This window comes from Panthera tigris, chromosome B4 (genome assembly GCF_018350195.1).
Source record: "Panthera tigris isolate Pti1 chromosome B4, P.tigris_Pti1_mat1.1, whole genome shotgun sequence".
Taxonomy (NCBI): domain Eukaryota; kingdom Metazoa; phylum Chordata; class Mammalia; order Carnivora; family Felidae; genus Panthera; species Panthera tigris.
This window is the reverse complement of record NC_056666.1, coordinates 25,071,646-25,201,317: the sequence shown is the minus strand read 5'-3', so window position 1 is coordinate 25,201,317 and position 129,672 is coordinate 25,071,646. Positions and strand designations below refer to the sequence as shown.

The following is a 129,672-nucleotide window of genomic DNA, read 5'->3' as shown; positions in this document are numbered from 1 at the left end:
ATCTTTTTGCATGTTTTCGGGAAGGATGTTGGTAATACGGTTACAAAATTTTTAGCAGACACATAAAATGGCCCTTCTATCGTCTTCAAACTCCCTCATGCATTTCTACAGATGATTTACAGATTTACTGGATTCAAGAAATCTTTATATCAGGCACCTTAAAACGTTTTAGATGAGGTATGTTTGTTTTCTGGTGCTTTCTTAACAAGTTTGTAAGCTAGGCAAGGATCATGTCTTTTAAATCAAGATCATGCAGTTCTTGGCACAGGATTTTGCATGCAGGTGTCCCATAAATATTTACTGTTGATTATTAAAAAAGAAAACAATGAAAAAAATCGTTTGAATTTTGTGGGGTTTTGGGGAGAGACAGGAGGAAGGGATCCAGAAAACAGTAATTCTTACAAATTAATCACCATTTTCCATTCCTTAAAAACATAAGCACCAAAACTCAAACACCAATACTGGGTCTAAAGATATGTCAATACCTTTTTTAAAGGTGGTTAAAATAAAAAAAAAAATAATAACAGCATCAAGAATATTGTAAAAATAATGAGGTTGATTCTCTACACACATTAACACATTCTTGGGAGGAGAGGGGAGAAAGCATGCTTTCTTTACACCCCCTTTCCCATTCTCTTTGTTTGTGGCAGCCTCTAGTCATCTAAAAAGCACTTTGCTTAAGCCCACTGGTAGTAACTTTGTACAGGCACGCATTATGCAGGGTACGGACTAAGTCCTCTTGGCCAGGAAACCCCCTAATACAGTGACTTCCAGGAGGGGCAGTTTATTTGTCTCTCATATCAGTCCAGCTGAGAAGGCCACATCCAGGGGATCAGCAAACACAACCTCAGGTCACATCTAGCCTGCTGAATGTTTCTGTTTCTGAAGGAAGAACGGTTTTTACATATGGCTGAAAAAATGTCAAAGGAAGCACATTGGGTGGCACAGGAAAATCCCATAAAATTGAATCTTCAGTGTGCATTAAATAGTTTCACTGAGACACAGCAACGCTCATTCATTGACTCATTCATAGTTAAGCATTATCTATGGTGGTTTTCACACTGTAATTGGCAGAGTTGAACACAGAATTTATGACCCACAAAACCTAAAATATTTACTGTCCAGCCCTTTCCAGAAAAAGTTAGCTGAGCCCAGGCCCAGAAGCTCTCACCCATGTGGTCCATGCAAGGTCCCAGATTGCTTTCATCTTGTGGCTCTGCTGTTCTTTGAGTTGTTATCTGATTAGTAGGTGTGGACCACGGCCACATCCGTGTTCTAGCCCTTGGTAACTGGGAAGAGTTAAAGAGGAGGGCAAGCAATTTCTTTTTAAGCATGTTAAGCAAAAGTTGAACACATCACTTTTGCTCACATGTATTCCTTTGGTGAACTTATTCAAATATCCTACACATAGGTGAAAACAGGAGGATGAAAATGAAAGCAGGAAAAATGGATGGGGCCAGTCAAAAGCTTGAAACAGCATGAGGTACATATAGTAATTAAATCTTAAAACTGAACTAAATCTTAAAACTTAAGTACCTGAAGTCCATTAGTTCCAAATATAGAGTCATACTAACTTGTGATCAAAAGTCTTTGCTAAATTTATTAAAATGGCCACTTTTTGATGTGCGAGCAAATTGATTTTCAAGATACAATAATCTCCTGGGAGAAATTCTTGTATTTCAATGTACACTTCGAGGATAAAATGTTCTCCAGATTCTCCTTATGACCCCAGTCTATAGTGTATTTTCATGTGTGTAATGGAATAGAGACTCTGTGATTGTCGGTGGCTACTGAAAATATTTTGGAATCAAGGGAAAAGATGAGGTATTAGTGTCCCAGGGTTACTTCAGGTCCTGTCTCAAGCTCTATGAAGTAGAACAAAAAACAGCAATCCACCTGGATCTCAATGCTACTGACTGTTTACCATTTGCATTTCTGTACTTTTATGTAGCTAATGTTTTGTAGAAATGAGGGCAAGAAGATATTTGCATTTTTGTCCAGAGTGAATTTGACTCATATGCAATCAGATTGAAGGTTCTCATCTTAACAGGTTGCTTTGCGGGGAGGGGGGGGGGAAGGGGGGGCGGTGGGGAAGGGGGAGGAATCACATTTCACAAAAAGTTGAGCAAGAAAAAAGATGCATTTTACTTTCACAAATCACGGATAGCAGGGACTCATCACTTTTACAAATAACCTTATATTGCTCATGGTCGGTTATCGTTTGGTTCTGTGATGCATTTGAAAAGCTCTGTGCAGCCGTACTCTACCCTGGAGAATATGGCTGCCTGAAACTGCTCTCTTCCTTCTGAGCAGGACCGCGACAAAATAAACGGCAAGTTCGTCCTAGAACAGTATTGAATTAGCCTTCTAAATTAGAACCATAACCAGGCCATGCATATTACTATTTCGATACTTGACATGCTCTGAAATTAGAAACAGAATAATATTGGAAGTCTTTGGCGTGCAGGATGCTTTTAAATTTTTGAAGATTAAATTTATTATAGTCTATTGGGTTTTGCAACATCTCTTAAAGCCTTCTTAGACCAACCTACATGTGGAAAGGAATACGCCATATATACGAGAAAAGTAATTTCAAATCAATGAGGGGAAACTCTTTAATAGACACCATAGGAATAACTGACTATTCAACTGAAGAAAAAAAAGCCAAATTACAGCTCTATCTCACAACATATACAGATTAATTCCAGAAGGACTAAAGAGCCAAGTGAAAACAATTTTTTAAAGTATTAGAAGAAAATATTTTAAAAGCCTTTGTAAGAAAGACACAAAACCCAGAATTCAAAAAGGAAAATGCAGACCTATTGACCTATATTCACATTTAAACCTTCTGTGAGGCAAAACCAAAAAGGCAAAAGGTGGATGTCAGGCCAGATGACACTTGCAATATATAAAGCATATATATCATGGAAAAATCATTTATAAAGACTTTATAAAAGCGACAAGGCATCTAATAAAGATATAAGCAAGTTTCTTCAATGAAGAAACCCAACTGGCTTATAAACAAATGAAAAGGTTTTCAAACAAGAAGACATTATTTTACCCATCATACTGGCAAACATTATGAAGTCCAAACATATGAAACATATGCTGTGTTAGCATGTCAGGAAATGGAGACTTTGTGGAGGTACAGGTTGGAGGGAAATTTGGAAATATTTATCAAAATTTTAAAATCATGATTCCTTCAACCCAGTAATTCTATGTCTGTGTAGCGATTCCTAGAAAAATGTTTACACGTGTGCAGAAATAATCATAAACAAGGGTGTGTAATGCTTATAATAGTGAACATTGAAAAGGCAGAAATGATGATGAGGAATGGCTAAATAGATTATGGAGCATTATGTAACTGTTAAAACTATGGATTTGTATTTATAGGTACTCACATGAAAATTCTCTATGAAATTGAATGAGAAAGCAAGTTTTAGTTTAGTTCTGTGTGTCTCTGTATGTGTACCCTTCTGTAAGGTATGGTCTCATTTCTTTCAGAAGGTCATAAAACAAAACTATTATGTTTTGTTTGTATTCATGGATGTGAACGCAGAGAAAACCATCGAGAGGATACACATCAAACCAGTGGTGGCCACCTCTCGGTGGTTGAGTCTCAGGAACGTGACTGGGTGGAGTTAGCAGAAGAGGGACTTGCACTTGGACTCTGTTCCTTGCTTGAGAATGAATTTATGGAGAAGATCCCCTCTCTGACAGAACTTATCCTGCATTATTAATGCGATCAAAGTCAAATTATAAACAAAGTGAAAATGCCTTGCGGAATTTGGAGGGCTCCTATTCGACTGGTTTGCCCACGATGTTTCTGCAGCTGTGTCTTTCTCTGCTTGTTATGTTGTTCCACTTACGCACTTCAACATGTATCTCCACGACTCATGCTGGCCAAGTGTGAGGTTGAACCTGCTCTTTGTCCATAAATTTACTATTTAATAACATTTGGATGGAAAGTGACAAAATTTCCCTGGCTTTGTAATTTATTTCATTGCCTATAAGTAATAACCAGAAAAGAGAGTTTAAAAGCAACCCTTATTTTCAAAAACTTTGACCAATATTTGTTGTGAAACATCAGGCCCCTTGGTAAAATATCAAAATGCTTAAAATGAAAGCTTCTTTTTTTCTTGTAAGAAAGGAAAATTATTTATATTTATAACTACACTCCAGGTCTAACAGAACGAATTAAGATTTCTGCCAAATGTTGTACTTGACATTTTTGTAGCTTTAGCAATTGCAATACGTTACTTTCACATTTAAAAAATATCTTAATAATAGTATATGGCAAATTTATGGAAAAATTGACATCTTCATTTTATACTTGAGTAAATTCGGACTAAGCCAACATCAAATTAACCAGAATTCAGACTCGATTTTGAGAATTTGGACTCAACTTTTCTGACTTCTGGCCTAAACTGTTTTTCTCTTTTCCCTGCATATGGCTATCTCCCACAAACTATATACTCTCTAAAGCTTCTGATAGTGCTTTCTAAAATTGCAAGGTTTAGTTCTGAGGATTATGATATAGCATTTCATATACTGACTTTAGAGTACAGCATTAGAAGCTAAGTAAAATTCACCTTTGGAAAAGGTGGAATTAAAGATAATGATAACTGTATTTGAACTGTGGGTTAAAATAAAGAAGAAACTTCACTCTTGCATAGAGAATGAAACTTGCAAAAATAAAATTTTGGTCTATCGCAAAATACATGCTTATTTGTACATTACAGAAGGATTCTCCACACTATTTGATTTTAAAACCTACCCTCCATTGTGGGTTTTGTTTTTTCATTTTAAAATGGATTCTAATTACTATATTCTAAAGTAATTCTGCATTACTTTTTCAGTGACTTAAGTCTAAGGTGTATATTATTCCTATACCAAATTAAAAATTTTTTGCAACATTTTTTGCTGTATATTTTATATCAGACTTTAAGAAACCACATCTCACATGTAAATTGATCTTAAGTCAAAGTCCTCTAAATGCATTTTTAAGTTGTGTAAATGCCGTTAAGACTAAAGCAACAAAAGTAGTATCTTATACTAAAGTATCCTGATCCATGAGTCCATGAGTCAGTATGGTACTATGAAATTGCAAGCGACTACATACTGCCCATTGCTTTACCGAGAGCAGCTGACCAAAATATATGTCAGAGGGGCGTTTTACAGCTGATTTCCTGATAATGTCTGGTGACCACATTATAGAGAGTGTTATAGAGAGGACAGGGGAAAACCGGGCTATTTCCTCTTGTGAATTATCAAATACCAGTTGTTGTGAAACTTACTCGCTGTAAGTCTGTGGCTGAAATGTTCTGATGTCTCCCTCACTTTAAATTCCCACAGCGAGGTCCGTAGACCTCTGTGTCTATTGAACTCACACTGCAACAAGTCAAGTGCAGCGCCAATGATGAAATGAGAATGCCCAACCGCAAATGATACAATAAAAGAAACCACGGGACATTGGAAAATGTGATCAAATGATAATATTTATCTACCTAATGCGCAAAAACTTAAAAGTTCGTCCTTCTATGCTTTAGATTGTGACACCGCCCGTTTGCCGTCGCATAGTTTGGGAGATAACATAGAGGAAAATTCGAAGGTGTGATTAGTCTTGGCAATAATAGCTTTAACATATATTTTAACCACTTCCAGGCCGCATAAATGGAAGATGCTTAGGTGGGCCACTGCCCCAGAGCTGGCCAGCCACCTTGAAGGAGAAAAGAACAAATGATGCCATAACTTTCAGGTTTGGAAAAATCTACTTTCGCTCTTATAAAAAGATGAAGGTGTCGCTGCTGCCTCAAGGCCGGCCGCGAGAAGGCGGACGGCTTCGTGCTCGGCGCCTTGCGGATCTTCAAGGCTGCCAGAAGCTCCAAGCTTCCAGTTGCACCTAAACCACAGCTTTTGTTACTCTCCTATTTGGGGTGATGGTGGGAAGGGAACCATCATCAATAAAGGAATCTGAGAGGCATTCTCTCCCCTTGCACTGTGTCCCAGCTCGGGATTCTCCCAAGTGCCATCCCCCTTCCTCCATGCAGATGCCTGGCCCTGGGCTCGCCTTCTCTTCCATACCTGGGTCACAGTGGGTTGGGCACCTGGGCTCGCTCGCCCCGGCCTTGCCTCCCTCCACCCCTACGTCCCGTGGCGAGCGCAGCCTCTCCAGCCCTGGCCTCGGACGGTGAATGTGTGTCTGGCTTTGAAACAGCGCGGACCTCAGAAGCCCAGTGACAGCAGAAAAGAAGCTCCCGGGGCGCCAAGCACCTTCTGCAATACGCTCACGCGTTGTAGACACAAACCCGTGCTCTAACTGTACTCCAGCTAATCGCGAAGAAAATTAAGGGCGCGTCGTAAAGCTCTCTCCCGCCTAGCCACGCGTGGCTAAATTTCCAGCTCTCGGGCCAGCTAACACGCGGGATTTGCACCGCAGCGTCTCGGCTTCCAGAGCCCAAGCCCGGCGCTACTTGCGGCTTCTCCGATTTCTCCCCTAAGTGCGAAGGAAATAGCCCCTTTTGCTCAGCGCCTGCGGGGCCGGCGGATCTGAGAGCGGGGCCCCGCTGGGGAAGACGCGGCGGGCCGGGGACTCCCCGGCGGCGCCTGCAGCGGCGGCTCCTCTGCGAGGGTTAACTGCAGTGCCCGCTGCCGGGAGGGTGCTGAGGCTTCCTCTCGCCGGCCCGGGAACGTGGATACCGCGCCTGCAGGATGTTCGCCGGCTGGGCCCGGCAGTCAAGAAACATGAGAAGGCCTCGGTATTCCTGTTCCCGGGCCGCGCGCGCCCGTCTGAGTAAATAAAGCCGAGACGACGGCGGTGGCGGCGGTGAGCGCGCTGGAGCCCGCGCGGAGAACATGAGGCGGGGATGGGAGTGCGCCTAGCCTCGACGCGGGAGAGCCAGCCGCCCTGCCGCCGGCCGCCGGCCCCACCGCCACAGGTACAGCCCGCGGGTCCCGGCGTCCCAGCTCAGGGCCTCGGGACGGGAGGCTCGCTCTGGCCCCGGAGCTACTCCTTCCCTCTGCCTCGGGAGCCTCCGCTGTCCCCGCCCTTCCCCCACTTCCCTCCGAGGTCCAGTGGGCACGCGCCCGGGTGGTGGCCAAGGCTGGCCAGAGGGTCCGCGAGGCGCCTGGGCGCCCACCTGATTGCCCCTCCTTGGCTTTAAAATTGCTCGCGGGCGTTGGGCGGGGTAGTTCCGCGGGGAAGGAGCTCCCCAAGCAACAGTTTGGAGTGAGTCAGGGTGAGGGTAAGTGGGGAGCACTGCAGCGGAGAAGAGGTGCTGAGGACCGTGGTGGGGCGCCGGGTGAGGTCCAGGTACCGCGCTTCACATGCCCTCCCCCACCCCGCAACCCCTCGAGTCAGGACCCAGTTCTCGGACCTTCGCAGCCCCCGGCCATCTCGCTTGCTGCCTGCAGACCCGGACCGCGCCGGGTGTCTGTGGTTGCGATGTCTATGTGGGCTTGGGACAGCGCGGAAGGGTCCGGTAGGGCAAACCTCGCAGCGGAGTCGCTAGGAAAAACTAGCCGTTGAATATAGGAGGACAGGACTGTGGTGGGGAAACACTGTGGGACTGGAAAAGGGCGTGTTTTACAAATAGCGCAGCGTGAACGCAAAGCACTAAGCGCACCGATTTAAAAAAAAAAAAAAGGCTAGTCCTGACCTTAGAACAGAGACTGCGAGCACGGAAATTTGCTTTGACACTTTTCGCCGAGGCTGCGTGCACACTCCAGACACGTACCTGTCTGCGTGGGAGGACTCAGCCTTGTGGTACACGGGGCAGCCAGCAGAAGTCTGACTTCACCTCTCCACGAACACTGACGGTAGCCGTCGCCTCTGTGGTCACGGCCCTAAATGTCGCGCGTGGCCGCTCCTGTGATGGCTGGAGGGCGGGGCAGGGGGCGTTGGCAAGTGTGGGAGCTCGACATGGCTGATGATCTGTGTGTGTGTTAGGGGTAGCAGCCCCCGCTGCGGCGGGGCGGGGTGAGGGGGCTCTGGCAGTTGTGCCCAGGCTACTGGGAAGAAACAGGAGCTACCCCGAAGCGCGAGGGCGGGGTGATGGGGGCGATAACGCCACTGCTAAGCGGCGGCGCAGACTTGAACCTGAGGCCTGCGCTCTTCGGCAGGAGGCTCCCGGCCGCCGCGACCTGGGAGGTGAGCTGAAAGCTTTTTCAATGACGGCAGCCGCAGGCTTGGTGGTGCGCGGACCGCGACGCCTCCTTCCGCTCCTAACATCTATGCAACCTCTGAAATGGTTCCCCGAGACCCCAGAAAGGGGCGGGTGAGTCAGGGCTTCGAGTTCGAGGCTCACACCCACGCTGCGTAAGAGGACAGCACTGACAGCGGGTTCTGGGAGGCCCGGGACTCCGGCGCCTTTGACCAGCCGGGACCTTGCGCGTCCTGCAGCGGGCAGGGGGGTGGTAGGAAGACTTGGGGGGAGGGAGACTATGTGGTACATTTGTCCCTGGTGCCACTTAACTTTGTAGCTTAGAAGTCAGCTCACTTTCCCTGCCCTTACCTCCACCCCCCAGGGACCTGAGCCGGAATAAGAATTTCGGGGTTTCAGCCAAACCATCCAGGATCTAGAAAACATGAAAATCCCCGGAATCCCGGTGTGGCCTGGGACTCATTAACCGGGGCTTGCAGATGCAGTTGTTCATATTACCCAAAAATTTCCCTTCCTTCCAACCCCTCCTTCCAACCCGAGAGCTCCGAGATGCTTTAGACTTCCGTTGTGGCTGAAGAACGCCCCCCCCCCCCACTCCGCCGCGCCTATTCCGCTCCGCTAACCCGAGTGCACTTCTTCCAGATTAAAACCGAGAAAAGAACTCCTTTAGGAATTACTTCCCTTTTCCTACGCGGGTAAATTATCCCTGGTTGAGGTTCCTTGGAACGATCGCCGGGGCTAGGAAGAGGGTAGAGACCAGGAGCGTGCGGGGGATTGGTGCGAAGGGAGGAGCGGTGTAGCCAGGTGGGGAGAGGCAAGGGTTCCCTTGTCCAGGTGTGGCGCCGCCGCTCCTCCTCTCGGCTCCCCAGGCCAGAGCCTCCGCGGAGTCCGGGGCTCGGGACGCGTAGGGAGGTGAGCACTGAGCGAGTAACGTGATGCATCTTCTCCTAGAACCCGAGCCCTGCGGAGCTCCCGGCGGCCAGGCCTCAAGGCGCAGCGGCCGCGCGGCGCGCCTCTGCCTGCCGGCACCATGAACACCATCGTCTTCAACAAGCTCAGCGGCGCCGTGCTTTTTGAGGACCGCGGTGCTCCCGAACGGGAAAGGGGCAGCCGGCCCTATGGTGGCGTCCTAGACAGTCCCCACGCCCGCCCCGAGGTGGGCATTCCGGACGGCCCGCCCCTCAAGGACAACCTCGGCCTGAGACACCGCAGGACTGGGTATGCGCACCCTGCCGGGACCCCTGCCCGCCTGCAGCCTGGAGGGGTGGGAGTGGCAGCCGCAGCCGCAGCCCGGGGGTCAGGGGCCCGGAGCTCCCGGGAGGACAGGTCTCCGCCCCTGGTCTCGCGGATTGTCCTTTTAAGGCATTAGTTTCTCAAAATATAGGGGAATCGGTTCATCAAGATAGCTCAAAAGGCTTGTTGGAAACGGTGCCTCAGTCCTCCCATACCTGGACCTCAGGGTAGGGGGCTCCCTGCCCCTCTGCGGACCGCGGGTGCGGATGAGAGCGAGGCAGAAAGGACTGAGCGGGACGCCCAGGAACAGGGCAGGGGCAAGCAATCGGGGCTTCCCAGGTCAGGCCAGCCCCGTGGGCTTCCCCTCTCATGTCACGACAGGGCCTCGCCACGGCCTCGAAGCTCGAGGTGCCTCGGCCAAGGTGTTGGCAAGGTCGGCTCTCCGCAGGACGCCCGGGACGCGCGCGCGGCTCGGCGGGGCCCGCTGCGAGCCCGGAGGAGGAGGCCGCGGGCCTGCCGGACCGAGTTTCGGTTTAGCCGGGTGAGGGGCTGCCGGGGAGCGTAGAGCTCGCGGGTGGGCCCGCAGCGCCTGCTGCGGAGGCGTCGCGGCTGCTCCCGGAGCGCCCCGCGGGGGGAGGGGGAGCCGTCCTGGGCGTCTCTACCTGAAAGATTGCATCAGCTGCTTGTTCTGCGGCGTTGTTGGTTAGTAAAATAGAGATTAGGTTTCGTCAAAATGTTACTACCAGTCCTTTCGGATGGAGTTGCATTTCAAAGTGTTTAAAGAGGCGAAAGTCCTGGAGGCTAAGGCGCAGGCGCGCGAGCCTCCCTGAGTAGCCGGCCGCGCGCGAGCGGCCGCGCGGCGACACCTCCCGGAGCCGCGGGGGAGCGCAGCGCCGGGCACCCGGCTCCGGGCTGCTGCGGCCTCTTCCTCCTTTGAATGTGCTTTTCCTCAGGGTTTTCTTTCTTTTTTTTTTCTTTTTTCTTAACTTTACCCAATGAGACGGAGTGCTCCATGCTTTTTAACCCTACCTTAAGTCGGGAAAAGGCCCCTAGAGTGTTTTTTAGGTTCAGCCTCTATCCTCTACAAACAACTTGCTTGGAAAGTTCCCCCTGTTTCCAGAGGACCAAAGGAAGTAGAGAGCGAGAAGAGAAGCGGGGCGGGGGGGGGGGGGGGGGGGGGGAGGGGGACGGCCGTCATTCCTTGCTTTATTCCCGACGTCCAGTGGGCAACCTTTACTTTGACCGCGGGCGACTGGAAGCCCCGAGCGCCTGGAAGCCAGGCGTGAGTTCGTGAGTTCCCCCAAAAGAACGTTCGAGAGCTGGCAGCAGCCTGACCCAACCCACGAGGCCACAGCCTCTCAAGGGCGCGGTGCAGGGGGGCGAGGGGTCGCCAGTCCGATGACTTAGCCTTCGTCACCTAAACCTCTAACCCCTGGGTGCTGGCTTCAAGATATCCCCTCTTCCAAGATAAACTTAGTATCCCTCACTGCCACCTGACCCCCTGCGACGGCCAGGCCATTTCAAAGAGAGGTGCCCAAGGAAGGATTTTCGCGCCCAGAAGCCCTGTGGCTCCCGCCCCGGCCTCGCCTCAGCCTGGAGGCGCCTGGCGGGCACCTACCTCCCAGCCGGATGCCCCGGGGTGCGGGACGCGGGGTCGGCAGGCGTTCCCGGTGGGCGCGTGGCCGCGGGCGCGAAGGTGTCCAGACGCGGGGGACCCCGGGGGGGGGGGGCGCTGCAGCCGGGCGGCGCGGCTCACCCGGGCTTCCTCTCCCGGTGTCCAGGGCCAGGCAGAATGGCGGGAAGGTGAGGCACAAGCGGCAGGCTCTGCAGGACATGGCGCGGCCCCTCAAGCAGTGGCTTTACAAGCACCGTGACAACCCGTACCCCACCAAGACCGAGAAGATCCTCCTGGCGCTGGGCTCGCAGATGACGCTAGTGCAGGTAACCGCGGCCGAGGCGCGGGCGCGCGTCGACTTTGCGCGGATCTGCACGTGGCGCGCCTCCCGCCGCGCAGGGATCAGGCCCCTGGAGGCCCGTCCAGGTCCTCAGGCTCCTGCCTCCGAGGATGCTGAGGGCTTGGCACGGGGGCAGAGTTGTGTTGTAGGAAGTTTCTGGGTTTCCTCTCAAGCTTAGCTACCAATTCAGTGCGCATGCCCCGTTCAGGCGGGACTGCTCGGTGTTTTGTTAGGGAGGGCGGTGAAAAGTCAGCTGCGAGTTATGAGAAGGTGCCTGGGAATCTGGACCGGTGTGCGGCACCCAGATGGCTACAGATGGGACTATCTGCAGTGATTTTCAAACCTGAGTGTGCGTTGGAATCCCTCGGAGGGCTTGCTCAAACTCACATTGCTGGGCCCCACACCAGAGTTTTTGATTCAGTAGTAGGTCTGGGGTGGGGTGGATGATTTGCATTTCTAACAAGTTCTCTGGACGATGCCGAAGCTGCTGGCCCTGGATGATGCTTTGAGAGCCATGCAGAAAGGCATTCCACATTAGGGCCCCATATGAAAGGTCAAGTACAGGATAACTTTAAAAATTGCCTTTACTGACAGAGCTAGGAGATGGAGTGGAAGGGCAAGAAGTGGGCTTTGAATTTTTTTTTTTTTTTTTTTTTAAATATGAGACATCCCAAGTGTTAGATAGAAGCCACAAATTTTGCTTCTGGAATCTTCCCACTGTGGTTAGGAAGAGACCAATTTCAAGTAGTTGGTTTACTTTGTCAAGAGTAGAGAAAGGGTACAAGTTTGTTTCTTCTCCAACCAACAACACTCCAACCAACAACATTTGACTAAATTTTTCCCTACAGAGTCTTGATATTCACAGAAACATGGCGAGGAAGAGCAGTTATCAGCGTTTTACAGATGATGTGACCAAGGCACTGTGGAAGTTAAGTGTTAGTAAGGGGTAGAGGTGGGCCTGGAAATAATGCAATTCCAGATCAAATGCTTTTTCCAACACACCACAGTCTTCTTTAATAAATTTGGTGGCATGAACTTTTATGCATGCAAACAGAGCAAATTTATTCAGAAATAGGAGGAGCTAAATGAGCTAAGAAGTTTCATATATTATAGTAGTACTACATGACTGCATCTGTGAAGTTATGGTTATTTCATTAAATTTATAGTGAGGGAGACCCCAAATAAAGACAATATTTAACTACTAGATAAAATAAAACTTGCTTTCCAGAGTATTTAAAATTGTCATTTTAGGAATTGCTGGAAAGTTTGACAAAGCATGAAAGTTGACTTGTATTCAAGCTTATTAAAACTATAATATGCATTTGTCTGCTTATATTCAGAATACAATTTTAGGGGAAAACATCTGTTTTGCTTCATGTTAACAGGCAATAGTATTAATAGTGATTTGCTGCAGCACTGGAGGGGAAAATTTATTTAGTGTTCTTGGCTTAATATCTGTTTAACATAAAACTATGAATTTTCAGTGATTCCAGTCAGAAAAACTTGACTTGTGAAAATAAATGCATATGTTCAAATTTCAGTTTAAACAGGTATGCTATTTATTTTGAAAATACACCAGTTTATAGAGCTATTTGAATGTTTCACAATGATGTCAGCAATAAAGCATTAGATTAATTTGGTTTATCATACAGTTCCATATTTAATGCTTGCATTCTTTCATACAGAAAGCAAAAAAAAAATGACATAGCTAGAGCATCTTTTTTGAGAGAGAAAGAGAAGGGAAAGCATGAGTGGGTGAGGCATAGAGGGGAGAGAGAGAGAGACAGAGAGAGAGAGAGAGAGAGAGAGAGAGAGAGAGAGAGAGAGAGAATCTTAAGCAGGCTCCATGCTTAGCATTGAGCCTATCTCAGGGCTCGGTCTCACGACCAGGAGTTTAAGACCTGAGCTGAAATCAAGATCAGACACTTAACTGACTGAGCCACCCAACACCCCAGGACATTTTTTTTTTAATTTTTAAGTTTATTTATTTATTTTGAGAGAGAGAGAATCCCAAATAGGCTCCTCACAGTGAGGTAAGAGCCCGATGTAGGGCTCGAACCCATGAAAGGGAAGACCATGATCTGAGCCAAAATCAAGAGTCCGAGGCTTAACCAACTGAGCCACCCAGCTGCCCCCACACTAGAACATTTTTTAATTATGAAAACTAATATTGTCATTAGCAGAGACGTTTAAATTTTTGTGTACAGTGGCTTTGTTGAGATGCAGTCCACATAGTTGTAATTTTAATACAGAATCAAATTATTTTCTACCTCTAATGATAGTTTGAACACAAATAATCATTCTTTTTGTATTAAAGATCTTGGTAACCCTGTTACAGTCTTCTAATTAACGTGAAGTTTTCATTCATGTAGTGAAAACTTGTCATTACATTTTCTTTCTCTTACACTAAATCTCAGAAAATAAAAGTGCACTAAATTATTTAATTTTTAAATGGGGCAAAGATAATTGTTTATAATAATAAGTCATCCCTGCCTAACGATTTCCAAATTTTTATAGGAAATGAAGTTGGTTTCTGGAACTGTGTAGTGATAAATGGAAGAAATCAAAATGTATAGAATAGCCAAGGGATGTTAACTGTAGTAATCCAATTTGGGTCTAGTTATTTTCAATTAGGCATAATAGGATATCTACGTAAGAATATACATATATATATACATACGTAAATATATATATATACATATATATATATATGTACACACACATATATATCTATCTACACCTGACCCTTGAACAACACAAGTGTTAGGGTGCCAACCCTCCCCACAAGTAAAAAATCCACATATTTTTGACTCCCCAAAAACTTAACTACTAGTAGCCTACTGTTGACTGTAAGCCTTACCAATAACATGAATAGTCGATCAACACATATTTTGTATGTTATACGTATTCTGTAGTGTATTCTTACAATAAAGTAAGCTAGAGAAATGAAAATGTTATTAAGAAAATTGTAAGGAAGAGAAAATACATTTACAGTATTGTATTTTGTTGAAAAACTGTATAAGTGGTCCCATGCAGTTCAAACTTGTGTTGTTCAAGAGTCAACTGTACTTATGTTGATATATGTGGGACAGTTTGTGAAAGTCAAACATACATTAAGCATCCAAGCAAATTCTGACTCTATGGGAAACCAAATAAATTATGTAAATACTTTACACTTCTGGAGGAAAAAATATAAACCTGTGAGCTGAATAAAGCTTTTGATCCCTGCAAATTAGACCCCAGTGAATAAATTTCTCCTGTGGAGTCAGGCTTCTTGAGTAGAGCAATCATGTCTTTTTCATGTCTTTCAATACCCCCATATCACCCCAGCACTGTACTTTCCATAAACTGTTCGTACATGTTTGTAGAGTGAAGAGGTCTAATTGGGGAATACCATTATAATCACCATGTGGTTTTCCAAAACACCATTCTGAACCTTGGTTAATGTCTTGAAATCTGACAAAGATATTCTAGTTTTAAAATACATTCCATTGAACACACATCTTTAATGCTGTATGATGGTTTATAGACCAGCAAGAATAAAACTCATTTTATTATTTTCAGTATATCTGGAAACATGTCGTATTTTCGTGTCAGTGGACAAATATGGAGTGTTCCCCTTATTTCTGGTTCCAAACTCCTTTTCGTTGTTTATTGCAGTACCTCCTATCTGTTTCTCATGACTGATGTTAATAAGTGGCTAACATAACTTTTATTCCTTAATTACGAGAGTATCCTATTTCAAGAATGTCTTTTACACTTAACATTTTCCTTTTGGCTGTGTGTCAAATTGTTAAACTTCTCATGAAATGTAGTTTTGCCTTGTTTTGTTGCTCTTAAATTGATAAGGAAGGGCATAAAACTTGGTCAGCAGTCTCCACTAGACCTAGAAGCAAGAAACTGAAACTTTAGTGGAAGAAATATCTTCAGGACCACAAAAGGTACTTTTTCTGACAGATAGAAGTTCTAAGGACATTAATCCATGGCTACATTTTATATAGCCCTGAAAAACGAAGCAGAAAGAACTATTTATTGTTAATCTGGCATCTTCCTAACGAGATATAAACATTTTCATAAAATTGACAGGTAATGACATGTGTATGTGTACTTTAATCAACCAAAATATTCCATTGTGCTTAATTTCTATGGCTGCCCACTGTTTCAACATTATAAAAAAATATACTCTGTAGTGCCTAAATGTAAACAGCTTTATTGTGGAATAACACAAAATGGTATGCAGTTGGTGTTTTGTATTATCATAGGATATAGAGCTTACTACAGAATAATTGCCTTGGAAGAAGTTTTTCAGAGAAGGGCAGATGGGGGCTATATTTGATTTCAAAGTTTCCCATTGTTCATGTGTATATATTTTTAAATATGTGTATATATATACAGATATATGTATGTATATATACATACACATATTTATTTATTTATTTATTCATTTATTTACTTGTTTATAAGAGTGAAATGTCTTCTTGGGATGCCTTCTTTCATGATCACAATACAGAGTGCAATGCATGTGGAGTTAGTTTGAGATTCCATTTAATGACTGAATGTTAATGCTTCCTCTTCTTATAGAAGTTTCACATTCCTATGATAATGTCCATGTGCCATTGGTTAAAATTGCTACTTTCTAAGATTTTGCCCCTTCTGTTGACATAGCACCTTTTTTGCTAGCTGAGTGCTTCTGTTGAGATATATATGTAGTTATCAACTGCAAGGATTATGGCAACTGTTAAATATTCAACAGAATCTCAGATTGCTCTTTCTACATTATTCCAAGTGTTACACTACATGGTGTGGAAATGAGGTTTTCAATGTTTCCGTTGAGTAACTCAGAATAAGTTTGTTAATTCTATATATTCAAAGGTGGACATATGCCATCTTATCCCTTTGGGCTTGCTACAGTGATTGCTCTGTCAATACGATCAATGTAAACACCTCTGTTAGAGTAGGGATGAAAACTACTTAGTTTTCCCTTCCAACTTCTAGATATTTGGTTCTCCAAGCTTTCACTATAAAATACAGTGTTTTTAAAGCTCTGAGTTTCATATCAAAATGCTGTTGCAGAACCTATCCATGTTACCATGGAGGCCTATATCATGTAAAATAGAAGTTAATGAGATTTGCAAGGAATCCATAGTAAGTTAAAGGTAGAAAATCTGAACTGGTATTTTTATCTTCTGTGAAACAGATGGAATTTACATTAATTCATCAGGAAAAAAAAATATTGCAAAACAGCATTTATGCAAATTTCTTAACCAACTGTTTGTTTGCTGTTTGCATGACTTAATGCAAGCAGATATTAAGCACCTTGAACTATATCCCGTCCTTAATTGTACTGTAAATTTCTGGCAATAAAATACTGGCAGAGTAAATATATTAGCATTTTTTTTGCCAGTCAAAGTTATGAAATCAGGTCAGAGACAGCCCATGTTAGGTATCAGCAAACCTTTCTGGGAAATCTTCTAATACGTAATTAGTATATTATGGTAAGAGCTGAGTATATAGAGCACAAAAAAAGGATATGATCCGTGTATATGAAAATGTAATCCCACCATGACATTTAAACGTCCCCATTTTGGGGCACCTGGGTGGTGCAGTCATTTGATCTTCCGACTTCTGCTAGGGTCATGATCTCACAATTCATGAGTTTGAGCCCTGCATCAGGCTCTGTGCTGACAGCTCAGAGCCTAGAGCCTGCTTCAGATTCTGTGTGTGTGTGTCTCTCTCTCTCTCTGCCCCTCCCCTACTCACACTCTATCTTTCTCTCTCTCTCAAAAATAAATAGTTTTTAAAAATTAAAATAAAAAATAAAGGTCCCCATTTTTGTATGTTAGAATTATAGTGTGTTCATGTTTTTGAAATTAGAAGGCCATTGCATTTTAATAAAAATATGGAGACTTGCATGAGAATTGTATTTTATACTATACTATGTGATGGTTGTACTAAGATTTAAGGTTAGTTAAGATTTAAAGTTAGTCTGAATTATATGATGTTTAGTAAAGAAAGTAATCAAGTTTTGGTGCTGGATTCCAATAAATATAAGCTACATAGGCGTAGGAGAAGTTGCGGTTTGTCCTCTGCATGTCAAGGGGGCAGAGAAGGACATAAACACACATGTCTGATTGCCTGAAAGGGTGGTGGTCAAGGGCAGAAGATAGGTTAGTACCGACTATAAACGGAATGAATTGACACTTCTGTAGGAGAGTGTAGACTATATTCACAGATCTTAGTTTTTAGGGTTGGCCAGGATGTTAGGAACCATCTAATGCATTTTATACATGAAGGGTTTGAAGTTCAGAAAAGTTGAGTGACTTCCCAAATCCACACATGTATTTGGCAAATTCAAAACAGGAAACCAGGTCTCTTTCCATTTACACCACAGTTATAGGATAACAGGACACTAATGAGGATTTGAAGAAGGTAAGCATTTAAATCATAATGGCACATCAACACTTGAATTTGATGGTGGTGGTGAAGATTCATTCAAGTTCATAGAATGGAAGATATGGAAGTTCAGGAAAATAATGTTCTAAAATTCCCAGTTATTACTAATAAGGACATGGGTGAATACATCGGCCATGATGTGCACCAGGCATTTCGTGCTTCCATAGTGAATGTTCACCCATATATCACAGTTAATATGTAGTTCTCTGCTAATCCTTCCATGTGTGCAGGGGACGAAATTTATCTTAACAGTAAACATTCCTAGCACTGACCACCATGGCTAGAGCACAAGAGCTACTCAATATATATTTGTTGAATGAATAGTCCCAGAAGTTGTCTGTCTATAGAGGTTGGAGAAGACTGAGAATTTGAAGCCAGATGAAATCATAGTTATAATAGCACAACTTAATAGGAAAGAGGGGTTGATAAAGACTAAGACTTCTGAAAAGCCACGTGAGTTATCACATCAATGCACATAAATTTAAGAGGAAAGTTGTTACTTAAAACACAAAGAAAGTAATTAATATTGAATGCATATATTATATATGATATGTTTTGTATACATGTGTGCATGTATGTGTATGTGTGTGTAAATTGGGGAAAGCTACTATGCTTTAAAAACCGCTGGAGATAAAGAGGAAAAAGTTGTGTTTTTGTTTTTTAAAAACGGAGGATTCACTATAGGCTCATTCAATAATTAGGTCTTCGGCAATGTGTAGAACTGTATATTTATATTATAAATCTAAAAAAATAAAAAAGAAACTTCCGATGCAAGCATTGCCACACAAACTATTATAGTAATGTGGACTCATGTTCTAGAATAAATTGGCAGAAAGATGTAATTCTCTTTCCACATTTCATTCTTTTAAAAGCCGATATTGGCCTTTCTGGTTATTTACTTATATATCTTTTCCCTGATGATACCCTGATATTTTGAAGGAAATCTCAAGTACCATCTTAACCTCTGGAAATCCAACAGCATCTTTTACAAACATGGAAACACCTTTCCTTTGTTTTACAGTGTTTGTTTCTTTGTCTTCACCTATTTGCTTCAGAAGCACTTGACTTTCAACTTAAAGCTGGGTGTTAGTTGGCATTTTTTCTTCCTCTACTTGTCTGATTGCTCTGTTTGATTGTTTTCCTAGCTCCTCTTTTATATTCCTGCCCTTGGATCTCTAGAGGCGTCCAGGGTTTGGTCTTCAACCACCTTTCTGCCTACTCAAAACTGCCTGCTGTCACTTCTGTGCATTTGACCCGTGTCTGATCTTCCTCTCCCTTAAGTCTCAGATATCATTTTTGTTTTCTTCCTGCCCATCTCACCAGTATGCTTTTCTAGTACCTCAAACTAATCATTCCCCAAACCAAGCACATCATTTCATCCTTAAACAGTTCTACTTTCTTTCTCAAAATGGCACTGTCCTTCTCTTGATTACACAGGCATGACTCAAGGTCATCTTTAACTTTTCTGTCTTCTTTACCCACCACAATATCTCTGGAATTTGACTTACATTTGTTCCCATGTCCTCTTTATTGGGAACACACTTCCCTATCCATTATACATGATATATTCCTTCAACTCTTCACTTAATTCCTCATGATGTCTTGAGTCATATATGAAACTAACTCCTCCTTCCTTTGGATTCCTGTATCATTATATTTCAATGTCTTTTAAGCCATTCATCACATTCTTTCCTATATTAAAGTTATTTAGGGGCACCTGGGTGGCTTAGTTGGTTGAGCGGCTGACTTCAGTTCAGGACATGATCTCACAGCTCATGAGTTCGAGCCATGCATTGGGCTCTGTGTTGACAACTCAGAGCCTGGAACCTGCTTCCGATTCTGTGTCTCCCACTCTCTCTGCCCCTCCTCTGTTCATGCTCTGTCTCTCTCTCTTTCTCAAAAATAAATAAACATCAAAAAAAACTTTTCAAGTTATCCCTCTTACTATACTGAACATTTGATTGCAAGGCCTGTTTTTTGGTTTTTGTTGTTGTTGTTGTTTGTTTATTCCCAGAATACAGTATGCACTCAGTCTCTATAGTAAGTGCTCAGCATGTTTGTTGAATGAATGAATGGAATGAATGTCTAATACTATTACATTCAGAGAATACTTAATGATCAGATATACTGAGAAAGGCTTTGGTCCTTTGTGGGAAAGTAATTATGTGATGGGTCGTATTTTATGTTTTGTTAATTGAAAAATAAAACTTTTTTAGGTGTCAAATTGGTTTGCTAATGCAAGACGTCGGCTTAAGAATACTGTTCGACAGCCAGATTTGAGCTGGGCTTTAAGAATAAAGTTGTACAACAAATACGTTCAAGGAAATGCTGAGCGGCTTAGTGTAAGCAGCGATGATTCGTGTTCCGAAGGTTTGTTAATATTTTTATTTTGCTTTGCCTCCATTACCAGGAAGTTCACCCCAACTGCTCTTTTTAAGGTTGACTCCACAAAACATAATGGTGCCATAATGGTTCTTTTTTATTGCATGAAGTAACTTCACTTTTACAATACTATAAATGACCAACAGAATTATGGCTGCTTCCTCTTGTTTATAGATTTATCGTGTATCAGAATAACATTTTCTCTGAAATTCATTAAAATTAAAATACCATAGGGAGAGATTACATAGATTCCTGCTTCCTGTGCCTAAAAATTAATCTTGAATATCAATGACAATTTTATACACTTTAAATAAATATTCTCTTTATGTGTATATTCAGTGATTAACTGTAACAGTTGGGTGGCTGGGAGAAAAGTATATGTAAGTATTACCTAGTGATATTTTTATCCCTTAGACGGAGAAAATCCTCCAAGAAACCACATAAATGAAGGGGGCTATAATAATCCAGTTCACCATCCTGTGATTAAAAGTGAGAGCTCAGTCATAAAAGCTGGAGTGAGGCCAGAGTCACGGGCCAGTGAGGACTACGTATCACCCCCAAAATACAAGAGCAGCTTATTGAATCGTTACCTTAACGACTCTTTGAGACACGTCATGGCCACAAATGCTGCCATGATGGGAAAGACAAGGCAAAGAAACCATTCGGGATCTTTTAGCTCCAACGAATTTGAGGAAGAATTGGTGTCTCCTTCATCATCGGAAACCGAAGGCAACTTTGTCTATCGTACAGGTAAGTCCGTGCTTTTCATGACACCTTGTTTAAAACAGCACTAAAACTGCAGCAAGGGGTTTATTTCATCAGGTATAAAGGCATAATTTTTACTGCTTTTGCACAAGATTATTCACATATATATAGCCCATAATTTAATTTGAAAGCTTTGTTTTGTTTCTAATTACCAGATGTGCTTCTTAGTGGATAATGGTCTACTGGGGATTTTCACTCTTAATGATGAATATGAGAATTTTCATTCTTCATAGTAATTTTCAATCTCAATGGTACACATTCTTGGAGGAGGAATGCCCTGAATTATAACCAGCCATGCAAATACTTTGTATTTCATCTTTTCTCTTAAGATGATTGCTAATAGTGATGGAAAATGAACACAAATTAGCATGGGTGCCAAGACTCTTGTGAAGGAAAAGTGTAGGTTTGGCTTAAATTGCTTTGGAAATTTTACTTTTATTCCTGGAAAGCACAAGTAGAGCTGATAAATAGCTTTGAAATTTTTACTTTTATTCCAAAAATGATTGATTTCTGCCTGTCCAGATCTTTCTGGTGGAGTAGTGAGTTTGGTAAAAATTTCTGTCTTGACTTCAGTTTCCAGAGTTTTGCTCATAAAGAGTGTTTGAGCAACTTGCTTCAGACCAAAGGATATGTGTGACCTACATCTGGTATAGATAAGAGTCCAGGTCCTGGAAATGCCTTCAAATGAGACTTAGAAATGTTAGAGCTGGAAGTAACCTCAGGAAGCATCTAGTCCAGCCATGTTAGATCATTAATAAGAAAACCCAGACCAGAAACACATAGCTAATTACTCTTCTCCAGATCAGTAACACAGCTGAGCCTGAATGAGAGGTAGGAAAACATAACTACTACCAGACCCTGATGACTGTTATTATTATATCTACTACCTCCAATGATTTATTGAGTAGTTATGACATGCTAGGCCCTCTGCTAAATATTGCACAAACTTTGCTGCAGGTGACCCTTGTAAAGACCTTGATATGTGAATAGTAGGGCTTTATAAAGGAATTTAAATTTGGTCTATTTAATATACCTTTCAGATTATTTAACCAGAGGTCTTCTTTTCAAGTAAGATATGTTATCTGTGAGGATTCAGAGGAAATCTCAACACATTTTTTTTTTACTTAAAATTTTTTTAATGTTTTTTTTATTTTTTGAGGGAGAAGGAAAGTATGAGTGGGGGAGGGGCAGAGAGAGAGGGAGATGCAGAATCTGAAGCAGGCTCCAGGCTCCAAGCTGTCAGCACAGAGCCTGATGCGAGGCTTGAACCCATGAATCATGAGATCATGACCTGAGCCAAAGTCGAACATTCAACTGATTGAGCCACCCAGGCGCCCCCTCAACACATTTTTAAAGACTTAAATTAGCCACATGGTTTGTTTGCAGTTCCAGGGCCAACAGTGAAAACAACTCTAAATGCTCTGAGATATAAAATGAGTCTTGTAAATAATGATTGGGTCTAGGAAGAAGTAAAAGATGCAATAAAAGACTATTTCGCTAATAATTTTAAAAATTTAAAACTATGTATATCTAGTGTGAGCAGAGCGGACAGAACTTGGAGATGATTTAAAGCTTTGTTGAATTTTATTTGAAGAGATAAGAAAGGATAGGAAATCAAGTCATTCAAGTACAGAAAAATGAATAAAAATAAAACAAAAAAAAGTTAGAATGGAAAGCTGAAAACTAGATAAATTAAGACTTCACTCTGAAAGAAATACTAAAAGAAAAAAGCAAAAATTGGTACGGAATAAAATTGGAAGTGAAAAAAGAGCTATAGCAGTCAATATATAGTTATTAAAAATACTTTTAAATTATGGTGTATTATGCACAGTTGTTTGACAGTATACCATATGCAAATGTGTAGATGAATTGGTATTATCCACACAAATTAAATTATAAAATTATAATGAGAAAAGTTGTAAATGACCACTGATGCAGGAAAAATCAAGGTTTTTAGTAAAACTCCATTTCCAAAACACATGATTTGATATTCAGTGGATTTTTCCCCAAACTTTGAAGAAGTAATTAATTCTCATGCTTACTGCATTTTTCTCAAGCATGTAAAAATATGGGAAGTATGTCAGTTTTTAAAAATGTAAATGTTATCCTAATCCAAAGCCAGATTAAAATAGCATAAAAATCAACCTTTTTATTTATGATACTGATACTGACTATAAAGCAACATGAGGAATATTGATAACATAAGGTTAAGTGAAAAACAATTTAAAATTGTGGAAACATTGAATGCAATTGTGACATTACAAATATGTATGGACAAAAACAAGGAAGGTTTTTTGGAAACAATGAAAATTAATTTTGATTAGATGGAATAATTGAAGGTCTGTTACTTTTGTAAATTTCTTACACATTTCTTTATGTTGCCCAGTAAAAACAAATTTGAAATTTACCCAGTATGATGCGTCTTATGAAAATGCGTAAGGTTCCAACTTCGTCTCAGGTCATGATCTCACAGTTTGTGAGTTAGAGCCCCTCATAGGGCTCTGGGCTGATAGCTCGGAGCCTGGAGCCTGCTTTAGATTCTGTCTCTCAATCTCTCTGCCCCTCCCCTGCTTGTTCTCTCTCTCTCTCTCTCAAAAATAAATATTAAAGCAATTATTTAAAAAAAGAAAATGCATGCTCTTTTCAAAGAAAATAAAATAGAAAACCAAAGAGTGATTAGCATGCCTGTATAGTTGATGCTTCTCAAAGTGAAATATCTTGGCCATTTATTTTTATTAAAGTCTTCAATGGCCTATTCATTTGCCAAGTTCTATTTTTAAATAAAAACCTATTTTTTAGTTTTGCAAGCAATGAGAAAGCAGCCTAGACACGTAAACTTCTGGTTTTCCATGCATGTGTATAAACTTTTAAAAGAACAGAATACATTGTTTGGTTTTGTGGATAGAGAATTGAGAAGGACTGGTGGTCTAAGACTGGTCTGCTAAATCTCAGCCCGAAACAATAAATGGCTGTCTTCTGGGGGAAGCGAATGACAACGTTGCTGCAATTGTATCTGGCTGATGCCACTCATGCATAAATAGAACAGGGGATTTCAATAAATACTTTCTGAGCAACTACTATGGTTTTCGCTGGCATACAGGCTTATTCTGAATTCCTTCAATTCCTTCTGGTTATATCTTTCTTTCTTCACCTAAACAGAAACCCTCTAAATCTGCTATTAAACACCACTCCCCTCCCCCACCCCAGTTTTACAGGAGTGCAAAGATTTCAACTTTCAAATTGTTTTTCAAGAATAGATCACCTTTAAACACAATTTCTTAGTTTATCTATGCTAAAAAATTTTATTCGTTTTTCCACACATTTTTGCTATCTTATGATGCATTTCATTAATGATATGGAACCAAAAGGCCAAATGAAAGAGTTGGTATGTGGAAGGATAATGCATCGCTGAATTTTATTTCACTTGTTGTTAAATTCTAGGAGAGTTAAGCCCACTAGATTATAAAGTAATCCTAATTGAAACATGTAGGTGAATAGAACTCTTTTCTAAGTTAGTATGAATTAATCAGATTAGCTTTCTCTCCACCTGACAACATCAACGTAGATACAAACATGTTTCTGTTGATTTTATGTAGACATTAAATATTTCTCTGTAATCTGAAGTCTCCCCGTCGTGTAGAAAAAGAAAGATTTTTATTTTCATGGGGTGTAATAGGCTTTCAACACATATTGGCTAAAAAAACATTTCTGAGGGCGGAAATTATACCGTTAGAATTGATTAGAATTATTAAGGCTATTGCTTCTAAAAAAAAATACTACTCAAGAAGATTTAGTTACTCAGTGTTGTCTGTTGAATTAAGTGGTCTGCATTAAAATTATAATACTTATCATCATGTCAGGTTAATGGATGACAATTTTCAGGTATTTGATGGAGTGAATTCCCATTACAAACTGACCTCAAGGCCCCTAACCCTTCGATGGGTCTGCCCTCTGAGGTGTCTTTAATATCCACCTCCACTCCTATTGAATCAGTACTGATATTCTCCAGATGCGACCATCCGTGAAGGAGCCATCTGCCATCTGTCCCACCTACAGAGTAAGTTCTCATTGGAGCCTTTCCTGACTTGTGTTCGAGTCTGATTTACCCTTAAAAGACTATTACATTTCCTTCTTTGCTGAAGGAGAGCAGGGAGGTTTCTAAGAAGTGTACTGACGAGGGGAAAATCAGGCAAGTCTTGAAATAAAATGTGTGGACTTCCCCGCACTTCTTTTGCTCGGCTTGAGGACAAATCCCTGTTATGTTCTTTCTTTTTGCAGCTCACAATTTATAAATGGCTAGTACATTCGAATGGTTATTCTCTGAGCCCCACTGCTCTGCAAGTATATAATTCATAAATTTAACCAGCTCCCACAGGCTGAATGCTTAAACTTCATCTTGTTAAACTGTCTAAAATCCCTCTTAATTAGACACATCTGGTGCAGCAAAAACATATAGGAACATAGAACTCTTTTCTATGTTAGGGTGAATTAACCAGATTAGCTTCCCTTCCACTTGACTGAGGTGAATATCCCTGAAGAAATGGAGATTTCTGATTGAGAGAAAAAAGAAGTCACTTATTTGGTGCATGGAATTCTCTGGAAGACAGAGTCCCTTTGGATGGCCTGCCACGGTTGGAGCAAAAAGAACCAGGGATTTTGGTCACTAAGGAAAGAAGTAGGAGGTAGAAAGTGTGAATGGATGCCAGAGGCTAAATGCCATTTCCAAACATTTTTTTTCTCAGCTAATGATGCGCACCAAGAGGAGAAATGTTCCTTTTTCTCTCTCTCTTCCTGCATATGCATGTACTTCAGAATTGAAGCTGGCATTATCAGTAGTATAACCCAGGTATGAGTTCAGAAAACCATCGGATTAGCCTGGATTTAACCTTAATTTATGTATAGCATGGCTTCTTTGGAGTTGTGCTCTCTTCAGTTCTAAACAGCCGACTTCACAGGTACATTTCCGAGATACAGTCCACTCATATAAGAGGTGCTCTTTCATGCATTCATTCCACACACAAAAATGTTCCTTAAGGGGCGCCTGGGTGGCGCAGTCGGTTAAGCGTCCGACTTCAGCCAGGTCACGATCTCGCGGTCCGTGAGTTCGAGCCCCGCGTCAGGCTCTGGGCTGATGGCTCGGAGCCTGGAGCCTGTTTCCGATTCTGTGTCTCCCTCTCTCTCTGCCCCTCCCCCATTCATGCTCTGTCTCTCTCTGTCCCAAAAATAAATAAAAAACGTTGAAAAAAAAAATTAAAAAAAAAAAAATGTTCCTTAAGAGCCACTCTACACAGGCCCTGTTCTAGGCTCACCGAAGCCCTGTGTTTTGTGCTAGGCTGCTCATCCAAGAAACCCTCGTTAAAAGAAGCAGAAGAAAGATTTAAAGAGCTGTCTTGGCAGATCTTTTTGAGCGTGAATACTCACTCCTAATTTATAGGTTTCATCAATTTTGGGTTTTGTGTCTGTGAGTAGCTTAAAGAAAGCATCGTAGTAGTCAAGAGAAGGCTTTGTCAAGAACCGAGTGTTAAGATGGTATGTGTCTCTGTGTTCATGCTAGTTTCTCTGTGGGATTTTGTTGAACAGTAAGTCTGCTTTGGATACTTTTATCCTGTTTCATTTCCCTTTTTGTGCCTGTCACGTCCTTGTTTTTGGTGAAAGAACTAAGCTTTGCCCTTTTGGATTATTCCAGACGTTCTTTCCTGGCATGCAAATGACTGCTGATGTACTCCAGCAGAGAATAAAAAACCCTCTATCACCATCCCAGTTAGTGACATTTAAAGGATACTTGAAAGGTTATCCAATTTCTTGTCTTGTATCCTTACTACAATAATACCTCACCTATCTGACACCATCTGGGAATGAGGTATTCCATGTAAGTGAAATTTCCAGATAGAAACTTAAGTACCGGTTTTAAAAATACAGAATTTTCTGCTCTCCTAAGCTTATAATATTAAACACAGCATGTGAAGTGTGCTTCAATATCCTCTCTCCTCTAAACTACCTCCTCCTATTGCTTTTTATATGATATTCCATCCTTTTAAATCAGTAATGTTGGGTTAACCACAGTTCCAAACTTGCCCCTAACAGCTTTGAATAAAGAATGATGTCTTTCTGATAGCCTGTTGAAAAGAATTCTTCCTAATTACTCACTCCAAAGCAGTGATGGTTTAAGTGAGATCTACAGAAGTGATTTTTTGGGTAGGCGTAGGGTTACTATAGAAATATCAAAACTTAAGCATGATATTCAGAACACCATAGATTTTTTAAGTATATGTCAGTGATGATGGCAAAACATTCATATGGAATATTTTTAAAGTAGCTTGATTTTTTAAATTAAATGTTCATTATCGATTCACTAGCAAAATTGAAATGAAATTGCATAAGTGTTCCATCTACTGTTTGAAACTGAAAGATTAATGGCAAACAAAAATAGAAAAAGAGAACAAATATTGGCATGAGCAGTTTGCTGGCTCCTTAAGGGGTAGCTTTTCATTTGCTTTGTTACTTGGTGTCATGTGAGAGGCTGGAAAAACCTAAGTGTAAATACTGAGACCTACAGCCCCAGAAAACAACATGGCTTACAAACAAATTGAAAGTATATGGCAGGTTAGTTTAGAAAAATTTTAAGAACTGTTTTTAATCCCAATGTTTTCTACCCTTTTACATTGTGTTTCTTCCATGTGTTACCTAAGAATGATAGCAACAGTGATATCACATTTGTGTGAACGTTAGAAACACTGTTTTTTCTGAAATGTAGCGACATTGTCTCTTCTTTTGTGCTGATACTCACTGCCTTATGTGTATTAAAAGCTCTTTGAGGCCCTAAAGTGGCGTTTTATTCATTTTATAGTCCCCTTAGCACTTAGTACAGCGTCTTTCACAGATTTGCCCATAACCGTTACTTAAACGAGTTAGTGTTTTAATGATGTGGTCTTTTTTGCTTCTTAAACCATGAAAGACATTTTAATGTGCACATATATATGTTGATCTGTATCTGTGAACATGACAAAAGAAAGAAAATGATCTTGAATACGTTTGAATGGCTTTAAAAAAAAAAAAGACAAATGTGAAAAATTTAAAACCAGAGGAAAATAGTAAAAAAAAAAAAAATGTAGCTGGAAACTCTGAGGTGTTGAAGGGATTCAAAATAATAACTGAGAAACTATAAAATGAAACTAAACCAATTTTCAAGTAAAAAAAAAGTGACTTTCAGGAAAATGAAAGGATGATAAATGGAAAAGTTTAGCTAGTTTTAAAAAACCCACCAAAGAATTAAAAATATAGCAAATAGACAAACAAAAATAAATATTTGTTGTCTGTCTCTGTCTAGCACAAAACCATGTAAGATCTGAGAAAGAAAGCACAGATTCAGATCCACTGATTTAAACTCTTGTGCCACATTTGCTCTCAGGATTGACATGACAGCTTGGACTTTTTTTTTTTTAAGAGTGACTGTTTTTAATCCTGTAATACAACTGGAGAGAGTCTATGCAGAAATTTTACATTTTCTCTTTCCTCCACCTATCAGAGTAAACGTCCCATACATTTTGCATATTTTCCTGTTAAAAACAAGTTTACCAACCTGAAATTTTGATTCTCTAACTTGGCATTACATTTCTACCGGAACTGAGTCCATTGTAATTGATTGTATGATGTTGCCTGCATTTCAGACGTGCTGGAGTGGTCAGTCACATCCTGGTGCTGTTTCATAGACGTGCTTGTCCATGTCACTATATTTAAGCCTGTGTCAGTATTTCCATTCAGAGACTTTTTTCATTCCCTAGGGCTTCTAAATAAGTCATAAAAATTCAAGCCCAACTCAAAGCTGGCATAAAAGGGCCTTTTTTTCTTCTCTTATGTATAAGGAACATAAGTGTGTAACTCCCACTAATTCTAAATTTGGTTAGGTTTGTAAACTCTTTACACACTGAAGAGGTCAAATAAGATCCATTGACACCTCTCCAGTCTGAGACTAAATGGGATGTCAAAAAGTTTTTACTGTCTGTGAAAATAACAAGACATTCTATTTAATGAATATGGAAGTGGTTTCTTTTCTTTCTTTCTTTTTTGGTTAGCTGTAGTTAGTTTTTCCCTTCTGCCTCCCCTACTTTGTTTCTAAAATTAAACAGGTATTTTTCTATGTCAAAATGTGTCTTGTTGATGTAACAGAATTTTTACTCAGAATAAATATGTGTTTTCTTCCAGGCCAAAATTTTGGTACTTTTAAATTTTGGAAGCTTCTGCTCTTGTTTTCTGTTAGAAATTATATCATTTATAATTATGAGTTTGGGGGAAGCAAAAAAGTAACAACTTTGTTCCCTCACAAATGAGATAGTTCTTTTACAAAATTTGAATTTTCTCTTCGTTTTCAGTTTAGATGCAAGACAGCATGTTTAATGCATAATGCCTCTTTTCTCCCTTTCTTCTTTAACAACTTTGTTACCCAATTTCTCTCATATTCATTGTACTGAAGAAATAGTCAACAATTTTTATAAACCCAACAGCGAACTTGAAAGGATCCTCTAGTTCAATTCTTGAATTTGCAGATTTGGAAATTGCTATAGGCTCTATACGAAGCATTGAAATTGTTCATTTTTTTGGATATGAGTTGCTTGATTGCTTGGAGATATGATCCAGACCCTTGGTACAATTAGTCTGATTGCTTTGGGCAATTTCAGCTACTTAATTGACATTTACTTTTATTTATTTATTTATTTATTTATTTATTTATTTATTTATTTAAACGTTTCTTCACCCTTGAGAGACAGAGAGAGACAGAACACAAGTGGGGGAGGGGTAGAGACAGGGAGACACAGAATCTGAAGCAGGCTCCAGGCTCTGAGCAGTTAGCACAGAGCCTGACGCGGGGCTTGAACTCACAAACCATGAGATCTTTTACTTTTACTTTTAAATAAAAGTAAATCCTTAAGCATTAGTGTTGAAGTTTCGAGAACTTAGGCTAGCTGTGTGTGCATTTAAAATTCTTTTCTCTATTGTTAACGGCTGCAGTAAAAAGGTCTTTACACACGTTTTTAGACTACAGGTTGTAATAGACATCATTACCTAGGGATCCTCCTTTGCTTACTAAGGGAAATATGAATGATTTGCAGAAAATGCCTAAAAGCTAATACTGCTAGTGTGCATCTCTCTCTGCACATACGTATGGTCATAGTGGTAATAACTGAATTGGATGTAGTTAGGAAGACAAAGCAGCTTTTGAAAATGACCAGTGATATCTTCCCTCTCCCTTTGGTGCACACTGGAGGCGTTGAGTCCTTCCTTCCCTGGTAGTGGTCAGAAAAAAGCTCGGGTGATAACAACAACCCAATGGAACGTGGTTTGGGGAAGATAGATTAGTGTCAGGTTTGAGCAACAACATCAGTCATCCACTTCCAATGATGTTAGGTCCTCCCAGTCAGAGAAGGAGCCATGAACTGTTTTTCTCAGGCAAGTAAGACACTGGTGCAAGACGCACTGAGGTACTGCAGAGTCTGATTCACCTTTAGCATTTCTTCAGGTCAGACACATCCAGATGTACCTAGAAGAGGTAAAACTGAAGTTTAGACTTCGCCGTGTCACAGATTCGGGCAGCCCCTTGGTGATGGCATGTGAGGATGCTCTCAAGTGCGTGTTGTGTCTCCCACAATCCCTGAACTACAGACAGGGTTAAAAACAGCCTCTTGCCCACTTACTTCAGTGCTTTGGAGTCTCTTTGATACAGTGACCAAGATGGATATTTCTGACAGAAAGAATGTGTTCCCTTTGTGATGCCATTACACACACACACACACACACACACACACACACACACACACAGAGTACGCAAAAAACGTTTTACCTTTGATCAAGCGATAAAGAGAGCAAAACACTTTAAACGGTGACTTTGAGAGGAATATTTGGGTGATAATAACATTAAACTGGAAAACAGCACAAATGAAAACGAAAACTTTGCAAGTGCTGAAAGGTGATCAGAGACATTCATGAAATGGGACGTCCAAGAAACAGTTTGCTCTTTAAATTTTTACATAGTTGCTCATGTATTTAAAATTTAGAACTGATAGTCCCTTTGACTGAGCCAGACTCAGGTTATGGTGGACAAAGCTCTCAGTATGGCAGAGACATTTCAAGTAAGAATGCCCCATTCTGCCAAAACTGTCATTATGACACTAAAATGTACCCTTTTGCTAAGGGCCAGAATTCAGAGTCTCTCCTTCCAGTTTCTACACTGATTTAGACAACAGATGCATAAAAGGCAACGTGGTATTCAGGATCATTTGTCACATGGCTTCGGGGCAAGAGGATGGCTATCTGGCAGGAGGGAGAATTCCTTAAATGTTACTGGGTCTTACATTTCTAAATGTAAAATCCCTGGCCAGAAGCTGCTTGGTGCCACGTGCCTTTGGTGTGATGTCTTAGCCTAACTCCAAGCAAGATGGTGGCAATATTGTGGCTACTTGAGAACCCACATAGCCTTCTCTAGTTTGCAACTGAGGTAGAGAGCCATTGTTTTGCATTTTCTTTTATCCTTGTCTTGACGGCATTTTTTGTCTTGGTGTTTGTTCTCTCTCTCTCTCTCTCTCTCTCTCTCTCTCTCCCTCCCTCCCTCTCCCTCTCTCCCTTCTTCTCCCTCCCTCCCTCCTTTAATTCTTTCTGAGCTGCTAAATCTATCCAGCTGGATCAAGGAGTTTTTTCACAACCTTGTCAGTAGTGCAATTGGTCGTGTCTTAGTTTTTACTGTGTCTCCTGGGTTCCTTTACTTTAGTCCTTTTCAGAAATATGGCACCAGTTCAGATTTACTCACAACCCATGGGGCCTCTGGTTTATCTAACCTGTGTACTTTTTTCCTTCAGATTTATTTATTTATATTTTTTCCTTAAAATTGTGCTTTAAAAGGTATAAACATAAATCATCTGGAATAGTAATTTTCAACTATCTTGAAAGGTGTTTGAGGACTATTTCATGGTTACTATGATTGAAGCAGTAAAATTTAGTTTATAGTTACAATAACTTTCCTCTCATTAGGAAAATATAAAAAAGCTCAACTTTATGATTTCATGACATATTACCAACCCCCAAATACCATTCCTAATCCCTACCCTCTAACATACACACTCAGTGAAATGCTAGTAGGAAGCTCAGAGAAGAACAATAAAGACAAATGACCTATCTATGTTCTACTTGACCACATCCTGTCTCTTAGGTGCTTTATTAAAATGACAGTGTAAAGGTCTGAGTAGAGACTCTGTTGAAACAATACAAGTTTAATCTGTATCTTGGCTATAGTTAAATCCCTACTGTTTCGTATGTGGTTTGGAAAATGACTTTGCTGGGTCTAGATTTTCTCTGTAGTCAGCCTCCTTACCTGACCTGAGATTACCCACTTATAGATTAGGCCACAGGAAGTTATAATGTGGAGAGAGCAGATTTGCCTTAGAAACTGGGAGCACTGTACTTAGCCAGAACTGCCAGCAACTGGGGATGTGTTCCAAGGTAAGTCTCTATTCAGCGGGGCCTTCCTTCCTTCAGCTGTCAAATGAGGACGCGTCATTGCCTTCTGCCTTTGATAATCAGGGATTCCATGAAATGCATAGGGAGAAAAGGAAGCCCACGGTTGACAGAAAGTCGTAGTTAAATGCATACCATTTTGTCACTATTAGAACCAGGACTTGGGCTCCAAGCTCAGAAACATTTCAAAGGAGCTTCAGGGGGCATGGCTATAGTAAGCCCCCATGGTGGCAGGTAAAGGACCTTGCCCAAGGAGGGTATTGGGCCCTGAGTGGGTAAGGAGGTCAAGAGGGGAAAGGGCTTATGATTAAATATGGCAATGTGTTCTTTATGTCTTGTGTCACTTTTAGGAATACCTGTCCCAAGATTATAAAAGTTCGCTTTTACATTTTCTTCTACTACTTTTATTATTTTAATTGTACACTTATATAATTATAATCTACCTACAATTTTTTGTAAGTTATGTGAAGTAAAGATCTGACTTCTGGTTTTTCCCCAACACGATCTGTTCCAATACAATTTACTGAGCACTTCCACATTTCCTTACTGACTTGAAATGCTACCTCTAGGGACGCCTGGGTGGCTCAATCGGTTAAAGTTACAACTTAGGTTCAGGTCATAATCTCACAGTTTGTTGAGTTCAAGCCCTGCGTCAGACTCTGCTGTTGTCAGTGTTGTCTTTCTCTGTCTCTGCCCCTCCCCTGCTCGTTCTTTCTCTCTCTCTCTCTCTCTGAAAAAATAAACATTAAAAAAAAAAAAAGAAATGCTACCGTTAGTATACTCTACCTTCCTTTATATGTGTCTATTTCTAGACTCTAATGTATTCCGCCAAACTTTTTAAAACACTTCTACATCAGTAGCACACTGTTTTCATGACTGTAGCCTTATTGTGCATTTTGACATATGGCAAGGTATGTCCACTTGCAATTTTTTCAAAATATTCTCATCAAGTCTCTTGAATTTGCCTTTCCAGTTGAACTTTGGAATAAGATTGACAAGTTCCATTTTAAAAATTTCATTGGAAATTCATTTGGGATTACACTGAATTTATGTATTAATTTGGGGAATATTTTTATCCTTACTATACCAAGTCTTTCCACTCAGGAACATAGTATATTTTTCCACTTATTCTGATTATTTTTCAGGACATTCAATAAATTTTTATAGTTTTCTTTACATAGAGTTTGCATATTTCTCATTAAATTATTAGATGTTTTGGGGCACCTGGGTGGCTTAGTCGGTTAGGCGTCTTGACTTCGGCTCAGGTCATGATCTCACTGCTCGTGGGTTCGAGCCCCGCGTTGCGCTCTGTGCTGACAGCTCAGAGCCTGGAGCCTGCTTCAGATTCTGTGTCTCCCCCTCTCTCTGCCCCTCCCATGCTCGTGCTCTGTCTCTCTCTCTGTGTCTCAATAATGAATAAATGTTAAAAAAAATTTCTTTTAATTATTAGATGTTTTATTTTGTTATTCTTATTGTTTCCATTCTGGATGAGTTCTTATCTATTACATATTATAATAGTTATCATGGATATGTAGGAAATCTGTTGGATTTTGTACATTTTTCTTATATAATATTGATATAATATGTAATTGATATATGATATTGATATAATATTGTCAGAGTACACACAAGCGTATAACTGTCAGATAGTAACAGTTTTATATATTTTTTTCCTCTTTTCTCTGCTTCCCTTCCTCCTTCCCTTCAGCAGTTACATTCCATTGACCAAATTTTCCAAAACAATGTTGTAGTGATGGCAGGCTTTAAAGGGAGTTTTTCTTATCTTTTTCTTATATATATATATACATATATATATATATGTATATATATATGTATATATATATATGAATATTATATATTTTATCTTATATTTCTTATATTCTTATATTTCTTATATTTTACTATTCTTATATTTTACCATTGAGTATAATGTTTGCAGAAAAATTCTGATATAATCACTTTATCAAGGTAAGGATCCCCTTCTCATTCCTAGATTATTTAATAAGAGATTCTCCCCACTTCCAAAACACACTCATAACTAAATAGGTTATTTTAATTATCAGACACTAATACCACAGTTTTTAATACCATTTGACTGTCCCTTTTAACCTACTTATATTGAGTAAATTTCCTAGTGTTTAAATTTCTTTGAATCCTTGGGAAAAATTCTGTTCCATCACAATGTATCATTATTTTAATGTATTTCTGGATTTGATTCATTAACTATTTAGCCATTTTATATCAAAATTCTCAAGTGAGCTTTGTCTATAGTTTTCTTTTTTTCTAATGCTCTCCTTGCACAATTTTGATACTCCAGGTATGCCAGTCTTGTGGAATGAGCTAGAAAGTTCTTCATCTTTTTTCTGCTCTGGAAAAGTTTAAACAAAGTAAGGATTAGCTTTTCTGCATGTCTTGAAGATTGGAGCGAGTTCACCTGTGAAATCATCTTGGTCTGGGATCCCTTGGTTCTCTATTCTTCCTCTTACACCTTTTCTCATCTTTCCCTTCCACGTCATTTACAGCTGCCTCGTCTTCACCTTCCAGATCTCTTGCTTGGTCTTCAGCTTTGCCCCATCCATTCTACTGATCAACCTTTCTGCTGCAGTCTTTCTTTTAATTTTGGTATCATGTTTTTATTTTCCAAGAACATCTTATTCCTTTTTCATAGCAGTCACAACCCCTATAGAGATTAGGGGTTACCTGAATTTCTACTCTCTACTTCTTTTTTTTTAATTTTTTTAAGATGTCTACTTATTTTTGAGAGAGAGAGACAGAGACAGAACGTGAGCAGGGGAGGGGCAGAGAGAGAGGGGGACACAGAATCTGAAGCGGGCTCTAGGCTCCGAACTGTCAGCACAGAGCCCAACACGGTGCTCGAACTCACAAACTGTGAGATCATGACCTCAGCCGAAGTCGGATGCTTAACCAACTGAGCCACCCGGGTGCCCCCTGATGTCTGTGCTTTAACTGGTAACCTTCATGATTCTTCCCGTGGCCCACTTTTATTCTCTGTGAACTGCTGAATTGCAGTACCTTCCCTGTTGGGAAAAGCAGCTAACACTTTGCCACAGTCTTGATCTCTACCTGTTTTGAGTTGTGGTTCTCTGTTTAGATTTCCTCATCAGTTTAATGCCATTTCATCTTTCATGAATTTTTCAACTTTTCTGATTTGACGACGGTGCCCTTTATTGTTTTCGAGCACTGCTTGGCATTTATCTGTTTTTAAATTTACATTCTGTAGTTTTAATGGGATTTTGAGAGAAAAGTAAATAAAGCTTATTCAGTGCACCATCTTAAAGGGAACTCTGTAATACAGACTGTTAGTAAGTGATTTCATTATAAAAGATGTTTGTTGCTGATAGTTTTTAGTGGGAGTTTGCACACATTCAGAATTATGCATAGATTCTGAATATCAAAGGAGTAATGAAGAAAGAGTAATTATATACAAAATGGAACATGGGAACTCCTGGAAAATTCTTGCTAGGTTTCATATACGTAAACATGACACATTTTGATGGGTAACACTTTCCAAACTACAGTGCTTGAATTAAAGAGCTAAATATAATTTAAATTAAAAAATGTCTGTAATTATGATATAGTAGTACTTGGCAGTCTTCAACCTAATAAATACTACACTTCTAGGATGTGATTAGAATCTGAATAGATACTGCTTTACCCTGTAGTTAAGCATGTGGCAGGATATGCTAGAACTAACTTTTCTTTTTATCCTTCCAGTGGAGAACTTAAGTCCTTTGTTTGAGTGAATACTGTTGGGAATTTTTAAGTAAAAACAAGGAGCTAAAGAATTCCATTTCTTTTTGCCAATCTTTCCTTCAAGCAAAATTATCAATTAATGGAGCATTAAAAAATCATATGCTTCAGATTGGTTTCTTTTACCCTTTTGTACTTGGATTGCTTTAATAATTTTTAGCTAGTGCGATAAATGTAGCTGATTAAAGTTATACATCAAAATATACTGTGAGAGGGAAAGTGTTATATTTCAAAAATATCATATTAATGAATTGCATATTAAAATTTGCATGTTATTTATTTTGAAAATATCAAAATATCTCAACTTTCTCTAATACCTTTTTTCTTCCTTCCTTCCTTCCTTCCTCCTTCCTTCCTTCCTTCCTTCCTTCCTTCCTTCTTCCTTCCTTCCTTCCTTCCTTCCTTCCTTCCTTCCTTCCTTTCCTTCTTCCCTCACTCTCTCCTCTTTCTCTCTACTTTTTTCTTTTTTTTTAAACAGTAAAGTGCATGGTCTTTGTTCAGGTCTCTGCTATCCAGATTCTTCCTCAGTTTGTTCAACTGTGGCTTAGCTGACTGAATATTTCGCCACATTTCCATGTCTCTGGGCAGTGATGGACTGACCACAGAATACTTTTCTATGAGTTTTCTTTCTTCCCTCAGGGATATGCTTGATTGTCCAGCTGTCAACATGTGGAAACTGTACTATTTATACAGTAATTAATATAAAATAGACCACTGTTCCCAGTATCTTTCCTAGAGCAGCACCCTCTTTTATTGGAACACCTAACATTTTCAGAGTCTTTTGCTTATGGTAACTTAATTGTCATTGTGTTAGGCTGTCTCTGTAACACTGGGTGGGTCCTTCCCCGAATTAGATAGCAAATGCTTTGGTATAGGCTTTGAAGCACTCGAATCATACTGATGAGGTCGAGGGCTTTACCTACCATCACTGGTCGATATCCTGTGTTGGACAGAGAGAGTAAGTGTTAACACATAAGACACGATTCTTAGCCAGACGTTGCAGGCACTGCCTCCCTCACAAGAAGGCTTTTCCTGGAAGATAGAGATTTGAAGGGCTTTCTTTTCCAATGATCCTGTACAGCCTCTGTCGAATATGCTAACGGGCAGCAGTATATCCAAGCACTTATTCTAAGAAAATATGGAGTGAAGGCCTTGAAACTAAGAAGGGTGAGAGAAATGCCAGAAGGCCAGCTTGAGATCATGGCATGTACATTACTAGGAATAGACAGCTTTTTATCACAGTCAGGAAATGAATATTTTTAAATTAATTAACCATGACAGATTCAAAAGGGATAGCTGTGGTTATAAAGCAAAGAACAGTTCTTATGCCTAGGTGTTGGTTTTCTCTTGGTACAACCACAAACAGGGGCGCCTGGGTGGGCTCAGTCGGTTGAGCATCTGATTCTTGATTTTGGCTCAGGTCATGATCCCAGGGTCGTGGGATCTAGCTCCGTGTTGGGGTCTGTGCTGGGCATGGAGCCTGCTTGGGATTCTCTGTCTCTGTCTGTCTGTCTCTCTCTCTCTTCTCTCCCCCTGCCCGTCTCCCCGTTCATGCACCCTCTCTGTCTCTAAAATTAAAAATAATAATTACCACAAACAGCAACTTAACACCATTAATTATCTCCGAGTTTTGTAGGTCAGAAGTGTGGCATTCATGACTGGATTCTCTGCTCAGAGTCTCATTAGGCTGACATCAAGGTGCCAGTCACACTGGGCTCTTAGCTGGGGGTACCAGACAGGAGCTCACTCACAAGCTTACTTAAGCTTTGGCATAATTCATTTCCCTGTAGTTGTAGAACTGAGGTCCCCACTTCTTTGACTCTTGGCTTCTAGAGGCTGCCCCATTCCTCTGTCTGGCCCCCTGCATTTTCTAACCAGCAACAGCACATAGGTTCCTTCTCACACTTGAATATCTCTGCCCTGCGCCCCCACAGGAGACACTCTGAGTTAAAGGACACATGTGATTTAACTGAGTCCACCCAGATAATCCAGGATAATCTCCATATTCTAAGGTCAACTGATCGATCATCCTAATTGTATCTGCAGCACCGCTTTTAACATGTAACGTAACATATTCACAGATGGGACCCTGGAAGAAAACTCATGGGGGCAAAATTCTGCCTATCCCAGCAGAGATCACTTAGTTATGCAGATTTAGATAAGATTTTGCCCATTCAACCTTGAAAGTTTAGACAACAAGCATTATCATTAGTGTGATCTTTTGATTATCACGTATGAAAAATATACTGCTTTAAATGCTTTCGGTATGACGGTCTTTAAAATGGGTAATCAAATCTTGTCTAAATAAATTAGTTGAGATTTACATAATTAGTTACATATGAGCACAAAAATCACACATATGTATTCCCTTTATACACTTGGTTAGTCTTGCTTTCCTTAACAATGCTCTTATCTCATAACATGAGGCCGACGTTTTAACATTCTGGCAACCATCAGACAACTGACAGTGTATTTCTTTTTTTTTTTTTTTTTTTAGTGTTCATTTATTTGGGGGGGGGTGCAGAGAGAGAGGGAGACAGAATCCAAAGCAGGCTCCAGGCTCTGAGCTGTCAGTACAGTGCCCAACATGGGGCTCAAACTCACAAACCACGAGATCATGACCTGAGCCAAAGTCAGATGCTTAACCGACTGAGCCACCCAGGTGCCCCCTGACAATGTATTTCTAAGTAGATGCCTAGATGGTTACCAGTGGGATGATGAATGTTGACTACACATAGTAACAGCAGCTGCCATTTATTGAACACTTACAATGTGTTTGTGTTGTGCTTTACCCTCATGTGCTATCTTATTCAGCCCCCACAGTAGTTCTATGATCTATGTTGTACTATCCTTGGTTTGAGAGAACAGACTTAGCAAAATTTGCCCACATAAGCTGTGATGTTGCAGAGCCAGGATCTGAGATCAGATCTGTTTGACTCTAAAACCTTGCTCTGCACAACTGTCCTTTATTTTTTCACATACCTAGGGAAAGTTACAAAGATTGTCGTTTATCCTTGGGAGATCCTCCTGCCTCCTTTTCTAAGCCACCTTCTACCTCCTGGCTCCCTTTTGTTACCTCCAAAGGAGCCTATGTCCTTATGCTGTGGGGAATCCCCCACCATGAGATGCAAACAGCATGGTCTAAATAGTTTGGGGCATAACAATGATAGTAACAATAGCTGGTAATCACTGAGCACTTATCAAGTGCTAGGCACTGTGCTAAGTGCTTGACATGCATTTTCTTACTTAATCCTCATAAGATCCCCGTGAAATAGGTACCGTTATCATCCCCCATTTCCCACATGGTATTTTGAAAGCAGAACTTGTAAATCTCTAAGCGATTGAATGTGTGCGAGAGTTTCAGAGGAGACTCCTTGGCTTCTCTGGGCCATCCTAATCGTGTCCCCATTCCAGAAGATTAGTGTCAGCCTTGTGGCTCCTTCATCTTTGGCTACAACCTTCAGTCCAGAATTTATGTCATCACTTCCTTTATCGTACCACAGCCTTTCTTTCAGGTCCCCGTCGGGCATTTGAGGCTGGAGATGATGTCATGAGGACAGAGCTTTCTCTGTAGGAGAGGCAATGGCACTCAGGCCATAGACTCCCAGGAAGAAGCACAGAGCATCTCTATAGAGAGGAGAAGGAATCCAGGGACATAACAGTGGCCAGAGGGAAGCAAGCATCTGCCTGAAGCAATCTCCCTGAGAGCTGTGGAGTCCAAACATGTGGAGAAGGAATTATCTTCCTTCCCCAGCAATCACACAGAGCAGGAGTGATATGGGCCCTTTATTACAGGGACCTGTTCCTTTGGAAGTGGAAACAAATATGTTGAGAAAATGAGCAGGGCTACAGTCAGAGCCCTTCCTGTAACATCCTGAGTGGCCCCAGAATGCTGACGCAGGAAAGGAGCCAGCACTTGCCTGGAGCCTGGGGTAGACGTCTAGGGTTTCCCTTACAGCCCCTGCTAGTGGCTTCTACTTGAAGCCACTCTATATAAATCCACAGAAAAATTGTGCCTTGAATTGCAGAATAGATACATTTCACAAACATTAGATTTAAATTAAACCAAGTTTTGAGGATAGTGTAGACACTTGGTATTTTCAGACGCCTGCACTGAATCCTTGTGTTATATGAACAATGTAACTCAGCTTCTGCTTCTTAAGTTTATATTGTGAGATATTGGTTCTTTCTTACATTTAAGGTTAAACAACAATATCAACTGCCTTTTATTAGGTCTGTCACTGTGTCAGCAGTAATGCCTATTAAAATATTGCATCCTGGTCGTAAAATGTAACTGAAGTTACTGGAAAATATCATACTGAGTACATACACTGTGACTATCCTAGTTTTCAAACCACAAAAAATGTTGTCTTTACATGTGAGCGTATGTCCTCGGTGTTTGATCTTCCTGTATTAATGAAGATTGTTACTTCAGGGGAAGAATTAATTTTTTTGTTTTAAATGCTTTCTCCAAAAGTTGGACTCAATAGCATTCCTTTATAAAAAAGAAAAAACAAAACCCTCACTTGTAATCTATAATTAAAGCCAAAGTTTTCTTTTAATTTTAAAAGCTTGTCCTTGAACTAAAATAACATGGAACATTTTGAAACATGGCTCCAAGCTGCTGTAGATACATTTTATTTAAACCACAGAGACTGCAGTTGGATTTCTCAGGGCCAGACAGACTACAAATTATAACTGTAGCAGAAGCGACTGTGAATTTCTGGACGTTGTAGTACCAGCAAGGCTGGTTGTTTTTCTGGAGCTGTTCCTCCCTTTGGGCTCTGCTTGTGAATGACTTAATCCCTGTGTTGAGATCAAATGTCATGCCCCGTTGCCATGCGTAGATGAAGCAAGCAAAACCTCTTTTTCCCGTGCACAAGTTTGACGTGCTCGCCTGCAGAGGAGCAAGGCAGTAGGTCAGAAGAGTCACAAAATAGAAGTTGTCAAGTGAAGCTAGAACCCAGTGAGACTCCACAAGTTGGATGCACGATAAAAATATCCTTTAAAGCAGAATCCCATTGTTTATTATGGCAAGAAAAGGGGATCGTATCCATGATTGAATTGTAAAAATATTTTTACTAAGGTCATTTTTGTACTTACTATTCTGGTATTAGGTTAGCAACTCTAATGCCAGATTAGAGCTAATAATATATTGTGTTGCTCTATGTACTTTAGAAAGCACATGAACATCTGTTATTTCGTTTGATCGCCACTACAACTCTGCGTGGTAAAAATAAGGATAATTACTCCTGCTTTCTCGCGGAGTGGGAGGGAGTGACCCACTGATACATAGCTACTTAATGGCAGAGCCAGAAAGAGAAGTTGAATCTCTCAGCAACTCTTTCAGGCTCTTTCCACTTGATTTTACGGTGTTTTCCATCCTGGTGAAGTGCACTCAAAATAAAAAATCATTTATGGAGTAGAACTCTCCAAAGCAATGACTCTTAACTTGTTTGGAGCTGTTCCCTCTTTTGTACACGGGCTGCTTTGAAAACTGGATAAAAGGCTTCGGATCCTTCTCCAGTGGAACTCACATCCACTCTCCCCACCCCACACTGTAGTGTGACCCACGTGGCAGAAGAGCTTTCTCTGATTCTTTAGATCTCAGGAGGATTCCCTTGGACACACTTTATTCGTGCTATGTAAGGTTGAGCCCTTCTGAGGATTTCTGACTATGCCTGAGGGTTCTGTCTTCAAAGCATCTGTCGCCATGTACTTTCCAAACTATGTTCAGTTTATGGGTTCCTTTGCCATCCCACATATGCAGTCCCTGTTGTGCATCACACTGATTCAGATATGAGATGTACTCCCTTCCTCAAGTGCCAGCAAGGCCTTCCACTCTCAGGAGACGTGTGCCTGTAGCAGACCGTATGCACCATGTGGAGGGAACGGAGGAGGGACTTATATCGCAGCAGTCACATATGGAGCACTACTTTTCCTTGTTCTTAAGTGTCCTTTAGACATCCCACATGGGAGTCTTCCCTTCCTGTTGTGTGGTCCACAGCCTAACAGCATCTCACTAGTTTCACGCTTCCTCCTTCCCCCCCTTTCCTGCTACCCCCTAGGTCCCCAGTTGCCTCAAATCTTCCAAGTTCTTTTCACTCAGTGTAAGTGTAATCCAGCTGTCTCCAGCTTCAGCTTCCAAACTCTGTTCCAGGCCTACCTTTGCATGCTCAAACCCACCCACCAGGATGCTAAGCAAACCTAAGGGGCCTTGGGGCTCCTTCCCTTCCCTTTCCTTATAAGGTATTTGTGATATTAAATGGGAGCTTCTCTTCTTCAGCTCTAAGTCTTTATAATTTTCGGAGTCTCAAGGATTCCTTAAAACCCAACCATTATTACCCCTAGGTTTGGAACCCCAGTTGAAGATAGTTCTGGAGTTTCTAGTCTCCTTGGGGCTGTGTGAGTTTAGAACTTTCTCGGAGTTCCTCTTTGCAGCAGAGTTGATGATTAGGCACAGGGTGCTCTCACGACCTCCGTGGGGTTGGATCCAGGTCAGGACAGCTGGTGTGGAGGTCATCTCTGTAATGGACTTGCCCATTCCATCCCCCTGGCCAGTCAGGAAACTGAGGGTGGTATTGAAGCTTCTGGGGAAAAGAAGAAAACAAACCAATGAATCCAACAGAAAACACTTTGGTTCATGAGATGTTCTTTAAGAAAATGATACATATATGATGAGGAAAACTCAAGAACATAATATAGGAATAGAAAATGGTGTAAAAAATGGATAGTGATTTAAAAATTTTTTTCTTTAACATTTATTTATCATTGAGAGACAGAGACATAGAGCATAAGCAGGGGAGGGGTAGAGAGAGAGAGAGGGAGAGACACAGAATCTGAAGCAAGCTCCAGGCTCTGAGCAGTCAGCAGAGCCCGATGTGAGGCTCAAACTCACAAACTGAAGATCATGACCTGAGCCAAAGTCAGTCGCTTAACTAACTGAGCCCCCCAGGTGCCCCTGGATAGTATTTTAAGAAAGGAGTAGATTAGTAATTTCTTCCATTTGATCCCAATATGAAACTGTGTTATTCTAAGAGATACATTCTTTCCCCCGGTGATAGGTTTTCCCTTGTTGTTGATGGTCTGTGATTTTAAAGCATTGCTGCTTTCATTCTATTTCCATTTCCAAGGTTATCTAGCATCTATAGTCTTGTTCTTACCTGTGATTGGGCAGGACAAAAAGATTTTTATCTTACTTGAAAGCAGGGATAGGATTGGGCTACAGTGTATCATATTTCTGAAGGAAACATCCCGTTCAGTCCCACGATGGGACTTAGAAATATCACTAGTGAACATTTTTGTTGAGAAACTGGCAGAGGTATGGACTTAGGGGTAGACCAGAAATGTCATTATAACCTTGTGTTGATGAGGTAGAAATCTTCAAACTGGAAATCAGGCCCTGTGCATGTTTCCCACAAGCACTGGAGTAGCTTCTGTGAGTCCCTGATCCTTAGCTTACTCTCTGACTGATCAACCAGAGGAAGGCTGGGGGGATGTTAAAATAAAGGAGCAAGTTCAGACACATTTTGCCTTCTCTAACCAGCTCATCACAATTAGACTATTTTCTTCAAATTCTTTCTGTTGTCATAAAAAGACTCAGCCAGAGTCAAAAGTCACTTCATTCACCTCTTTGTTTTAACCATTGATCTTTTAAATTTGGGTACTTGAGGTAAACTATATGTAAACTTCTTTCCTGGGAAGAAAGGACTGTTTTAATATTTGACTATGCATCAGATAACTCTATCTTTACAGAGAGCTAGGGAATCTGATTTTGAGAGAGAATAATCTAGAGCAAAGATAGAAAGTATAAATATGATTACATGCCAGGTATAAGAAATAAAGGTATCAGAAATAGAAAGGCAGAGGAAATGTATAATAGGAAAGAAAATCTAGAGGAGAAACCTCCAAAAAACACTCCATAGTGATGTGGGGAAAAGAACACTTGAAAAGTTACTTGGATTGAGAAAGGAAAGGGCTGAAGGAAGAAGGGAAAATCAGAATAGAACTGAAGAATGGCTCTTATTTCCAGGCCACGTTCTGCATGCCAAAGGATCAGAGAATTTTTAAATACCAGGAATTATTGACAAGTTAGGCCTGAATAGGCTCTTGAAGGAATTTGTGGATTCCATCTTGAGTAGTGAGGGTGTGTCTTTAAACTGATATTCTTTATTTATTGAGTAGTACGGGGCTTACGTATAAGCCTTTTATAAGCCTTGTTCAGTCTTCTCCCAGAGTCCCATAAATAAGATAAGAAGGGACTGTGAAGGGGAAAAGAGCGTATTGAAATGTGCACTGAGTCAACAACATCAAGGAATCTTTCCTTCTCGTACTAACGCAGAAACTGAAGATAAGCTGGTAAAAAGGGGAAATGGTCATCATGACCAGTTAGCAGTGAATCTGGAATAAGAGGTTTCTTTAAACCAAGGATTAAAAATAGAAAGCAAAATATATGGCCATAGTCAAGCCCTGTCTTATCTTCAACTTTTTCATTGTGGGACAATTCTAGGAATCTCTGCTTTCGCAGGAATGCTGTAGGAAACTATGCACATTTTCTGTACTTTTGAAGATTCCTTGGAATTCACTATATCACTGTGAGAGTTAAGGAATGACTCATAGAGTGGTTCATGTGTCCACTCTCTATGTGGAGTCACTTAGAACTGTGCTCTCCAATATAGCAGCCTCTAGTCACATGAGGGTACTGAGCACTTAAAATGTGACTAATCCAAATTGAAATGTGTTTAAATGTATGGGGGGAAAAAGCATGGAAAATATATCATTGCTTTTTATATTGATCGGATGTTGAAATGATAATATCTGGGGCTATATTGAGATAAAAAATATTTTATTAAAATAATTTTTATCTTTTACCTTTTACTTTTTGTAAGTGTGGCTACTAGAAAATTGAAAATTGCTTATGTACTTTGCGTGTGTGGCTCACACTGTGATTCTTTTGGACAGCAGTGCCTTTGTGGTGGCTGTAGGCAGCAAGTTAGGGAAAGAGCTTCTCATTACAACCTGTGATTGTCAAGGAAGAGGCGTCACAGATAAGGAAGTCAGAGTTCCATTTGGCTGAAAACTGGTTGATACGCCTTCAGTCCCACTCCAGACGAGCACAGAATTCTACTCTTAAAGAAACCCTGCTATCTTCATGGCCGTTCATGCATATGGTAGGGAGCCACATCTGTAGCTCACCTTTGTTCTTGTCACCAGAACTGCCAGAAATCAGTGTGAAGGAAAGAACTAGTTTGTTGTCCTTCTTACATTTTGACTTCCTTAAAATACAGATTCTGTCTCATTCATCCCTAGCACCCAACAAAACTGATCTGTAGTTGATTCTGTGTGTGTGTTAAGGTATAAAGAAAATGCATAGATGAATGAATGGCTGCATAAATGAATGGTTCACAAGAAAAATATAGGTTCTGTATAGATTCAGGCAAAAGATCAAAGGCCTTATGGGGAGCCTGGGTGGCTCAGTCGGTTAAGCATCGGACTCTTGATTTCGGCTCCGTCATGATCTCACAGTTGGTGAGACGGAGCCATGCTGTCAGCACGGAGCTTGCTTGGGATTCTCTCTCCCCCTGTCTGTCTCTCTCTCTGCCCTTGCCCCACTCTGTCTCTCTCTCTTTCTCTCTGTCTCTCTCAAAATAAAAAAAAATATTTTTTAAAGACTTTGTGATGGTCAGTGAACTAAACCAGAGGGAAGAACACGTGAGGTCGGAAGCCAAGTTTTTTCTACAACAAAGCATAAAACACCCGACAGTGTGTACCAGTGGCCCCTTTCTGTACAGCCAACATCTCTTCTAAGTGGCTGCTGTTCATGTCACACTAGGTGTTAAATACTTTAATATTCTCGGGTTGGAAGAATTTCTTAAAAAAAATTCTTTAAATCAGTGAAGAGAGGTAATAGTTTCCCTCTTCACGGACTGTAGGAGAAAATTATTTAGAAAATTTACAGAAGGTAGTATTATCCACTTTTCCATCTTTTTAAGGGTACAGAGTTGACCTTGGTTTTATTGCTGCTCATTTCTGATGGAATCACGCACAGGCCACTTTAACTTCATCTGCACATGTATGACATGAGTCACTATGCTTTCAAATAGAATTTTTTTATAGACTATAAGCTTCCATTTAGAAAAGCAGAGTTGTTTTTAAAATAAATTTCCCTTGAAATTTCAAGTGATTTAACTAAAGGAACATTTTAGAGAGTAGGGTGGGAAGAAAGTTCTATTTTATTTTTCATTGTCTTTGAAATTCAAAACTTACTAAGTAGTTTTGCAAGATTCACCCATATTTGGTGCCGGTGGATGCCAACTACTGTGGCAAGTGATTGTCTGAGAGGGCCAAGGAACAGTCGTGCGGGAGCAGGGAAGATGAGCCCCAATATTGTTGAATTTGTGTTTCTTTTACCTGTCTTTGTGCATGCTGGGCTCATTCATACTTATGTTTCCTCTCATCCCCCAGGACCAAGTCTTCGGTATCATAAGCCTGCTTCCTTTAAGAAAAATACTTCACATCCACTACTTTTTCCTTGGTTACTTCTCTGAGAGCCAACTTCCCACAGTAGCACAAAGCCTAGGACCCATGGAAATACTTCCATATTAATTTCTTTTAAAACCAAAAGAAAAATGAACATAATAGTAATGCATATATAGGAAACATGGCTCATATACATCAATATGTTGATGTAGTCATAAAATATAACTTTAACATGGGTGCCTGGGTGGCTCAGTCGGTCAAGCACCCTACTTCGGTTCAGGTCATGATCTTGTGGTTTGTGAGTTTGAGCCCCGCATGGGGCTCCATGCTGACAGCTCGGAGCCTGGAGCCTGCTTTGGATTCTGTGTCTCCCTCTCTCTCTGCTCCTCCCCTCCTCACACTCTGTCTCTCTCTCAAAAACAAATAAGCATTATACACACACACACAGACACACACACACACACACACACACACACATACACATATATAACTTTAACATTTTTTTATGTAGGAAAGAGTATGCAAAGACAAAGGTACCTAGAGCACACAAAAATCATAACGCAGCCCTGAGCTTACTGCTTAATTCCCTCAGGTCCTTCCTTCTGCTTTCCAACATGACTACTACTATTTGTAATCTGACAGTTTAGCATCCTCATAACATAATATGTTCTAACGTGATAAATGACTCTCTTCATCAGTTAGTGAGTCTGTTAACAAAGAATCAGTAAGAATCCTTCCTGCTATGTGGAGCTAAAACAATGAACATGACAGACAGCATATTGTGGGAAACAAGCATTGAACAAAGAGGTGTGCCAAATACTACAAAGAAATACAGGACGCTATAAATATGTAACAGAGGGATGTCATCTAAGTACATTTTTTAAATATTTGACTTTTAATGTGCCCTTGCAGAGATTCCTTATATATTTAAAAGAAAATATGAATATAAGTTATTATTTTCCCTATTTTATATAAAAGTTAGACTGTTCAACTCAGCAACAAAATACAACCCGATTAAAAAATGGGCAAAGGACTTGAATAGACATTTTTCCAAAGAAGATATACAAATGGCAAATCATGAAAAGACGCTCAACATTAGAGAAATGCAAATCAAAACCACAATGGGGTACCACTTCATACCCATTCGGATAGCTACTATCAAAAAAAAAAAATTCGGGATGCCTGGGTGGCTCAGTCGGTTGAGCGTCCGACTTGGCTCATGTCATGATCTTGTAGTCCATGAGTTCAAGCCCCACGTCGGGCTCTGTGCTGACAGCTCAGAGCCTGGAGGCTGCTTCAGATTCTGTGTCTCCTTCTCTCTTTCTGCCCCTGCCTGCTTGTGTTCTCTCTCTCTCTCACTCAAAAATAAATAAGCATTTAAAAAAAATTAACAACTATTGGCGAGGATGTGAAAAAATTGGGACCCTGGAACACCACTGGTGGGAATACAAAACAGGGCAGCCCCTATAGAAAACAGTATGCTAAGTCTTCATAAAAAGCAAAAATAGAATTACCACATGATCCAGCAATTCTCCTTCTGGGCACACATCTAAAAGGACTGAAAACAGGGACTCGAGCAGATACTTGTCCACCCACATTCATATCATTGTTCACAATAGCCAAAAAGTAGAAGCAACTCCAGTGTCTGCTGACACATGAATGGATAAACAAATGTGGTGTTTACACGATTCAAGCTTTAAGAAGGAAGGAAGTTCTGACACATGCTATAAAATGGATGAACCTTAAAGACATTATTTTAAATGCAATAAGCCAGTCACAAAATTTCATTTTTCCTGTGTGTATATCTATTCATATTTTTTTTGATATGGGATTCTCTTGTGGATAATATTTTATTAATTTGAAGAACACTTTATGGAGTAGGGAGATACTTGTGAGTAACAAATATTTTGTCCCGGTTAAATACATATGTGTTTATTTTCCTTTTGATTTTTCCCCAAGTATTCACCTTTAAAAAATGTAATTACATTTCATACTTTTTCTCTGTATGACTTCTAGATTTTAAGCCATAGAACTTTCTCACTTAACAACTTTGAAGGGAGTATCACAAGTTTTCTTCTAATATTTCCATGGTCTCAATTGTTACCTTTAGTCTTTTCTCTATTTGGAATGCATCTTAGTTTGAGATATGGTATCACATGACGTGTAAAAAAATATTCAACTTTTTTTCCATGTAGCTACTCAGTTATCCTAATACCATTTATTGATCGATGTATCTTTTTCCTTCCTCCCTGGTTGGAAATACCACATTTTAAACTGAGCCTATCTTATCTTTCTGTTATTCTCTACTGAATTCTCTTTTTACTCGTGTTCCAGTCTCACACTGTTTTAATTAGTGAGGCTTTAGAATATGTTTAATATCTGGCAGTGCTTACTTTCATTCTTCTTTTTTCAGTTTGTTTAGATATTGTAGCTTGATTATTTTTTCATATTAACTTTAAGATCAACTTGTCTACTACAAAAAAACCTTTTGTTATTTGTGTTGGAATTGTGTTACATTTATAAATTAATTACAGAAAATTGATATTTTTAGGATGTAGAATCATCTTATCCAAACGTGTGGTATATCTGTCCGTGTCTTCTTTTGAGGCCATTAGTAGGGCTCTAAAATGTTCTAAATAGGTCTCGAATATTTCTTTTTAAATTTATTCTTAGGTATTTTATTGTTTTTATGTTTTGCCCTAAGTCGAGTCCTTTCTTCCATCGCATCTTTCTAACTAGTTGTTTTTTTTAATGTGAGAATGCTATTAATTTCCAATTGTTAACATTATACTCTGGTACCACCTTAAATTTACTTATTACTTTGGGGAGTTTTTCACTTGACTTCCTTGTTTTCTAGTAATACAATTACATCACATGCAAAGAGTGATGGTTTTAACTCCCTTCTGAACTTTTTGCCGTGAGTTTGTTTCCCTGGCTTATTGCATTGACTTACACCCCCAAGTACAGTGTTAAATAATAGTGATGAAGGTGTACATTATCTTGCTTCTGACCTTTGTGGCAGCACTTCTCGTTTTTTCTCATTATGCATGATGCTGGCGTTTGGTTTTCAATCCATGCCTTCCAGTTATGGCTTTAGACCTTGAAGATCTGGGTTCAGATATTTTTTTTCTCTACCACTAACAGAGAAACATTAGATAAATCATCTAGCTTCCCTGATTTATTTCCATATCTGTAAAATGAGGGAAAGAAAATTTCCTGCCTCCCAGAGCTATTGATAATGATCATGAAAGCACTCGACAAGCTGTGCTTTATGAATGTCCCTTGTTATTCCTGTTTCCTCCTGTACAGAATGCTTCCCCACACAACTGTTTTCGGAATTGTAAAACTGGATTTCCCTTTTGTGGCTCAGAACCTTTTTGTCATTCCATTCACAACACGGTTGCTACGTATATTCCAAGGTTGGAAAGAAAAAGTGCTTTTTGAACGATGAGCAAATTCCTTTGCTGACATTTAACCAAAATGTATTCCAAACCTGAAGCTTTTTGGAAGGCTAAGAAAATGTTGGTCACCTTCTTGTAAAAAAGTGAAATAAAAAATGTTTATGTACCTCAGCACTTCCTGACTGAGCTGGAAGTGAGTGCACTGAGGTGGTGTTATTTTGTGGTGTTTCAGTTCTGGGAAAAATGAAACCAGAAAATAGAGGAAATTTTTCAAGATTTTTGGTTGTGAAAGCTTTCCTTTTTTTTTTTTTTTCCTTCCAACTTTGGTTAACATTGAGAGCCGTATAAGTTTGATTCAATTACATGTCTTCTGCAAACTAATACCCATCAGTGATCTGCTAACTAACATTTTCTTTTGTGTTAAATTCTGTGTTTTAGAGAGTGAACTGCTTGTCTGGAGATACCGATGGCTGCTGTTCCTTTCTTAGACCTAACACTGCCGCCCGGTAGCCGGGACTGAATGGAAAATAATTTGTGCATATAGGGTGTTAGTATTCCTTTTAAAAATGAGCTTCTGTCCTAGTTTTTGTGCAAGTACTTGGTTATGTCTCGGTCCAATCTAACAAGATTTGCACATTTACTTTTCCTCTGTAAGAAATCACCCAGCAAGTGATTGAGTATTGGCTTGGAACTTAAAGGGTTTTCATTACTTTAATATATCACCTGCCCCACCCTGGCCCCCATGCTTGGAAGGTAAACTGTGTGGTCATCCGCATGTCCCCCATGTTTTCTGACACCACTTACCTTCCTCTTTGAGGCAGCTCTCACAGGACCTACATGTCAGGCTGTGAAAGTCATTTCTTTTGAGCAGCAGCAGCCTTCTCACCGGGCTTGCTGTTTCATCAGTGGCTTTGTCATGTGGCTGGGCTTCAGAAGAGAATTTCGTACTCCCTCATTTTCCTGGATTCAGTTCTCTGACTATGCGTCGAATCTGAGAAATCTGCCCTTTCTAGAATGTTTGTGGGTGCAGTTTTACATTGAAAGCTAATGAGGCTTAAATGTATTCTCTTGCAGAGACTGGTATGAGGAGGACAGTAGTTTCCAGCACATGTTATGGATTTGTTTGCTGACCTTAAAGGCATGCACATTTAGAAAGATATTCCATATATACACATACACACACACACACACATGAGATCATCTTTTGTGAATCTCAAAGTCGGTAAAAGAAGACAATGGGGGAATGTGCCGTAAGGTACGTGGGTCGATTCGGTTCTTTAGAGGGGAAGGCTTCTGGAGATCTTTGCTTATTAAGGGTAAGCGGCAGTTGCTAAAACAGTGGCAGTGCCCTCCTTTATGTAAGTTCCCTTTACGGAGCGCTTTTCAAAGCAAATTTAATAAATTGGAATAAAAGCCAAAATAGAAGGCATTAAATGAATCAGTCCAAACCTAATCCTTTCACAGACATGGCCTAAGCTGGTAGAGGGCCTGGCACAACACAGCACCTGGGGCTCCCTTGACAGACCACCATTCCGAATGAAGGGCTCCAGCCCTAAGTTAATTCAATAACAAAACGAGAGTCAGGGTTGAGAATATATCCATGTCAGTGGAGGAAAACCCTTCGTAATTATATAAATTAAACTGAGCAACCCAGAAAGTGACAGCATGTGTTCCATTTATCATTTTTCTCATTAGGTAAATTTCAGAAGGCAGACCGTCTCCTTCTGGTTCACTACTGTATTACCAGCTGTTAGCAAAGTGCACTAAAGATCTGTTGATTGATTGGTTTACTGACTGATAGCCGGGGAATATAATAAGTACTCCCACCTTGGAAACGGTCTTAGTTTGGAGAGGAAAGTATGTACACCTTTTGTTACGTAAATACAACAGCAAGCAAAGTAAATATGATGGGCCAGCATCAATTCTTAGGTAATCGGGAACAGACTGTATGCTGTGGAAATGGTTTACATTACTCCAAAAGCAAAATTGTGCGTTTAGTGTAAGATATGGTGGTAAAACATTGAGCTTTTGCTTTCTACCGATAGTATAAACATGACTCCAAGATGCAGTCTCTGGAAATAATTTAGTTAACTCTTATTTTTATATGCATGTTCTGTTCTGGAGAATTGTTGCAAAAGTTGATGGAAAGTTATTTTCTTTAAGTGACAGTGTGTTTACAGAAATTCCTTGAAATCTTGATGGTTATTGAAAAGACTGAAATAAATGTTGCCTCAAAGTGCCTGTTGCAGAGCTACCCCACACCTTCCAAACCAGTACCATACTTTGTTAGTAAATCACCTAAAATCCATAAAGGTCAGGGAGACGGCTCCCTTTGTAAAATGAAATATTTATGTTTCATTCCCAAAAACATATTGTGGATCGTTTTGGTGTTTTCAGTTGAAGGTACCTAGTAAATTATTCCAAAATTATGGAGGCCAAATGTCATTCTCTCCAAAAGTTTGTGTAATATCTATTTATCTGTGGGCAGATGACTGCACAGTATAATAGTATAATCAGAGGCAGACTTTGTCATGTTAAGTCTAAGTAAACACAGCTGAACATAAGCAAGTTGGACTACAAGGTTTTTTTTTGAGCTTTGCCAACAGCATATGACCTTGGAGAATGCTGCTTTTTTACTACAATCTGCTTTCAATGGAAAAATAAAGAATTCTTTTTGTTTTGAATTAACAAGTGATGATTAGAAGCTTGTTATGTTCTAATTTTTCTATGCAAGACGAATGAACATCATGGACGCACCCAACAAAAAGCCACCTTCCTGAGGGACTTGGTCCCCATCAGGGAGCTGAATATAAGCTGCCAGAGTGGAAGCCATTTAAACGGAGCTTCTTGCTAAAAGACAACCTTTTTGTGTTTATTCGTGCTTTGTTCTTTGTCTTTGTGCCATTTCAACAGATTGAAATTGTGGTTCCAATGCCACTAGAAAATGAACTTTATTGATTTATCCATTCTATAAGAAGTATCTGTCCTCAACAGCAAAGAAACTTTTGTGTTGTCATTAACCTTTCAGTTTTCAATAGAAACTCTCATGAACTTTTGGCTTTCCACAAGTCCCTTCTCCCCATCCCTTTTTTTAAAAAACTTTTTAAATGTTTTTATTTATTTCTGAGAGAGAGAGAGAGATAGCACACGAACAGTGGAGGGGCAGAGAGAGAGGGAGACACAGAATCTGAAGCAGGCTCCAGGCTCTGAGCTGTCAGCAAAGAGCCTGATGTGGGGCTTGAACTCACAAGCCCTGAGATCATGACCTGAGCCGAAGTAGGATGCTTAACTGAGCCACCCAGGCACCCCTCCCCACCCCTTTTTTTAAAATGCAAGTTTCTTTTCAGTCACCTAATACCTTCTTCTTTTAGCCTAGTACGGGGTCCAATATTATATTCTTTTAAAGGGTGCTTTGTGACTAAAATAAGTTCCTATTAAATATTTCATGTCAAAAGGTGGACTTTAAGTGATAACTTTGGTAAAAGATGGATCAGTGGAGATTTATCTTGAAACATCTAGCTTTTTCAATATTCTCTCACTTGGCTAGCGGCCAGACAGATCGGCTCTTCCCGTTCCTTCACTCAAGGAAACTATTTTTTCCCCTTCCCCCTTCGGGTGTACATTTCCTTCTCAGAGTAAATGCAGTATGTCTTGTGGGTGTGGGACTAATAAAGATTTTTAAATAATTCACGTTTCAAGATTGGTATTTTACACACTTTTTAAAATCATATATTTGAATAATATTAACAGAGCACATGGAAAAATATTTAGATCTATGTGCTTCTGTATTTAGATTCCTGTAAGACCCACCCTTACTTATTTGTATACCTACTTTTCCTATATGTTGATGAATTTCCATGTTAAAATAAATGCTTTCAGTCGAAAATATCAAAAAATTCCTAAAACTTATCCAGAAACACAGTTTTCTCTTTTACGTTAAGGGTGGCATCATACATCTCTATGAATACATCAACATCCACACCTGAAGGTTGTCAAAGCATCTCATACTCTCAACATGTCAGAATCGGACATATTATGGCCTGCCTCCTCCAAAGGGAAATTTGTTTTTCTGCCTTTCTTCCCTGACTCAGAGAATGTCATCACTGTCCACCCAGTCATCCCAGACAGAAATTTAAGGGACATCTCAGACTCCTGCCTCCCATCCCTGCACCCACCTACTCATTCAACAAGTCTGCCCCCTTATGTCTCAAATCTTGGCTTGCCACCCCCACTGCTACCTCCTTAATTCAAGGACTCCTCACTTCTGCTGCAGGTCCCTGCCGTGATCCTGCCTGGCTCCTCCAATCGGGTCTTCCACTAGGACAAGAGAGGGCTTTCTAAGACCCAGATCTCATCATACCACTGCTAAATATCCTTTGCTCACTTCCCATACCTTTCAGGGTAGAGTTCACATTCTTTATCTTGGCACACAAACCCATAAACCCCTCAGTGCCTGGCCTCTGCTAATCTCTCTTGGTTTATTTCCCTACTGCCCTGTCTCATGCCTCATTCGTTTCAACTACGCCAAAAAGAGTTTCCCAAAGGAGCCATACAACATCATGACATTGTGCTTTCACACAGCCAGCCGTTCCCTTTCCTTGGAAGGCTTTTCCCCATGTTCTTCCCCTGAGCAACTCCTGCTCATCTGTACCCCAGGCCTGTGCTTTCCCATCTTTTCCAGGACTTGGCACTCAAATGATGATAACATTGGTTGGGCGTGCTGGCATGAATGGAGGCTTCTACCTGCTGCCCAAGGGTATCTTCTCCTTTCACGACCCCCCCCCCCGCCCCCACCAACCTTGGCTTCCTCCCTTCCTTGCTTCCACAGCAGTTCCCATCAGGAGCTGTTGTCATTTATTTTTCAAAGTATGAGTTGCTTAGGGATGAAATCCATTTGTGGTCTGTACTGCAAAGGCCTACAACAGTGCCTGGCATATAAGATACATTCAGTAAATATTTGCTGCATGAACCATGGACTCATGAATAAGTAAATAATGTAAATAAAGACAACTTGGAGAAGAGCAAATTCTGTTGCACTGAACATTAAAAGATTTGGCTTCTAGTACTAACCCTATTGTTATTAACAATTTGGCCTTGGACCTGTCATTTTTTCTGAGTCTCAATTTCCACATTATAAAATCGGGTAGATGATATATGCGCACAAAGGAAATGAGATAAATTGCACATTTATGACTTGCAAAATGCTCAATAAAATATTATCAACACCTGAATTGTGTTAACCTAGCCCTTAACTATGCCCCCAAAAAGGCAGGGGGGATGTAGGGAAATAAAATGATATGTACAAAGTATAATTTTCCATTTTACAGAAGAAGATAATTTGGTTTTCTACAGTTCAGATTCACTGTAATGTGGTTATACATTCTCTATCAAATGCCAGCCATCCAAAATGACAAAAAAATCTAGAAGAAATCAAGTGTTCCTCCTATTCTGACATGCAGTGGGAAGAACTTTTAATAATTATCAGTCTCTTTGTAACATATCATGAGTATTTGAAATTATATATTCTTTCTCCAATCAATCAAGAATTTAAGGATATCAAATACAGTTGTTTAGGATAAAGCAGTGATGCAATTAACATCTTTTAAATATTATTTAGGTAGTTATTTTATTCCTTGTGAAAAGGACAGGTATATAAGTTAGTCAGATCCTCATAGAAAATTCTTAATAACAAATATGAGAGAAGTAGCTTGTAAGAATTGGGAATTTCCAAAGCCGTTTCCCCAAATTCAAGTGCTATATTCTATCTTGAGTAAGGGCCTTCACATTTAAAACTTTCTCCAAGCAATTAAGAGTAAACACCACAACATAGCTATATGATTGTGTGGTAACACATGAAAACCACTGGTCCAATAGCTGTTACATGGGCCTACCCCAAAATGAGCAGCAGAAGAGCAGTTGCTGACATAATCCTGGAATTTGCCTTGGTATGCTCATTCTCACTTTCACCGAAGATTCCGTGCTCATGTTTTGCATATTATGGCTACCAGAGCAAATGAAGTGATATTCTCTAAGCCATTGCAAAACTGAAGCCTTCATAATATGCAGTCTTGCTGCTTTGAGAATTCTGCACACTAGAGCATCGTAGACATAACATGGCTGTCCTTGACCTAGCTTAGATGATTCAAATACAGAAACTATTTCAACTTGTTATGTTACTTGTTATCTGCTCCCCTTCAAGGTAAATCCAACATTCATCAAAGATTGCTACCATTAGTAAGAACGTATTTCCAATTGCGGAATAATTGTAGCTGCTGTGTATTGAGTATTACTGGGTGCCTTGTGTCTTACAGTGATTATTTCTAATTTCTACAGTACTTCTCATTGTTCAGTATTTTTTGTATCTATCTTGCAGATGAGAAAAAAGAGGCTCAGAGAGATGAAGTAACTTGCCCCACACCACATGCTAACATGCAGCATAACTGGGATTCAGACCCCAACCTATCTGCTTCCAAATCTATACACAACAGTGTATCTTACTTTGGGGGGAATCAAGTGTGGTTAAGTGATTGCATCCTTCACAGTTTGGACTGATTAGCAGGGAACAGGTGTACTTAATTCATGATAAACCGAAACAAAGGCACGAATCCCATTAAAGCAGCTGAAGGAATTGAATAACTAATTGGTTATTCTCTTTCTGTGTGCCTCCAAGACTGCTAAAGTTAACATGGGATCCCATTTGAAAAATTCTTCAATTAATCATAAACTCTGACTCCCATTTCTTTTTTTTTAATATATGAAATTTATTGTCAAATTTGTTTCCATACAACACCCAGTGCTCATCCCAAAAGACGCCCTCTTCAATACCCATCACCTACCCTCCCCTCCCTCCCACCATCAACCCTCAGTTTGTTCTTGGTTTTTAAGTCTCTTATACTTTGGCTCTCTCCCACTCTAACCTCTTTTTTTTTTTTCTTCCCCTCCCTCATGGGTTTCTGTTAAGTTTCTCAGTTCTAAAGCAACCTCTTGATAGATGCTTTCGACACTTGCCCCCATGCAACTCCCATTACTTCCTCTTCTCTTCAGTATAAAAATCATCTTTTTGCTATTTCTGGGACCACTTTCTGCTTTTTCTAGCCCTGCCAATTATTTTTATTACTATAATGATTATTCATGTGAACAATTAAATGCATTTTTACCGAGGGCTCTTCATCACTGCTCATCTTTCATTTCTTTACTCTTTCTTCTCCTATGAGCTCCTATAAGTCAACTCAAATTTCTTGTTTCTTTCACTTTGAGAGTATTCTTGGTCATCTTCTTGTCCAAGTGAGAATCAATGTATTATGTTGTCTAATAAACTATCTATCTTATAGAACGGCTTTTATAAACCTCCTGAAGTAGGCTGAAAATCAACTGGAAACTATATACAGCTACTTCAAATTTGGAAAATAAGAGAAATACTTTTTTTAAAATGCCTTACTGGCCAACTCCATCTTCTCACCTCCTGTTCTCATTTGACACTGAGGTCTGTGTAACTAAGTGCTGCCCTGAGGCCTGAAACAATGGCTCACTTCTTCATGTGTGTTTTGTAACTTTTGTTCAGCTCCCATTGTGGGTGGCCTAGGAAGGATGGTTTCTCCTCCAATGCTCAGTAGACGCCTTCAGCAACCTTGGCTTTGGACCCATGTGCAACCTGTATGCATAATAGAGAGTGGTGCACTCAAGCAGGGAATTAACTGGGTGTGCATCTGAAATAACAGAAGATGTCATGAACAATGGTGCTGTGGTACTTTTCTAGGGTCAGGGGACTTCACAGTTCTTGGTTTCTTGTGCAAAACTAGTCTGCCCTTGAATACCAGCCCCTCTTGCTTCCACCTCCTGGGCGTGGAAAAGTGACTAGAACTACCAAATCCTATTAGGGAGGGGAGAAGGCCACATACCTACAAGAGTTTGGGAATCTTACAAGGAATGTATGATTTTTCTGGCTCTTATTAGTCTCCCTCCACCCCAAAGAAAAGGGCAATTTTTTTGTGTGCTTTCATGATGAAAATATGTAGTTTGTTTACTCTTATGTATGAGAGCCAGGCTCTTTTATACAATACTTTGATTCGAGGCAATAATGACTATCTTTTTCTCATTTCTTATTCACCATCTATTTCTGGGTGTCTGGACAAAATTTATAATTGAATAATTTCATTTTTAAATTGTTTTTAAGAATGTTTAGTGTATTCTATCACCAGAAACAAAAGAGTGGGTAAGTGGGTCTAGTTTGTTCTGGAAATGTAACTTTTGCTTTCTTTTATTCTTTGCACAACTTTCTGCCTTTCCCTTCTATCTCTCTTTTGTTTAAAATAGGTCTAGGAGGACCTGGGTGGCTCAGCTGGTTGAGCATACAACTCTTTATTTTGTCTCAGGTCATGATCTCACGGTTTATGGGATTGAGCCCCCCACAGAGCCTACTTGGGATTCTCTTTCTCCCTCTCTTTCTGACCCTCCCCCACTCACATGCACTGTCTCTCTCTCTCCCTCTCTCTCTTCCTCTCTCTCTCTCTCTTTCTCTCTCAAACTAAATGAATAAACTTTAAAAAATTGGCTTGTATTATTTGTTAAAATACTACATATCTCTCTAAAGTCCAAAAAATATGGGAAGGGGTAGAAAATATAAAGAATAGCAGAGGATTACTTTTAATCTGGAAAAAGCATTAGGTTCATCGTTCCTTTCTCTAAATCAATAATTTTTAATGACTAAAATAAATCTTTACTTTTTTATTTTTAAAGGTGCCTGACTTATAATAGCACATGATATTTATAAGACAATAATCATGGTAGCTGCTTGTATTTAAATATATTTAAATCATGAAATCATGCCATTCTTTTGTATTTAAATTGTTATGAAATGCCTTCTCGAGAACTTTTTTGTATTTTGTACTTGTTCTCCTTTCCTGGTAGTCATTGAGCTCTGGTTTTTGGGGTTTTTTATGTATGATCTTAAGGGTGATTGCTTTTCTCTTTATGATTTGTTTCCATGCTTAAGTACTATATTTTTAATACTTGTAATTTTTAATACTTGTAATGCTCATAGAAATACCCCTCCTGAATACTACGTTTCTTTTTTTTAATACTTGTAATGCTCATAGAAGTACCCCTCCTGAATACTACATTTCTTTTTCTTTTAAAAAAAATTTTTTAATGTTTATTTATTTTTGAGAGAGACAGAGACAGAATGTGAGTGGGTTAGGGGCAGGGAGAGAGGGAGGCACAGAATCCGAAGCAGGCTCCAGGCTCCGAGCTGTCAGCACAGAGCCCTATGTGGGCTCAAACCCACGACCTGGGAGATCATGACCTGAGCCGAAGTCGGATGCTCAACTGACTGAGCCACCCAGACGCCCCTGAATACTACATTTCTTAAGGCTATGGTGGAAGTTTATCATTTTAGACTTGCTATGTCTAATTTTGGTAGGCCCTTGGCAGTAGTGACCTCAACACAGAATGAGTCTGCATACTCTGGGGAAAGAACATTCTCAGCTCACCCTTCCACAGACACCCAGCCAAGAGTCATTCTGAGTTCTCAGCCTGCTCATGGACCGTTAGGTGGCTTTGAGGCAACCACCATTAGCACTCTGGTTCTCTTCAGTCCTTTGGTCACAGATGCCCTGGCATTCTGCCATTGTCAAAAGAAAATCTAGGACAGGACCCTCTCAATCCTTCTTCGGAACTGTACTCAACATCATAACCACTGCATTCAATTTTAGTGATTTTGGCCTTGGTGTATGGTGGTTCTGTACCCCTAATCCTTATTCCATGGTGGTTCTGTACCCCTTATCTGTGTTCCTGTGTAGAGATCATATAGCTCTAGCTACATCTCAGTGTTGCTGTAAAAATAACATTAAAAATAGCCAAAAGCTGTTTGTAAAACCTCATCACTATGTTGATGTATAATAAAACAATGCTCTTTTCTTTTTGAGACAGGCCTGAATAAAATATTCTACTAAAGGCAGCAGAAACTAAGTTTACTTTAGTTTAAAAAAGCTTATTATCCTACCCTAGAAATAAAAAATTCTATGTTAGGTTGAATAATTAGTTTTTGATGACCCTATGTGGATTACTAACTGTCACCCTATTTTCCCAAAGGAAAGATAAAAAAATAAAAAAGTTACAAAAATAAAAGACCCCACCATCACAGCAATATAGAGCTGTGCCAACATGTTTATTTTCAAAACAGAAAACACAGATCTTATAACAGTATATTGTTACCATCGCTGTTCCAATTAGAAGAGGATGATTTGATTTTTCTGAAGTATTCTGTAATATATTACAGTGAAAATCTTGGGTTTCTTTATTCTCAAGTTTGTATTTGTAATTACTGTCCCTTAATTATATGTCATAGCATATTAAAAATTATAACAACTGGGGGGCCGCCTGGGTGGCTCAGTGGGTTAAGCGTCGGACTTCCACTCAGGTCATGATCTCATGGTTCACAGAGTTCAAGCGCCGCATCGGGCTCTGTGCTGACAGCTCAGAGCCTGGAGCTTGCTTCAATTTCTGTGTGTGTGTGTCTCTCTCTGCCCCTCCCCTGCTCACACTCTGTCTCTGTCTCCCTGAAAAATAAACATTAAAAAAAATTTAAAAATTATAATAACTGGGAAAGCAATGCAAGTAAAGTGAAGTTTTATCCCCCCCAAAAAAGGCATTTTGGGGAGGCACCTGGCTGGCTCAGTCAGTGGAGCATGTGACTCTTGATCTTTGGTTAGTGAGTTTGAGCCCCACATTGAATGTAGAGATTACTTTAAAATAAAAGAATAAAAAATCTTTAAAAAGTCATTTTTAGTGTTATATTTCTTTTTGAGCAAAAAATAGTAAAAAAGTATCTCTGAAGCTGGAGTGCCCATTTCTGAACAATATTCTCCAACAAAAGTGTTATATTTCCTATTCACATGAAGGTAGAATCAAGAACTTGGTTTGTTGAATACAGCCTTGTTATTTGACCCTTGTTGGAACACCAAGAATCCATAATGATTTTTGAAAACTACCAAAGAAATTCTGCCTCATGCTGCTACACTTGAGTGAAAACCCAGGAATTCCAGTGGCTGGGAATTAGCCACTTCTAATGCTCCAGGGCAGTTTTCTCCAGTGGCAGCCCTCTTCCCATCTGCATTAGAACACCTGCAGAGTTCGTTCAAAGGCACGTGCCTTGGCATCCCTGTGACCTACAGAATCATCATCTCAGACATGGGATCCAGGAGCCTGCCCTTTGGAGAAGTTCCCTTGTGTATTCCAACGCTCTACACCATCTCGAGAATATGTGTTAGAGGTTAGGACGTGGTGGTGGAAGCCCCTTATGGGGCTTAGCCTCTCCATGGAATTCGACATAGCCCCGTGACTGGTGAAGAATGACTGACAAGTGTCTCTTCTTCACTTCAGGAATCGTGACGCCATAGACTTTCCTTCGGGTCAGGCACCGTTCCAAGAGTTTAACACTCACTACCTCATTTAGTCCTCACAGCAACCCCAGGGGGAAGTAGGTGTTACTATTATCCCCATGCTATAGACGAAGACATTTGGATGCAGTGTGCATAAATAATTTACACAAGGTCACATACCTCATGAGTCGGCTATTTTCCTATAGTCCTAGGACACATCCTGTGCTTCAACAAATTATTGTACAAAAAGGTGGGTTTTGATCCATAAAATGTATTTGTTTCCCACCCCCCAAACAAATCAACTTATTAATATTCAGCAATTTATCCCCCACTTTTTTCCCTAGAAATCTCTTGTAATTCTAAATTTAGGTGATAACAGTGGATTGGGATCTGTATTCCACTGGAATTTAATATATGCTCTGGGATGTAGATTCATGAACAAAATCTAGAGTGGATACCTCTGGGAAGATTTAAAGTGGGGGGCACGGGGTATTTGGTATGTTCTTGGTCAAAACGGATCATCAGAAGACCTCTAGACTGGGAATAAATACTCTGAGACCTCCAACCACAGCCAAAGCATAGGAAGGAATTTTACCTCCCCCTTATGCCTACTTCCATTTTTTAAAATTTTTTAAATGTTTATTTATTTTTGAGAGAGAGAGAGAGACAGAGCATGAGCATGAGCATGAGCATGAGCAGGGGAGGGGCAGAGAGAGAGGGAGACACAGAATCCAAAGCAGGCTCCAGGCTCCGAGCTGTCAGCACAGAGCCTGACATGGGGCTTGAACTCACAAACCACGAGATCATGACCTGAGCACAAGTCCAATGCTTAACCAACTGAGTCATCGATGCACCCTACATCTACTTCCTTTTTTAAATTCTCATGTCCTTCAATATCATTGGCAAAAATATTCCCAATCTTCATTTCAAAGCCCTCCCCACCCCACTTGAGACTTTAAGTGACTGTTTCTGAAATGAAAAGCAGAAAATCACAGAACCTTTAAATGTAGAAATGTGTGAACATAGAACGCTGACATGCCAAGTACAGTTTTAACATTTTAAGTATATTAAGAACATTGAAATGTATTTGAAAAGTAGAAGGGCTGGTAATACTGTTCATCTTATGTCTAAAATATGTTTCTTTTCTATTAATAAATACAGCAGATGAACTGTGAGTAGAGAAGCTGTCATTTGCTACTCCTTGGAAAGATCCAAGAAGTTTGTGAACGTCATCTCTTTTACTGTGTCATTTCTGGTGTTAATGCAGTCAGACAGGTTTAACAGCAAGGTCTCCTGGTCTCCAGTGCCATTTCTGGAGATGGTAATTTGAGGAATTTGAAAAGCATGGCAAAAATGTGAGCCAATTCAAAGATATACTACGGTTCATATATCAAAGGAAAAATCCTTTCTGATGGTTTTTCAGAGATACTGAAGAGCTTAAAAATACATAGATGGAGCCACACTCTCCAGCCAGTTTCTAGATTATTACAAATGCATATTTTCCATTTCTTTTTGCCGAAGAAACACATATTAATACTTCATAACCTAATACTATGCAGTTATATATTCATTAAACAAGTCAACCTTCTAGAACTACAGTGTGGCAGCTATAAAATTGATCTCGGAAGAAAGAGTTCTTGTGCTATTGTAGAATTTAGAGAATGAGTATCGATATCAACTTTGGACCAAAATTAAGATTTAGCTAAGAATTGGTAAGTCCATTCAGTTTTCAGAACTAGTAGCCCAACTTGCATGTAAAAGGAGTGATTTTATAAACAATTAATGCTCCTTGCAACACACAGGCACACACAGAAGTTATTCATGCATCGTTAGGAAGTCACCTTCTGAGACTTTGGCTGGAAACCTAGCTTTCATGGATGAAACATTTTGGGTAACATCTCCAGTATTTCCCTTGAGAAAATGGAGTAACAGAATCCATTAGACACTTAAAGTTTGTAGCTATTCTTTCTTGTGGCTCCAGGATTCTTTATCTTGGCATGTTGTGTTAGTTTGGCACAAAACTACATCAGAAAAGCCATTTTGTCCTTGAAGATGATAGATTCTGCACACTTAATCCATGAATCTGAGCTATGGGCTTTGCCCAGAGTTAAAGTATTTTGTTCTTCCATAATGGTTTTCTTTTTTTTTTAATTAATTTATTTATTTTGAGAGAGATAGCATGTGTACAGGGGGTGGGAGTGGGTGGGGTGGGGTATAGGGGCAGAGAGAGAGAGGGAGAAAAAAAAATCCTAAGCAGGCTGCATGCTGTCAGCAAAGAGCCTGACGTGGGGCTTGATCCCATGAACCGTGAGATAATGACCTCAGCCAATATCAAGAGTCAGACACTCAACCAAGTGAGCCACCCAGGCGCCCCTACATAATGGTTTTCTTATTAAATCTCTGAGCCATACTAATTTTCCTAGTGACTACATTCAACCCCATATCTTAGATGTAAAAAAGTCAGAAAGGAGGTTAATTTTATTATTATTATTATTTTACAAGGGTTTATATAGTGCTTGGTATATATACTCAGGTTCCCTTCTCTTTCAGAAAATGTTCACTCATATGGTCCTCATAAGAAGCTTATGAGTCTAGTACTATTAGCCCCATTGTATAGGTGACAAAGTTGAAGACAGAGAAGTCAAGGAGCTGGCCAGCTGTCACACAGATAGTAAGTGTTAGAGCAGGGATGCAACTCCTGCTTCTAGTTCCAGGGTCTGGGCTCCAACCACTGCCCTGAGCTGCCTCCATGCCTCACACCAGACCACCCTCGTAGTTAATAGCGATGAGCTAAGAATAGAAATGAGAATATTTAACATTTCCAGACCCCCTTTCTGGTCATTCACCAACAATTTCCTCCCCATAGACTGCATTCTAATCTTCAAAGTGAAGTTTCAGACTGAATGTTTTAGACTTTGGGAAGGTGGAGTCTTTGAGATCACAGAGGAGCAATCTTAGCAGATAGGAATATGCAGAATAACTTAGCATCAAGGATATTTAATATATTTAGTGAAAAAGATTAAAAGTGAAGTTGAGACATTATAACTGGGTGGTACTCTGCTTATTGAAAAGTTACTTTCAAGTTACAAATCCCACTTCCTACACCTTTAGTCCTCCAGCCTAGACTAATGAGGTCAGAATACCTGTTTCACAGTAAGAAAGGGAGCTAAGGAACGCCCTCAAGGCTACTACTCCCTGACCAATAAGGAGCCAAGCAACACTTTTACAGGTTTACACGCAGACATGGGTACTACGGAAACAATAAAGATGTTCTGTTGTTGTTAATGGAAATATAATCTTATCCTGAAAGCTTTGAGATATCAACTTACCTACACCCTGACCAGGGAGCTCTTCGTGATTGGTTCAGAAGAGAGGGGTGTGGTTTCCAATTTTTATTTCCTGGCAGAAGTTAGAGGAGATGATGCATTGACAGAGAGGCAGCTGAAGGTGGGGATCCTGTGGATCCAGGACATCTGGGCATCATTAGCCATAGTGAGGGGCCAGCCCGCATGAGAGGTAGCAGGAAGGAAAAGAATCTTGGGCCAGATGGTAGAAGTCATGGCTGGAGGAAACACTGGCTTAATTTTTGGAAAAGATTTTTCTTCAAACTCTGAAATGATTTTGGAAGCCACTCATTCTTTAAGGCCTCAGGATAAATAATTTAGCTAGCATATTGCAAAAGGGGAAAAAAAATACTAACTCTACCCATGAAGATGGGGTGGGTTTCATTTTATAATTCTCACTATTCAGAAAGCTTTCAAAACTCCCCCACCTCAAGGCTCTCAAAACTCAATGAGCAATGTCTGTGGTACCTCCCCAAGTTCAGTTACAATCTTGTCCTGTCATGCTGAAGTGTTCAAGTAGAACTCACTTTTGGTTGTGGCAGAACTGGAAGAAGCAGTTCAGTCATCAAAAGATAAGTGTTACAGGTTGTTGGGTATTTTTTTTCCCTTCCTATTGGGGCAGACATCACTTAGAATGATTTATCATTACTCATTCAGAAGCTCCAACTACCCCCAAAGAATGGCTAACCACAGAAATTTCCTCTAAAAGTGATGCAGCCACAGCTGTCTAGGAGTTATTTAGCAGTAATTCACTCTGGGCAAGAGAAGAGTGGTTATAAGGTTATCACATCTATTAAAATGTCACTCTAATTAAAGCATGGGGAAGAGCTCAAGAGAGCTTAGAGTCCCTACTCTGTGATTTGGACAGATTTTTTTTATGTTACAGATGACATTATAGGCAGAAAAAAAGTCTCTTTTTGCACCTCTGTGCAAATACTAACCAAAATACTAACAAATAGTTAATACTATTTGTTAACAAACAGTTAATACTATTTGTTAACAAATAGTTAACAAATTGTTAACAAAAATACTAACTAAAATACTAACAAAAAGAACAGAAAATGTGCTTAATAGATTTTTTAAAGCTTATTTTTACTTATTTTGAGAGAGAGAGAGAGAGAGAGAGAGAGAACAAGTGGGAGAGGGACAGAGAGAAAGAGAGAGAGAGAGAATCCCAAGCAGGCTCCACACTGCCAGCACAGGGCCCAATGCAGGGCTAGAGTTCACAAACCATGAGATCATGACCTGAGCTGAAGTCAAGAGTCAGACGTCTAACTGACTGAGCCACCCAGGCGCTCCAATAGATTTTTAATAGGTTGTCATTCCACAGGCTTTCCATGTAAACAGTGCATTAAATCTTGCTGTGGTCTTTGAAGGTGGCTTTATCAACAGAGAGCACTCAAATAATTGAATGCAAGAGTTAAAAAAAAACCATGACTTTCAGAGTCAACTGATGTAGAGCTGAGACTCACCACCCCCACAGCCAAACTGAGTCCTTTGTAAGTTTCTGGACCCCTCTAAGCTACAGTGTCATTTGTAAATAAGGGCCATGATGTTCTTCCACAAAGTTATTGTAAGCATTTCAGCAGATAACGGTTTAGAGCTCCTGGCATAGTGCCTGGCATCTGAATAAGCATTCAATCAATGTTAGTAATTGTTTACTTTATTTTAAAGATAACCCCTTCATGTAACATCGGGGTCTGTCAATATTCAAGTTTAAACTGGATGAAGCTGGATTTTGAATTCTTTCAATCTGTTTCTATTTCACAGACAAAAACCATTGCCACATCAGGGAAAGCCAAATGGCAGATTATTACCTTATTTATTAACAAAGTGTAAGACAAAAGTAGAAGTTCAGTGAAAAAAAGCAAACATGTACGGAATGACCCCATTTTTAAAAAAGGATATAAACTTGCTTGGAAAGCCATATATACAAATATTATATTCATTATCCCTAAATTTCCTTTTTTTCTCTCTTGTATATTTTTCCCCAGATTTTCTGCAGTGAACCTGTGTTCCTTTCTTATTAGAGAAAAACAGCATATGCTAATTTTAAAAAAATTTTAATGTTTTATTTTTGAGAGAGAGAGTGTATAAGCAAGGGAGGGGCAGAGAGAGAGACACACACAGAATCCGAAGCAGGCTCCAGGCTCCCAGGTGACAGCACAGAGCCCGACGCGGGGCTGGGACTCACCAACTGCGAGATCATGACCTAAGCTGAAGTCGGATGCTCAACCGACCGAACCACCCAGGTTCCCCATCAATGCTAATTTTAAAAGCAAAGAAGCATAGAGTCACAGTGGAACCAATCTGTAGGTGTGTGTGTGGCCCTGCCTGGATCTAGTAGTATGTGGGGGAAGTAGAGATAGAGACCATGGAAAGTGGGAGCAGGGAGCCCCAAGGATCGCTCCGTCCATTTGGTGTAAGGTCCTGCAGATTTTGAGCCATCGGTAGTTTGTAATCTTCAGAGAGGTCTTCTGTCTGCCCAGTTCGCCAGGGTCGCGTTCTTTACTTCAGTTGTTCCAAGTATGTAAATCACTCCAGAAACTGATCTGGCGTCCCGGGGGCTCTCAGGACGTCCAAGATCAGAAACACATCAAACCCTGGCTGTCCACACCTGCTGTTCGCAGTAATAGCCCCAAAACGGACACAGTGTGAAAGAACACAGTTGTCAAGCATCTGGAGCTCTGACTGTCTCCATTTTAAGTTAGGGAAATACATAAAGCATGATTTTTAGATTATTTATTTTTTTTAATCCTTATATTCTTTATTTACACTTCAGTGGTGTGAGTTACTACTTCACATTTGCAGAATTTTTGAAACATTCCTAACTTTAGGGCTTATTGATTACATTTGGAAAAAAAATCTCAGAGAAACAGACTTGGCCATATTTTTGTCTCTTTTTATGACTATAACTCTTTACTTCAGGAATATATATCAGAACTAATACGTTTCTAAATTGCACTTATCAAAATTGAGTGGACGCTTTGCCCACAGAGCTCGGTGCTTACACATCTCGAATTGCAATAGAAGTGGTTTTCAATATAATTGTTTCTCTACGTAACTTTATAAGGAAACACATGTCCAAACTGAGGATAGCCCCACTTTAAGTTTTAACATGGTTTGGGTTTTACGGCATCCAAGATTTTCCTAACTACGCACCTCTTTTTTTCTTTCCTTTTCTTTTTTGGTCTTAAAACACGCTCTTTTGGCTGGTTCAATAAGTTGTTCCTGCCAACCAGTTGCTTTTATGGTAATTGACAGCGTAGCTGATTTTTGGAACCTTACAATCTAAAAAGGCGTTTTAGCCCAGACTTTGGAGAGGCCGAGCCAAGCTACTTGCAGAGTGAGAGATACAGCTGAGCTGAATGTGGGGCAGTCAGACCCTAAGTCTGTGCATGTTAATTAACAGCAGTGAAACGTCTGCTCTGGCTCAGACTTCAGATTTCTCTCTTTTCAGCAGCATTACAGAATCCTTCTCCTGTCAGATTGTTCCTCGATGCCACTGCTGGAGGCGAGCCTGTGAGACCACCTGTCTGTAGTGACAGAAGTGGCATGAGCCCCCTGAGCCCTGGTGATGGGTCAGTAGACCCACTGCTCTTAACTATTGGCTGAAAAGACACAAAATACTTGAATCAGATAAGAGCTAGCATAAGAAAAAAATCTTCACGTTTAATACAGTTATTGAATATAACGAGTGGATTGTAAATTTTCTGAGTTCCCCTCAAATGATATCAGTTCTCTAAAATAGCTGGGGTATCTCCCCAGATTTCATCTCCACATGAGGAATAGAAAAACAGTCTCCCCAAACTACCAGATCTTGATTGTCCTGCAAAAGCTTTCCTACAAAAGCACAAATGTTTCAGAGTAAAAGGACCCCTGTTTGCTATCTTCCTGTTGCTGGTTCTTCTGGGAACTAGAACACCCAGCTCTGAAGGAGGTGGCTCTTGGATGCATAACATCCTAGTGACAGCAGGCAACTCACCAATAACAGCAACAGGAAAAGCATGTCCTCCTAATACCAATTTATGTTTAAACCAAAAGCACCCTGGACACAGAGACTCCTCCCCCACCAAAAAAAAAAAAAAAAAAAAAAGTAGTGGTCACCTCTTTCTTGTTGGTTTGAAATGTTTGACATTGAGTTTTGTTACACACTGCTTTAGCATTGCTATTGATAGAAAAGCAAAATGTTTTCTTCTGTTCATTACTTTTTAATGAAGACTTTTCTACTGTTGATGGGGAAAAACCTAAATCCATACCTAATGACATTAAACATACCCATCTGCCTGAGAAATAAAATACAGGATGCGTTCTTTTGAATACAGGCGAGCATATTGTTGAAATTTGTGAAACTAATTAAGAATACCCAAACAGACATTGGAATCTATGTTTTACACTTCAAAGGTATTTTCATAGGCACCAAACTGTAAAACACATACACCCCAAGAGTAAGCAGAGTTTTATAATTTCACAGTTGGCTGTAGTAAACTTGTTTCTCAGTGGAATGAGTTCAGGGAGGCAGCCCCAGGGAGTGCCAGCAGTATCCAGCCATAAATGGGGCTGCAGGACATACAAGTTCACTCTTCATCTTAAATGCAAGCTCTCCATGGACCTTAACAGTGAATTACATGTTCCCCTTTCACGTGCAGGCTCCTCCACTCATTTAGGGCATTTCTGGGTTCTGTAACCCATTACATATTTGATAGCCCCAGGCTTCCTTCTTGTCATCTATGCAGCAATCACTCTCGGGTTGACCATTCAGGTAGGGAATCTGACTCTGGTCCCCTTTGAATCTGTGAGACCGCTTTGTTTGTAAGCCAGAGCATCAGTTACATGGTCTTTTCTAAATTATGTTTTGTTATTTCCCTAATGTTATTTAAGCTTCATGGAACTTATTCTGCTTTTGCCAAGTCTTTCCATTGAATAAATATCTCCATAACCTATTGCTTCACTTTGGCAACAGAATTGTTGCAATTTGTGGGCAAAATTGAGCAAAGGCCTAGATCTTTTTTTTTTTTTCCTCTGTAAAATATCCAATGTTGCTGGCTTCCCTCCTCCTAAACAAAGGCCTTGACTTGTTCTCTGTTTTAGTAGTGCCTTGTCTCTGTCATTCCTGAGTAAAGATTTACAGATAATAGTATGAAACAAAGAATGACTTAGCGGACATAACAGAGACATACTGTGCACATAGAAAGTCACTAATACTAAATAAGCTAAGACACAAAGTGTTTAGAATAGTGCCTAGCACATAGAAAGTGACCTGTAAACTAAGATTATTGGAGTTCCATGAATTAAAACTTGTCATTCTTTGCCTCCAATTACATAAGTAATTTTATAATTCAAAATATCAAAAGCAGCAGAAATATAGCTAACCATCCAGGGCAACCTAGTAGGGACCAGTAGATCCAGATGGAGACCATCCATCTGCTCACAGACCCAGCTATGTCCCCAAAGGATAAGTGAAAGATCAAAGAAAGAGACTAATGTTTGTTGTTCTGTTTGGGGCCAGACACATAACATCTCATTTATTCTTCATAACAACCTTGTCATTTATGTTTTTGTTTTGTTTACTTGCCTTCTTTCTTTTTTAACTTCCTGGGTCTCTAGCAAGGGTTATGCAAAAGAGCTCACAGCGACCTGAGGCCTGACTCAGGATGCACTAACAGGCTTTCCCAATTCTTTTTCCTTCCTAAAGGACATAGGAGTTCAGCTGCCTCATCTCCATGGACATTTAATCATTTTCTGTTGACCATATCTTCCTTGGCGAATTTTATCCTGGTCACACTGTATTATGATTATGTTGATGCTCTTATTCTCAAGTCCCATGACTCTCTTAGAGCCCAAATCTGGAAATTATGCTGTCTGACCCAACTAGCCTTGAGCATTGCAGAGAAAAAAAAAAAAAAATACCTTTTGAGCTGGGGGAGGTAAAACAAAGGGAGAGGACTGCAGGCAGCAAAAGACAGCTTTCCAAAGGCCATAGAAACAGAAGAAGGCCTTGAGCACACATTGTGTTTTTCATGTTTCCTGTGTGGGGCAAAGTGCCTCATTCTGTAGCTATTGTTGATGATGATGGTGGTGGTGGTGACTTAACCTAGTTTTGGAGACTCATAGGCTGATGGGGAGTTTCAATTCTACTCTTTTGTCCCCACTTCCCATGCCATGCTAGCGGACCCTCTTTACCTTCTGAGCATCTTTCCCTCCAGCATGTCTATTTTTTGTGTTCCCAATACCATATTCTTTTAGCCTGAGAGCTACGTAGGGAGATTTAATCAAGATCAAGAGGCCATTTCGTCCTTCTTGATAACGATGTTTGCATTGGTAGACATTAGTGCCTGAGAGAGGGAGGGAATCTACACCAATAGAGAGAGTGCATAAGCAAAGCTCACACCCTAATGCTCATTTCCTACAGTAAGAGGGTTTCCTTTGCAGCTTGAAGACTGATGTCTGTTTACTCTAACATGCCAGAAGTCCAGTGCTGCTGCCAGTGTTGAATCTGTCACTCTGGCTAGCTAGTCAGAGGGAACTATTTGCCAGTCCTTTTTCTGAGATGAAGGTTTGAGTCCCATGAAATCACAGAGGCACTCTAAAGATCTTCTAGGAACTCCCTGATTTTATAGTTGAGGAAACTGCATCCCAGACTGTGGGGGCATCATAGTCTATCCAAAGGTAGACAGCGGGTGAGTGAGGGAGTGAGACCAGAACCTGGCCCAGGAAGAGCTAGTGTTCCTGTCCCTGTGCTGTCTTCCTCCTCATGAAAAGGCCCAATTTTTCAGCATACATTAACATCAGATTTTTGTTTACTTATGAAAGCTATTTTTAATTCTTTATTACCTCTTCTCATCCTGCTTCTTTGCAAAGAGATTTCTTTTGTATCTTAATCTAAACTACTTTTTCTTTGTAAAAAAAATTAATTAATTTCAACCAGATTTCCTGATGAATCTCTATGCCGGTAAATTAATGATGCAGCTCCTGAGGTTAAAAAAGAAAGAAAAAAAGAAAAGTAATTGAATTTTTGCTTGTCTTTACAGACGCTCTGGAAAATGGATCCAATAAGGGTGACAGGTGAGAAATATGTTTTTATTTGCCATTTATGCGTTTCGCTGATGGCATTTTCTGTGTATGCTGCAATGAGTTTGATCATTTTCTTTCTTTTTTGCTTAAATCCAGTGCAGCCAATAGGAAGGGACCAAGCAAGGACGATACATACTGGAAGGAGATTAATGCAGCGATGGCCTTAACCAATCTTGCACAGGGCAAAGACACACTGCAGGGAACAACCAGCTGCATCATCCAGAAGTCATCACATATAGCAGAAGTAAAGACGGTCAAAGTGCCACTGGTTCAGCCATTTTAAGGGTTTGTCACTTTTCAGACCTACGGCTGCTCTTCGTGTCAGTGTTTTCCCATCAACCCTCATCTTAAGAGCCGAAGCAAAAGTGAAAATGACTCCCTCTCAAACCTCTTCTTGTTTTTAATTATCCTAAATATATCATTTAGTTGCTACTATAAGAGACATATAAATTATAAAAACCTCACTTTAATCAAAAGTAGTAACTTATTTTATGTTACTCAAACTATGCATAAAGTGTCTGCATTGCCATTACAGTAAGTGCCTTGCTTCCCCCCAAAATAAGCAACAACGTGGGCACAGCAGAGCTGCTGTGCCTCAAATGACAACGCCACAATGCTTGTTAGTCCGTGTGTGTCCTTCCAGATGGGCCTAACCATTTCAGGACAGAAACCAGAACTGCTGAAAGCCCTCAAAATGTTTTCAGTAATTCACATGTTAAAACTTGGAAATCTACACAGCCCAAATGAGATGTTCCTTTAAAAAACAAAAAACTGCTGCAGTATTTAAAATTGTTCAGCATGCTTTTCAGAGTGACAGTGAGAATTTCATGCATGTATCTTGCCTGCCTATCTGACACACTACAAAGGTCCAAAATGAAAGGAGCGGCAATCACGTAATATGTTTATTTAAGAAGAATCCCAGTGAATCCATTGTGATCTGGAAAACTTTTTCCAAGCACTGCTGGGAAACACCACAGTGCCCTTTAGAAGTAATTTGGATTTCTCTTTCTTAAGTTTTGCATAAGTGTTTTAAAATTTTATTACGTAAGTTACTCAGAATTTTCCCGTGCAGAACTAAACCTGTAGTTTAGTTTTAACACATAATCCTGTTTGCATTAGAGGTCAGTGCTTTTTGTGATGGAAACTTTTTCATATGGAATGGCTGAAAACCTTTTATTTGGTTCATTTCAAATTATAATTGCTGATGGACAATTTATATTGCAACGAGAACAAGACAATGAAAGAAATGTATCTCTATGTGAATATACATATACAGACATAAAATTGATTTTTAAATTTAAAACATATGGAAAACAAAACATTGACAGTCTTTGAATTTGCCAAGTAGGACATTTAAGTAAAAATTAAGTGAAATCATGCATTAAAAGAAAGAACATTTCGTTTCTAAATTAGACTATCACTGAGTGAGAATAATCAATATCAAGAAAGAAGAATATAGGTTTCAATCAAACAATAATATTCTAATCAGCTTGGGGAGACTTGAAACTTGAATAAACACCAGAGATGCCAAATATAACAGAGTATATGTGCTACAGAGAAGTAAAAAAGGATTTGACTCTTTTATGGTGGGATGTTTTTTCTGGGTATGTAATCTATTTTGTAATTTTTTTTTAACTGGAAAGCATTTTTGTGAGTGTGAATGAGAGCCAATAGTGCAGCCGTGTGGTGATATTTTTCCTTATTTTGCAAAACGCTTTTAAAACCAAAGGCTGCTCTAGTTGATACATGGACAATATCATTCTTGATATAAATTGTAGGACACTTTTTCATGTAACATAGCATTTGGGGATTGGGTTTATTTAGTGTAATGAAGATAATTTGATATAAAAATATTTTGTATATATATATTTTTACTTTGTTTTCTAAATTGCTGTTTGCAGTAACAGTAAGTGCAAAGCAAGATATGTTAAGTTATGACTGTATGATCGGATGAAGTATGAGTTCTTTTGGTTTACATCCTTAAGTAGTTACGGATCCATGATAAAAACTTTGGAATCTTTATAAATTAATTTGTCAAAATGTGATCATGTCAGAGAAAACTAAGGACAAGTACTTCACTCTTTTTCATACTATTATAAGTTATTCTGGTATTAAATATTTTAATAAAATTGATTTTGTTTTGACATATTTCAGTTAGATGAATGGATGCTGGTTGTTTTTTGTTTGAATTAGTCATAATTCACTTTTGCCATCTTTTTAAAAAGAATCAGCAGATTTGCTCTATGATATAAAATATGGATGACAAGCCAATATAGGAGAGCTTTCACATGATTTTTTCTTTTAATACCAAAGCTTGGAATCTGGCCTATAAACACATCAAGAAGCTTTTATAATTAGGACATCCTTGGCAATATCTCCATTTGCAATTACTTTTAATTTATTTTTTCTCTTGCTGCTTTAACATTTTCTGGAAATAAAAGTCTCCCCTCCCAAATCCTTTAAAAGAATCCTGAACAATGCTGAGCCAGCAGCTAAGAATCTAACTCATAATTTATGTTGTAGAGAAATAGAATTACCTCTATTCTTTGTTTTGCCATATGTAATCATTTTAATAAAATTAATAACTGCCAGGAGTTCTTGACAGATTGAAAATAAAAGTTAATTTCTAGACCTCAATGATCATATGAATTTTGTTTTCCTTTGAGAGTTGACCAGGTGGAGAAAGAACAGAAGGGTCCATTATATGTTGTAACTCTCTTCAGGTTGGTAAGGGATATGATATGGGAGTACTGCATTTGTATTAGGTTTGACTTTCATCACCTTAGACCACCAACCCACCTTTTAAGAGCCGAGGAAAAGAGAGTATGATGCTGTTAAAATACATAACTTCAAAATGAACATTTTCACTAAATACCTTCTTTCAATAGCTATGACAATAAGCATTATTACCATGTGCTATGTATGTACTGGAGACAATCTTGACTTTGAAGCTAGACAGATCTATGTTTGAATCTCAGCTCTTCCCACTCGCTACTATAAGATCCAGATTCAGTCACTTCTGGGCTTGGGTTTCTTCATCTGCAAAGTGAGAAGAATGAGTCATACCTTGATTTGCTACAAGGTTTAGAGATCATATAGGATATATAAAGTGCCTACCACAGTGCCTGGTATTAAAAGGTGCTTAATAAATGGAAAGTGTTATCATGTAATTATAATTCCTCTATATAAGGTTTGAATGCAAGTAGAAATACACATGGAATATGAGAAAAGGATAGTTTAGTGAAGAGCCTTGGGAAAGGAAAGCTATCTGACACGAAAGACTGCTGTGAGGTAATAATAGTTGGGGTTCCTGGGTGATTCAATCGCCTAAGCATCCCACTCTTGGCTTCGGCTCAGGTCATGATCTCATGGTTTGTGAGATCAAGCCCCGCATGAGGCTCTGTGCTGAGAACATGGAGCCTTCTTGGGACTCTCTGTCTCTCCTTCTTCCTCTGCCCCTCCCCCAACATGTACATGCACTCTTTCCCTGAAAAATATAAATAAACATTTGAAGTACTAATAGTTGGGATCAGAGTTGGGAACACCTTCAAGAAAGATCGTTTTATTATCATTACTTTGAACTTCATGGAGAAAAGCACAAAGTAGAACAAAGGTAGGAAAGAACAGACATACCAATAAAAAACAGCATGTGCGAGAGCTTCCTTCGTCCATATCAACTAGAATTGCTTTTCCCTGTATTCATCCTGCCTGATCTTCTTCAAGATGACTAAGAACTCAAGCTGCGGTCTGTGTTCTCTGCTTGCTCCAAGTAGCAGTGTTTAACAAACAGTGGCAACAGCCATGGTCTGCTTTTAAACTCCTCCAGCTCAACAGCATAACATCATGCAAATAAACACAGAGAATAAGCAAGCCTCCCAGACTCTTCTGTCTGGGGCAGCTTAGGTCGGCCATGCCTTGGAAAGCAGTGTGGGGTGGTGGTAAGAACTTGGACTGGCATAACCTGTCTTTGCCTCTTCGCTGCTTAGTGACTTTGGGGAATAAGCATAAGCCTTGTATACCCAGTGTTTGCATCTATAAGATTTGATCTATGAAATTTACCTACTCCAAAGATTTGTTGTGAGGATTAAGTAAGACAGGGGATATAAAAGCACTTTGCAAACTGCATGTACTGTACAACTGGTAATGATTATTAATGTGTTCCAGATGACTCAGAAAGGCCTAATATCCCATAAGGTTTGGCAGTATAAACTGTGGCGTCCATGAAGCATGTAGGACCCCCAGATTTTGTCCAATTCATACTGTGGTATACCATCTTTGGGCCTTCCTGAACAGTCTTCTGGTCCTATACTTCTTTATAACAATTATGGTCAGAATAAGGTGAACGATTGTCACACTGCAGGGACAGAATCCTGACTATTCAGACACATCTTAGAAATGGACTAAAAATTTGGTTTGAGAAGTGTATGCATTGCCCATAATAAACTCTTTTTTTTTTAAGGTGAGCAAAACGAATTTCTGAGTTTGGACAAACAAGCTGATGTGCTTTTTACATCTTTACACAGATGACTCCGTGGAAATTCATGCAAAGATTGCCTCAGTAAGTCTTCTGAAACAAACTGCAGCCCAAAGCCAGTTTCTGGAATTTGATCTGCAGTGAGTCCCATTCTGACTTATATTCACAACTTTTAAATAAAATTTAAAATTTGAAATCATGTTTTGAAAAAGTACAAATGTAACTTATGCTAGTTGTAGAAACATGTAAGCAGTAGAAACATGTAGAAGGGCATAAGATAAAAAACTCCATACCCTATCTCCCCATGACCCCAATCCCACACCCCAAAGATAACCATGGTTAACAATGTCTTGTGTGTATTTTCGGAAACTCGATGCATACACAAACTTGTACTTTTTCATCTTGCACTTCTTACTATATTCATATTGTTCTGCAATATTTTTTTCCATTCCATCGTGTGTGGGTGTGTGTGTGTGTGTGTGTGTGTGTAGAGTTCATTATTTTAAATGAATGTGTAGAATTTTATTTTGTATCTAATATAATTTGCTTAGCAAATACCTCCTGGGCGGACTTTTGGGTTATTTCCATTTTTTAGTTATTATAAACTAGTGCTATTCAAAGTGCTATTTCACACTGAGATAAGGAGCTTGCCCCAAATATAAACCAACATACTGCAAGAAAAACTTCTATGAAAAAAAATGTCACCTGAACTCACAGTACTCTTAGTTGATGTATATTCCGATCCCTTATCTCCTCGCAGACTAATAACCAACAACTGGTGAATTGTCATCATCATATAGACTATACTTCAACACCACTGTTATAAATACTGATGCAGCAAACATTCTGGTGCATATGTATCTTCAGCCACTCATTCCATCTGTGGAATACTTAGAAGTGTAATTAATGGGTCAAATGATAGTTACATTAATTTTTTTGATGGATGCTGCCAAATCACCATGTCGAACTTCTAGCGGTTTACACTTTTGACAGTAGGATGTGTCTGTTTTTCCTCAACTTGTTCAAAACCTTGATTTTTATTAAACTTTTCAATACTTGACAGTGTGGTAGACAAAAGTGATATTTTATCATTGTTTTAACTGGTACTTTTTCAAGATGAATGGCACATATAAGCTTACTGGCTATTGGTATTTGTTTTCAATGAACAGCTTATTCATGTCTTTCTATTTTTGTTGGCTTCTTTTTCCTTCCTTTTTGTCATCCATTTGTTAGTGATTTGTACGTTATTTGCATATTTAAAAATTCAGTACCTTGTCTATAATATATAGTGTATATTTTCCAAGATTGCTTTTTATAAATATTTTTTACTTTGCGTAATGTTCTTAAATTCAGAAACTTAAATATCATCTGTGCATATACATAGGATGTGTAGGAGGGCACTGCATATATTTGGTTACCAGAGAAGCAGTGTAGTATTCCAAACACAAACTCTGGAGCTAGACTTCTGATATTCAAATCTTATCTCTTCTGCTTACTAGTTCTATAATCTTGGACAAGACACTTAACCTATCTAGCCTCTGTTTCCTTATCTGTAACATACGGACCATAAAAATGATTACTTAGTAGAGTTGTGAGGATTAAATTAGCTATTATATATAAAGCACTTGCAATCATAGTACCTCACACTTAGTTCCAAGATCATACAAAAATTCATCCATCTTTTCTGCTGTTAGTATTATGGTTTACTTTTGTATGTTTAAACCTTATATCCATTGGCAATTTATTTTGACATAAAAAAATGATCTAGGCACCCCTGTGAAAACGAAATCTTTATTTATAAGCCTAACAAAATAATGTACAAGAACCATATGAAGAAAATGACAAAACTGATTAATGAAATTAAATAAGAACTAAATAAATGGAGAGATAGTCCATGTTAATAGATGGAAAGACTCAATACTGCTGAGATGTAAGTTCTTCCCAGCTGGATCTATAGATTCAGTGTAATCCCACTCAAAATCCCAGCAAGTTATATTGTGGATATCAACAAAATGACTCTAAAGTTTATATGGAGAGGCAAAAGACCCAGAATAGCCAATATAACATTAAAGAACAGCAAAGGTGGAGGACTGACATTACCAGACTTTAAGATCTACTATAAAGCTAATAGTAATTAGCTTACTTAAATTAAATCACTTACCTAATTAGATTACTTAAACAGTAATCAAGGCAGCATGGTATGGGTGAAAAAATGTACAAATTAAATGATGAAACAGAATACAGAACCCAGAAATGGGCCCACACAACTATATACAACTTATATTTAACAAAGTAACAAAGGCAATAAAATGAAGAAGATAAAATGGTAAATTTCAAGAAGAATTTTTGAAAGAAAAGATAAAATTTAGAAAATGGTGCTGGAACAATTGGATACCCACATGCAAAAAATAATAAACCTAGGCACAGACTTTACATCTTTCACAAAAACTAATTCAAAATGTAGACCTAAATGTAAAATGCAAAACTATAAAAGTCCTAGAAGATAACATAAGAGAAAATCTAGCTGACCTTAGGGCTGACGATGACATTTTAGATACAACACCAAAGGCACAATAAATGAAACAATAAGTAAACTGAACTTCATTAAAATTAAAATCTTCTGAAAGACAATGCCAAGAGAATGAGCAGACAAGCTACAGACTGAAAAAAAAATTGCAAAAGACACATATGATAACTATGACTGATAAATATGACTTTTATCCAAAGTATACAATGAACTCCTAAAACTTAACAATAAGAAAGCCTGATTAGTTTTTAAATGGGCCAAGGACCTTTTCTGACAACTCATCAAAGATACCCACATGGCAAGTAAACATGGGAAAAGATGCTCCACATCATATGTCATCAGGAAGTTGAAATTAAAACAGCAATAGATACAACTATATACCTATTAGAATGGCCAAAGTCCAGAACGCCGACCACACTAAATGCTGGCAAGAGTATGGAACAGCAAGAAGTCCTCATTCATTGCTAGCATAAATGATATAGCCACTTTGGAAGACAGTTGGAAAGTTTCTTATAAAACTAGGCATACCGTATGAACCAGTAATCACACTCCTTGTTAGTTACCTAAAAGAGTTGGAAACTTAAGTCCACACAAAAACTTACACACAAAGATGAAGCTTTATTCATAATTGCCCAAACTTGGAAGCAACCAAAAATGTTCTTCAGAAGATGAATGAATAAATAACCTGTGGTATAACCAGACAGTAGAATGATTCAGTGCTAAAAAGCAATGAGCTATCAAGCCATGAAAAGACACAGAGGAACGTAGCCAAACTTTCACTTAGTAATATGTGAAATAGGGTACATACTGTATGATTCCAGCGATATAATATTCTAGAATAGGCAAAACTATGGAGATGGAAAAAAGATCAGTGGTTTTCAGGAGGTGGGGATGGGGAGGGGTGAGTAGGCAGTGCACAGAAGAGTTTTAGAGCATTTAATACACTCTGTGTGATACCATAATGATGGACACGTGTCATTACACATTTGTACAACCCATAGAATGTACAACACCAAGAGTGAACTGTAATGTAAACTATGGGCTTTCAGTGTGATGATGTGTCAATGTAGGTTCATCAATTGTAACAAATGTACTACTCTGGTGGAGGATGTTGAACATGAAAGATATGCATGTGTAGGGACATGGTGCATATGGGAAATCTCTGTACCTTTCCCCTCAATTTTGCTGTGAACTTAAAACTGCTTTAAAAAGATAAAGTCTAAATAAAAAGGTTTTACATTTTAAAAAGTGAACTAGGTATCTGGTTCTTCACCAAATACCCCCGCCCCCATCCCACAAAAGAAAACCTAGCTGGTGTCTCAAAACAATTTGCTAGATGATCCGCTAATCTAAATAGTTGCTTTTGAACTCTCTATTCAGTTTCTTATTATAGTAGTGAGTATAGAGTTCATTTTTATTATCCCTTCTCATAATTTTCCTGGTTTTTCCTCATCTTAACTTTTTTAATTTTAAGTTTATTAATTATTTTGAGAGAGAGAGAGAGAGAGAGAGAGCGCATGAGTAGTGGAGAGGCAGAGAGAGAAGGAAAGAGAGAATCCCAAGCAGGCTCCATGCTGTTAGCACAGAGCCTGATGTGGGGCTCAGTCTCACAAACTGTGAGATCATGACCTGAGCCAAAATCAAGAGTTTGACACTGAACCTACTGAGCCACCTAGGTGCCCCTCCTCATCTTAACTTTTAAAGATAAACATGATAAATTATTTTATCAAATCCCCACTCTTCCCAGAATTGTGTGGATTATGGATTGCATGAATATATAGGGCAATTGACACTTTGCAATATTGAGTTTTATTGTCTAATTTTCTTCTTTCATTTGATCCTCAACAGTTTTATTTTTCTTCATGTATCTTAATTTTTATTCATTGATATTTATTTTTGTATTACATTGTGAATGTGATTTTTCCATTTTTTATTATCTTAATTATCATTTGTCTATAGGCAAACTATTGATATTTAAATATTGAGGGTTTTTTTAGCTAGCCATCTCACCTAGTCTTTATTTTTTTTCCCATGAAGTTTCTTTTTTTTAATTTAATTTTATTTTTTTAATTTATTTTTCAATATATAAAATTTATTGTCAAATTGGTCTCCATACAACACCCAGTGCTCATCCCAAAAGGTGCCCTCCTCAATACCCATCACCCACCCTCCCCTCCCTCCCACCCCCCATCAACCCTCAGTTTGTTCTCAGTTTTTAACAGTCTCTTATGCTTTGGCTCTCTCCCACTCTAACCTCTTTTTTTTTTTCTTCCCCTCCTCCATGGGTTTCTGTTAAGTTTCTCAGGATCCACATAAGAGTGAAAACATATAGTATCTGTCTTTCTCTGTATGGCTTATTTCACTTAGCATCACACTCTCCAGTTCCATCCACATTGCTACAAAGGGCCATATTTCGTTCTTTCTCATTGCCATGTAGTACTCCATTGTGTATATAAACCACAATTTCTTTATCCATTCATCAGTTGATGGACATTTAGGCTGTTTCCATAATTTGGCTATTGTTGAGAGTGCTGCTCTAAACATTGGGATACAAGTGTCCCTATGCATCAGTACTCCTGTATCCCTTGGGTAAATTCCTAGCAGTGCTATTGCTGGGTCATAGGGTAGGTCTATTTTTAATTTTCTGAGGGACCTCCACACTGCTTTCCAGAGTGGCTGCACCAATTTGCATTCCCACCAACAGCGCAAGAGGGTTCCCGTTTCTCCACATCCTCTCCAGCATCTATGGTCTCCTGATTTGTTCATTTTGGCCACTCTGACTGGCGTGAGGTGATATCTGAGTGTGGTTTTGATTTGTATTTCCCTGATAAGGAGCGACGTTGAGCATCTTTTCATGTGCCTGTTGGCCATCCGGATGTCTTCTTTAGAGAAGTGTCTATTCATGTTTTCTGCCCATTTCTTCACTGGGTTATTTGTTTTTTCGGGTGTGGAGTTTGGTGAGCTCTTTATAGATTTTGGATACTAGCCCTTTGTCCGATATGTTATTTGCAAATATCTTTTCCCATTCCGTTGGTTGCCTTTTAGTTTTGTTGGGTGTTTCCTTTGCTGTGCAGAAGCTTTTTATCTTCATAAGGTCCCAGTAATTCATTTTTGCTTTTAATTCCCTTGCCTTTGGGGATGTGTCGAGTAAGAGATTGCTATGGCTGAGGTCAGAGAGGTCTTTTCCTGCTTTCTCCTCTAGGGTTTTGATGGTTTCCTGTCTCATATTCAGGTCCTTTATCCATTTTGAGTTCACCTAGTCTTTAAATTAATTTTTCAGATATATCATTTGGATTTCCAAGTATACAATTATATTATTCCCAAATAATGAAATTTATTGACCCCTTTCTGATATTTATACTCTATTTCTCTTACCTGCAGCGTTGACTAACATTCCCAGAACATTTTTTCCACCAGAACAATTTTTTAATGATATAAGTGATAGTGAGCTTCCTTGTATTTTTTCCTGACATTAATGGGCTTACCGGTAGTATTTAAATATGATATGTAATAAAAGATCTTGGTTTGTAGTGTTAGTTTTTTTTATATTTTAACAATATTCTTTCATTCTTGATTTACTGAAAGATTTTATTATAAATGCATGTTGATTTTTTCTAAACATTTTAATTAAATATAGAAAACTTCACAAATCATAGATGTACAATTCAACAAACTTCTACAAAGGGAATATAATTGTATAACCAAACACAAATGAAGATAAAAATCATTAGAAATATTCCAGAAGCTCCCCCCTAAAGGTAAACATTTGTCTGACTTCTGCCTATTTTTGAAATTTAAATAAATGGAGTCATAGAGTTATACCCTTTTTTCTGTCTTCTTTTGCTCGGTATTGGATTTGTGAGATTCATCCCTCTTGTTGCATATAGCAGCAATTCAGTCTTCTTTTTAAAATAGTTTAGGAGTGCCTGGGTGGTTCAGTCTGTTAAGCATCCAACTTTGGCTCTAGTCATGATTTGGGGTTGGTGAGTTTGAGCCCTGAGTTAGGCTCTGTGCTGACAGCTGGAGCCTGGAGTTTGCTTCGGATTCTTTGTCGCCTTCTCTCTCTGCCCCTCCCCTGCTCATGCTCACTCTGTCTGTCTCACTCAAAAATAAATAAAATTTTAAAAATTAATTAATTAATTAATTAATTAATGTTTATTTATTTTGAGAGAGAGAGAGAGAGAGAAAGTGAGCACATGAGCGGGGGAGAGGCAGAGAGAGGGAGAGAGAGAATCCTAAGCAGGCTCCTTTTTATCAGTGTGGAGCCAGAGGCAGGGCTGGAACTCACGGACCTGAGCCAAAATCAAGACGCTTAACCAATTGAACCACGCAGGCTCCCCGATTCATTTTTTTTTTATTGCTATATATTATTATATCATTATATGAATATATCACAAATTATTAATTCATCCTACCCTTTTTTTGAAATGTTTATTTTGAGATGGATATGTGAGCAGGGGGAGAAGCAGAAAGATAGGAAGACAGAATCCCAATCAGGCTTCATGCCGTCAATACAGAGCCCAGTGTGGGGCTTGAACCCACCAACCGTGAAATCATGACCTGAGCCGAAATCAACAGTCAGAAGTTTAACCAACTGAGCCACACAGGCAGCCCTAATATATCCTACTCTTGATGGACATTCGGATTGGTTTCCGATTAGGAGGCTATGACAAATAATGCTACTATAAACACATTCTTGTACATTTCTTTTGGTAAATTTAGGTATGTATTTCTGCTAGATAGAAGTGAACTTACTGAGTTATATTTTAGTTTCAGTGGTTATTATCAAACAATTTTCCATTATAGTGCACCAGATTACATCTCCACAAGCAGGATCTGAGAGACCTATTTGCTACACAGTTTTTAATGTTTTAGCCATTATGGTAGATTTGCAGAGGCCTCTCACTGTAGTTTTAATTTGTTTTTTAATATTAAAACAAAATAATATTATAGATTCATATTATTTAATATTAATACCATTTAATATTAAATTTAATATTTAATTTGTGGGTTTGTTATATATCGACTATTTGGATATTGTGGAGTGCCTTTTCAACTTTTTTGCCCATTGTTGTATTGGGTTGTCCTTTTCTCACTGATTTTAAAGTGTTTCTTAATACATTCTGGATATGCAGATGTGCATGTTTGTGTTCACGTGTATGTATGTGTGTGTGTATGTAGGAGGTTTCTTACAGAAAATATCTTATAAAATACTATGCTTGAACTTCCTTAAATGCATTTGTTTGTGTATTTGTTTGTTATCCAGTTGTAATAGTTCTCCTCCAGCCATCGTTTCAGTAGAAACTGCCTGTTTCATTGATTGTGTTTGTTATTCTTTCTCTGGCTGCTCAATCCCCATTTTCATTGCCTGCTCAAGACTTTCTTCGATGTGAACCCAAGTTCATCTTAGGCAGTGGACAACTTATGGGCTATGGGGATGGGACAGACACTTTCAGCCCTTGTGATCAGGAGATGGACCACCTGGCAAGCTGTAATGCCCTGTTAAGGCACCTACGGTCATCCCTTCTGCTCACCAGACTGCAGAACCACAAAAAAGAAGACCCTGGCTAATTGCTTAGCAATCCCAGAGTGCTTTGAAGGTCAGGGCCTCACCCTGCCTAAGCTGCCTTCTCAGAGAGCTCTCCATTTTCACAAGGTAGATTTTCTTTAAGAACCTGGAGCTCCATACTCACCTTGGGGCTCTTCTCTAGGTTCTGGTCTGGACAAAAGGAAACAAATAAATCACCTCCCTCCCCCACTTCCTTCTCTCCTCCCCTTCCTACTTTTCCTTAGTTTTCTCTCCCTCTTCTCCTTGCAGTCTCCCTCCCTCTCCCTCTCTCTCTTTCCTCTTAACTCCATAGGTTCTGCCTGACAACGTAAGAGCAGCTTCTTCAGGCATTGAGTAGGAACCAGCAGCGGGGGAAAGGGCAGCTGAGAAGCACACGTGTACTGCCATCTTCCCCTTCTCTATTTCTAGAACTACACACTTTAAATACTATCTGCTGAATCCTCAATATGAAGGATGAAGTCACTAAAACTCATACTTCTTTTCATTTCACATGCCATTTAAACATTTCTCTTGTTAATTTTACATTGTTGGTATTTGTGCTACTTATTCTCTGAAATCATAGGTCCCACTGTTACAGAAAGGGGTTTAACGCTCACTGAGTCCTTTTATACACTGCTTCCCTTTCCTGAGTTCTCTATTCTCATTTATCATGTGATTGGATGGATTTTGTTGTTTATAGTTTTCTTTTTCCAAGACGGGCTCATGAATGTTGTATTCCCTCAGGTGGAAGCTGTCCTTTGTTCCCTTATACATTCATAACAATCTAGAAAAGTATATGAGTCTGGGTCTTACTTTCCCACTGGGAACTCTTGTCATTGCTCCACTACTAACTGACCAATGAGATGGTGTGGTGGGAAACTCTGAGGCCAGCCCTACATTATCTATATTCTCGCCAATACATTACTCGTTTTTGTTTTTGTCTTTTGTTTTGTTTTGTTTTTGCCTGAAGGCCCATACAACTCTTTGTTTACACTTAAAAGTTCAGCAACTTGGGGCGCCTGGGTGGCTCAGTCGGTTAAGCGTCCGACTTTGGCTCAGGTCACCATCTCACAGTCTGTGAGTTCGAGCCCCGCGTCGGGCTCTGGGCTGATGGCTCAGAGCCTGGAGCCTGCTTCCAATTCTGTGTCTCCCTCTCTCTCTGCCCCTCCCCCATTCATGCTCTGTCTCTCTCTGTCTCAAAAATAAATAAAAACGTTAAAAAAAAAAAAAAAGTTCAGCAACTTAACCGTCTGAAGCATTCTACAGCATTCTGTGTCTTCTGGGTCTACAGACTGAAATCTAATGTATTTCAGGAAAAAAAATTCTTATATCTAAATTATTTCTTCAGTTCCCTTTTCTGTTCCCTTCTTCAAAATTGCCATTTTCCTGATTCATTTATTCAATGATATGTACCTACACTGTACCAGACACTCTACTAGGTGTTGGGTATCAGTCATGCATACTAACAGAGTAGAGTCAAATTCTAGTTAAATCTCCTATTTCAGTCTTTCATCTTACGTTTAGTGGTACTGAGTTTTCCTTTTTCTGTTTTCACGTCTCTATGGGTGTTGTTGTTGTTGTTTTCAATTTTTTAATGTTTATTTATTTTTGAGAGAGAGAGAGAGAGAGAGAGACAGAGTGCGAGTGAGGGAGGGGCAGAGAGAGAGGGAGACACAGAATCCGAAGCAGGCTCCAGGTTTCGAGCTGTCAGCACAGAACCTGTCGCGGGACTCGAACTCACAAACCGTGAGATCATGACCTGAGCCTAAGTCGGATGCTCAACCGACTGAGCCACCCAGGCGCCCCTGTTTTGTTTTTTAAATTATCTTGTATTTCTTTCTTGCCCTTAGGAGGCTCACTTTTCATGCCCTTATTATTCTCTCCTCTGTGATAATTGTATCATTTATATCCTCTTTGAGATTGCTTTTCAAAATGTATTTCCTTTTTAGTTTCTGGGTAGAGTACATAGAGTAATATTTGTCATAAATGTTATTCTTTTTCTGGAAACTTTCTTTTCATATAGGTTCTGCACTTGCTTTTTGCTTGTTCTGTTTGATTTTGTCCTTTTTGAAAATAACATTCAGGTCCCACCTTTTGTCCTTATACTTACTACTACTCTTTGCTCAAAAATCGTGTGGGACCAGGGCACCTGGGCAGCTCAGTTAGTTAAGCCTTCAACTCTTGGTTTCAGCTCAGGTCATGATCTCATGGTTCGTGAGTTCGAGCCCCATGTTGGGCTCTGCGCTGACAGGGTGGAGCCTGTTGGGGATTCTCTCCCTCTCCCTCTCTCTCTGACCCCCCCCCCCCCAATAAATAAATAAACTTTAAAAAATGGTTGTGGGACCAGGGAGGGCAAAGTGTCCCTGGCAACTTCAGTCCAGGTATGTGCTTCAAAACAACATTGGGCTCATATTTCTCAGGCAATCTGCTCTGTATGAGGGCATAACTCTTCTCTCCAGGAGGAGCAGGTGTCCCAGGCAGGACTTGAAAAAGCTCATAGTGAAATATGGCAGCTCTCACCGATGACTTCTTTGTTCAACTGACTCAGGTAAGCGACTGGAAGCCAGGTCATGTTTTCTGTCTTTTGTTCAGGCCTGTCTCACTTCTCATCCATTTCTGGATAGGGGAAAATAAGTCTAGCAGCCCCCCTCCCTCTAGCTCTAGGTTAAAAGCCCATCAGGATTTACACTTTTTTCTGTGTCTCCTCATGACCCAAGTCCTTGTCTTTCTAAGTAAGGGATAGTTAGTTGGCTATTTTAGCATTTTGTTCCACTTGCTTTCAGAGCACTCCCCTGCCTGAGAGGTAGGACTCATCTGGTGAAAATGTCACGGCATACAACAGATATTCATCATACTCTGTGGTTGAGCCCAAGCCAAGTTTCATCAACTGTGGAACTGTGCCCTCTTTTGTTTTGCTTTTCTTCTTGTTATTTGGGGAGCTTCTAGCATAGGGAGTGGAGTCAGTATAACTGTGCCCTACCATCTTCTGTCAGAAAGTCTCAGAGGAAATTACATTTTTGTTATTTTTCTTTATTGTGGTCTTAAAAATTCCTTTTCTGATATTTCTTTTTTTTTTTTTTTAACGTTCTCTTTTTGGATCTTGACTAGATTTGCACAACTCTCTAACTCCCTCCCTCCCTATCTCTCTCTGCCTGACGATATCACGTTACCTAGAAATGATTTCCGCCTTTAAACAGCCTCCGCCTTGCGTTTTCTAGGGTGCCACAAGACCCCCTGAGGTCGATACTGAATGGAGCGGCTATGAAGAAGTGATAACCTCTTTTTCCTGTTCACCTTCTCACAGGTGGTGAAGCTTAAATGTGTGCTATAAAATCTCTTCAACCAACAAGCCCAACCATTTATCACTATAGTCTGAACTACCTCTGCTTCTTGGATATCTTAACTCCCCAAAGGACTGTCAATTTAACCATAACTACCTAACAACTGCCAAGCCTCACTTTATGAGCTGCTGTTGAGAGTTTAGCTATTTAAGGCTGATTTTTAAAAATTTTTATTGGCACTTCATGGCATTTGCTTGATTTACAGTGCTGTAAATAACCACAAATTAGGAACATTTCTTTTCCTTTAAGGTGTAGGCAAAGATTAAAATGGACTCTGAATCATCTTTCTCCATATATTTAACTCCTTGCCGGGTCCTTCTTCCAAGTTTGCCCAACTCAGAAAGGTCAAATGTGGTCAGTTCTTGATGGGGAGGAGATGTCCGTGGAAAGAAAGAGTGGATTTATTAAGGCGGCAACTCTTTTCTTCAGCAGCCTGAACTGCCAGGGGCCGCTTCGCCACCAGCCCTGGTGTCTTTTTTTAAGACAAAGCCTTCAATGATGTGCACGGCTTCATGTATGCCATGGAGTACTCTGTGTTTTTGCAAAGTGGGAGAAATCCAACGGTCAAAAAAGAGACATCGAATATTATTCAGCCATAAAACCGAAAGAAATTTTGACACGTGTACAACATAGATGAACCTTGAAGACATTATGCTAAGTAACAGAAGACAAACACTAGAGGAAAGATATTTTATGATTCCACCTAACTGAGGTATCTAGAAGAGATGAATTCACAGAGACAGAAAGTAGAATAAAGGTCACCAGGAGCCAAGGAAGAGCCAATGCACAGTTACTGCTTAATGGGTACAGAGTTTCTTGTTGGAAGTAAGGAGATGCTGGAAATAGATAGTGGTGATGGTTGTTCAACATTGTGGGTGTAATTAATGCCACTTAATTGTACACTTAAAAATGGTATTTCTGTGTTTTTCGGTAATATATATATATTATTATTATATATATATATTATATATATATATAATACATACATTATATATACCATCATAATCTCATGGCTTGCAAGCTTGAGCCCCACTCCAGGTGAACCCCACTTCTCTCTCTCTGCCTCTCTCTCTGCCCCCTCACACACTTGCACCCTCTCTCTCTCAAAAAAAAAAAAGTTAAAAAAATAAGAAGTAAAAAGTAAAAAAGTAATAAAAAGACATGAGAAAGTAACTTTAGGACTTTTACTTCCTCTACCTTTACCTTTTCTTTTTCTCTCTCTTTTTTTTTTTAAGATTTAGTTACTTATTTTTGAGAGCGAGAGACAGAGTAGGGGAGGGGTAGAGAGAGGATCCCAAGCAGGCTCCACGCTGCCAGTGCAGAGCTGGATGCGGGGGCTCGATCTCAGTTTGGGAGATCATGACCTGAGCCTAAACCAAAAGTTGGACGTTTAAACCGACTGAGTCGCCCAGGCACCCCTCACATTTACCTTTTCCGAGAGAACCTGAGTAAATGTACGTCATTACCGTCCTGCCCCTGGATCCTCTGTCCTCACTCAGAACGAGAGGCCCTTTGACTATGTGCGGGTGGATCTCTCTCCACCCGGCTCCACCATTTCTCCATTCCTGGGCCGTCCTCCTGGAGGTGCCACCTTGACCTCTGTCTCCCACGCTTCCCCTCCCCAAACAGTCCCACCCTGGATCCCCCTGCCTCTCTTCGCAGGCAGGCTGTGACACCCCCTTGAGTAGTCCCCCTGCCATGGACACTGAGGCAATTCCCTTGGACACCGCTGAGATTTAACACAAGCACTTGCCCAGTTCCCTGGGGGGCGTGGAGACCTGGGCAGGTACCATCACTAGGCTCCTGTCCCTCTGCAGCCCCTCCCCAACCGTGGCCATGAAGAGCCACAGCCTCTGCAGGCGGTGGGGCCACGAAGCAGGCAAAGCACGGAGCCGGTGTTCCAAATCACCAAGTGGTCTGGTGACCAGTGTGACCTCTGCCCAGGCCCTAAATCCCTCACACCAGGCGACCCGTTTGCTGCGGTCTCACTGCCAGAGGCAGGCGGTAGGTACAGGCACCTGGCAAGGGTGGGGCTGCAGAAGCAGTGGTCAAATCAGCAAAAACAGAGAGGGCCCTGTTTCAGGAGGGATCCTCCTTTCTCTAAAACACTATAGAGGCAGGGGCAGATACTGCTGAAAACGCGAATACCAGGTCAGGGGCAAAATCTGTTGGAGTAGAAGACAGTCAGCATCTTGTGGAGTTACCGGAAAGCCGGCCTTGCATACACAAGTGACAAGGACAGAAGGGGGCAGGGTCAGAGACCTGTGGCCAGGTCAAAGCAACACCAAACTTGGGGAGAAATCCTCATTAATTGAGGAAATTGGTCATTAAGTGAATTGACATTTAGTGACTTTGCTTTCATGTCGTTGGAGTCTCTACCCAATGACTCCCAGTTAGAGTCAATGCTGGTTCCTATAAAGCTTATTTTCAGATTTCTCAGGAAATCGTATTTGTCACATAGACACAAAAGAGAGAGAGAGAGAGAGCATACCAATATATATACCAAATATTTAAGTTATTTTACCCAGTTACCACAGACAATGCCAGGTTCCAGCTTCTACAGTAAGAAGTAGAGCTTAACTGCATTTATCTGCTTACATTTGTTAAGAATCATCAGAAGGACTTGCACATGAGCAGGTGACAGTGGCGAAAACCAGAGTGGCAGAGCTTCTGAGGCAGTGCGAGCTGGTGCAGGCACAGAGAGGGGGACTGCCTTATTAGCCGAAGAAAAACATCATTAGGAAGGAAATCTGCTACTGAAAACTCTACCATCATATATCATGCACCCCCAAAGCCAAATACATTCGAAGATTTTTGTTTATCTACTGTCTGGAATTTTCCATACTTTTGCCATTGACCAATGGAGAAACAGCTTCAACTTTGAGCTGGCTCATTAAGACCTTTCAGAAAGGAGCCAGTGGATTTAGCATCTCATCCCAGAGGGAAGGCTCCTGATCACGTTAAACCAGAACGGAGCTGACTGCTTCCTGTGCTGCCCTCTTAGCTCAAAGTGTAGCTGCAATAAAGTATCTGGAATTACATTTCACTCTCTCCTCCACCATTGTCCTCAGAAATAGCCTATGCAAGCACACGATTTTTTTAACTGAGCCCCACCCTTTGGTTTTACTTTCTGACTCCTTTTTAATTAATTATTTTCCTTTTCTGTCTCCTTTTTCTTCTTTATATAGCTACTTAGCAATTCATTTCTGAGTTGAAGTCAGCATTCTGATACTAAAAACAAACTTAACACACACACGCACACGCACACACGCATGCACACGTACACCAACAGCCCCAATGTGAACACTTCTTTCTGTAAACAACTCTTTACCGTATTTGGGTGTCTTGTAGAATGAAAATGACATGGTCGTGTTGTGTTTTAATATGGTTTTACTGTTGAATCCACAAGGGCTGGATTGCACCCTCGTTGGTAGGTGGAGTCTCACTGGAAAGATGGAGTGATTCTTGGGCCAGCTTTTTTGGGAAAGAAGCTGAGCTTCAAAAAAGGAAATTGGAACCAAGAGCACGGACCTAGGTAGGTGTGAAATAGGGTTCAGCTTTTCTTGGTCGGAACATCACAGGGTCTAACATCTGCGGGGGGAGGGGGAAAACACTCCTGAATGGTGGTTGTTAAATATGGCATTTTTGAATTGACACCCAGAAAAGAAAGTCTCAAAACAAGGCTGGATTTGATACTCAGGTGTCCCACAAGTGGCTGTGACTTGGGCTGCACACTACCGCACAAGGTAAACTCCCTTCATTTTCAGTATTTTGTACATTTTTATTTCCCTTTGGTTATCCTTATCCATGATTGAAGAATTTTTCTCAGGGAGTCAATTTTTGGCCTCTTTGCCATTTTTTAGGCCTGAGTGCCTTAAGGATTCAATGAGTCCCAGAGGCCAGCATGACCCTGACAGCAGAGTGTCTATGGCAGGGAGAGGCTTAGGACCTCTCTCAAAAAAGAGCGTCCCGCTTGAAAACTAACGGAAGGGTATTTGGGCCTTAATTCATTATGGACGTTGGTACTTCTTTTGTCTTTTCATGCCCAACTCACTTAATGATCTCCTTCTTCCTTCCCCAAACATTTGCAGCCAATATCATGAATGAATATTGAGCGTTAATAGATGTTTATTTCACATCTATTGAGATAATTTTTTTAAGTGTTTATTTTTGAGAGAGACCGAGCAAGCAAGCAGGGGAGGGGCAGAGAGAGAGGGAGACAGGATCTGAAGCAAGCTCTGTGCTGACAGTGGTGAGCCCAATGCGAGCCCCATGTGGGGCTCAAACTCATACACTGCAATATCATGACCTGAGCCTAATTTTTGTTCAGTAGCATTAACTCAGTTACAAGAAATCAGGTCCAGCACATCTGACCGGCTCAGTCGGAAGATCATGGGACTCTTGATCTCGGTGTCATGGGTTTGAGTCCCACACTGGATGTAGAGGTTACTAAAATTAAGTAAATAAATAAACTTTAAAAAAAGAAAGAAAGAAAGAAAGAAAGAAAGAAAGAAAGAAAGAAAGAAGAAAGAGAAATCAGGACCTATTCCAGACAGGAACCACCCCCACCATCAACACACAGAATCTGCAGTTAGGGTATCCTGCCACCAGATGGTGCAGTAATTTAACTGTTTGTTCAAACCCATAGTTTTAAAACCCTGGTCAGAGCCAGCTGTGTCCAAATGAGCTGAGATCATTTTTTGAATTACAGAGTCTCATGCTCTGTCCCAGACCTACTCAAAAACCGTCTGAGGCTAGGGTTCATGAATTTTTTGTTTGTTAACAGTTCTCAGGTGAATCCGATTCACAACTGGTTTTTAGAATTCCTGATACAAACTATGACACACATTTAAATTTTTTTAACATTTTTATTTATTTTTGAGACAGAGAGAGACAGAGCATGAACGGGGGAGGGTCAGAGAGAGAGACAGACACAGAATCTGAAATAGGCTCCAGGCTCTGAGCTGTCAACACAGACCCTGACGCGGGGCTTGAACTCACGGACTGTGAGATCATGACCTGAGCCGAAGTCCGATGCTTAAGCGACTGAGCCACCCCGACGTTCCATATGACGCACATTTATACCTTGCTCAAAATCTAACTTTTAAAAAATTTAGCCAACCAACAACTATATGATCAACTAATCTTTGAAAAAGCAGGAAAGGATATCCAATGGAAAAAGGACAGTCTTTTCAATATACGGTGTTGGGAAAACTGGATGGCAACACGCAGAAGAATGAAACTGGACCACTTTCTTTTCTTTTTTTTTGTGTTTACTTATTTTTGAGAGAGAGCATGAGCAGGGGATAGGCAGAGAGAGAGGGGGACAAAGGATGCAAAGCAGGCTCCACACTGACAACAGCGAGCCCAATATGGGGCTCAAACTCACGAACCATAAGATCATGACCTGAGCCAAAGTCAGACATTTAACCAACTGAACCACCCAGAAGCACCAAAACTTGACCACTTTCTTACACCATATCCAAAAACAAATTCAAAATGGATGAAAGATCTAAATGTGAGACAGGGAGCCATCAAAATCCTAGAGGAGAACACAGACAGCAACCTCTTTGACATCAGCCAGAGCAATTTCTTACTAGACACATTGCTGAAGGCGAGGGAAACAAAAGAAACACGAACTATTGGGACCTTAATAAGATAAAATTTTCTGCACAGCAAAGGAAACAATCCACAAAACTAAAAAGCAGCTTCCAGAATGGGAGAAAATATTTGCAAATGACATATCTGACAAAGGGCGAGTATGCAGAATCTATAAAGAACTTATTAAACTCAACACCCAAAAAGCAAATAACCCAGTTAAGAAATAGTCAAAAGACATGAATAGACACTTTTCGAAAGAAGACATCCAGATGGCTAACCAACACATGAAAAGAAGAAAAAGATGCTCAACATCACTCATCATCAGGGAATAACAAATCAAAATCATGATGAGATATCACCTCACACCTGTCAGGATGGCTAAAATTAACGGCACAAGAAACAACAGGGTTTGGTGAGGATACGGAGGGAGGGGAACACTCTTACACTGCTGGTGGGAATGCAAACTGGTATAGCCACTCTAGAAACCCGTATGGAGGTCCCTCGAGAAACTAAAAATAGAACTACCCTGTGATCCAACAATTGCACTATTAGGTATTTACCCAAAGGATACAAATATACAGATTCAAAGAGGTACATGCATCTGATGTTTACAGCAGAATTATCAACAATAGCCAAACTATGGAGAGAGCCCAAATGTCCATCAACTGATGAATGGATAAAGAAGATATTCCACCATATATATATATATATATATATATATATATATATGGAATATTACTTGACAATAAAAAAGAATGAAATCTTGCCATTTGCAATGACATGGAGAGAACTAGAATGTATTATGCTAAACGAAATAAGTCAATCAGAGAAAGACGAATACCATATGATTTCATACGTGGAATTTAAGAAATAAAACAAATGGATATATGGGAGGCAGGGAAGAGAAGAGAAGGAAACCTCAAGATTAGAGACGATAGAGAACAAAGATTAGACGATAGAGAACAAAGATTAGAGACGATTAGAGAACGATAGAGAACAAATTATGGGTTGACGGAGGGAGATGGGTGGGAGATGGGCTAGATTGGTGATGCTTACTAAAGAGGGCACTTGCTGTGATGAGCACTGGGTGTTGTACGTAAGTGATGAATCACTGAATTCTACTCCTAAAACCAACACACTATATGTTAACTAAAGTTTAAATTTGACAAACAGGAAGAGGGGAAATTTAGCCAAAGGTCCCTTGGCTTTATAATAAATTTTCTATCTTGCATTAACCAAAATATAAAACTCTTTACTAAGTTTAGAAAGATGGCCTCTATAACTATTTTCTTCTCTCAGAATATGTTTTCCTCCTTTTCTCTTTTGTGAGGTTTTTTTTAAGCTTGTCTTCCATGTTACTAACTTGGTATTCCAGGATAGCAATTCAGATATTTTATTTCATCTTGTATTTCATAGCATTCCTTCCATACCCCATTTAGCTTTTCAAGAGAATCTTAGCTTGATGACTGATTTCAGTCCCATTTCATAAAGTCCATGTTTTCTTAAATTTGATCGAGTCCTTAGCAGATGCTGCCTAAATATGACTTCCTTTTTCTGCAACAGATCTTTTATAAAATTACGTTCCCATAGCCTTTTGAGGGCTATGTTTTCCTTCTTGTGTTGGAGAATTTCTTCCTAATCCTGTATGAGTCAGGGTTCAATCAGGAAAGCATAAACACCCGGGGTATTTTAAACTAGGAAGTTATATAAAGGGAACTAGCTGCAGGGTTGAGGGAGGAGATGAGAGCAGAGGAGCTAGGGGAAGCCAGGAGCCAGGCTACCTGGCCCTAGCTGCACAGGGGGCTGGGACCACAGAGAGAAAGGAGGAGCCGTCCGGTGGGAGCTGGAGCTCTGGGGGCCACTGCGGAGTGGCCTTCCAAGCAAAGACAGAACATCCTGGTTTCTACTTTTCTCCCTCCCTCTGGTCTCTGGCTGGTGCCTCCAGAGAGCAAGAAGGCCTTTGATACAGAGCGGTCTCCAGAGGCAGGGAATCTAAGAACAAGCAGGAAAAAATGACCTCCACATTGTTGGCTGCTTTTGTTTCCTTTCCACTCGTTTTTGAACAAGGAGGGTTCCATGCAGGCCTAGTATTTATGCCAAAAGGATTCTGCTCCAAAGCCCCCTTACATTCTTAAGCTGGTGGGATCCACTAACTGGGGGCTGAGGACAGGGTTTGGGACTCTCCTGGCAGTGGAACTCCAGTCTGCTTCTGGCAAAGCTGCTCTGCCAGGGTCCTGCTCTCCGGCTTCCCCGGTATCTGAGCTTCCTCCTGGGTCTGCCTCTCCCAGAACAACCTCTGCTCAAAGACGCAGCTGGTCCCTGCACGCCATGGTGGCCCCCACGGCCTCCCAGCCCAGCCAATCTCTTTGCTTGGCCTTCTGCCTGCTGCTGCTGCTTGAGAAACCTTCTAATGCCTACCACTGACCACGGCCTGGCGGGCCTCCCAGAGCCACACACTTTCCCTTGACCCAGCTCCTAAAAGGTAATATGTTGACAGAAGACCCTTATCGTGGCCTCTTCCCCTAGTGCTGCTCTCTGGGTTCCCATGCCCTTGCTATGGTTGCCTTTGTCTAGGTCTGGGGACCAAACCTTCTTCATGCTGGCCAAAGGTACTGTAACCAGGGGTGCCCTTCTCTGGCCACTTCTCCTTGCCCTTGGACTCAGAGGATATTCGTGGAGTTTGAGATCCTCTGTGTTTACTTTCTGCAAGACCACCACAACCAGGGACTCCATGAAGCTCTAAAGACACAAAATGGACAGGGCAAAGTTCCTGAGGCCTGGAAGTGGAAGAATGGTGGGTGTGGGGCAGGCTTTGTGGCAGGGGAAGCAGGGAGAGTAGAGAACAGAGCACTTGGGGAGCCTTCTGATGGCTGCTTCCAGAGAAATGAAAGCACTCAGTCCTAAATGAGGGCAGAGGGTCCGGGAGAGTAGTAGCTGGGTGACTGGAAGAATAAAAGACAGAGGTAGCACACATTTCATGGGAACCAGGTCAGGTCAGCGGTATTATGAGGGAAAGTTTGGTTTCTTTTCTTTTCTTTTCTTTTCTTTTCTTTTCTTTTCTTTTCTCTTTTCTTTTCTCTTTCCTTTTCTTTTCTTTTCTTTTTCTTTTTTAACTTGATGAGTTTGAGACACTTGTGGAAAATCTGCTTAAACTATATGGCTCTGGAGTGCAGGTATACATACAAATTGTAAGAATTTTTGTTGATCTAGGTAATACTGACATTCCAACTAACAAGGTTCTGTTGCCTTATAAACTCTGAAACCTATGATAAAAGTGGCAAAGGATACTGAAAATGCTCTATTTGGATATGATTGCAGATGTTTCCATGATCACGACAGGGACACAGGTCAGTTTTAAAGATGATAATTTTTATTAGCATGCATCTTGCAGTGACACCTATTCCAAGTTTTACAGGTCAGCAGATCCACCTTGAGTTAGAAGACAGATTTAAAACACATTGCATCAGCCACCCGCCCGCACCCAAGGCCTTGGTGAAACTGGCTGGTTTCTCAGGAAGCTCCGCCTCACAATTACTGAGCAGGACAAACAAGACTGTCTCCCTGAGCAAACACAGCCAAGTCAGGAACTGTGAAATTTGGTCTCTATCAAAAAAGTCCCCAGAGAGCCTGAAAGTCATTTAGAGCTGTTTCATAGAGAACCAGTTCGAGGAACACGACTGGCTTCGTGCAGCACCTTTAAAATAACAACTTTCCATTAAGCTGTGAACACTAAGGAAAACATTTCTCACAAATATTTTTCAACCAACTTCCAACAGAGCGTTGCCTTATATAGCTGCCCTGGCTGAAACAGTGCTTTCGTTCTATAAGGAGCTATAGGACCTCCTGCAGACACGAGCGTGCTCTCAGGGCATGGCTCTTTGCAGCTTTTCTAGGAGCAAAATGGAGCGGGAATTCTCCACATCATTTGTAATGTGAAATATTCTTTGGCCCTGTCGCATAAAAATACATACCAGAGTGAAAGTGATGGTAAGGTGAATATGGATTTACTCTTGAATTCCATTCTTTCTTTAAAAAAAAAATCAACATAAGCACTTACCAGATGGCAGGCACGGTTATAGGTGCTAGAGACAAGAAGCTAAATCATAAGCTCTCTCTGTTCTCATCAAGCTCCCATTCTAAAGTGGAGACAAAGAGAGTAAACAAGAAACCATGTAAATGAACAAAATGGTTTCAGCTCGTGCTGAGCGGTATGAAAAACTATGAACAGAGGGTTTATGGAAGAATGTGAGGAGTTGGGGCAGGTTGTGCAATTAGAAGAGTGTCAGGAATGCTTAGTTCATTCATTTCACAAAGAGAATAATATTGCATGACTTGTGAAAACTACAAAAAATTCAAATGTTAGCATCTATAAATAAGCTGTATTGGAACATAGCCATGTTTATGTATTGTCCATCACTAATTTGTGCTCTATTGTCAAAGTTAAGTCATTGCACCAGAGAGAGTATGGCTTGCAAGGCAGAAATATTTACTATGTGGTTCTTTACAGAAATAGTTTTCTGATCTGGTCTAGATTTAGGAAAATGAGAAGGAAATGTTAAGAATGCAGATTCTTAAACATTAAAATTAAGAGTGTTGTGTCTCTTAGTGTTACATTATGAATAGTACAAAAAAATTGAGTAAATATGTTCTCAGTGTTTGGAAACTCTTATCCAAGTCAACAAAGAAATCTTTCACATCATTACCAAACAAGTGAAGTTCTGGCATACTTCTAGTTTGCTTCACTTTCGTCTTAAGCAAAATAAACAAAAATATCAACCAACATTAATGATGTGGGTGATTTATTTGCTAAATCATTGGGGCACCTGGGTGGCGCAGTCGGTTAAGCGTCCGACTTCAGCCAGGTCACGATCTCGCGTTCTGTGAGTTCGAGCCCGCGTCAGGCTCTGGGCTGATGGCTCGGAGCCTGGAGCCTGTTTCCGATTCTGTGTCTCCCTCTCTCTCTGCCCCTCCCCCGTTCATGCTCTGTCTCTCTCTGTCCCAAAAATAAATAAAAAAACGTTGAAAAAAAATATTTGCTAAATCATACAGTAATCAAGTATTATTTCCAGACTGATTTCATGATGCAGGTATAAAACTTGCTAGTGGAGGAATGACGTCAGGGAAGATAACAGAGTGCATAGCTCCAGAAATCCATCTCTCCACCTCCATGGCAACTGTATTGTTAGGATCCATCTGATGTACATATTTTAGAACTCTTCAGTCTATTTAAAAGCTTGCAGCTTCCAGGGGAAAGCTTGGCCTGTAAATTGAGGGTAAATTCAGTCAATATCAGCATTTAGCATAGTAGTGCCTTTCCAGTCCCCAGCTCCTAACCCTATGGCAGGCATCCATGCCAACATTCCTGAAGCAACTTGTGGGAACCAAGGTAGCCAAAAAGGACCTTGTCCCTCACATATTTGGAATCTGTGTTCTGATCACTGATTGCTGCTTGATTGTAGAGGTGCAGACACAGAGGTGGGCCACCACTGTTGGAAGCCCCATCCACTGGCTGAAGTGACTTCTTAGGAATTTAAAGAAACCAAGCTTATTTTTAACCCCCCTTTATTTTTCCCTTTTTTTTACATTTGGGAGCCAGATATTTAGGATTAGGACATTCAAAAGCAACCAAACATGTGCAGCAATTTATAGAGTCACCAATATGCTCAAGGAAAGACATAGGCTCAGAAAAAAATCTAAAAATCTAAGAAGATCTTAAATTTATATATTAGGTTTCTTCCCAGCACAGAGAAACCCTATAATAATTTTTTAATATCAAACCCTGGTGATAGGGAAGCATCTGATTTCCAGACTTAACATAATATTCAAATGTCCAGTTTTAAACAAACAAACACAAAAATCACAAGAGATTTTTTAAAAAGCAGAAAAATATGTCCCATTCAAAGGAGAAAATATATTGGGGCACCTGGGTGGCTCACTCAGTTAAGCATCCAACTTCGGTTCAGGTCATGATCTCATGGTTTGTGAGTTTGAGCCCTGTGTCAGGCTCTGTGCTGACAGCTCAAAGCCTGGAGCCCATTTCAGATTCTGTGTCTCCCTCTCTCTCTGCTCCTCCCCCGCTCATGCTCTATCTCTCTTTCAAAAATAAATAAACATTAAAAAAAATTCAAAGGAAAAAATAAATCAACAGAAAACATCTATGAGGAAGATCAGATGGCAGACTTACTAGACAAAGATTTTAAAATAACTATTTTAAAGATTCTAATGGGGTAAAGTAACATATTGACAAATTCAAGAAAATAATGTATGAACAAAATAAAATAGATGTATCAAGAGAGGGATAGAAAACAAAATAATTTTTGGAGTTGAAAATTACATAACTAAAAGGAAAAATTTACTAGAAGTATTCAAAAGCAGATTAGGCAGACAGAAGAAAGCTCAGTGAATATAAAGATAGACAACTGAAATATTAACTCTGAGAAGCACAAAGAAAAAAGATCGAAGAAAAGTGAATAGAGCCCAAGGAACCTGGGCATCAAGCCAACCAACACATGTATTGTGGGAGTCTTAGAAGATGAAGAGATAAAAGGGCAGAGAGATTATTTGAAAAAGTAATGGCCAAAAACTTCCTGAATATGATGTAAGATATGAATCTGCAAAGCCAAGAAGCTTGCAAATTACAAGTTCTATAATCTTAAAAAGACCTCCCCCAGAAATACATTATAATCAAACTGTCAAAAGACAAACACAAAGAGAACCTTGAATATTCAAGAGAGAAATGACTTGTCACATACATTGTCTCAATAAGATTAGCAGATTTCTTATCAGAAACTTTGGAGCCAGAAGACAGTGGGATGATATATTCAAAGTGCTGAAAGAAAAAACTTTTCAAACTTTTGACTTTTATGTAGCAAAACTGTCCTTCCAAATATGAGGGATAGGGGCACCTGGGTGGTTCAGTTGGTTAAGCATCTGACTCTTGATCATGGCTCAGGTCATAATCTCACAGTTTGTGAGTTCAAGCCCCATGTCAGGCTATGCACTGACAGTGCAGAGCCTGCTTAGGATTCTCTCTCTCTCCCCCCTCTCTCTGTCCCTCCCCAATTTGTGCCCCCTCTCTCTCTCTCAAAATAAATAAACTTTAAAAAAAATATGAGGGATAAATTAAGAAATTTCTAGATAAATAAAGCTAAAGGAATTCATTACCACTGGATCTGCCTTATAAGAAGTGTAAAAGGGAATCCTTCATGTTGAAATAAAAGGATGCTGGACAGTATCTATAAATTATATGAAGAAATAAATATCTTCAGTAAAGGGAAATATATGGACAATTATAAAAATTAGTTTTATTATAATTTTGGTTTGTGACACCACTTTTCAGTTTCCACATGGTTAAAAAGACTAATTTATTAAAAAAATATTACTCTAAGTTTTTGGACTCACAATGTATAAAGATGTAATCTGTGACATCAGTAAGTTGATGGGGTTGGGACAGAGCTATACTGGAACAGAATTTGTATATGCTATTAAAATTAAGCTGGTATAATGTCAACTTAGAATGTTATAACTTTATGATGTTAAATGTAAAGCCTATGGTAAGGTCTTTGAAGAAAATAGCATGAATAACCATAGACTATACACTAAAGAAAATGAGAAATAAATTTAAGCATTTCACTACAAAAAAAAATCAACTCACTACAAAAGGAAACAGTAATGAAGGAAATAAAAAATTAAAAAGGGGCACCTGGGTGCCTGACTTCGGCATCCAACTTCGTTGAGCATCCAACTTTGGCTCAGGTCATGACCTCATGGTTCTCGAGTTCGAGCCTGCTTCAGATTCTGTGTTTACTTCTCTCTCTGTCCCTTACCCACTCACACTCTGTCTTTCTCTCTAAAAAAATAAATATTTTTTAAAAAATTTTTAAAAGAAGAAACAAACAAAAAAGCTATAAGGCATAGAGAAAACAAATGACAAAATGGCAGAAATAAGTCCCATCAGTAATTACTTTAAATGTAAATGGACTAGTCTGTCCAATCAAAAAATAGACGCCAGAAGTATGGGTGATATAGATATAGATATAGATATAGATATAGATATAGATGATATAGATATAGATGATATAGATAGATAGATAGATAGATAGATCATATATATATATATGATATATATAGATAGATCATATATATATATGTTAGTCCACAAATCAAGCCTTGCAGATTTAGAAAGATAGATATATGAAGTTATCTCCTCTAACCACAACTATATATATATATATATATATATATATATATATATATATATAATACACACACACACACATATAAATAGTGAGACTCCTGGAAAGAGCATATAGTTAGATTATATATTTTTATATATAATCTAGCTATATATACTCTAAATATATGCTCTTTACAACAGTCTCACTTTAGATCCAGAAACATAGATTAAAAGTGAAAAGATGTAAAAAGATATTTCATGCAAATAGTAACTAAAAGAAAGCTGGATGGCTATATTAATGGCAGACAAAATAGAAATGAATTTTAAGGGCTCCTGGGTGGTTCAGTTAAGTATCTGACTCTTGATCTCAGGTCAGGTCATAATCTCACAGCCTGTGAGTTTGAGCCCCTCATTGGGCTCTGAGCTAACAGAGCAGGGCCTTCTTGGGATTCTCTCTCCCTCTCTCTGCCCCTGCCCTGCTTGCTCTCTCTCTCTCTCTCTCTCTCTCTCTCTCTCAAAATAAGTAAACTTTAAAGAAAAAGAAATTAAAATTTACCACTTCACAAAAGACAAAGAAGGAAATTATATACTAATAAAAAACTCAGTATAAGAAGATATAACAATTATAAACACTTGTGCACCTAATAACAGATCTTCAAAATATATGAAGCAAAAATCAACAGAATTGAAGAAAGAAATAATTCTACAATAACAGTTGGATACTTCAATATACCACTCTCAATAGTGAATAAAGCAACCAGATAGAAGTAAGGAAATTGAGGACTAAGACAGCACAATAAACTAACTAAACCTAATAGATATATGCTTTATAATTCATCCAACAACTACAGAATGCATATGGGACATTCCTCAAAATAGACCATATGTTAGTCCACAAAACAAGCCTTGTAGATTTAGAAATATAGATATATGAAGTTATCTCCTCCAACTACAACAAGATCTAGTTGAAAATCAATAACAAAAATAAAACTGGAAAAGTCACAAATAGTGGAAATTAAACAACATACTCACACAACCAACGAATCAAAGAAGAAATCACCAGGGAAATTTAGAAATATTTAGAAATGAATAAAAACAAAAGCACAACATATCGAAGATTTATTGGATGCTGTGAAAGCAGTGCTAAGAGGAAAATATATAGCTGTAACCACATACATCAATAAAGAAGAAAGATCTCAAATCAACAACCTAACTTTGCAATTTAAGCAACTAGAAAAGAAGAAAAAACTAAACCTAAAGGTAATGGAAGGTAGGAAAAATTAGAGCTCAGAGTCGAGATAAATAAGATAGAGACTAGAAAAGAAAAATAAAGAAAATGAACAAAACAAAAAAAAATTATTAGAGATCAACAAAATTCACCAAACTTAAACTAGACAACTAAGAAAAGAGAGGTAAGCCTGAAATTACTAAAATCCAAAGCGAAAGCAAGGACATTACTGCTGATTCTATGGATTAGAAGGATTACAAGAGGGTACTATGAGCAATTGTATATCAACAAGCTGGATAACCTAGATGAAATGACAAGTTCTTAGAAACATAAAACCTATCAAAACTAACTCATGAGAAAGAGAAAATCTGAATAGTATGGAATTAGAATCAATAATCAAAAATTCCCTGCACCAGATGTCTTCATTAGTGAATTATACCAAACATTTAAAGAAGAACTAACACCAGTTTTTCTCAAATCCTTCCTAAAAAGTTGAAGAGGAGAAAACACTTCCTAATTCATTCTATGAGGCCAGCATTATTCTGATACTATAGCCAAAGACACTACACAGAAAACAGACAAACTACAGACCTATATCCCTGATAATTATTGATGCAAAAATCCTCAAAAAAGTACCATCAACCAAATGCAGTAACATATTAAAAGTATTATACAGCATGACCAAACAGGATTTATTCCTGGGGTATAAGGATGTTAAACATACAAAAATTAATCAATGTAAAACAGCACTTTAACAGAATGAAAGAAAAAATCCACATGATCATCTCCATTGATGCAGAAAAATATTTGAAAAATTCAACCTTTCAATGATAAAAACACTCAACAAACTAGAAATGGAAGGAAACTACTCAACATAATAAAGGTCATATATGAAAAATCCACAGCTAACATTATGGTGACTTGTGAAAGATTAAAGTCTTTTCCTCTAAGATAAGGACAAGGATTTTTGCTCTTGGCACTTCTATCCAACTTAGTATTGGAACCTCTAGCTAGAGCAATTAGGCAACAAGGGAAGGGGGGAGGCATTCAAATTGGAAAGGAATAAATAAAATTACCACATATGTAAAAACCATAAAGATTCCACAAGAAATCCATCAGGATACAAAACCAACACACAAAATCAGTTGCATTTCTAAACACTAACAATCAACAATCCAAAAAAGAAATTAAGAAAACAATTCTATTTACTATAGCATCAAAAGGAGCAAAATACTTATGAGTTAATTTAACCAAGGATCTGAAAGACTTGTACACTGAAAACTACAAAACATTGCTGAAAGATATTAAAGAGGACATCAATAAATGGAAAGACATCCCATGTTTATGGATAGAAGATTTAATGTTGTCAAGATGTCAATATGGTTCAAAGTAACCTATAGATTCAAGACAATCCCTGCCAAAATTCAAATGTCATCTTTGCAGAAATAGAAAAATCCATTTTAAAATTCTCAAGGGACCATGAATAGCCAAAACAATCTGAAAAAGATCAAACTGGAGGACTCATACTTCTTGTCTTCAAAACTTATTGCAAAGCTACAGTAATTAAAAGAGTGTGGTACTGGTATAAAGACAGTCATACAGACCAATAGAACAGAATAAGAAGCCCAGAAATCACCCCTTGAATACATGATCAAATGATTTTCAATAAGGGGGCCAAGACCAGTTAATGAGAAAATTTTCAACAAGTGTGCTGAAAACAAACAAACAAACTGGATATCCAAATGCAAATGAATGAAGTTGATCCCTTAACCTAACACTATATATAAAAATTAACTCAAGATGAATCAAAGGCCTAAATATGACAGCTAAAACTATAAAACTCTAAGAAGAAAACATAAGGGAAAGTTTCAGAACATTGGATCTGGCAATTATTTATTGGGTATGACACCAAAAGCACAGGCAATGAATGAAAAAATAGACAAATAGAACTTCATCAAAATTCAAAGCTTTTGTGAATCAAAAGACACATCTACAGAGAAAAAAAAGGAATCCACAGAATGGGAGAAAATATTTGCAAATCATATATCTGAAAAGGATTAGTAACCAGAATATATCAAGATCTCCTACAACAAAACAAAACAAAACCAAAATGCAATTTAAAACTAAACAAAGGAATTGAATAGGCATTCCCCCAAAGAACATATACAAGAGGTCCTATAAGCACATGAAAAGGTTCTCAACATCACTAATCATTAGGGAGATACAAATCAAATCCATGAGATGCCATTTCATACCCATTATGTTGCCTATTACCAAAAAATAGATACATAAAACAGTGAGGATTTAGGGAAACTGGAACCTTTGTGCACTGCTGGTGGGGATGTAAAATGGTGCAGTTACCATAGTGAATGCTAGGAGGGTTCCTCAAAAAAGTAAACACAGAATCACCATATGATCCAACAAATCCATTTCTGTGTATATACCCAAAAGAATTATATGCAGGGACTCAAGGAGATGTTTTTACACCCTTATTCATAGCAGCATTATTCACAATAGCCAAAAGATGAAACAACTGAAGTGTCCATTGAGGGGTAAATAAACAAAATGCAACATATACATACAGTGGAACATTTTTCAGCCTTAAGGAGGGAATAGGATTCTGACAAATGCTACAAAATGGATGAAACTTGGACACATTATGCTAAGTGAAAAAAGAAACACAAAAGGGTACACTCGTTAGTGTATGAGTCCACTAATATGAGGACCTAAAAGAGTCAAATTCATAGATACTGAAAGTAGAACAAAGTCCCAGGGGCTAGAGGGAGGAGGGAATAGGGAGTTATTATTCAATGGATACAGAGTTTCAGTATAGGATAATGAAAAGTTCTGGAGATAAATGGTGGTGATGGTTGCACAACGTGAATGTGCTAATGCCACTGAACTGCATACTGAAAAATGACTAAAATGGTAAGTTTTGTGTTATGTATATTTTACCACAATAAAAAATAACTATAGTAGATTTTGCAAGATAAAAAGGGTACAGTGAAGTGACATGTGTATGTTATTTAGAATGAAGATTATTGTTTATATTGTCATAGGTATTTATATTTTATTACTATTTATTAACTGTATGCTACTACATATCCTTTATATCAGTAAAAGTCTATAATAAACAATATACATATATTTAGAGAGCCAATTGCTAGAGATTTCCAGCACACCACTATCCACAACTCTGTGGATCCCTTATCTTCAGATTCCATGTCTTCCTACCCCTCATTGTCCCCTAACCCTCAGCCCTTCCCAGGATCATTCCAAAACCCTGGCAAACCAGTTCCTTCAGCACCTCCTCTCCAGTGGTCTTGTCACCATCCTATCTCGGTCACTCACTCCTTTGGTCACATGTTTTACCCTGACATTAACAGAAATTTCAAATCCTCTTTCTCGAGTTCAAAGCTCTTGTCCTCTATCCAATATCTCCTCTCCTTCCAGTTCCTTCTTTCTGTTACCCCAACACCAGCAAGTCCTTAGACAGTAGAACTTGCGATTTATTAATCCTACCACCTTTCCACCGTCCCTTACCTCCTTCATGTTCTCATTTTGCTCTTTACTCAACTAAAATTTCACTCACACCCTCATATATACCCACAGTGCCTTGGCTTTTCTCTTGCTTCAGGGCTTTCCCATAGCAAAATCCCAACTGTGGTTAAATCCAACTCTATTTGGAACAGCTGTCTGGGGGTAGATTTCACTGGTCTTGTTTTAAGACCACTTTCACTGGTCTTGTTTTAATTCGTGATCACTAACTTCTAATGGATGTTTCATGCTATTTGTTGGTTAAACAGATTTTTTTTTCAGTCTGTTCACTCTCCTACTATCTCAGAAAACCTAGAAAACCATTTCATGCTTCTTTCTCCACCTTCCCTCCCAGCTTATAATCTTCTTATTTCATCTTAAAAAAAAAAGAAAGACAGTAATCAAAAGTCTCCCACTAGGAGCGCCTTGGTGGCTCAATCAGTTAAGCATCCTACTCTTGATTTCAGCTCAGGTCATGATCTCACAGTTCATAGGTTCGACTCATGACTTGTGGGCTCGAGCCCTGCATTGGGCTCTGCGCTGACAGCTCAGAACCTGTTTGGGATTCTCTCTCCCTTCTCTGTCTCTGCCTCTCCCCTGTGTGTCTGCTCTCTCTCTCCCTCTCTCAAAATAAATAAAAAGAATAAGTAAAACAAATTAGAAGAAGGGGGGGGGGTCTTCCACTAGTTCCAATCGCCACATCCATCCACAAATCCTCTTTTGTTCCCATATTCTCCAGATTCTCTCCTGTTAGGATCCATACACCCAACTGAAGCCAACCCATTTACTTGTACATTCGATATTGCCTTCCCTTCAGTATTAAAGGACATTGTTCCAGCAATTCTTCCCTCTTTCTATTAATTTCCCTCTTTGTGTGCAGCACTTTAGCAAGATTTTCACCCATACCACTCCACTGAAATTGCTTTTGTCCATGCCACTGATAAACTCCACTTTGCTACATCCAGTGGTCAAATCTCATCCTCAGTTTCTTGGACCCATCAACGACATTTGACATCTGATCATGTAGTCCTTCCTGAAATGCTTTCTTCCCTGTGCTTCCAGGACAACCCATTTCTGGCCACACCTTTTAAGTCTCCTTTTCTGGTTCTCGCTCACTCCCTGACTTTTAAACATTGATGTACTCCAGTTCTCCGTCCTTGGGTATCTTCTCTTGTCCATCTATAGACGCTCTCCTGTTGATCATGAACTGTCTTGTGTCTTTAAATAACAACCATGTAATGGCATCTCCCTGATCTACATCTACAGTCCCAGCCATTGCCCTGAACTTATCGGTACAGCTACCTACCTGGTACCCCCATTTGGATGTCTTCTAGATATCTTAAACTTAACACGCCCAAAACCAAGTTCTTGATGTTCCCATCCAGGTCGGCTCCATCCAGTTTTCCTCTTTCTCGGTGAATAGAAACTCTATCCTACCAAACGTCTAGAATCACTTTTGAATCTTCTAGTTCCCATACATCCTGTATCTAAATGGCCAGCAAATCTCATCAGCTTTTCCTTAAAATATAATGGAATCTAGTCTTCCTCCCTTCTAGTGCTATTACCCTGGGGCCAGCCTCCATCCTCTTTCATCTAATCACTGCAGAAGCTCCATAGCTGGCCTCCTTGCTTCTCTCCTCAGCTTCACTCTCTGCTCAAAACAGAAGCCAAAATGACCCTGTTACAATTTGTCACATCCTGTCCCTTCTCTTCTCAAATTCCTCCAGTGGGTTCCCATCTCACATAAAGTAAAAGCCCGAGTCCTCACTATGACCTGCAAGGCCCCCTGTGATCTCCCCTACGCCCCCACAACTTCTCGGAAATCATCTTGTGTGGCCCCCATGCCTCCCCTCCCCCAGTCACTCAGTCTTCTGCAAACACTCTGGCAGGCACCTTCCTCACAGCCTTCCTCTAGCTGTTCCTTCTACTGAAATGCTCTCCTTCTTACGTCCTTCAGGTCTTTACTTAAACATCACCTCCTCTGTGAGAACTCACTGGCCACTTCATCAAAAACTTCAACTGTCTCCATCTATCCTGATAGCTTCTAGCCTTATCCTCCCTTCAGTTTTAACTCTTAATGCTCACCACTATCTATCTAATATATATCCCCCAGATTGTAAACACATGAAAGCAGATTTTTTTTAATGTTTTGTTATGTCTTTTTGTCTTGCCATATCCTCACACTTGGAGAGTGCCTGGCACATGAGCATTTGATAACTATTCATCGAATGGAAGCAAACATATAACATGTAGGTGTTGGCAACTGCCTTTCAGTGAGTGCTTGTGTGTTTGGAAGCGGAAGGAGGGTATGTGAGGAAGCAAGGACCCAGCATTGCACATTTCCACTAGAGACTTGGGTTTTGTTTTGTTTTTTTAATGTTTTTATTTATTTTTGAGAGAGAAAGAGAGAGACAGTGTGAATGGGGGAGGGGCAGAGAGAGAGGGAGACACAGAATCAAAGCAGGTTCCAGGCTCTGAGCTGTCAGCACAGAGCCTGATGCGGGGCTCAAACCCATGAACCGTGAGATCATGACCTGAGCCAAAGTCGGACACTCAACCAACTGAGCCACCCAGGCACCCCTGGAGACCTGGGTTTTGTAATTCAAAAATAATACCATTATGTGTGTAGATAGCCAGTTGGTAGGGAACATCCTGCAGTCATTTTAAAACAAGTAATCATTTCCAAACAGTTTTTTCCAGAGTGACTCCTGGGTGACTCAGTCAGTTAAGCATCTGGCTCTTCATTTTGCCTCAGGTCCTGATCTCACAGTTCATGAGTTCAAGTCCCTCATCGGGCTCCACATTGATAGTGCAGAGCCTGTTTGAGATTCTTTGTCTCCCTCTCTCTCTCTCTCTCTCTCTCTCTGCCCCTCCCCTGTTCATTCTCTCTGTCTTAAAACAGATACATTTAAGAAAAGGAATATATTAGAAATTTTTTTCAGAGTCTGCAAATGAGGATAACGATGAGGTGACACTGGTAGTATTTGAGATTAATTTTTTTTTCTTGATGTATCTTTACCTATACAGAGATTAAAGGAATTGGGAAAGGGCAGCCTGCAGAGAGAAGGCCCATGAGCAAGGAACAGGAGAACCCTTATATGAGGCAAAAAGATGGGGCAAGGCCAAGAGAAAAGTGAGTGACAAGGGCCAAGAGTGATCCAACCTTTGGCTTTTGTGGCATAACCCAAATATAACTGGAACCCACTTGGCCCGGCTTCGGCACATACGTTTTGATTCAAAGAACCACACTCTGCTGAAAAATATAAATGAAATCAGTTCCAACTTGCACTTACAGAAAAATTGCCAAGAAACGTGGAGAAAGCTACACGCTCAGTGCAGCCGGTCATGCGGAGTCCTGTCTCCAAGGCTGCCCACTGCCAGTATTCACCCCCAAGATGGCAGCTGAGCCCAGACCTGGTCTCCCTCCCTCTCAGCTCCCAGTCCCAGGTCTCTCCGTGGCCCAGTCGCGCTACTCCTCATCTTCCTCCTCCCATTCATCTCTGCTTTCTTTTTCATGAATAATCTTGCCCTTTCCAGCATCAACCCCCCTGCCCTCCCTTGTCCAGTTGTGTGTCTGTCTGAGCCACTGCCTCCCTCCACATCCTAAACCTAGGCTCCGAGCTGACAAAGCCAGAATTCTCTTGAGAGAGGCACAGGAGGTCCAGGAAAGGCTGTGGCCACAAAACATTAATAATTTTCTTCCCCATTGCAGTAGAATAAAGTCTATTTTCCCTCTCTGGATTTCGAACTTCTTAAAATATCTGATTTCAAAAGAAGGAGGAGGAAGAACCCCTTGGAAAGACAGAAGTACTAGTGAAAAGAGAAATCCCTCTCTTGGATGAGGGATTTCAGCCAAGTGAGCTAAAAGGCCAGGATTCTTTTTAACCGTCCATGCCACAAGATGTAAACGAATCTATTTACTCAGCAAAATATTTCCTTATTACATTTTGAGTAATTTCCCATTGAAAACAAACAGTGCATGTCAAAAAGCTCCAGGAGTCCCTCAGGCCCCCGAGGCCAGAATGGGCCATCTCAGACATCTTTCCTCTTCTTTCAAGAGAGAAAGCCAGACAAGTTTATTTTAACTTTTGTCTTTCTATTTTGATTTACCAAATGCCACCGCTCAATTGAGCTTTGAAAAAGACAAACAAATGCAGAACCATCTTCGTTTGGATTTGAGCTGAGAGGGATCTTAGCAGGCAACCATTGCAATCACGTTTTCTTTACCAATAGGGAAACTGGGAACACTCAAGGTTACCAACTTTGACATGGGATGCCCCTCGTTCTCACAAATTTTCATTAAGTAGCCTTTGGAAAAGATATAAAATCATGCCTCTTTCCCTTTTCCAGTGGTTAGCAACACAATTCATTGTACAATCTATTCTTTCCCTACTAATGTAAAATACCACTTCCTATAAATTTATGATTAATTTTTATATCTTATATAATAAATCTACTTACTTTTTAAGTCCTTATCCTTTCAAACGTTTTGTCTTTTATATTATTCTGAATAAAATTTAGAACCATTGGACTGATTTTGTTAAAACCTATATTATGATTTATTTATTAAATTAGGGTGCACTTAACATCGTTGCAATTTTTTTAAGATATTCGTCTCTTTTTGCTATTTTCTTCATATAGGTATAATCCAGATGTCAACTGCACTCTGTATTTTTTACCATTCAAATTAAATTGTCTTAAATCCTTCTCCAAATGCAGTAGGAAGCCCAGATTAGGTGGAGCCTCTGGGACAGTTTGGGATATTGGTGGTTATAAGCTCTCCAGGTGATGTGCAGAATGTTGAGAACCAAGAGCTTGGACACCAGCTGACTGTCTCACTGGGGTCCTGTTGAAAGCCCATTCTTTGGGCTTTAAAAACACAGAGTTCTTGCAAGAAAGGATTAGGGTGGTCTTTTCATTGGGGCTCTGAGGTTTTCTAAGAAAGGAATCAATTAATTTTCTGTGAGTTCACGCTGGCTGTAGTTGTCTGAGACCCAAATGAAGAAAGAGGAAGCTGAGTTCTCACAACTGAGGATGTCAACTTTCATTTGACCATCATTTTCTTTTCTTTTTTTTAATGTTTATTTATTTTTGACAGACAGAGAGAGCACGCGCGCGCATGAGCGGGGAAGGGGCAGAGAGAGAGAGAGAGGGAGACACAGAATCTGAAGCAGGCTCCAGCCTCTGAGCTGTCAGCACAGCCCCCCAACGCGGGGCTCGAACTCACAGACCGCGAGATCGTGACCTGAGCCAAAGTTGGACGCTTAACCGACTGAGCCACCAGGCGCCCCCTATATTTATTTGAACTACCCATTTTTCTTTGGTCAGAAATGGCATTCCACAAGTTTTGGTATGCCACATTTTTATTATTATTGATTTCAAAATATCTCATAACTACTAGGGTGATTTCTTTTTTGATACATGTGTTATTCAAAGTTGGAGATTTTCTTATCTTTCCACTACTCTTTTCAAGTTTAAGTCTGCTGTGGTCACAAACATTCTCTGTGGATCCTTAGTCCTTTGAAATTTTTTGAGACTTACTATATGATCCAGCATATGGTCTATTTTGGTAAATGTTCCATGTAACCTTGAAAAGAATGTGTGTTCTGTGGTTGCTGGGTGTGATATTCTGTATGTGTCAGTTACATTCAGATCTTCCATGTTTCTGTTAATTTTTTTCTCTGCTTATTACTATCAATTATGATCACTTACTGAGCACAGTGTATTAAAATCTCCAACTAAAATTGTGGATTATCAGTTACCACTTTTAGGTCTATCAACATTTGCTTTATAGCTTTTATAACCAGTAGGTATATACAAAATTAAAATTTTTGTGCCTCCCTGATGAATTGGCTCTTGTGTCTTATGGAAATCCCTCCGTCCCTATTAACACTTCTTGTCTGAAATCCTGTTGTTTGCCAGTGATGCAGCTATATCTGCTAGGTTTTGGTTAGTGTTTGTATGGCATATCTTTTTTCTTCCTACTTTTCCATCTTCCTGTGCCTTTATAGAGTCTCATACAAACAGTATTTTGTTTAAGGTGAGTCTCTCGTAAACAGCACACAGTCAGCTTCTTATTTTAACCAAATTGGCAAGTGGGCTCAGCAAAGAGAGTAGCCGGTAATTGCCAGAATTCCTACCCATCTAGTTCTCTTTGTTTCCACAACTCTGCTGTGTCTTTAAACATATAATTTTGGAAAATTTCTAAATTTGTCTAGATTTTACAGGGAGAACATCAGGGAACTGGGACCTACTGCATCCTGCCACGAAGCCAAGTCTCTGAGTATTTGTCATTTAAGAGCAAGTTAAGTTAATGTAGCAACTGCTTTACTTGATCCAACCTCGTATATCTTATTTAATGCTTTGTGGGTGTTGTTCATTTTACTTTTTCATAGATGTATCTTTTTAATTCTAATAATATAGACATTGTGTACCCCAGCTGTCACATGTCTCCTTGATTTTTAAAAACAAAACGATTGACCCACTCTTCCACATTCAATGAGGCAAATTTCTAGGAACTTAAATTCTCATGGTGAATTTTGCTCAGATCGTTTGTGTCTTCCACCCTCAATATTTTTTGCAGCACTTGCCGTGGCTCTGTGATACCCACAGTTTCATTCTGGCCCAGATGCGTTCTCTCACCCATCTGCCTTTAATCCCCCTCAAGGTTCTGGTCACTCCAAACCTCATACAGGCTTTTAATTACTTCCAAACTTTCTGTGAAGCTTTTACTGAACACTCAAGGTGGTGAAGGGAATGTGAATTACAGCAGCCTAAGAAACAAAATATCAGATGGGGCAAACCTCTTCTTAAAAATTCTTTGATCATCCTGACATTAGAGATTTCTTACCAGCCACCTTTCTCCACAGGTGACTATTGTCCCTCCATGTAAGGTTGACATCTTCACGGGACCTTTACTTCTGCATAGGAAACAGGTAAGCTCTTCGCCCCTATGCAAGTCTACCTGCCTTTGCAGATCCCCAAAATTCATTAACATAGCATGCTAGAAAAGGGGTATAACTTTTCTGGATGCTATGCTTATTTGCATGTGATTTTAAGTTTCCGTTTTTCCCCCAGATTGTCTCTCTATATTGAAAAGACCGATACGAGGACTTCTCTTTTCTTTTTGGCATGACTTATGCTATAATTTTTTTATCTCTCTATATTCCTATGTTGTTGTTTTTACAGGAGGTTGCCTTTCAATAATATTTGAACCCCAAAATTGATCACAAACAGGCAAGAAATCATATCTCTTTATTGTCCTTCTTGTAAAACAAGATTCGAAACAGCCTATTAACTCTATATCCCCCAGCTCCGCTCCACATTTACTGTTGAAATAATGTAAGCTTTTAGACCCAAATTACTAATATTAATTACTTTTTTTACATTAGGTATGTGGCCTTTCTTTTCTTTATTATTTTTTTAAATGTTTATTTATTTTTGAGATACAGAGAGACAGAGCGTGGGCAGGGGAGGGGCAGAGCGAGGGAGACACAGAATCCGAAGCAGGATCCAGGCTCCCAGCTGTCAGCACAGAGCCCAACACAGGGCTTGAACTCATGAACCGCGAAATCATGACCTGAGCTGATGTCAGACCCTTAACCCACTGAGTCACCCAGGCGCCCCTGTATATGACCTTTCAAGTCACCTCTATCAATCTTCCCAGGAGTAGCAGTCCAGAAATATTAGAGTCTGCTGCCCGTCGCCTCAGTGCTCTTTCCCTTTCCTGCTTTTATAGAAACCAGGTAAACACTGATGCAGATTTCTCAGTTATGTATTTATTTGCTTTCTTCAATTGGAAATTTGGCAGGGAGGGGAAATCACCTGCATGCTTAAATGCAGGGGAGCTTCTCTGCCTCTTGAACTAGAAATCCATTCAGTTACTGTTACTGAAGCAAGGTCTCCTATGAAAACTCATTCTTTAAATGATTTTGTGTCCAGTTTTTAAATATAAATCCAACTTCCCTCACCTAATCCTACCTAATCCTAATTTACTCCCTCAACCTTCTCTTACCCGCACCCCCCCCCCCCCCCACACACACACACACACACACTTGACCCTCTCATCAGGCTCTTAGGCCACATCCTGATACTTGCCTAGTAAGAATTTATTCAAAGAATGCAAATTTATTTTAATATTCCCTCCAGTCTGTTTTTATTTTTAAATGCCTACTACATTTCCACCGCATAACACAGACTTTATTCCTAAAGTTCTGTTTAAAATTGATTTTTTTTGGTAAATTAAATGCACCAGCAGAGTTGTTATTTAAAGGAAGCTTTCAGTGAATCATTTTGCAAAGTAAAGAATTTTTATGCCTTGTGAACAAACTCCTATTCCAGCCCATTTCCACCTCCTCTTCCCGCTAACAACAATAACCAAAAAATCTGTTTTATAAATTTGGATTTCTGAATAGTAAATGGGGCTTCCCATATTTCATTTAAAAACAAAATATAAACATTTACAGACGCTGTAGTAAGGCTCTCCTATCCATATAAATACTTATGCATTCTCTCTATTCGGGAACTTGCTATTTATTTTCCCTGCTTTCACTCGCTTCTCTTCCTCCTCTCTCTCTCTCTCTCTCTCCCTCTCTCTCTCTTTCTTTCTAGCCTCAGACTGTGCAGAGGCTTAAAGGGAGCCAAAATGAAAGACAAGAAAGATTAAAGAGAAGTCATGTTTTTCTTTGTAAATGTTACAAACCTCTTAATTCTTCTTCCTGGCCTCAAAGCTGCTTTAACTTTGTTCTGTCGTTATTACTGGCTTCTCAGAGATAAAACAAACGTGCTAACTAGCATGTACACACAGCAGATTTTTGTTTGCTGCGCTCGCTCGGGCAACGAAGCCAGCCGCCTAGAAAAATCAATTCATTTGCTAGAGTTTAACTTGCTGGCAAAAACCACCACTTCAACATGAATGTCCATTCCCATTTCAGGAATTTCTTTGCACAGTACTTTTCCCAGAACTGCTCTCTTGATGTAGTTAGTAATGATGACTGTTATGGGGACGAAGGTTCCAAAAATGAGAAAACCTTGCAGTGAAAGATAAGCTTTTGCAGTTGTCCAAGAAACACAATAAAGTGGTGTTATTGAGCCACGGTGCTCGCTAATAGGACTTGCTTCTGATGATTAAGGGAGAGCGCTCGGTAGGCTTCATGCTGAAGTAATTAGCGGAATTTTTGATTATATTCTGACAAGTTCAATACAGAGTTGTTTGGTTACTTCCTACAGTCACAACACACATGGAAAACACATGTGGCATTGACTGGAGTTGGTCCTACGTTAGAGGTGTTGATAAAATATTTTTTAAAATGTAATTCACAAGCCTGTAACATTCCTCAAACTTTCAGGATGTGAACCCGCCTCCCAGTCAAAGGGTGAAGTCTTAGCAGAGAAGCCCATCGCTACCACGGCTGTCTGTGGCACCCCAAACCAGCACCGCCCTGCCCCAGCCCTGACCTTGGCTTCAACCCAGGCCACTGCTGGGACCGGCTCAGCACAAGAAAGCTCTGCATTCCAGAGAGGGAAAACACCACGCTGGGCTGGTCATTCTCTTCTTCCAGCTCTTCCAAGGGTTCTGTGTTCCTGGAACCCGAGCACTAGGCTGCCAGCAGAATCCAGTTTTAAATCTCAGAAGGCAGCATATAAATGACTAATGAACACAGAGTAAGCCAAATGACAGAGACTTTGTGATTCCTCCTTCTCCATATTTCTCATATATCTTGGATTCATCCACCATCACTTTCAATCTCTTCACCCTGGCCACCATCATCTCTACCTTGGATTTAAGCCATAATCTGAAACACCTCTTCCCTCCAGTATTCATTTCCTCAAAACATTCTTCTATTGCCACCAAAGTAGTGTCTTTAAACTGCAAATGTGATCGTGTGTCTCTCTTCCTCAAAGGCCTTCACCAGCTCCTTGGGTCCCCAGGATCGAGTTCAGATTCTTTGGTATGGCTTGAAAGTGCCACCATCTCACTTTGTGGTCCAAACCAATCACTACTGAAAGTGAAGGAGGGGCAGGGGTGGCTTTTATGCTGGGACAAGAGAAGTGAGTAGAGACTATACGAGGGCAAACTGGGACACCAGGTCACCCAGAGCATAGAGGACATTCATGAGCTGATCCCAGCCAATCTCTGCCACCTCACCTCTCACCTTTCTCCATTTTTTTACATGCTGTTGTCAGTGCTTCGAACTCCATTCTCCTTACCATTCTCCTTACTTTGAACTCCATTTCCCCTTTACCTGGATGGCTCTGAGTTGGTCCTCCGGGTCCCTGTTTAGGCTTCCCTTCTTCTAGGAAGCCTTTCTTGACCTCTTAAGACCAAACTACATGTTCCCTTTTTGGGTTCCCTTCCTCCCCCTGTGCAGACTATGGCCTTAGCAGTGGCCACACCCTGTTGTTTACTTGTTTTTCTCCCCCCACAGGTCCCTAAGCTTCTCAAGAGCTGAGAGCCTGGTAATAGTTGGCTCTCAATATGTTTGGGAGAGGACTGAATGTTTGAATCCTCCCAAAATTCATATATTAAAATTCTAAACCCCCAAGGTGAATGGTATTTGGAGATGGGGCCTTTGGGAGGTGATTGGGTCATGAGAGTGGGACCTAACAGGTCCCGTGAATGGGATTAGTACCCTTGTAATAGAGACCTCATTCGTTCCTTTCACCATTTCAGGAAACAGGGAGAAGACAACCATCTATGAGCCAGGAGTCAGGTCCTCACCAGACACCAGATCTGTTGGCACGTTGATCCCAGACTTCTCAGCCTCCAGAACTGTGAGAAATAAATTTCTGTTGTTTACAAGCCAGGTGTCCATGCAGAAACCCCAACAGACTAAGACAATATGTAAGATAAGATGAGGGAGTTTACAAACTCCAAGGGCCACTTGGAATCGAGGCGGTAGAAATCTGGAGAGTTTTTAGGGAGACGATATTTGAGCCAGACTCTGGGTAATACTGGAAAGTGTGAGGGAAGTAGAGGCACGGCCAGGGGAGCCTGTGGAGGGCTCTGGGGTACACAGCATGCCTGTGACCTGGGCTTGCTCTGCCCTCAAGTTTAGGCACAAGATAAACGATCATCACCTTGGTGGCTGACAAGAAAAGTGTCATGTAAACGATAATGACCAAGGGGGAAACAGCAGTGCCAGGAAGGGAGCTGAGTGGGGCTCCTGGGGGGCTGCTGGTGCTCTTTCCTGTGAGCTAGATGCTGACGACACAGATGTGTTTGGTTTGAGAAAACTCACCGAGCTGAGACACACTTCTCTGTGCATTATGAAAAGCTTAAAAATACGATGAATACTTTCTCTCTAAATCCCTTTTCCAAACCGAATAACTTGGGAATCACAAGGTGTTAAATATAAAAAGCCCAGCCTCCATCCTGCCCTCCAGCGACAGCCTGAATCTGGAAAGGCGTCTATATCTGAAAACCTTCTAGACTTCCACTGCTGCCACAACATCAAGAGTTGGTGATTTGAGCCCCACAACGGAGCAAATCAAAACGAACCAGCTTGCTAATTGCCTAGGTGCAAGTTCACTTTTTCTAAGATACGCTTTCATTTTTGTTTAATTGTGCATGTGTTTCCAATGAAAATTCCAAATGTGTATTTGAGCTCTCCGCCCTTTGGGGGATGTTCACCAACGCCCTCCACGATGCCCTACGTATGTGTGTGCGTTAGCGTTCAATTTGCAATACTCGCCGCCCAGGCGTGCACACTGATGGCTGTGCTCCCTCCCCAGTCTGCCCGCGCTCCCCTCTCCCCAGCCCCGTACCATCTCCACTTTTGTTTTCCTGGCGGCTGGCCTGTAGAGGGCCGCCTGGGATTTTTCACTGGCCCATCCCCGCGGTCCTGAAATGACACCGGCTGCTGACATCCAGTGGCTGCCTGGCTTCATTACAATGTATATTCCGTCCAGCTATGCTGGACCCTGTCCGTTGTGAACGGGGCCCTGCCCAGAGCTGCATAAGTGACCCCACCACAGACAGAAGAGTGACAGAATAGCCGCTGCTTGGTCATGAGCGTGGGCTCCGCCATGCCTGGATTATTCCATGCAGTCAGACTTTGAGGAACAGGCCGAGGGCCTGCCCACCCAGTTCGGCCCAAGCCAGGCTGACTCAGGGCAGACGACGGAGCAGACCGCCCCTGAAATTCCTCCTTCTCTGCATCTCCCCCTTCCTCCACCTTAAAAGGCCTAATGGCTAATCATTTCCTGACAGAAAACTCAACTTGAATTGTGAAACAGAAGCCATTTTAAAAGGCACCGGCTCCGCATTTTATTATTTTTCCAGGGAAAAACAAGGTTTTGCCCCGGTAGGATATGAGCAGTGACAGCCCTGAAACACGTTCAGAGCCGTGAGCGCGAACGGCCGGCCGCGGCGGCCTAATTTAAACCGGGCGCCCCCGGGCGGGCGCCGTCTCCCGCCGCACCCGCAGCGCAGGCCGCAGGCTCGCAGAGGCAACCGCTCCTTTTCAATCCGCGGCCGAGAGGAGAGAGAGACTCGAAGAAGGAAAAACAGTTTGGTTTCAAGATGTGAAATTGGGTCCCCCGGGGGGAAGCTTTAATTCTTGTCAAATGTGCAGGGAGAAGGCAACAGGGCAATTTTCCACGTCTGCCGAGGCGGCCAGGGGCCGGGTCTCCGCTCAAAGCCTCCCGGTCCAGGTGCTTCTGGAAGGAGCGAGCCCTGGCGCGGCCTGGGACGGTGGGAAGCAGGAGACACCTGGCGGGAAGGCGAAGGAAGGGGCTGTGGAGCAGCCTGTCCCGCAGGAGCACGGGACTGAGGCGGAGGCCGGCCCTCACCAGTGGAGTCACCCCTTCCCGAGACACACGAGGCTGAGAAAACGCTTCTCGTGATACTGCTTTCCGGCTTCCTGCGCAGGCTCAGCAGGCGCCAAGGTCCGCCTGTGTTGACCCCCAGAAAACAGGGTCAGAAGGAGTCCCTCCAGAGTCTTGCTGACAGTTGTCAAAAACACACCGGGCACGCCTGGGTGGCTCAGTCGGTTAAGTATCCTTTGGCTCAGGTCATGATCTCATGGTTCATAGGTTCAAGCCCCACGTCAGTCTCTGTGCTGACATCAGAGCTGGAGCCTGCTTTGGATTTCTCTCTTTCTCTGTCTCTCTCTCTCTCTCTCTGTCTCTCTCGATCTCTGCCCCTCCCCACTTGCCCTCTCTCTCTCACAAAAATAAACAATAAAAAAAAATATTCTCTGGATAAACAGAGGCTTCCACAGCCCCAGAGTTTAAATTGAGATGGGCTATGAAAGAAGATCCGATTAGATCCCTTTCCCACAATATAGACAGGACCCTCAACTTTGGGGGAATTCGAAGGTGTCTGGGGGGAACCTAACTCCCGCGCAGGGTTCCCAGGGACCCCTGTCTTCTCTTAGGCTTTCAGGTGCGCTCAGGTAATCTCCCACACATGCCTTTGCCCTGACCTCTAGACTGAGATGTGCCCCATATCCTTCCCATAACCCCCATCTCACACTGTTGTTTTTTTTTCATTTAAAACCTGGCTTCATAAGTTAGACTGGCAGCTCCCTGCCACCAAGGTTCTGTGGGCGTGGCTCCCCACTGAATCCCCAGGGGTTCAGACTGACACACACACACACACACACACACAGTAGGTGCTTAACAACTCTTTGATGAATGAATGAATGAATGAATGAATGAATATGAGCCCTCTGCTTGCTGCTAAGGATGAAGGGTGTCGAGTCAAGAAATAAGGAAAAACAAAAACAAAAACACAAGAGGTGGAGGTTTTTAAAACCCCACCTGGCCTAACTTGGCTTAGCATGATACAGGAAAGAACCTCCAAGGGAAAAAAAATCCCTTGAGGCCATTTTCGATACTGGTTAAAAGAGGCACGGCCTGAGCCTCCTCAAAGATCCCCTCCGTGTGACAGGAGTGCCTGTCGGCCTTGTTGGGGGGAGAGGTCTGGTTGCCTGGGGAGAGTTGCCAGATGCACAAAGAAGGAGACTGTGATGAGAAGGCTGGCTTTACAGAACCAGCAGACTCCAGCTGTGGTCACACCAGTCACTGGGGTCGCCGCAAATTTTCCTTTCGCTCTTTTTGGATGAGGCACAGAGGGCTGCCACTGGAATGCAGACGTGACCTTGGAAGGCAGCCTGGGGTGGGTTTAGGGGGTGGGTCAGATAAATGCTTGGACGGTCCACAGAAGGCATCTTGGTGCTCTGAATGCAGAAGAAAAGGGTCTCCCCCCAGGGAAATCAAGGAGGATACCAGCAGCAAAGGTAGCTAACCAAACAGGTTCAGGAGAAAGGTGTTTAGAAAGCTGCTACCACACTGCCAATAATATAGGTCCCTCTACTCCATTTAGTTCCGTTTTTGACAGCATCTCTAGGCTGACAGAGGAAGAAGCCGCGGCGGACACGTTATGCAACGATTTCAGCAAACACGTGATGAAAAACACCCATTCAGATTTGTGTAGAAAATAGGGTGAAATACAGGCTGCATGTGAACAAGATCGCTGCATTTGAGATCAGTGAACAATTGAATCTGAAGAATGAGTCATGGCCTGCTAACCTCTAGAGAGTTGTGTCTGAACTTTAACTTCTTCCTCAGTGACTTTTAAAAAAAAATTTTTTTTAACGTTTATTTATTTTTGAGACAAAGAGAGACAGAGCACGAATGGGGGAGGGGCAGAGAGAGGGAGACACAGAATCTGAAACAGGCTCCAGGCTCTGAGCTGTCAGCACAGAGCCCAACACGGGGCTCAAACTCACGGACCGAGAAATCATGACCTGAGCTGAAGTCGGATGCTTAACCAACTGAGCCACCCAGGCGCCCCTCCTCAGTGACTTTTAGGAAGAAAGACAGTATCAATGTTGCAAGTGAAAACAAATCAAGAGAGATCGCCAGTGCCGTAGACGACAGACTCGGGATTCAGCACGCTGTCAACAGGCTCAAATTTTGCCTGAAACTGGCGGCATGAACCCTTAACACAGAAAAAAAGAAAAAAGAAGAAAAGGGTAAAGTCTTACACTTAGTCTCCAAAACGAAATCACTGAAGAACAGAATGGAGGAGACTCAGGCTGGCATGAATTCATAGGAAAGAGATCAGAGGGATTAAGAATAACTAGAAGGTGAGGAGAGGTGGAAGACTGAATGGGTAGAGTTCTGAAGAACATGAGAAGTGGCTGAAAAAAATAGAGGATGTGTTGCTTGGAAAAGAAAGCTGGGGAAATGTGAGTGCTCTCTTCAAATACTGATAGGACCATTTGTCAAAAAGAAGGAGGAGATGTTGCAGAAGGCAGTCCGAGTGACAGGGGGACAGACTTGTTCAGCAAGAGAAGGAAGCATTTCCTAGCAATGACAACGGCATGGGCTGTCTTGATGCAGTAGTGAGCTCCCCGTGGGGGCAAGACCTGGTCAAAGTCATCGGCAGACAGACATTTTGCAGGAAGAAGTTGAGGAGCCTTTATTTCTAGCACTTAATTATATCGAACACCAAGAGCTGCAACAGACCAACTTGATGAGAATGAATGCACACCGCTAGGAAACAGTGAGTAATTCAGGAGAACAAGGCCCCAGGGGACTGGAGATTTTGTGCGTGGAATTCACACGCAGGTGTTTCACCCCATGGACAAGGATACCTCTGGAGCGGGTTCAAAATAACAGGCAGCCAGTGAGGCAATCCCACAGTCCACGGTGGGAACTTCTAAGCGGAAAGGTGGCCGAGCATCCTCAATGACTTCCAAAGTCCCTCTCAGCCTTTTGATTCTGGGCCACTTTTTTTTTTTCTTTCCCTTTCCCTGTCTGGGTCTTGGCGAGGACACACATCATTAGGTCGCTGAGTTTTCTTTGTGAATCACTCATAGAACAAGCAGTTGCTGTGCCGTGTCATAAAATCTTTTTCCACTTAAGGACACAAAAGAATTTGTTGTGAACACAGAGACATGCTGTCATCTTGCCAGTGGTACCAGAAATTGTCTGAAAGAGAGAGTCAGAGGGCGGAGGAGAGGAGTGGAGAGGAAGGGGTATTTCCATACTCTTTAGGCACAGGGCTCCTCTGGGCAGGTCTTACTCAATCCGTCTGGCCGGTCTCATGAAACATTCTATTTTGTACCTTCTGGGGCCGTTGAAGAGGCAGAGTAGAGATTTATAACAACAGTTGTTCATTCCAGCCCAACTGGTTTGGCACAGGGAGGAACTATGTTTTTCAGAACAGCTTTTCGACATTCCTACATGAGCTGAAATGCATAAAAATTTCAGTTTGGAAACAACCAGATGTTTTTGTCAGGGAAGAAATGGATGACCTAAAGGAGACAGGGAGGGTAAACTCAGGGCTGGGGGGAAAACGGTGCCGCAGGGAGCTCGTGTCTTCCTCACAACTCCTACCAGCCACTCACCACGATTAACCTACTTGTCGGAACGCCAGACCCCACTCAGCTTCTTCCTTCCTGGGGATCCCACGTGAGCCACGATGCTGCTAAAGGTCTGGGAGTCAAGGACAAAGCTCACTGTCTTCCACTGCAGACAGAAACGGGGGAGGATGGATGGCCGGGAGCACAACCCCTTGAGGCAGAACTGGCTCCGATAAAGTAGACGCACAATGGGCTGCAGGAGGTGGTAGAAATAACACCGAGGTTGGAAACAGGGGCCCTGGGTTTCTCAGCCACTGATTTTGTCATCTCCTTGAGCCCCAGTCTGTAAAACGAGGGGCCTGGAATAGATGACCCCAGCATCTTTTTTAGCCCCCTGATTCAATAAATCTCTATTCCCTCTCTCCCTTAAAAACAGGCGCACATTGAAATTGGTCGTGAGGAAGTAACTTTGCCATTACCGATTATTGGATAGAAAATAGGAAAGGTTTTTTTCAAGTTAGCGTTTCCTAAAATTTGAAAAGCATAATGACTTCAGTAGCTTCACTGAATGAAATTTACATAACCATATAACCATATAACCATAGTCACAGTGTAAATATTGCTGGGAAAATGGAGACCGGCAGGAGGTCGTGGAATTCTTCCTACGACTGCTTTTATCCTCGGCATGATGGTTTTTTGCCAGTTCTTCACATCTTTCTGATACATTTTTGGTGGCGGGGTCAGGGGGGTGGCTCTCGAGTAAGAGAAGCCCAAGAGTCCAACACTTCCTTCACCCCATCTCTAGGAGTTCTCAATTCTCAGCAATGTGTCTAAGACATTGCGTTACACCATGAAGTTATCTGCTGCTAGAGCCAAGGACCAGGAGCTCTGGGCATCCTAGCTGATTCTCCTTGGTGGTCTGGCACCTGCTCCCATTTTCCACTCCTTCTACCCCTTTCCTCTGTTTTACAAAATCTTGCTTGGGGGTAAGAGGAAAGAAAATGGACTTTGGAAAGTGGAAGCACCTGAGAAGGATTTGGACAGAGAGCTTGAAGGTGTCTGTCTTCATCTGTACCTGCCATATGCCGTAATGGTTTGACTTCTAGAGCCACACATCAAATTCCAGTGCTGTTCTCCGCCTGATGAGCCCCAGCTTCCCAGGCAGCTCCCCACGCTTTCCAAGTGCTACTAGCACCTGGGTGATTTGTTTAACATTACTCTTGTAAAGTTGCTGCCTCTCCTACAGCCGCGTCAGCATGCCTCCCTCTTCTTCGGAGAGAGCCAAGAGAAACTATTAAAAATGTGTTTGAAATTACACATTCCCCACTCTCCTTGACAGAGGAGCTTTGCAAAGCTCGTTAAGAGAGCTGGAGAAAATTCCACAGCACATTTCTGGGTTTATGGTTATTATTTTGCATGTGCTGCTGAGCTAATAGAATGTGACTTTGGACATCCATGATCCAAGGGAAAATGGCCGCCTAAGTCCAGAGGCTTTGCTACCAGAACAGCAGAGATGGCTACCATTTTGGCTATTCACCCCCCTTTGCTCTACTTGCAGACTTGGTGGTGAAAGAGATGAGAGCCAAGGAGACAAAGACAAGAGGGAAGGAATAAATTAAGCGGATTTTGGAATGAGGCCTCTTTCTTCCCTCCCCCTTTGTTCCTTTACCCCCTCCCCCGTCCCTTGCCCTTTTCAAATGTTGGATGGGCTGATTCAAGCTTATTTTACAGCTTTTCTCTGACTCTGTGAAACTGAGCTCTACCAGAGCTGGACTCTGAGACTTGTAAATAATCTCCTAGAGGAGCCTCGCTAAGTGGAAGCAGCCTGTTCAGTTCAATTTTCTCCTCCGGTTACCATCGATGACCTCCAGACATCTCAATTTCTTACATAATTCTCGAGCAAGCAGAGCCACCGCTCCATTGCCTCTGTTGGAAAGAATGTTACGCTTGACCTTCTCCCTTGCTGGTATGTGAGCACGACAACGTGTGAACCAGCCCCGCTCAGATCAGGAACCACCACACTGAAACTCCAGATACAGACCTCATTGTTTTATGTCTTCTCCAGAAGATTTGAATGCCTGGTGAATGTATTGCTAAACAGATACATTAGAAGTGAAGTTCTCTACCACCTCATTGAAACTGATCTTTTCCTATAAAAACAATGGAGTCCAGTGACATTTCCATCAAGCAAGACGTGAAACAACACCATTTGACCTTAGGCCATGTAAATAACTTTAACAAGCAAAAGCTAAAACACACTGAGTCCATCTAACAAGAAACATGTATGGAAGAATCTAGCATGTGGGAGAACTCCAGCACAATTTTTTAAATCCGTTAAGTACGGGAACTGAACTTCAGAAATACCTGTGAAATTTTCTGAAGCAAAGAATGAAGGACTTATTCCTGGTGCTGTGAATATAACTTCATCTTGACCCAGGGGTTTCAAGAACCTCTTCCTCCTCCTCCTATTTACCTGTGCTCTGGTTCTTGAGATCACAGGTTTCCCCCACCCCATGAAGACAGAGAGTTCCTAGGAAATGCTTCATGAGTTGAAATGGTGTAGAGTGAAGAAGCAATTACCAGGAATTTACATGGACGAGTTTTTGTCCAAGACTCAAAAAATAAGTTCTCTTAGGTTTTCCTGATACCTCAGGACACATCTTGCTAACGGATACACCGAATAAATCGAGGTAAAGCACGCATGCTCGCAGACGTGGCTTGGTGCTGAGACGCACAGAGAGGTTCCGGGGAGGGAAATCGGTGGGGCCGCTGCTGCCTCTGTAATGGCTCACCGTCAAACAAACACTGAAAGCCATTTGGGCTTTTCATCTTTTTTCATAAAAGCGAAAACCCTCTTCAGATTTCTGTCGGTTAGCAAAAACAGATACTGATGTAGGTCCTCCAGAAAAGCAAAGCGGCCTAATGCGCCCTTTTCCCCAAGCGGAAGAAGCCACCAGCATCGTTAAAGAAGGCCGCTCTCCCCTGAGGGATGAACATCATAGTTTTCTTTCGTTTAGACTGAATTCTTGTTCTCTCAATCTGAAGAAACTGGAAGAGAAAGAAAATCTTCTGATCTTCTTAGATCAAATAGATCTCTTGATAAAATAGATACTAAATTCTTAACAGGACGTGATAAAACCAACACCACAAAGGATTCCTCACTCTGCAAAATTCCAAGCACGATTTCAGGTCAGAGAGTTAAAAAACAATTTGCAAAAAAACAATTCCAAAACGACATCCATCTGTCTAAAAAGACCTCATTTCCAAAACCCTGTTGTAAGCTTTTTGTTTCCCTGGATGTGTTTTTCTTTCCATCTCAACTTCCACCTAAAGCGAGACCAATCTTTCCTCACAAGAATATCTCAGGAAAAGTTTTCATCCCAGCATATCTTCACTCCTTGATTTCCAAACACCTTTACCCATAAAGCGGGATTTTTTTTGTTGTTTGTAATAATCGCTGCCTACAAAGATCTGACCCTTTTACCTGAAAATGTGTGTTTCTCAGATTATTGTAAACGTCCACTTTACATTCAATTAATTGTTCAAAGTTCAAAAGCTTTAAACAATCATCCTTCCATTGCTGCTGTGGAGGGGTAAGCGCCCAGCATGCATCCCCAGAAAACCCCTAAAAGGGACATTTTTTCTTTGTGTTTAAGAGGCACATGAGGAACTCGGTGTCCCGAGAGCCTGGGACCATCTGGTGCATGGCACCCAGAACCTTCCACAGATGCAGGCTGCAGGGCTCCATCCTCCATCCACCTGGAGGGTGCAGTGGGCTAACCAGGAACTCATGCATCAGTCTAGCGGCTGGAACTTGAACTACTGGCCTGGGGAAGTAGCATTTTCTTACTGGCCGTAACTGAAACCTCTCTGACTGAGGACATGAAGTCCTTTCCTTGACCTACACATGTAGGTCGTCAATGCACAGAGGGCAGGACTGGGTCACCTCAGTGCTTCCCTCACTTTGAGGTTGAGACAGCTGAAAGGAAGATTCACCAGCAGTAGCCCAGAGAATGGAGAAGGGATGGCTCATTTTCCCAGGTTTGAGCATGTGAAACCTCTTGCAGCCCTTTGGTTGGTTTGTTTGTTTTGACACCTCTTGTCTCCTAAATCTCTAGGGTCCTGGTCTGCCTGCCCTGGGGGAAGGTAGAAAGGTGCAGAGAAACTTGGCTGAGCTTCAGATAGCTCTAACAACCACCATTTGCAGGAGCTGATCTAAAAGGGGAAACCTGCAGAAGACATTTCCTTTGAAGCGCACACAGAATTTAAGGAGAAACAAAAAGGTGCCTGGCAGAGTCTGGCTGGGTTCCAGTTTGTTATCCTTCCGAAAAGCCAGTGGCTCCAGCGCTCCGGAGGCTGCTAGTGTGTGACAGGGACGTGCGGTGCTGAGCCGACTTGGGAAGGAGGTGGAACAGCTCCACTCCAATCACACACGCAGGAGACCTTGACTGTCTGACAAGCAGAAAAGATCAAAATGCGTAAGAAAAGACATTTTTAAAGCACCTGTGTTGGAAACATAAACAACTGGGGGGGGGGGGTGCGGTTAAGGGGAAGGAAATACAGTTTGAAAAAAAAATCAGTGTCTTTCATGAGGAGAGTTTAATACTTTTCAAAAACAAAAAGGAGGGAAAGAGAAAGAAGAAAAGACAAGAGACGGGTCAGTGGATTCAGGTGTAAAAAGACCTGTGAACTAAAGTCCACTGGGCTTGGAGAGGCTACTCTGGGGAGCCACTCACTCCCTTCCACTCTGTTATCTTCTTAGAGCCAGGCTAATTACCAAATTAGCACCAAATGATCAAGTGGAAAGATCTTCTCATGCTTCAGATTATGTCACTTCCCCAGGGAAGCCCCCTGGATCCCTCCATTAGACCAGTGTCCCGTTCAAGCCTGTCCTCCACCCCGACATTTTTCCCTCACAGCATTTACCGCAGGACAGCGTGTGGGGTGACCATTCAATTTCCTGTCTCCTCCACTGGCCTGCAAACCACATGGGGGTGGGGGGGTCAGGTCTCACTCACTGTTGATCCACAGCCACCAGCACAGTCTGGCATTTTCATTCATTCATTCATTCATTCAACAAATGATCACTGCACTTCTTCTATGTAACAGGATCTGTGCCAGGCACTGGGGATACCGTGTAGTGTGGGGGCAGAAAAAGGCTCCTCTGTTCTCACAGTGCTGAAATTCAGGGCTGGGGGCTGGGGACGGAGAAGGGATAGAAGTAACCAGTATAGAAGTAACGAATTCAGTGGATAAAACACAGCTTCAGATACTGGTAAATTCCGTGAAGAAAGGAAGGTGCTATGTTTCTGAACGCAGACCTGGTCGGGGGGAGGGGGGAGGCCAGTAGATGGAGTTAGTTGACCGAAAGGCTTCAGAGGGGTGATGTTTGAGCAGAGACAGAAGTGATAGAAAGTGGCAAGTTATGCAAAGATCTCAGTGATACAACACTTCACACAGTGCCTGCTCCCTCAGATAACAGTAAGCTGGGCACATCATGGAAGAGAAAGAAAACCACTGTGATGGGGAGCATGGTAGGGTCTGGGGAGACAGGCAGGAGGAGTTTGCATTTTGTTCTGAGCTCATGGGAAATCACTGGAGAGCAAGACATTGGCTTTATTTCAATGGCACTTGGAAAAAAATCACTGACCCTGGCATACAGAGTTTTATGGAACTGTGTAATGAAAACGAGGGACATCCTAGTTCTCAGATGGAAAAATCACAGCAGCAAGCTTCCTGCTGTGACTAGTAGAGGGTCTTCAAAACAGCTCTTCATGGCGACTGCTTCATATGGGGAGATCTTAGGAGCAAGTTGGGCAGAAATCCTGGTGGTCAGGGGCACCTGGGTGACTCATTTGGTCAAGCCTCCAACTTGGGCTCAGGTCATGGATCTCATGGTTCATGGGTTCAAGCCCCACGTCAGACCCTGTGCTGACATCTCAGAGCCTGGAGCCTGCTTTGGATTCTGTGTCTCCCTCTCTCTCTGCCCCTTCCTTGATCGAGCTCTCTCTCTCTCTCTCAAAAATAAATAAACATTAAAAAATAAGAAGATAGAAGAAGAAGAACAGGAAGAAGAAGAAAAGGAAGAAGAAGAAGAAGAAGAAGAAGAAGAAGAAGAAGAAGAAGAAGAAAAGGAAGAAGAAGAAGAAAAGGAAGAAGAAGAAGAAGAAGAAGAAGAAGAAGAGAAGTAGAAGAAGAAGAAGAAGAAGAAGAAGAAAAGAAGAAGAAGAAGAAAAGAAGAAGAGAAGAAGAAGAAGAAGAAGAAGAAGAAGAAGAAGAAGAAAGAAGAAGAAAGAAATCCTGGTGGTCAGAGCGATTCTTGAGGAAGCCTAGAGCCCAGAGTTAATGACACAGGCCCAGGCATTTGAAAGTATCCCCAGTGTGGCTTTACGGTAACTTAGGACAGAAAATGTGAGGAGAGAAGGAGGAGGAAGAAGGTGGCTTCTTTCATTGGGGTTGCATGATATGCTCCCTTCTGGCAAGGCTGAATTTACCAACAAAAGTTAGTTATTTTCTTCAGCAAGGAAATTTATTTCAACCCTGTTCACCTAGCAGGGTAGAGAGAGCAGCCATAGTAAGTGTTATAGACCATTTCTTCTCAAAGTTACCCCCAAAGTACTCTAATTCCAAGGGGTGAGTGAGGGAGACTCATGGGAAAGCAGCCTCTTCATTGGAGGCTAAGACTGTCAAGGAGTATGTCGATTAAATTTACCATTCCATCGTATACCTGGGTTTGTTTTCAAGTTTAGAAATGATAACTTTAAAATATTTTATCAACTAAGTTATTTGGCTTTTCCCTCACAATTTTCTGGAAAATCAGGAAAAAAGTCCGGCCCTTCAGGAGGTCTTGGGTGACCTGACTCACTGCGCCCATCCCCTTGGGAGCCCAGTCTCCACTGTGAGAGGTGAGGTTCTAGGTCCATCACCACCATCACTGCCACCACCACCCCACACCCCAAGAGTCAGGTCCACACACCAGAGAAATAGTAGATGGAGTCTGGGCCTCAGGGAGGGAGGCAGAAAAG

At 40.6% G+C, this 129,672-nt stretch overlaps 1 protein-coding gene across 1 annotated transcript; it reads left to right on the top strand.

Annotated features, from left to right (window-relative positions):
• The first annotated feature begins 8,169 nt into the window (after nucleotides 1-8,169).
• On the top strand, nucleotides 8,170-74,523 carry MKX (mohawk homeobox). Its single transcript, XM_042993738.1, has 7 exons — nucleotides 8,170-8,276; nucleotides 9,114-9,380; nucleotides 11,177-11,336; nucleotides 20,020-20,173; nucleotides 20,600-20,935; nucleotides 71,857-71,890; nucleotides 71,996-74,523. The coding sequence occupies exons 1-7, from the start codon at nucleotides 8,170-8,172 to the stop codon at nucleotides 72,180-72,182; spliced, it is 1,245 nt and encodes a 414-aa protein (XP_042849672.1). The 3' UTR covers nucleotides 72,183-74,523.
• The last annotated feature ends 55,149 nt before the right edge of the window (nucleotides 74,524-129,672 follow it).

Coding starts and splice junctions, on each gene's coding strand:
- MKX (XM_042993738.1), top strand. CDS start 8,170: ATGACGGCAGCCGCAGGCTTGGTGGTGCGCGGACCGCGACGCCTCCTT. Junction 9,381..11,176: donor CTGAGACACCGCAGGACTGG/GTATGCGCACCC, acceptor CCCGGTGTCCAG/GGCCAGGCAGAATGGCGGGA. Junction 20,936..71,856: donor CAACTTTGTCTATCGTACAG/GTAAGTCCGTGC, acceptor TTGTCTTTACAG/ACGCTCTGGAAAATGGATCC.